Here is a 144,179-nt window from a genome sequence, read left to right on the forward strand (position 1 = left end):
AAAAACAAAAAATTAGCCCTTTATGGTAATAAAAAAAAGCAAATAATCACTACTGTAAGGGGTTCATTTTTTTTACTGTAGAACTGTGAAAGTAATCTTTACAGTAGTGATTATTTGCTCTTTTTGTACTATAAAGGGCAAATTTTTTCACCCCATTATGGTACTATTAAAGGGGTTGTAAAGGAATTATATATATGTTTTTTTTTAAACAACAAACATGTTATACTTACCTTCACTGTGCAGCTCGTTTTGCACAGAGTGGCCCCGAACCTGGTCTTCTGGTCCCTCGGCGGCTGTCTCGGCTCCCTCACGCAAGGACGCCACACGTGAACCCCCTCGGGTGATGTGGAGTGCTTGCGGGCGCGCTCCCGTGATACAGCGAGCGGCTATAGCTGCTCGCTGTGTCACTCTGCCCTGCCCCCCCGGCGTGACGTGTCATTGGATGTGATTGACAGCTTTCAATCCATCCACTGTAACCAATCAGCGGCCAGGCTGATCGGCGAAGAGGATGTTGGGGATGAGCGCAGGATTTTCGAGGGGTCAGATAAGTATAATGGGGGGGAGCTGGGGGGGGGCCAGTATTGTCAGATGTTTTTTCACCTTAATGCATAGAATGCATTAAAGGGGTTGTAAAGGTAAATGTTTTTTCACCTTAATGCATTCTATGCATTAAGGTGAAAAAACATCTCACAGTGCTGGCGCCCCCAGCCCTCCCGTTTTATGTACCTCACCCCTCGAAAGTCCCGCGCTCGCCCCTGCCGTCCTCTTCGCCGCTCAGCCTGGTCGCTGATTGGCTGGAGTGGATGGATTGAAGGCAGTGCAGCCATTGGCTCGCGCTGCTGTCAATCACATCCAATTACGCGGTGCACCGGGGGGCGGGGCCGTGTGATACAGCGAGCAGCTATAGCCGCCGGCTGTATCACGGGAGCGCACCCGCAGGTGCTTCTCACCATCGAGGGAGCTCGCATGAACGTGAGAAGTACCTGCGGGAAGAAGCAGAGACAGCTGCCGAGGGACCCCAGAAGAGCAGGTTCGGGGCCACTCTGTGCAAAACGAGCTGCACAGTGGAGGTAAGTATAACATGTTTGTCCCTTTTAAGGTGAAAAAACTTTTACCTTTACAACCCCTTTAATTGATTATGAAAATAGTGATCGGTTTAATTTCATAATCGATTAGTTGTCAATCGATTCGTTGGCGGTTAATTGATTAGTTGTTTCCGCCCTACTTATTTATGTACTTGATAATGCTTGTTCTCTTCCTGCACTGAGTTTCATTGACTGAAAATTCAAAAAAAAAGTCTGGACGTAATTATTGTACCTATACCATACGACTCACTTTAATGCTTTGACATTTTGTCTGTAATGTTAACCACTTCAGGACCGCCGTATTGCCATTGTACGTCAGCACAATGGCACAGGCAGGCACAATCACGTAGATTTACGTGATTGCCTTCCAGCGGGTGGGGGGTCCGATCGGACCCCCTCCCGCTGTTTACGGCGGTCCGATTCGGTCCAGGAGCGCTCCGTGATGAGGGGATGGCCGTTGGTTTTCGGCCACCCCCTCTGGATCGCTCCTGGCCAATGAGAAGCTTCCTCCCCTGTGTATTGTTTACACAGGAAGGAGGAAGTGATGTCATTCTCCTCGGGGCGGTCTTTTTGACCGGACTACGAGGAGAAGACTAATAGTAAGTGTGCACCAACACTACACTGACATGTAGGTACACACAGGCACACAAACCCCCCCCCGATCGCCCCCCGATCCCGCCCCCCCCTCCCCCCCCAGTCACAGTGTCACTGATTGCATTGATCATTTCTTTACTGATCAATGCATTCAGTGTCAGTTGTGACAGTAAAAACTGTCAGGACAGTTAGTGTTAGGTCCAGGGTAGCCCCCTATCACCCCCCAATAAAGATTTAACCCCCTGATTGCCCCTAGAGTTAACCCTTTCACCCCCTTTTGCCAGTGTCACTAAGCGATCATTTTTCTGATCGCTGCATGTGTCGCTAGGTAGCTAGTTATTTTTTTAGGTTCACCGCCAGGTTTTTATATCGCTAGGTACCCCGATATACTACCCAATAATGGTTTTAACCCCCTGATTGCCGCTAGTTAACCCTTTCACCCCCTTTTGCCAGTGTCACTAAGCGATCGTTTTTCTGATCGCTGCATTAGTGTCGCTACAGTCGCTAGGTAGCTAGTTATTTTTTTAGGTTCACCGCCAGGTTTTTATAGTGCTAGGTACCCCGATATACTACCCAATAATGGTTTTAACCCCCTGATTGCCGCTAGTTAACCCTTTCACCCCCTTTTGCCAGTGTCACTAAGCGATCATTTTTCTGATCGCTGCATGTGTCGCTAGGTAGCTAGTTATTTTTTTAGGTTCACCGCCAGGTTTTTATATCGCTAGGTACCCCGATATACTACCCAATAATGGTTTTAACCCCCTGATTTCCGCTAGTTAACCCTTTCACCCCCTTTTGCCAGTGTCACTAAGCGATCGTTTTTCTGATCGCTGCATTAGTGTCGCTACAGTCGCTAGGTAGCTAGTTATTTTTTTAGGTTCACCGCCAGGTTTTTATAGCGCTAGGTACCCCGATATACTACCCAATAATGGTTTTAACCCCCTGATTTCCGCTAGTTAACCCTTTCACCCCCTTTTGCCAGTGTCACTAAGCGATAATTTTTCTGAACGCTGCATCAGTGTCGCTAGTGTCGCTAGGTAGCTAGTTATTTTTTTAGGTTCACCGCCAGGTTTTTATAGCGCTAGGTACCCCGATATACTACCCAATAATGGTTTTAACCCCCTGATTGCTGCTGGTTAACCCTTTCACCCCCTTTCACCAGCGATCACAGTATAAGTGTCACTGGTGACGCTGGTTAGCCAGTTAGTTATTTAGGTTCCCCGTCAGGTTTTTATATAGCGCCAGGGACCCCCATATACTACCTAATAAAAATTTGAACCCCCTGATTGCCCCTAGTTAACCCTTTCACCACTGATCACCGTATAAGTGTTACGGGTGACTCTGGTTAGTTTGTTTTTTATATATAATCCGGAAGGCAGTGCTTGGTTTTCGGGGTCCCGTACGTGGCTAGGCTCCCAAAAAGTCCCCCACATGTGGTATCCCCGTACTCGGGAGAAGCAGCAGAATTTATTTTGGGGTGTAATTTGACTTCTGCCCATAGCATGTGTGAGCAATATATCATTTAGTGACAACTTTGTGCAAAAAAAAAAAAAAGTTTGTAATATTCCCGCAACTTTTGGCAAAATATAAAATATTCCATGGACTCAACATGCCTCTCAGTAAATAGCTTGGGGTGTCTACTTTCCAAAATGGGGTCATTTGGGGGGGTTTTGTGCTATTTTGGCATTTTATGGCCTTCGAAACTGTGATAGGTAGTGAGGAGTTAAATCAAAAATTTGCACCCTTAGAAATCCTGAAGGTGTTGATTGGTTTTCGGGGTGCCGTGCGCGACTAGACTCCCAAAAAGTCCCACACATGTGGTATCCCCGTACTCAGGAGAAGCAGCAGAATGTATTTTGGGGTGTCATTTCACATATGCCCATAGCATATGTGAGCAATATATCATTTAGTGACAACTTGGTGCAAAAAAAAAAAAGTTTGTAATATTCCCGCAACTTGTGGCAAAATATAAAATATTCCATGGACTCAACATGCCTCTCAGTAAATAGCTTGGGGTGTCTACTTTCCAAAATGGGGTCATTTTGGGGGGTTTTGTGCTATTTTGGCATTTTATGGCCTTCGAAACTGTGATAGGTAGTGAGGAGTTAAATCAAAAATTTGCACCCTTAGAAATCCTGAAGGTGGTGATTGGTTTTCGGGGTGCCGTGCGCGACTAGACTCCCAAAAAGTCCCACACATGTGGTATCCCCATACTCGGGAGAAGTAGCGGAATATATTTTGGGGTGCAATTCCACATATAACCATGGCATGTGTGAGCAATATATCATTTAGTGACAACTTTTTGTAAAAAATTTTTTTTTTTTTTTTTTTGTCATTATTCAATCCCTTAGGACAAAAAAAATAAATATTCAATGGGCTCAACATACCCATCAGCAATTTCCTTGGGGTGTCTACTTTCCAAAATGGGGTCATTTGGGGGGGATTTGTACTGCCCTGCCATTTTAGCACCTCAAGAAATGAGATCGGCAGTCATAAATTAAAAGCTGTGTAAATTCCAGAAAATGTACTCTAGTTTGTAGACGCTATAACTTTTGCGCAAACCAAAAAATATACGCTTATTGACATTTTTTTTACTAAAGACATGTGGCTGAATAAATTTTGCCCTCAATGTATGACTAAAATTTAGTTTATTCGATTTTTCTTATAACAAAAAGAAGAAAATATCTTTTTTTTTTCAAAATTTTCGCTCTTTTTCCATTTATATCGCAAAAAAAAAAAATCGCAGAGGCAATCAAATACCATCAAAAGAAAGCTCTATTTGTGGGAAGAAAAGGACGCAAATTTCGTTTGGGTGCAATATTGCATGACCGCGCAATTACCAGTTAAAACAGCGCAGTGCGAAATTGCAAAAAGACCTCTGGTCCTTAAGGTGTTTATTGGTCCGGAGCTGAAGTGGTTAAAAATGCCTGTAATGAAAGTTTTTTGGAAGAAAAATGCTGGAAATCAATAAATGTGATTTTCATTTCTCGAAGTCCAAGTCTCACAATGTACTGGGTAACAGAGTTACTAATTTGAGGGTAATTACAAACACTGTTGCAACAGCAGGAAAGTAACATAGTTGTATGTGTCCTCATATGAACCTGCTCCAGTTTGATGGGTACAAGGGATTAAAGTTAATCTCCCTGGAATCAAAAATATTAAGATATAGTTTCTTCATTACTTACATAATACAGCACAGGGACACATTTTTAATATGATATAATCGTAAACTGTTGGCCTTTTTTTCTTGATGCCTTTTATTACATATTTGCACAATCATATTTTTCTTTGTAACTAGTCAGTAATGCGGTGACTGGAAAAACTGGAAACAATATTGTGTTGTGAGATCATATTCACTTTAGTGACAAGGAGAAGAAGAATATGTAAATGCATATTGTGACTTTAGAGTGCCACATTAAAAATAAATGTTAGACTGGAAAAATTTATTTTCTTAATCCACACACTTAATACAAAATTTGGCCGAAATTTGACAAGTGACTTTAGCCTACATTTTAAATATGGTAGAACATCAGTGTTATTTCAACTGAACCCTGCCTACATGGACGAGTTTGACAGCATTCATTGAACCTATACAGCTCCAAAACCCATGTTTGAGTCTCTACTTCCCACCTGGCATGCTGGCACAGCTCCCGAGCTCAATTTGGCCATTCTGTCAGCTAATTTGCTGATGTATATGTATGTTATTCACAAAACTGTTCTACCTTTGTCAACCAGTACAATCCACCTAGATAGTCAGACATTTTTTCTTGGGGAGAGAGAAACAACAGGCGCAAGAGCCACCGTAGTGTTGAAAAGAAAACACTTTATTAAAAAATAGTAAGTTGCACTCACAAGAGCAAGTAGGAGACAGGCAGAAGTGAAAAGATTCACAGCACCGGGTTTCTGACCATGAGAGAAGCCAACAGATGACAGCCAAAGAGATGGTGTTGGGTGCCGGGTGACCAAAGTTTAACTGATATAAATGGTGAGAAATATAGGCTCACAGTGTACCTGAGTGCACTGTACACATACAGTCCTAAAAGTGGGTGGGTGTACGCATTCCTGACATATGGGGTAACTCTGGGGGTTTCCAGTACTTGGCGCCTATTTATTATTACTAAGCTGGCTATCAGTGGGACCTGTCTGTTAGGTGGTGCATGTGTAGCTGTCCCATTAAGACAGTCAACGTATGACTGATGGTCTGCTAGGCATAGTGTAGTCTCTATTGGCATTAACTGTGGGCAGTAAGGGATTAAGCTGGGTTGTTCCACTCGCCACTTCTGGTAAACAGGTTTGGTCCTATACGCTTGGCGGTCAGTTGTCCCAGAAGGCTCAATACGACAATCAGGTCCTCACTGAGTTTGCCCTCTCTGATGCAGGCACACATGACAATGGATCTCTGGGTGCTCAGAACACAGGAGCAGGTTTGCACACTTTGGTTCCCATACTGCTCTGTCTCCTCTGTAGCTGTCTTTCTGGTGGGGCACTGGCAGCCCTGAACATCAGGTCTGCACTGCTCTGTTTTCCTTTGGCAAAGACCCGGACCGCTCCAAAATTACCTGGGAAAATCTCTGTCTATCCTCCTCTGGTGTGCAAAGCCTTGTGTGTACTGAAGTCCAAGCCCTTTTATCTGGCTTTGTACAGTTCTCTTAAGGGAACTATATGCCCCGTGATCCTCTTCCTTTATTCCTGATGAGACCGCCTTGCTGCCAGAAGGGGGGGGGGGGCATTTAGATATAATGGATACAAACGAAGATGTGAGCCCGACAGAGATATATATTTATCCTTATGGTGGCACCATCCCACTTGAGTATATATCAAACCACATCATAAACCCAGTGAAAGGGAAGAACGCACGCTCACAAAGAAGGGGAGAGAGCCCTACCGTCCACAGGGGAAGGGGCTTTATTGTGCCAACAATTGAGGAAACAAAATTAAAAAGTTCAAATGTATAAAATCATAATTTTATGTTATCATTAAAAATAAAGTGCCTTCAAGATAAAAACCAAAAGGTATAAAACCAGTGAAGTATTGGACAGTCAACAATGGGTATGATAAGCGTGTGTAATCAATGTGTTTCGCTGTAATAGCTTCTTTAGGATTCAATAATTGATTGCACATGCTTATTAAATACATTCTTGACTGTCCAATATTTTACTGGTTTTATACCTTTTGGTCTTGATGGCACTTTATTTTTAATATGATATAATAAAATGATTTTATACATTTGATCTTTTTCATTTTGTTTCCTCAATTGTTGGCACAATTAAAGTCCCTTTCCCTGTGGACAGTGAGGCTCACTCCTCCTCTTTGTCAGGGTGCAGTCCTCCCCTTTCCAGGGTTTATGGTGTGATCTGGATTTTACATACAACCCACAGCTGCACCTCTCCCTGATCTCACCACAGCCGCTATGCCACTGCCTTGCTGGAGGGGGGTTGAAGGCGGAGAGCTAGCACAGGCATACACAGCCCATTCCACACACACAGCCAGCAGGCACCCGGCTATGCTTATATTCTAGGCCAGCTAATAAAAACTCTCAAGCACCTTTCCTCACCATTTACAGAATATATCTTATAGAGGAAGTAAACTTCCTCTGCTAACATTTACCTATAGGTAAGCCTAAAATAAGGCTTACCTATAGGTAGTGTAAATATCTCCTAAACGTGTACATTACATGCAGCCGATGACGTCACCGATGCATTCGCTCAGAAGAAACGCCCACCAGTGCCAATCCTTTCAAGCCCATGAGTGACGTCATTGTGGCTCCCATCAGTTACAGATCCATAGCCTGTGAACTCGTGAAGCCTGGGAAATGTGGGAGAAAATGAAAGCGGCTTCGGGCCTGACATTGCTTTGTTTCTTAATCGTACATCACGGGACACAGGGCCATAGTAATTGCTATGTGGGTTATAGGCCACCTTCACAAGACACTGGCACAACCTAAAACAGGAAGTCCATTCCCTGTATAATCTCTCCCAATACTGAGAGTACCTCAGTTTTTTTGCCAGTGTCTAAGGTGTTGGTCACGAGTAAAGATGTGCTGTGCTGAGCTCCACTGGAGCAATCCTTGCTGGGGCTAGCTATGCAGCTAGATCCACCCAAAGTGTCTTTTCAGGCCAAATTGAATGGTACCCGGGCCTCGTGCCAGAAGCCCGTAATGCTTCTCTTTCTAGCGAGCTAGACCCCGGGATCCAGTGCTTTTGGTTTTTTCATCCTTAAGTTTTTTCTGGCGGGGTGTTATATGGGTCCAGGAGTATGGATCCCCTGATAAAAAGGGGCCCCAGTTCCTGATGGTTTTTTAAACAGAAGCCACCGTAAGGGGTGAAGATTGAGTCTGTTGGTTTTACCACAGAAATCCCTGCGGCGGGAAAGGTAAGTGAAGATTTCTAAGGAATTTTTAAAGTTTCTTATGAATTGTCTCATTTAAAAAAGTAAATATTGTCATGCCTAAAAGTCACCACTGGGGGCTGAATAGATCACATACCTTGTCATGCTTTCCTACAATGTGTCATGCTGTCTCAGTAGAAGCTGCAGATTCATCTGATGAGCAGCCCCAGAACTCTGGTAAGATTGGGGGGGGGGTTTCCCTACAAAAACACCTCCCACCTGGAAAAAGCTTTCCCCCTCTCCCAGGATAGGGGGAGGCCAGAACGGTTGGCGATGCTGCTCTGTTTTTTACCGCTCCTGCACGGCGGTTGGATTAATGGATCTCCTCACCACCCCCCCCCCCCCCCCCACACACACACATACACACACACACAAGCCGATCCAGTCAGATCGGAAGCCCCGAGGCCATGCGGGAAAATGCTCCTTTTGAAAAGAGAGGGGGCGCGATGTGATGGAGGGGGCAGGGCTTAGCACGGCGTTGGCGCGTGGCAACGCCCAGCGCAGGAGTATGTTTAAAAAGCTCCATTATTTGCTGGCTGCAACTGCAGGAACACAAGAGCAAAGAGGGGCATGTAAGAGGTTGGTGACACAGGCATTCCCTTGGCACATTCACTAAAAGCATCAGGCTGAGCATTAAATAGCAGCGGCAGTTGCTGGACTATTTGCTCAAGCAGTGAATGCGATTTCTTCTGGTAGTACTTCTGTATTTGTGCACCGGGCTATGGTCAGGAGGGGGGTAAAAACCCCCCAAAAAGGGCTCAAGAGAGACTTGAGGGGCTTCAAGCTCAAAAAAGCCTAAAATCATCTCTAAAATGGCATTCTCCCCTGAGAGATCTAAAGTGGCTGGTCAGAGCGAACCATCAGGGACTTCAGGTGGTGCAACTGTTTCCAACACTGCAGACCCTGTCTGTTACTGAAGAAATTTTGTCCTCAACCATATTAGGATTGTAGCAGAGCTTAGCGGCTTTTATTGCATCCCAGAGTGGGGATAGGCCCCCTTCCGTTACCAAGGACCCTCAAACTTAGGAACCAGGGGCGGGAGGTGAGTTTTTCTCAGGGGACCGAGAAGAGGCTGATGACTCCTCTTCTGAGGGGTCAGATGCGGAAGGATCAGGTTCACAATCTGAAAGATTGATGGTACAATCTCTTAAGCCCCATACACACTATCAGTTTTTCTGCTGAGTTTTTCCTTCAGGTTTACCAAAACCATGTAGTAGAAGGGCCTGCCTGATTACATACAAATTGAAACTCCTAAGGTTTGACCTCATATTATATGGTTTTGGTAAGTCTGAAGGAAAAACTCAGCAGAAAAACTGATAGTGTGTATGGGGCTTTACTGAATTGGTCCGCTCCACATTTATGCTACCCTTAACCTCCCTGGCGGTATGATTATGTCTGATTTTAAGTGCTGAAAGTGGTACAATTATTTTGCATGGAAATTTGATGTTTTATATTGTAGGCCTGGCAAAATAATAAGTGTCTCATAAACAACAAAAAGATAATATGTGAAAAAAATCTTTCTGTAAAGTAAAAATGCACCCAAGCATCTATACGAACATTAACATATTATATGAAAAATAGAACATTAAGTGAGTGGATATAGTCCATATCAAAAATACAATGTGTGTAGGGTGAAGTCCCAGAAGAAAACCAAATGAAGGTGATCTGAAGAACATCCAAGAAAGGTATATCTGGGGAATTCACCACTGTGCTGATACCATCACCGTAAGAAATACAGGCTTACCAGATCCTGGTGACCCAATTAAACATATGTTCAGAGGGTCTTAAATCGCTTATTGCTCCAATTCAGGGGCGCTGGCTTTGCAATCACAGATCTTACTGAATCTCACTATGTGAGTAGTCCTTTTTCAATTTCTGGACATATATATTTAGAATATTTACAGAGACATCTCAGACAGCTACCGAGATTTAACATAGAATGGAAGGAAAAAGCCAAAATAGCATAATACCGTTTAAAAATAAAAATTTAACAAAAACAAAATAATGAACTCACATTTAAGTAATCATTCAAATGCATATCAATAAAAAGTAGGCAGTAATGGAGTCTCGCGACGCGTACATCATCTGGGGTGTACCTCCACTGCTGCTATACTGCCTTATATAAGATACATACCATAGAACAATCAAAATCAATCAGAATCCACCCCTCTGTGACACAGGTGCATACTTCCGGTTTCTAAAAGATGGCAGCTTGTCGTGTGCGTTCCACGCCTCTACTCTATACACTACTATTGCGTTCCACCTGTCTTTCATGTCAGATACTGTAATAATACCATGTATGTCTAATTATTAATTTATTATAGGGATATATAATATCAATCCTATATCTGTATGAATAAATGTATTAATAAAGTAAATTTTTTTTACATTTTTGGGCCACGAACGCGATGTTAACTACATTACATTCCATGTGGCACCAGTGTGTGATGATGCTCATGGGGGCGGTGCCGCGATGGTAACGACATGGCAAGTCCACCAGAAGTCACATCCGGGGTTGCGCAGTAGACCGAAATGGAAACTAGGCGTGAACCTCATAACAAGACCAAGCGGAATAGAAGCAGGGCGTGGATTCGTACATTACTTCCAGGGACACTCCCACTGTGCTAGAAAGCGGCTTGAATATCGTAGAGATGGCAACAGCCATAACATCCCCGCAACTTCCAAACCCAACAAAGGGAACAACACCAACAAAAGTATGAATGAAAAATATAAAGAAAAAATTTGAAATAAAATCTGGTTTCAAAATATCCATGTTTTAGTGCGCCAGCTGCTTTTTCTTTTTGAGATATTTGGGATAGCGCAGTGTCACATTTGTTTTATTATATTGTAGGCCTGCAATTCTTAGGAATAACTCTCTTAAATCTGTTCAAACAAGAGTCTAGTAGAAATCCTGGGTATGATAAAGTTTATAATATAATAAATAACTATAAATAATGATAACAAATAATAATAAGAATTATTCAATAATGTAATTAAATCCAAAAACACTGAAATTTGCTCATTTGCAGAATTGTCGCTGTCATTAGATTTAGTGTTTGATGAGGGATCTCCCCACAAATCGATATCGCTAAATTCTGCAAGTGATTCTAATTTATTATCGTTGTTTTCTAGCTGGTCTAAAATCACTTTTGACATAAAGGGACACTTTTTGGTTGCTATGGACAATCTCCAAATTCCAGGCGGAAAAAAACTGTATTTATAATATAAAAGTGCATGCAGGGCACTGGACAGACCACTAGGGACAAGTGGGATGTGTATTTTTTTATACAGTACTATAATCTGTAAGATTACAGTACTGTATGTGTATTTTAACTTTTTTGAATTTGGCACCAATCTCCGCTCCCGTGCGTCGTAAAGTCGCAGGGAACAGAGCTCGCTGGCACTGTGTGAATCGAGCGGGGAGGACATCGCAGGATCCAGGGGACAAGGTAAGTAACTCTCCCTGTATCCAGCGATGCGATCCCGAGTCTGGCTCTGGGTTACCGCTCATGGTACTGAAATTCCAGCCCGAGCCAGACTCGGGATTACCGCCAGGGAGGTTAACTGAGTCGGTTGATAAACCTACTTGTTTTTTGGGTTTGCTAAAGCCTCCCCAAGCTATCCACTCTTTGCTGGAAAAGCTTGTGTATTCTGAGTGGGATACCGTATATACTCGAGTATAAGCTGAGATTTTCAGCCTCTTTTTTGAGGCTGAAAGTGCCCCCCTCGGCTTATACTCGAGTCATCGCTGTCTGCCCGCTCGATCAGCGTGTCGAGCAGACAGACAGCGGCCATTCTATTCAAAAGCCGCGCCTCCGGCTCCGCCTTCGCCTGTGATAGGCGGAACACTGAATTTCCCAGCAGCCTGTGTTCCGCCTATCACGGACATCGTATCATCCTCGTACTACGGACGAGGATGATACGACGTCTGTGATAGGCGGAACACAGGCTGCTGGGAAATTCAGTGTTCCGCCTATCACAGGCGAAGGCGGCGGCGCAGCTTTTGAACTTTACAATGGCCGCCGACGAAGAGGGCACGGGACGGAGGCAAGGGAAGGCACGGCACGGGACGGGACGGGACGGCGGCGGCAAGGCACGGCACGACACGGGACGGATGCAAGGAGGCAAGTCACGGCACGGGACGGAGGCAAGGAGGCAAGGCACGGGACGGAGGCTCGGGACAAAGGTAGGCTGGACACACACACACACACACACACACACACACACACACACACACACACACACGGATGGAGACACACACAGGGATGGATGGATGGATGGATGGAGACACACACACACACAGGGATGGATGGATGGATGGATGGAGACACACACACACAGGGATGGATGGATGGATGGAGACACACACACACACAGGGATGGATGGATGGATGGACACACACACACACAGGGATGGATGGACGGACACACAGGGATGGACGGACACACAGGGATGGACGGACACACAGGGATGGACGGACACACAGGGATGGACGGACACACACACAGGGATGGACAGGCATGTCTCACCCTCAGCTTATACACGAGTCAATAAGTTTGCCAGTTTTTTTGGGGGTAAATTGGGGGCCTCGGCTTATATTCGGGTCGGCCTATACTCGAGTATATACGGTAACCCAGATAAGCATTTTTATCCTCCTAAAAAGTTTTCAACACTTTATCCTATGGAGGAAAAGTTTAATAAAAAATGTGAGATACCAGCATTTGACGCTGCTATATCCTCTGTGCATAAAAGCCTGACTTTTCCGGTAGACAATGCACAAATGCTTAGGGATCCAACAGATAAGAAGTTGGAATTCCTATTAAAAAACACTTTTTCTCTGGCAGGTCCAGTGACTCAGCCTGCACTGGCAGCAATTGGTGTGTGACAATCCTTGAGAGACCAGTTTAAACAGGTGCTCAAGATTATTCCTGATCAGCAGGCCCAAAATTTGTCCGAGCTACCAGGGGCGTTATGTTTTGCAATAGACGCTATGAGAGATTCTATTCTCCAGGCCTCACGCCTTACGCTTTGGCTGGTGCATATGCATAGAATACTATGGTTGAAAAATTGGTCAGCCGAAGCGCCCTGCAAAAAGCTCCTGGCTAGTTTTCCTCCAGGCAGTCTCAACGGCCTCTACTGTCAAATTCAAGAGGTAAACCTCAGGGTCAACCACAGGGACACAAGAAGTCCTGGGGAAGGAAATCTACAAAATAAAATGCTAAAGCCTCCTTATGAGGATGGCTTCCTCAATTACTGTAGGGTACAAACTAGAGTTCTGAGAGTCCCCGTTCCCTAGTTTTCTCAGATCAAACATTCCCAGGGATCCAGAGAAAAAGAAGTCTCTCTTTCAAGCATTGGACCATCTTTTGTCCCAAAAGGTGATATTGGTGGTCCCCATAGAAGAGCAGGGACTGGGGTTTTATTCAAACCCTTTCACGGTACCAAAATCAAATGGAGATGTCAGACCCATTCTAGATCTCAAAAATCAGTTTTTGAATATCCGCTCTCTTCACATGGAGTCAATCCGATCAGTATTCTCCATCCTACAAGGAGGAGAACTTCTGGTGTCAATTGACATCAAGGATGCATCCATGTGGCGGTTTTCCCCGTTCACCAGAAATATCTACATTTCGAGGTAGAAAATCTTCATTTTCAGTTTGTACCTCTGCCTTTCGGCCTAGCTACTGCACCTCGAGTATTTGAAAAGGTCCTGGCCATTCCTCTAGCCAGATTAAGGGATCAGGGTATAACAATTATAGCGTACCTAGACGATCTGCTCTTGATAGACCAGTCGGTAGCCCTCTTAGACCAAAGTATCGTCACCACGGTCAACTACCTGGAATACCTAGGTTGGATTCTCAACCTAGAGAAATATTCCTTAAAACCATCATGGAGATTGGAAAACTTGGGTCTGATCATAGATACAGTCCAGAAGAGGTTATTCTTACCCCAGGGGAAGATCAGTGCCATAAGGGAGCTGATTCAGGTAGCCAAGGCAAAGAAGAATCAATCTATCTGACTTTGCATGAGACTGTTGGGAAAGATGGTGGCTTCATTTGAGGCCATTCCTTATGCTTAGTTTCATTTGAGACTTCTGCAAAACAGTATCCTATCGGCTTCCAAGCTCTAAATTTCCCAATTTGTTTGTCTCCAAAGGTGCGCCAGAGCCTCAGTTGGTAGTTGATAACCAAGAACCTGCAGAAGGGAAATCCTTCCTACCAATTACCTGGAAGGTGGTAACAACAGATGCCAGCCTTTCGGGTTGGGGAGCAGTCCTGGAAGAGACGACTGTCCAAGGGAAATGGTTCAGATCAGAAATTACCTTGCCCATCGATATTCTAGAGATTCGCTTGGCCAGGAGGGCCTGGACATTCAGGTTACAGAATTGTCCTGTCAGGATCCAATCCGACAATGCCACAGCAGTGGCCTATATCAATCACCAAGAGGGCACGAGAAGTCATGCGGCCCAGAGAGAGATGAATCGTATCCTAACTTGGGCAGAAAACAAAGTACCTTGCCTATCGGCAGTCTTCATTCCAGGAATAGAGAATTGTCAGGCAGACTACTTGAGTCGCCAGCAGTTGTTCCCTGGAGAATGGTCTCTTCACCCCGATATCTTTCTGACAGTATGTCAAAGATGGGGGATTTCGGTTGTACATCTGTTTGTATCCAGGTTCAACAGGAAGATCGACAACTTTGTGTCGAGAACAAAAGATCCGTTAACTTGCGGAACATATGCCTTGGTATTCCCGTGGAATCAGTTTTCACTAATTTATGCATTCCCTCCTGTTCTGCTGCTTCCACGACTTCTTCACAGGATCAAGCCGGAAGGGAATTCGGTGATTCTTGTGGCCCCTCCGTGGCCCAGGAGGTCTTGGTTTGCAGAGATCATAAAGATGGCAGTAGGGGACCCTTAGACCCTACCACCACGTCCAGACATTCTCTCGCAAGGTCTGGTATTTCATCCTACCTTACAAACGCTAAATTTAACAGTTTGGCTATTGAGACCCACATTCTGAAGAAGCATGGGCTGTCAGGTTCAGTGGTATCTACCTTGGTTAATGCAAGGAAGCCAGCCTCCAGAATAATATATTATAGGGTCTGGAAGGCATATGTCTCCTGATGGGAATCCAGGGTTTGGCACCCCAGGGAGTATGTCATAGGTAGAATCCTTGACTTTCTGCAAATGGGGTTAGAAATGAAGCTGGCCTTGAGTACTATCAAAGGCTAGGTCTCGGCCTTATCGGTATTATTTGAGCAACCACTTGCTTCTCATTCTTTGGTTAGTAGCTATATTCAGGTGGTAACGCGTCTTAATCCTCCGGTTAGGTCACCCCTGAACCCCTGGGACTTGAATTTATTTCTCTCAGCATTACAGAAACAGCCTTTTGAGCCAATACAACATATTCCCTTGGTCCTTTTGACAAGGAAACTAGTTTTTCTGGTAGCCATATCTTCTGCAAGAAGGGTATCAGAGTTGTCTGCTCTTTCTTGTAAAGAGCCATATTTAATTATTCATAAGGATAAGGTAGTATTTCGTCCTCACCCTAATTTTCTACCGAAGGTAGGGTCCAGTTTCCATTTAAATCAGGATATTGTTCTACCTTCATTTTTTCCAGAACCCGATTCTACGGAAGAAGATTTTCTACATTCTCTTGATGTGGTGAGAGCAGTCAAAGTCTATTTGAAGCTCGGATTTGAAAAACTGATGTTTTGTTTGTATTGCCTGAAGGTCCTAAAAGAGGGCAGCATCGAAATCTATTATTTCTAAATGGATTCAACAAGTAATTGTTAAAGCTTATGGTTTAAAGAGGAAGATTCCATCTTTTCAAATCAAAGCTCACTCCACAAGGGCTGTTAGTGCTTCGTGGACAGTGCATCACCAAGCCTCCATGGCTCAAATGTGCAAGGCCGCAACTTAGTCTTCAGTCCATACATTTACCAGATTCTATCAGGTAGATGTAAAAAGTCATGAGGATATTGCCTTTGGGCACAGTGTGCTGCAAGCTGCAGCATAAATCCTCTAATTCTAATGGTGCCCTAATTTTGTTGTGTCTCCCTCCCTTCAATTGGCATTGCTCTGGGATATCCTATATAGTAATTATAGGCTCTGTGTCCCGTGATGTACAATTAAGAAAATAGGATTTTTATAACAGTTTACCTATAAAATCCTTTTCTTTCAAGTACATCACGGGACACAGAGGTCCCTCCCCTCTTTCTGGTATACACGTGCATTGCTCTGCTACAAAAACTGAGGTATTCCCAGTAGTGGGAGGGGTTATATAGGGAGTGGACTTCCTGTTTAGGGTGTGCCAGTGCCCATCACCTGAAGGTGGCCTATAACCCACATAGTAATTACTATGGCCATGTCCCGTGATGTCCTTCGAAGAAAAGGATTTTACAGGTAAGCTGTTATAAAAATCCTATTTTTAACCACTTGCCGACCGGCTCATGCCTATATACATCAGCAAAATGTTACGGCTGCGCAAATCAACTTATGGGTCGGTTGTTCCCTTTAAGAGCCGCCGGAGGTGCACTCCGGCTGCATGGCGAGGGACCCGATGCACGTGGCCTTGACCGCATCATGGTCACGAGAGCCAGCATGGGGATTTGTGTCTGTAAACACAAATCCCTTTTCAGTCAGGGGAGAGGAGACATATCGTTTGTTTCTATTAATTAAGAACAGCGATATATCTCCTCCCCTAGTCAGTCCTATCCCCAAACAGTTAGAAACACTAACTAGGGAACACATTTAAACCCTTGATCGCCCCTAGTGTTAACTCCTTCTCTACCAGTGACATTTACATATTAACCCGTGCATTTTTATAGCACTGATCACTGTATAAATGTCCCAAAATAGTCCCAAAAATGTGTCAAAAGTGTCCAATCTGTCCACCACAATGTCGCAGTGCCGCTAAAAATATTAAATATTTACAAAAATGTGAGGGGTGTACTGACTTTTGTGAGATACTGTAAATGGCTGCAGCATTGGTCTGAAGCTGCAGCTGTCCCCCGCCAGCTCTAATGCCCCGTGCACAGTAGGGCCGTACACACGATCGGAAATTCGGCCAGAAAAAAAACTATGAGAGCTTTTGGTTGGAAAATGCGACCATGTGTATGCTCCATAGGACTTTTGCTGGCCGAATTACCGCCAGCAAAAGATTGAGAGCAGGTTTTCTATTTTTCGGTTGGAAAAAGTTCCGCTCGGAAATTCCTATCGTCTGTACAAATTCCTACGTGCAAAATTCCTACGCATGCTCGGAAACAATTCAACGCATGCTTGGAAGCATTGAACTTAATTTTCTCGGCTCATGGTGGTCTTGTATGTCACCGTGTTCTTGGAGGTCGAAACCATCCATGTTTTTTCTGACGGAAATTCCACTCATGTGTATGGGGCATAATGCCGGACATTCCTACCATAAAATCCGTCTGATTTTTTCAGACGGATTTTGGCCAAAACTTGTCTTGCATACACACGGTCGCACAAAGTTGTCAGAAAATCCGATCGTTTGGAACAAGGTGACGTACAAAACGTACGTCAGAACTACGTAGAGGGCAGTAGCCAATAGCTTTCGTCTCCAAATTTTTTCTGAGCATGCGTGGCACTTTGTGCGTCGGAATTCTCTACACATGATCGCAAAAAGTCAGATCGGATTTTGTTGTCGGAAAATTTTGGATCCAGCTCTCAAACTTTTTCTGTCGTAAATTCCGACTGAAAAAGTCCGATAGAGCCCACACACGATCGGATTTTCCGACAAGATAATTCGATCAGATTTTTTCCATCTGAATTTCCGACCGTGTGTTCAGGGCATAAGACTAAGAACTGAGCAATTACATGACCACTGATCACTGAGTTTTCAGTCCACTCTGAGCAGGGAATGGTGACTGACAGTCAACAGCTCTTGGCTCTGCCCTTCTAGCGCTTACTGGAGTTCTAGGCTGGAGTGGCTGGTTCAGGCTGTCAGTGGCGTGCTGAAAGGCTGAGTAAGCTCCCAGTCAGACATCTGGGTGGATCCCGCATTAAAGTCAAGACCCCACCAGAGTCTGGACAGGCTCTGTGAAGGCAGCTCTCGGCTGAATCTGGGTCACAGGAGTGCAGGAATAAGTGTACCCCTGTGACCCAGAAGAGATATATGGCCAAAAAAGCTTTGGCCATACTTGTCTTTTAACTGTATCCGAGGACCATAAACTGAAAATGCTATTTAATTCATTTTTAATATTCAAAGCAAACACCCATCTATGCATGTCTCCATGCTTTATTTTGTTGAGAGCTCACTGTGAAAAACACCCCCATAGCATTTCTAGCTGCAGCCATCTTGAGTAAGGGCAGATGATTCATTTAGCATTTACTGCACTTCCTGGAATCCATCTGTCCTTAGCTCAGTCATACAGGCAGGATGGTGTGCTTAGCTGAGAAAATCTCCTCTCCCCTCCTCCTGAAAACAAAACATGCCCATGAAGACTTCTGGAATGTATGACATCATTTTGGCCAAGGCCAGATACCAGGAAGCAACTAAAGAACTGTAGAAAAAAAAAAGTTTAAAACAAGTAAATATAATATATCCTTATTTATGGTCGAAGCCCTATGGCCGATACGGATATGAACAAATAGACTTAGCATAAGACTTACAACATGAAATAGACCTGAAGTGTGCCCTGGTCTTATGGTCGGTATACCAAAATAAGGGGGCATACCCTAGATTAGAAATGAATATTTGTGAAGAGAAATTAATTTGAGAAATGCCCTGAAAAGGGGATGGGAGGGTGGGTACCGCGCACAGGAAACCGACAAAGACCACAGGCGAGCGGGCTGGTTAAATACCCCCCGGGCTCCTCCCATGAATTCAGGCCACCATACTGGCCTTCCTACATATATTTATTAAGGCTGGTAGCATAAGGATTAAAATAGTTCATGATGATTGAGATAGCTTAGTTCTGCTTTAAAGGAGAAGCGTGGGAATACAAAAAAACAACTAAATACATACTCATCTCCCTTCGACAGCATTGGTCTGATGCCGGGCTGTGAAGGGGACAATAGCGACTGGCTCAGGCTCTCAGTGACGCTGAGAGCCTGGGTCAGCTGCCGTTCAGGCATTTAGGTGGATCCTGAACACAAGTAAAGTTGGCTGCACATTATACAATTTTCTGGTACAATTTTCCATTAGATTTACCAAAACCATATAACATGAGGTCAAACCTAAACACTTTCAAATGGTACAATCAGGCAGGCCCTTGGACTAAATAGTTAAATCTAAAGAAAATTGAACAATAAAAATTGTATAATATGTAGCCAGCTTAAGGTCAAACAGTTTATTGGCTTATTTTGCTCTTTTGGTAGATATGGTGGCCAATTTTAGTCAATGTGACTGCTTGTTCACCTGGGGGACGCCCTTGTAAAATGTCATCCTGCAAGTACATTGAGCTGACAATGGGTAGGTGCCTCTTCTGCATCTCTGTGGCCTCACGACCATCCTGGTTATTACCGCAGGATCATTGGCTCCCTTTCAAAAGGGTTACTATATATGGTGGCCAATTCTAGTCAATGTGACTGTTTGTTCACCCAGGGGACGCCCAAGTAAAATGTCATATTGCAAGTGCATTGAGCTGACAATGGGTGGGTGCCTCTTCTGCATCTGTGGCCTCACGGCCAACCTGGGTATTACCTCAGGATCATTGGCTCCCTTTCAAGGTGTTAGTAGATATGGTGGCCATTTCTAGACCTTGTGACTGCTTGTTCACCCAGGGGACACCCAACTAAATAGTCATCTTGTAAATGTATGCTGATAACAATGGGTAGGTGCCTCTTCTGCATTTCTGTGGCCTCATGACCATCCTGGTTATTACCGCAGGATCATTGGCCCCCTTTCAGGGGTTTACTAGACATGGTGGCCAATTCTAATCAATGTGACTGCTTGTCCACCCAGGCAGGGCCGTTTTTAAGGCAGGGCAAAAGGGGCAGCTGCCCTGGGCCCTGTTATTGTTGTGGGGCCCAAAGCAGCTACTTCATACTTGCCAACTATCCTGGTTAAAATTCCCTCGCCCCTTGAGATTTTAGTCCTGTGCTGTGTCCCAATATCTCAGTGTAAAGTGCTGCTACTAATGCTGCCAAGGTCTGCCCTATTTTTGTGTACAGATGACTCACCTGTAGACCCTGTGTTTACATGTAAAAGTGGCGGCATTACTAAAGTAAATAGCTGTGGCTAGCGGCATTGATATGTAAATAAAGGTATCAGTCATATGTATATCATGCTCCCCTGCAGTAAGGAGATAATGTGCTGTAACCTCTAGCAACCATTCAGTGAGCAATATTACTGTACAGTAATCTCTAGCAACCAATTAACAAGCAGAAGTAATTTGCTGTAACCTCTAGCAACTAATCAGTGACCCGTAATGTGTGCTGTAACCTCTAGCAACCAGTCATTAAGCAGTAATGATATGCTGTAACCACTGGCAACCAATCGCAATTGCTGCCTGATCTGATACGGTAAACTGACTTTAAGTCTAGCTGCTATTTATTGTAAATAGTGACAGCATTCATATGTAAATAGCGACTGCATTCATATGTAAATAGCGGCGGCCGGCGGCATTTATATGTATATCATGCCCCCCTGAGGTCATATCCACAGTAATCTCTAGCAACAAGCAGAAATCATGTGCTGTAACCTCTAGCAACTAACCAGTGAGCTGTAACCTCTAGCAACCAGTCAGTGAGCGGTAATAATACACTGTAACATCTGGCAACTAATTGCAATAGCTGCCTGATCTGATTCAGTAAATTGATTTTGAGTCTAGCTGCTATTTATTGTATGTCTCAGAGCAGGTGGAGAGCAAAACTGCATGGGGAGGGTCCCCAAGAAAAGTTTTGCCCAGGGTCCAATCAATATTAAAGACGGCCCTGCACCCAGGGGAAGCCCAAGTAAAATGTAATCTTGCAAGTGCATTGAGCTGACAATGGGTAGGTGCCTCTTCTGCATCTCTGTGGCCTCACGGCCATCCTAGTTATTACTGCAGGATCACTGGCTCCCTTTCAATGAGTTATTGCCTGTATGTTATTTGCATGAGTTCCTAGTCAATGCACACTGCCGGGGGGAACCCACACCCCTATTTGTATAGTTCCAGTTTTACTAAGACGCCATTAAGGGCATCACAATTAACTAGTTTTCTCAGTAAATCTAAAAATATGTAAATTATTAGGAAACATAAGCTTGCTGTAAAAGGAAATGTGAGCTGTGAGCTGTTCATGTGTGGTGAGCATTATGATTGTGGAAATGAGCATAACCTCATACATAACGCTACAATCATTATTACACAAACACATTACAAAGCACCTTTTTTTGCAAAAAGACTTTATTTTAATAAATAGCTCAGATTAATAAATAAAGACCATTGGTTCCCCAGATAAAATTTAGGGAGCAATGAGGAAAACATAGGGATGGAGGGCATTTTGTTGCTACCTCCTCCATCTTTGGAGGATGCCCAGTTTCACAGTGTAATTAGGGGATTTAACGCCCGAGGTAATTCAGTCTCCAGCACGGAAGATTTAAGACACACAAAACATGGAGGTTGGGCAGAAGTTGGCATTGAAAACACCCCTGGTTTTGGACAGGAATGGGCAAAGGTTGCTACGTTTCTGGCAAATACCTAATTTTTCCTATTATGGAATACTAAAAAAACCAACAAAAAAAAACACAAGTCTGTCACATCCTTATTGCACATGATTATTATGTTGCAAAATGTTTTAAAAAAATAATGTTCGATGTTCAATTTTTTTTTCTTTTTTTTACAAGTAAAAAACCCTGGTATACTTTATTGTTCTTTTTTCCATTTATCGTTCCATGCAGCGTGGTTAAAAAAGGGATTACCTCTGTCATCCTGCAGATTAATGTTGTGTAATTGTGTAATCTCTTCTTCCATGTGAACCTCTGTTGTACTTGGTAATGAAGGTTTATATGATGTAACAGCTCAATGTATAAAATGCAAAAGGCATACAAAAATTGTGTTTAGTATACAGCCGCCTATTAATAGCATACATCTATCTCTATCCCTGTCTGTATATATATTACTCAATTGGTATGCAAAGTATCCACCAATCCCATTTAAAGCTGGATGCCAAACAAACTGCTGAATATACAGTTCAAATGCAAATATGTAAACTGAATTTTTTTTGTTTGCTCTAACCATGCTTGTGATTCTTACACTGCTAACAAATAGAAAAGTCGGAGGCTGAAACCAATTTCTCAGTTACCAATAATGCTGCGTACACATACACACAATCGGACTTTCCGAAAGACTTGGTCCGGCGGACCGGAATCCGTCAGACAATTTGATCGTGTGTGGGCTCCAGCTGACTTTTTTTTCACAAAAGTCCAACGGACCTAGAAATAAAACATTTTTCAAATCGATCCGACAGACTCAAGTCCGACGGACTAAAAAATCGGGAAAACCGTTCGTCTGTGTGCTGGTCCAACGGACCAAATACGACGCAAGGGCAGCTATTGGCTACTGGATATTGAACTTCCTTGTTTAGTCCCGTTTACGTCATCACGTTCAAAACAAACTGACTTTCGAACAGACTTAGTCCGGTCGTTTGTGACCAAGTCTGTTTTGTGCAGAAAGTCTGTCGAAAGTCCGTCGGGAAGACCGTCGGACCTAGCCCGTCTAAGCCATTGTACACACGGTTGGAGATTCCGACAACCAAATCCATCGGATTTTGTGCGAAACTGTTGCATACACACGGTCGGACAAAGTTGTCGGAAAATCCAATCTTTCAGAACGTGATGACGTAATTTCGTTATGATGGGACTACGTTCAGGCTAGTAGCCAATAGCTTTGATGTAGGAATTTGATCTGAGCATGCGTGGCACTTGGTCCGATCGGAATTCTCTACACATGATCGGAGTATGTCCGATCGGAGCAGTTTGTCGGAAAATATTTCCAGCAAGTTGGAAAATTTGGTCCGACGGATATTCCGACGGAAACATTCCGATGCATACCGCACAAAGTCGGAATATCCGACAAACCGCTCCGATCGGACACATTCCGACGGAATCTCTGACCGTGTGTACAAGGGCTAAAAGTCCGTTTGTGTGTACGCAGCATAAGGGATAAATTGGTGTCACATCCCTGTCTACAACATACTTACTGGAAAATGAGGATGCATGTAAGTCATCAACTTTGCTCTCTCTTCATTTTCATCATGTTGCCGTTAAGCACATGTGCATGCAGCGGAGCCTGATTGGCTCTAAGTGCTACCTCTCCCTCTCCCAGTCTGCTGTACAGGGGAAGACAGAGGCTGATATCAAGGCAGTTTGGGGTATACTAGTTATATGTATCCATTTAATAACGTACCTTAAATGGTATTAAACCCCAAAAAAACATAATTGTATTGCAGCTTACCAGTTCTCACATGTGATGGCTCCATTAGTTTTCTATTTTGGTCTTTCTTTATTTAATTTTCACCTAGTGATCCAGTTAGTAAACTAGAAAGCCTCTTCTGCAAATGTATCAGTCATCCCTCTATGAGATAACCCATTTAACACTGACAGGGGTGCTTACAATGATCAGCTTTTATAGATTTGTTTAGTGTATCTAAATCTGCTAGCACTCCCCTCCCCCAGATTAACAATGTTGCTGTCCAAAAGGTGTTTTTATTGCTCCTTCGTCCAGAGTGTAAGCATTCAAACTCAGGCAGTGTGTTACTGGCCAGATCACTGGGTGAAAATAGAGGGAAGAAATTCTAAAAAAAAAAAGAAAACGAATGCAGCCACCACATCTAATGATTCCTAAGCTGCAATATATTACATTTTTGGTTTAATACAGCTTCAGCCCCAGCTCACACTATGAATGGCACAGGAATGTGTAGCACATTCCTGTGCAGTTCACATGAGATTCAGTGTGGTGAAATTGGGGCCCATAATGGGCTCCAATTGCAATGCATCACACCAAAAGTAGTACATGCATTACTTTTGAAAACGCACTGCAACCAGCATTTTGCACCATGTGATCTGGTGCAGGCAACTGCACTGCATTTGCGACCTGCAATTGGGATGTCGTTAACATTGCACTGACACCCACTGCACATTACAAGGACAGTGCAATTTGAACACACCACAATCTAGTGTGAATATAGCCTTAGGAATATACAACTACAATGCATGGTGCTTTCCTTCTGCCTGGGATAAACTTTCAGAACAAATCAGCCCTAAAGCACCCCATTAATTATGCAATTTTCTTTCCTTCCACCACAGGTGGATACAAAAAAAAATGCTTGATTTCCCATCAATACAGTTAGTGTTCATGGGGCAATCTCTACTGTAGCACCTGTCGGCAGAACACAATGATCACTGCTGGCAGCTATAGCAGCCAGCAGTGATTTAATGAAAAAAAATCCAACAGGTTGGATGTACTGCAGTCGATTAATGGATCGACTTCAATACAACCAGCCTGTCCATAGATAGATCAAATCCCGGCCAGTCCCAGCTGAACTGCCTGGGATTCATTCCATCTATGGCTGGTCTTAAGTCAGCCCAGTCATCCATCCAGTTGATACTGCCCATGTAGACTGCCATTATAAGCATTTACTGCTCACACGGGGAGTAAGTACATTCTGGAATAATGAGAACTTGCTGGCTGACAAGAGATAAATTCACACGCTGTTTAGGCTGTCATTTATAGACATGTATAAAAATATACATACACTATATTGTAAAAAGTATTGGAACACTTGCCTTTGCATGCAGATTAACTTTAATGCCATCCCAGTCGTAGTCCATAGGGTTCAATATTGAGTTGGCCCACCCTTTGCAGCTATAACAGCTTCGCCTCTTCTGGGCAGCCTATACAAGGTTTAGGAGTGTGTCTACGGGAATGTTTGACCATTCTTCCAGAAGTGCATTTGTGAGGTCAAGCACTGATGTTGGAGGAGAAGGCCTGGCTCGCAGTTTCTTCTCTAATTCATCCCAAATGTATTCTATCGCATTGAGGTCAGGACTCTGTGCAGGCCAGTCAAGTTCCTCCACCCCAAACTCGCTCATCCATGTCTTTATGGACCTTGCTGTGTGCACTGGTGCACAGTCATGTTGGAACAGGAAGGCGCCATCCCCAAACTGTTCCCACAAAGTTGGGAGCATGAAATTGTCCAAATTGTCTTGGTATGCTGACGTCTTAAGATTTCCCTTGACTGGAACCAAAGGGCCAAACCCAACCCCTAAAAAACAACCCCACACCATAATCCTCCCTTCACCAAATAATTTGGACCAGTGCACATAGCAAGGTACATAAAGACATGGATAAGTTTGGGGTGGAGGAACATGACTGGCTGCACAGTCTTGACCTCGACCCGATAGAACACCTTTGGGATAAATTAGAGTGGTGACTGCAAGCCAGGCCTTGTCCACATCAGTGCCTGACCTCACAAATGCACTTCTGGAAGAATGGTCAAATGTTCCCATAGACAACCCTAAACCTTGTGGACAGCCTTCCAAGAAGAGTTGAAGCTGTTATAGCTGTAAATGGTGGGCCAACTCTATATTGAACCCTACGGACTAAGACTGGGATGCTATTAAATTTCATGTGTGTGTAAAGGCTATTTACTAAAGCTAATACTTTTGGTACTATAGTGTGTATGTTCTCAGTGCATCACTTTGGGGGAGATTGACTGAAACCGGTGCACTCAGAATCTGGTGAAGCTGTGCATGATAGCCAATCAGCGTCTAACTTTAGCTTATTCAATTAGGCTTTGACAATAAAACCTGGAAGCTGTTTGGTTTCTATTCAGAGTTGCATCCGATTTTGCACTATCCAACTTTAGTAAATAACCCTCATTGCCTTTGCTGGTCATGAACCTAGTGCAATACTTCCATCCAGCAGTGTGTATACATATCAGCATTTAATTATGATGTTGCACATAGCAAGGCCATGTTACCATAAAAGAGAACAGAAACATTAGCCATTACCTGCTTGCATGGGCAGATGTGGCTTGGCAATGACTTATGCTGGCCATACACTATACGAAAAATCGTCCGGAATTCGGTCATTTAGACAGTTCATTCATTTTTTGGCCAGTTAATGGGCATAAAATCGATAATCATTGGGACGTTTTTTGAGCCGAAAAAACAAAGGACAAGTTTGGAAATTTTCTGCTGAATGAACGATAAATTGAAAGGTTAATGTGTTTCCCGTTGAACTGTCTGCACTAGGTATATGTAAAAAAACATATAATTAATATGTTATATGTGTAATAAAAACACATTAATTTATGTCCACTGAACGATTTATCAGTCATTACATGATGGCACTATCGATTGCACTTGTTTTTCGAAAATGGGTTTGGCCAATTTTTCATATAGTGCATGGCCAGCATAAATGATCTGGCTAGGTTTGGAGTAGGCGGTAGTAATCTGGTGTGGAAATGCAGACATCCAAACTAGGTTAAGCATGGCTATGGTCAGTGAGTAAACAGAGACAAGCCTTAGTTAACCTAAAGTAATCTGAAAGCATCTAAATAATCTCCACGACAGCAAAAGCACAAAATGCCACTCTTGCACGATATGTGTAATATCGCAGTCCTCTGGGGCATTTGTGGCTAACTTGTTGTTGGACAAATGATGTTCAGCTCTTTCCACAGGTCACCTTAGTTCCTTACTGATCAAAAAGAATATAAAAGTATTATAAAGTATTGATATCTCTGGAACCTAAAACTGCAGGATGTGTCTTTTTTTTTTTTTTGCAAAAGCAATTAGAGAACTGTGACTTATAAATTTGCATCCGAATCACATTATGTGATCATGTTGTCGGCGCACATTTTCTTCCGATAGTACAGTGTCTGTGGGAACTGAGATGTGAGATTGTGAGGCTCCTCTGGGATTGAAGATTGCTGCTGTAGTATTTTACTGTGAATGGGCTGATAGACTACTGGGGTGTGAAGTTGGATTTTCTGCAAACGCAGAGGCTGTGCATCCACTGGGATCTGACTCGGCTTTTCTAAGTGGGCTGCAGGCTGTCAATGATATGTTGCTTTTTTTTTGTAGATTTTGCTTCTTGTTTTAATCATGACTCGTTTTTGTTCCTCGCCATTTTTTCCCCCCATTCCACACCACAGTGTCTCCTTTCTTCTTTTCTGTTCTTTTCTGTTCATCACACATCGCTCTCAACACCACGTAGCCTGGGGACCAAAATTCTTGGGGTAATTCCAGCATTCAGATCAGATTCAAACTCCAAAAGCTGCCCCATAAAATTCAGGTTAGGAGATATAATTGGGCGCTTCCCTTTGACAAACTTGTATGCATCTCCCACAGTCATCAGAGTGTGCTTCATTAAGTAGGCGATGACCACGGTCGCAGATCGAGAGACTCCAGCCTGGCAGTGGATCAGCACTCCTTTTCCTTCCTGCTGAGCCTCTTCTACAAGAGATAAGAAGAGATGATTGAGAAACATCTATAGAATGCATTCTTGTGTGCTGAAAATGCTGACAGGAAGAGAGAGCAGAGAGATGACCTCATTAGTCTGTCGCTGCTCCTATACTGTCCAGTAATAGGCTAGCAAAAAGACAGTAACCTAGCTTTGTTCGTTAACCTGCAGTAAAGAAAATTCAGGTCACCAGATTGGCTTGTAATGTGTGCACAGTCATGTAAATCTTAGGACTAGACAGACAGACATAACAGGAAATACAAATTCTATCACAGGTGAAACAGTTTCCATATATTGATATCGATGGTGTATTTAGCTATTTGCCTAGAGGTAAGCTCTAGAAATAAAATAAAAACACAAAAAGCTTTAGTGTAAAGCTAGCCAAAGAGATCAAATTGTGTCTGGTTTAACAGGGACTGTCTGAATCTCGATCGATCTATAGCTGTTCGGCTCAGGAGAAGTCGATCTAACAATCAGCTTGTCTTGACTGGGACTATTGGAACATTTTCACTTGATCAGTGCATGCAGCCAATTGCTGCAGAGATCATAAGCTTCTCTCCAATGGGACTGTTGGAAGATTCTCATTCGATCAGCACATGCAGCCAATGGCTGAAGCGCTGATCAGTGTATTCTGACAGTTCCTGCTGTCAGACTACAGTAGCACAGCAGGGAGGGTTCCTTCGTCCACCTCAAATGTGTGGATGGGGGAATTGGTTGTTTTTTTTTTTTTTTATAATAAAAAAAAGGATCCCTCTATGGCCAGTCTAAAGCCTAGTACACGTGGGCCAAATGTCGGCTGGGTCCAATAGAAACCGGCCGACATTTGGCTTGTGTGTACTTCAGCCATTTGGCCGGCTTCTGTCGATGGGGCATGACCGATGGCCAATGGCTGAGAGTGCTGACCATAGTGTTCTAGCGTGGGGGGTCCCCCTGTCAGAACATAATAGCACAGCAGGGTAGATCGCTGTACTAACACTGAAATGTTAGTACAGCGGCTGTCAAGATTTTTTGTGTTCAGCCCTCCTGGGTTGAACGGAAAAAAAAACGAATAGTGTGTAGTAGGCTTTACCCTGACCCAAAACTGTAGATAATAGTTGAATGCTTGTTCATTTAATATAAAGGCCAGGAGACATTTTCAGCAAGTCAGTGAAGGTGTGACTCCTAAAGTGTATCCAGTCGTCTGAGTATTTCCAAAGCTTATGCTAAGGCAAAATTAAAATAAAAAGACATATTTAGTATTTCTCTGGATGGCATGCACATTTATCTGTTTTTTATCTAAGCATACGGCAAAAACAAAAAAAATAAAAAATTCTGATGTATCATAGTATTATGGTAGTATGCTCCTACCTATAAAAAAAAAAAAAACTCTGCTGAGCATTGTATATACATATAATAGCTAAATAGAATAAATATGTTTAAAACGAAGCGTCTTCTTTCCTGTGATACATATAGTACTTTGTTTCACTAAGTGACGGTTCACACAGGGGCGACTTGTCAAATGACTTAGCCGCCTGACATTCGCGCACCGTTCTGTACTATGGAACCATTCTAATAGCAACGACTAAAGCCGCTCCGGCTTAGAAAAAGGTTCCTGTACTACTTTGGGACGACTTCAGAGCGACTTGCATTGACTTCTATACAGAAATCATTTTTCAAGCAGTCGCTGAAGTCGTGTGCAGATCACCTTGCAAAGTTGCACTACAAGTTGGGCTGCCCCTGTGTGAACCGGCACTTACACATGAAATCGTGGAACAGGAAGCACATGAAGAATGTTTTGTTATTGTCAGATACTTGGATGTCAAATATCTGTTCTCCTATAGCAAAAAAACATATGCTGGGTAAGAAAAATAATGTAGTAGGGTTAATTTAGAAAAAGCAAAGAGGCTCCGTTCACTTTATAGGGGTAGTTGCACTCTGCAAGGGAATTTTTCCCAGAGCTTAGTGAATGTGAAGAAATTTCACTTGGCAAAGAATTCCCAATCATGCAAGGAAAACAGGTACAACTGCATTTTTGCTAGCACATAATTGGATGATGGAAATCAATAGATCTTCACCTTATTCACTAAGCTCTGGGGAAAAGTCCCTTGTAAAGTTAACAGTCTACCAGTAAATCAACCACAGTGCCTTTATTTACATTACAATACTCAACCGTCAAGACTATAAAGAGGCACCTGGTCTATGGATGAGTTGAATGCTTCAGGAAATTATATCGCTAGAGTCTAGACAATAGGAGGGAGCAGTTGGACAAAGCAAAGACGAATGTTCAAAGAGGTGTCTGGGCAAAGGCTGTGTTTTAAAGGAAACCTTTTTCTGATACTTCTTATTCTGGAAATGCTAGTTGCCTTCAATAACATACGCTACTAAGCCAGAACAAGTATGCAATTAAGACTTCTGACTTTTCTAATATGCAAACTTGTTTTAGATAAGTGACTCAGCAAGCATGAAAGCATATCAGCCTGTCAACAAGCATTTTCATAAGGAGGTCAGCTATTGCAGCCCAGATATAGCAGTGGCAGCTAGTGGTATATTTTTTTTGGGGGGGGGGGGGTGGCAAAAAATCCTGCAGCTTCCCCTGCACCTCTTCCTCCTCCTTGCTAGCCAATAGAATCACTTCTCCTCTGAAATCGGGTGTTGGATCTCAGGACGGAGGAGAATCAGGAAGACAATAGCGAATATTCATTTGCTATTGACACACAACAGGGTGGGCTCAGGGTGCAGTGCTCTGTGCCCTGAGCCCACCCTTTTTTTTAAGCCAATTAGAGCCTCAGACTCTAATCACGTGCTTCTAAAAAAAGAAATAAACCCTCATTGGAATCCATGTGTCCGGCTCCCTGCATGTAGATTAGGGGCCGGGCGCATGGATTAGGGGGGCGGCGTATGAACGAGCCGCCACTGATATATAGTATATAAAGAGAAAGAAGACACAGGGGTTGACTTACTAAAATTGTAAAGTGCAAAATATGGTGCAGCTCGGTTTTGTTGTCAAAGCTTATTTGAGTAAGCTGAAGTTATAAGTAAGGATGGGCCAAATGGACCCCTGCATCAGAACTTTCGAACACCGTGAAAATTTGGACCCGAATAACAAACCCCATTAAAGTTAATAGGACTCAAATGTAAAAAATCAAAAGTGCCCATTCTGAAGGCTTATATGCAAGTAATTGGGCATACAATGGTTATAGGGGTCCGGGTCCTGTCCTGGGGGGCATGTATCAATATAAAAAAGTTTGTGAAAAAATAAATTTTTTCCCTGCAAGCTGCCTTTATTTTGCTCAGCAACAGCTGGGGAGTCATTGTGTATAATGAGGCCACAATGTAGTGCACTGAGAACAAGATTAGATATTTTTTGGATACATTCTGGTGTCACTTTGACTTTGGATAGAAGTAACGGGTTTGGAAAAATTGGTCTTTGGTTGTCGGTGCTGCCTTCCCACATAACCCTATAGAGGTACTCTTGATGAAAGCAAGAATTGGCCTTGCTGTAAAAAATTGCAATGATATGCACCTGTCACACAGGTGCTGAAAAATTGGTCTGCATGCTGTGGCTGGATAGCATGGGCAAACTCACTAAACAGAGGAAATGATGCCCTGCCTGAGGACTGACCACCACATCCACTTTTGCCTGCGGACACAATTGTTGCTGGCCTCCTTACAGTGCCAAGGAAACGTATGCCTCTCCTTGTTGTCCTTCCAGGCATTATTGGGAGGGAGGGGGCGGTGCTTATAAGCAAATGTAAATAAGAAGTTGAAATCTGTACATAGATGCACTTTAATTAATGTAAAGAGGTGTTTGGTGCACTTTAATTTGAGTACTCACACTACACAGACACACTCCACGGATACACTATAATATACTGCAATATAATGTGCCAAACGTACAGTGATGCACAGAACTATATGGCGTTAAACTGGCAGTAATGCACGCAAAACGATATGGCGTTAAACAGGCAGTAACGCACAAGGAACTATATGGCATTAAGCTCTCAGTAATACACAAAACTATATGGCGGTAAAATGGCAGTAACGCATACAGAAGTAAATGGCGTTAAACTAGCAGAGACGCAATCAAATAGCCGGTGTTCAAACATCACTACACCGACGCTATCTCAACTGTCCCTACTCTAGCTATACACTAATGTAAAGATTACTGACACGGTCTCACTACACTACACTGAAACTGTATGAGCTGTCCCTGCTCTACACTAATGTGTGTATGAATGACACGGTCTCACTTCACTACAGTGAAACTATCTGAGCTGTCCCTACTCTAGCTGCACACTCTGCAAAACTGAATGATGGTCCTCCTCACTACACTCACACTATCCCTAGACTGACACTAAACTAATATTCTACACTGAAAATTGAAGCAAAATAGCAGAGTATAGCACACTAACTAACTAATAGCCCAGTTCTATCTCTCTCCATGTGTAAATCACACTCAAATGGCTGCTATTGAAAGAATACTTTTATACTGTGGGGCGGGAATGAGCCATGATTGGATAAAGTCATGATGACATGTGCCCTGATTGGCTGAAGCTTTCACTGCTTCAGCCAGTCAGGGCTTGCAATGCATTGTGGTCAGTTCAGGGGGCTGAACAAATGGTCGAACAACCTGTTTGTTTGGCTGTTCGCCAAACGACCGAACCCCGAAAGTTTGGCCTGAACTTATGCTCGGGCTGAACCATTCGCCCATCTCTAGTTAGAAGCTGATTGGCTACCATGCACAGCTGCACCACATTTTGTATAGTTTTAGTAAATCAACCCCACAATGTCAAATTTTCAACCCTCAATGTCAGATAAGGAATTTGCTGACAACTCATTTTTTCTTAGGGCATCTCACTTACCAATAAATTCGAAGGCTTCCTCAAAATATTGACGCAGATCCTGCTTGCTGTTATCAGTGGCTGGTAGTCTCTTGTACCTCAAGGCCCCAGAGTCAGCATGGTACAAAGGCAGATGAGTTGTGATGTTCAACACATGCCCTATATTTAGGGTAATCATGCAGGCTAGGTCTTGGGCATCCTTCTCATTCCCCAGGAACAAAAAAGGCAAGATGAGGCTAAGCTCAGCTTTCTCAAGGTCAGGCGATAGTGGCACAGGAGGAGACACCTCCACTGGCAGAACACAATCATCAGCCGGGGCATCATTCAAAGCTTTAAAAAAAAATATTGTATATTGAGTGCAACAGTCGCAATGCAATTTATTATTTGCATTTAAAGATACTAATTTAATTGAGACAATTATAAAACAATGTGAGGATATAACTGCATCTTATGCATGCTTGGTTTCCTTAGTTTATTTCTAGCAATGTAGATAAACAATTTTCCTTAGCTAGCCTGAAACAGCTAATAGCATAAAAATATTTCTTTCAAGTGACCTTGAAAATCCGTAAAATGCTCAAATAAGTTTCTTAAGCTGTTGAGTTTTTATTACACATATATTTGTGGGTTTCATTTGGTTCTCTTGTATAAAAACAGTTTTTAAATGTAGAGAAATGAGAAATCACAGTGGGAATAATAAATCATAATGGTTGATTTAACTGACTTCATGGCATAACTAGTCTTGTGTTTAGGGAAAACAATTACATCTACATTTAAGGACCATTGCACATTACAAAATTGTTCTTTCTTTTTAGGATGCATGGTACCAACCAGAGCAGGAGTTTCCTGTGCTGTAATTTAGGCAACAAAACGTTTTGGTGTAGAATATGGTTAAAAAAAACAGCACGGGGCAAAGTGAACATTAGGCCAAGTATTCAGGTGATAGTTACTGTAATGCCGCGTACACACGATCAGACTATCCGGCGGACTTAGTCTGGCGGAACAAACCGCCGGACTGTCCGAACGAGCGGACCTGCCCACACACGGGACTTTTTCAGCAGACTAGGTCTGCCGGACTATCCGCTGTACTTTTGAAATGAACGGACTTGCCCACACACACACGGAGAAAAGTCAGTTCATTCTGAGCGTGGCTCCAGGTAGCCACCTGGTATGGAGTTAAAGGGGAAGCCCTACGCCGAAAAAACGGTGTGGGGGTCCTCCCCAGGTCCATATCAGACCCTTATCCGAGCACGCTACCCAGCCGGTCAGGAAAGGGGGTGGGGACGAGCGAGCGCCCCCACTCCAAAGCATCTTGTCCCCATGTTGATGAGGACAAGGGCCTCTTCCCGACAACCCTGGCCGTCCTCTGGGACTGGGACATCATATTGGGCGGGGACATCATCCGGCGATGTCCCTATATAAGTCGCTGCATGCCGCGTGCCTGTCATTGTGACCGGAGACAGCGACGAGGCAACAGCTCAAGAAGAATAGAAGAGAAGAGAAGAACAGAACAGAAGGCAGCGACAGAAGACCGGGCCACCGCTTGTAAAAGAGCTAGAAGAAGGCGCGGTGGCCCGGCAAGAAGAACCGAAGAGGGGGACAAGACCCCCGAAGTCGGAAGAAGAGGGCGGCGAAGAAGAAAGCCGGGCTCCTCCGCTAGTAAAAGAGCTAGCAGAAGATAGCGGAGGAGTCCGGCGAGAAGACCCCCGAAGACGGAAGAAGACCCCCGGAGCTGTGCAATAAACTATTTTAACCCTTATGTGTTGTGTTTTTTTTTACCTTTTTTCACAGGTGAATGGGTAGGGGTACATTGTACCCCATACTCATTCACATAGGGTGAGGGGCCGGTATCCGGGGCCCCCTTATTAAAGGGGGCTCCCGGATTCCGATAAGCCCCCCACCCGCAGACCCCGACAACCAACAGCCAGGGTTGTCGGGAAGAGGCCCTTGTCCTCATCAACATGGGGACAAGGTGCTTTGGGGTAGGGGGCGCGCGCCCCCCTTCCCCAAAGCACCCCCCATGTTGAGGGCACGTGGCCTGGTATGGCTCAGGAGGGAGGCACTCACTCGTTCCCACCCCCTTTCCTGACTGGCTGGGTAGCGTGCTCAGATAAGCGTCTGATATGGACTCAGGGGGGACCCCCACGCCGTTTTTTCGACGTAGGGCTTCCCCTTTAACTCCATACCAGGTGACGGGGCCAGCAGCGCTTCCTTCGCTGGTCCCGGAGCTCAAAATGAGCGGACTTTTCTCCAAGCGGGAAAAGTCCGTTCATTTCAAAAGTACGGCGGACTAGCACACACGGCCGTATTGTCCGCCGCAATGCGAGTCCGGTGGACATATTTGAGTGCAAAACTACTTTCTTAGTCCACCGGACTTTTGGGTAAAAAAAGTCCGCCGGAGCCCACACGCGGGCGGAAAGCCCGCCGGACTTTTCCACCGGATTGTTTGATCGTGTGTACGCGGCTTAAGTATCATTTAATAGTTCCAGTGACAATTACATTTTTGGGAAAAAATAAACCTTTACCGAGAGGAGTATGGAAGCTGCAATTTCTGAAAAGGTAGCTGCCTGTGATGCAAAGATTGTATGGCTACTGTGACTTAAAGGAGAAGTGCGTAAAAACAAAAAAAAATATACACACTCACCTCCCTGCTGCAGCTTCGGTGTGATGCAGCTGTCCCCCAGTGGCTCTAATCCTGAAAACTAAGTGATCACATGGCTGCTGATTGCTCAGTTATCGGTCTGCTCCGAGCAGAGTGGTGACTGTTAGTCACAAATCTCTGTTCTGCCCCTCCAGCAGTCACTGGAGCGCTGTGCTGGGGAGGAGGCAGGTGTGGTGGGCTCGGGGTCTCAGTGGCACATTGTGAAGCTGAGCCAGCTGCTAGGCAGGCTTTTAGGTGGATCCTGACATTATTGTCAGGATCCTTCCAGAGCCTGGAGCGGCGCTGTGACTTCAGCCAACAGCGGGCTTTAGCCTGCTTTGGCCATGCTTCTCTTATAAGTACTTTTTTTAATTACTGACCTGAAACATACATGCATCCAGTGCAGTTAGAGTGTATTCAGAAGCCCTGTTTTGCATACTTTTTGCATACTTTTAGCAGCGGAGAAGATCTCTGTACTAACGTTGTATAGTAGTCCGTTTTTTTTTATTTCAGCCTGCTGGGTTAAACAAGAAAACCAGCAGTGTGTACTAGGCTTTAGGGTAAGAGATTAGGATGTTAAGATTGAGATGGGGGGATTGGGGTTAAGTGTTAAGGAAGCGTTTGTTTATTTTTATATAATAATTTAGAGGATTGTGATAAATTAAGGGCTAAGTTTGTACATTTATTGCTTTGGTTTTATTATTTAGGAGATACATTGTGGTAAGTGTAGGGATAGGGCATGGGTGATTACATTAAAAACTCATGTTTGATCTCTGCACTTAAAAAAAAAATAAAAGATGCATAGTCCCAATTCCAAAGCAATTTAGACTAATGCACAACTTTCAGACTTGTGCTGCATATGCTTTTAGATGCATGATTATGTCTAGCTATAACATCTATAGTCCGTGGACAAGGGTGCTTCTCACGCAGGCACATTTACAACAGGAAAAATGTTATTATAATAGGAATCTGTCTGACCTCACTCCTCAGGGACACATTCATTTTCTCTGCAAGTGCCGTCATACAGACAATTCAGAAATAGCTGCATACTTGAGTCTGTGTGTCACAGAGGAAACATGTTTCTCTAATAAATCACAGTCACGTGCATATCGGCTGCCTTCCTGTTTACATGTTTGTTTTTGATGACCTGTTTTGTTGCGATTAGTACAGTTCATTCCCACTGTATGTTACATCTAGAACAATATAGTCACATTCACTGAGTACATTATGCCATCACTATATCTCAATTATGGCGCCTTTAACGCGTTGCTTTTGTTTTTTTAAGCAAACATGGGCCTTTCACCTGCCCTGTCATAAGCCAAACGTTTCATCATATGAAGGATCTGTTTATATTTCAGTGATTCAATTTTTTTTGTCAGAATCATTTATGCTCCTTCACTCTTGGCTATGAGAACTTTTTGAGAATGTTGAACAAAGCGACACACGTGCATATGTGGTACCTAGAAATTTCACTGATTTATTTTTGTCACTAATTCATGTGTTTTTTTTGTAAAAGTACAACTTTATCAGTAGAGAAAGTCACTATCATTTATAGAACAGCAATTTGTACAAAATTGTATAACCAAATATTTGGCCATTCGTCTGATACATTTTTATTTCAATGGTTGGAAACAGGCTTCTACTTTTTTGCCCCTGAATCTTCACTTGTTTATTTTGTCATCTTCATCTTGTATTAATGCAGTAACTGTAATAACTGCTGGCATGACACAAGCATCTTGATAGGGTATGATACAGTCATGTTTTTTGCAAATGTTGTCCTCAATGTCCACTAGCAGGTCATGTTTTCCATGCTTTTAGGTAAACCTTTTGAAAAACACAAATGGTTAACTTCTTGCTACTTTATCCTACCCACATACACATATCAGGTATAACAAAGCCCTATATTTTCCTACAATTTTGATGGACCATGTCATCCTTTCATTGTGGTCTATTATTAAACTGTTACAGCTTTTGTTATGTGGGACTTTTGAAGGATGGGTAATATTGGTCGGTGAACCATAAATACAAGATAGAAGGAAAAGTTTTATTTTGGGATATATATTATTTGCCACACAGTACACTTTTCTATAAAATAATTTTCTTTCCTTTTTTTTTTTAAAAACATTAGCACATTTTCATTTTAATTCCTGACACTTACCTCTGCCTGTTCCCCCTGAACTCTCTTTGTCCGTTAATGGCTCAAGAAGAAGGTATAGACTCTGAATCCTCTTGTTTGTCCCTTCAATTGGTGACAAAGGTGGTGGTGTTGATGGTGGAGGAGGAGAACGGGGGCGTGCTGGTTCATCTACCTCCAAGCCCTCTAAACCTCTGGGGTCCAGTAGCAGGGGTGACCCCCCAAGCATTCCACCCCTTGTCCGTGACATAATTTTTCGAGCCAACTCATCTGGCCAAATAGCACGTACGCTGTAATCATCATCATCATAGCTCACCCTTGAGCTCCCCATAAATTGTGGATCAAAAGTTACAATAGGGTCACAGCTACAGGATGAACCCACAGATTTTCTTGGAGGACGAAGCAGGCGCCAGCAGCCTTTGCAGCCACATTTTAGAGGGTGAAGTGCCCAACGGAAGCATGAAGGGGAGCGTGTGGATGGTGATGGAGGAGAACCCCTCCGACGAGAACAGGATTCCCGTGGCCAGCGGGGGGGTTGAAGCTGTGGAAGATGTCCAGGTAAAGTGAGGTCAGCATGTGATGGTGCCCGGTGACCAGGCTGCAGGCCTCTGACTTCAGGAGCCATATGTGAATGAGGTGCAACCCGCAAAGGAAGGGAGCGGGGACGAGGCAGGGGAGCAGAACGATCTTCTAGAGGAACAGGGGGCATAATGCTGCAATGAAAAAATATGAATTATCAATTTATACCATGTAATGCAGGAGTCTTAACTACATAATTTTCTTTTAAGAGTAAAATATAATATAGATCATATGCCTAATTTTAACAATGTCTTTTGGGTTACCTAACAAAAACTGAAAAACAATATAGAACATATCTAATGTTCATTTAAAACCTAATTCAAATACTGTAAGTAACAATACCCTGGATCTTTATTACACACATTGCATTACTTCGTGTTTGAGCAAAGAATGTATAGTATCTTAATTTTCTCTGCTGTACATCTGATTTGCTGTGCTGTCTGTTTGCGGTTCTGCAGTGGCTGCCTCTTTCAAACGTGAGCTCCATCGAATACGCAGAGATCACCTTCACATACTGCAGGGATTCTACGACACTGCTGCCTTACAAAACACAATGCACAGGCCATATTCACCAAATACGCCATAGTGCAATAAAAAAAGCCTGATATCCAAAAGTGATGTCACAAACATATTGCATTTAATATTGTAATGACTTGTATAATTTGCATAGGCATGCATATCCCACAAGTATCACAGTATGTAATTGTACCGCTAGGATGCAGTACATCAACTGTAATGTATGATCATGGAACATCAGGATAATAGTGACTACTTAGGATTAGAGAAATTTTAATGCATGCTCAGCAATAATAAATAGTATTAAAAATAGCGCTTGCTTAGAATTAAAAAAACAAGCATGCACAGTAAATGTGTGTATGTATGTATATATATATTTAAAATGATACTTTCTGTATTATTCTTATTTCTTGTAATGTAAAAACATGCAAGAATTGTTAAAATATTATACATTAGTAATTGCATATAATTTCAAACAATTGTACCTTTGTCAGCTGTTCCCCTCCTCAGTTAATACAGATTCCTTAATAGTTGGCCTCATTTGTGCATGACTGACTCCGCAGTGTCAGTGCTTGTGCATGTCCTTTGTGTTTGAGCCTGTTGGCGTGTGTGTATATGTGTGTCTAGTGTGTGCAGAGGGTGACACTGAATGACGACTGCAAGCACCCTCCCTTCCTTACAGGATGACCTCACCATCAGCCAATCAAAATTCGCCCACATTATCCAAACCGACAAACCAGCCCAAGCTAATTACTACCTTACACATTGTGCTGATTACAAGATAATACTATGTCTGACAAAGAGGAGATGAATACTGTTGAGACACAGATTGACAAAAGAAACAGACATTTGTGAAGTTACAAAAGAGATTTTTTCATTGTATATAGAATTATTTTATGCATTCATGCATGATTAACTTACAGAAGAATTAAAATTATTATTCTGATTTATATTACTTTTTTAACTTTATTTTAATAGATTTTTTTTTTTTAATTGTGGATAATGCATTGTACTGGATGTACAAGTGCTCATTCAGATGAATCAAAGCAAATAGAAATTTGCAGAGCGGATAGCACGCCATTTGCTGATTTCAGCAGATTTCCTCTTTCTCAAGGGGATTGTTCTGATAAATGAAGCATCTTCTGCACATGAATGAATCCACACACTGCAATAAAAAACACATATTTGGGATTAAAACACCATCCCCCCATGCAGAGCATAACAAGAATATACCGTTTAAAAAATTTTTTATTTCAATCACGTATGTATGTATACATCTAGATGACAGATATTTTCTTCTTACAAAATAATTTCAATTGTATACATTTAGACATTTTAGAAAACATTTCTACAAATGCACGAAATGTTATTTTTAAAATTTAGAAGTCAGCTATCTTTATATTGACAGTATGTAGTTATATTAATCATATTTTTGCACCCATGAAAACATACAGGATTGTGCACGGGTTATTAGTACTGCTTTTTCTCTATACTTTAAAACACCAGTTTTTTTAAAATGAAGATAGGAAAATCAAAATGCATATTCTTTTAAACACAGCTGTCAATTAAGATATATTAATAATATTTCTGACACACAGCATGGGCATACTAAGATTTACACAGAACAATTGTAGTATTAGCGATCAGCAATTGTAGCGATCCCTAATGCCCCATAATCACGATCTTAAAATCGTACAAAAAATACAGCTTTTTCAAAGCGATCGTGCGTTAATCGGATCATTAAATACACTATTACATCACTTCTGATTTTTTATTCTGGCATACGAGAATTTTCATAACTGTAACCTCTCCATTTTCGATATGGGACTAGCATTGAAAAAAAAAAATGGATGATCTGTCGTTCGATTTTTGGATTGTGTGTACGGCCCATTAGGGTGTGCACTGATATCTAAATAATTATAGGTGCTTGCATACTTAGATTTACACCTTAAACCACAGTCTGTTACTCTTCCCGTGAATGGACATACCACATTTGTGAGACCTTTTGCAGCCTAACCACATAGAGATGCCTAAAATCCAAGGAATGCCTTCAAGCTTTCAAGGGGCATAAATTAGGCATCTAATTTCATGACTACCTATCACATGTTTGAAGGCCCTGGAGTGCCAGGACAGATGAAACATCCACAAAATCATAGTGTTTTAGTAAACAGACACCCCAAGGTATTTTATAAGAGGCATAAAGAATCTTTGGAAGATTTCCTTTTTCTGCCCCAAGTTTTCGGAAAATGCGAAAAAAAAATTAAAGTAGTTGTAAAGCTTTAATTTTTTACCTTAATGCATTCTATGCATTCTTAATGCATTCTAAAAAAAAAAAAACACTGTGAAAACAACAGCAGAAACTATCAGCAATGGAGTTTTACTATTGGGTTCTGATCATTTTTAAATATAAATAATAAATGTAAAGTTTTATAGTCAGAGATCTGGTATGTTAACCAGTGGGAGCCACTGGCTGGTAGGATTGGGGGCAGTATTTGTGTGTCACCAAGGTTTCTTACTTACACATGATTAGGGGAACAAAGGATTGAGTCTGATATGGAAGACTGGCAGCTCTGCTACCAGTCTGGTACTGACCTTGGCCTGGACTTTGATCCTGCTACTGCCAACTGAATCAGTACCTCTGCTGCTTGGCTGTTGCTGACCTCTGCTCGTCCTGAATACAACCTGCATCTGTAGAATTCAGAGCCTTACCTTCTTCAGCTTTTTGCGCTTGATCTGGTCTTAGCATCTTCAGCATTTAGCAGACTCAAGACTGTTTTCTGAACAACCACTGTGTTTGGACCCCATGCAGGTACATATACCACACCTTATCCCGCTATGCTCTGTTACTGCCTCCATAGTGTAAGATTAAGTAAAGTTAATATCTCTCTTCAACTCGACTTCGACCAAAGTATGTGACAATTTTGTTAACAAAGTGCTGGAAGACTGCAGGAGCATTATTAGGTATTCATAGTGACCATCCCTAGTATTCTTCTTTGATGCAAGTTAAATTATAAGCACATCATAGATTAAGTTTAGCCAATACTTGAGTTCCATAGAGGTGATCAACAATGTCCTCAGAAAGGGGCAGCAAGTTGCATTTTTTGAGAGTGATGTCATTAATGCCATTGTAATCAATCCAGAGGCGGAGAGGGCTGTCTTTCTTTTATACAAAGAAGAATCCTTCCTCAGAAGAAGATTTGCTAATAAAGCCCTTTTGTATTGTATGACATGGTCTTGGGAGACAACAAGGTTATACAGTCCATGTCCTCCAAGGGGAGTATAGTTCAGAAATAGGCTGATCGTGCAATCAAAGGGACGATGTGGTGGGAACTGATCTGCATTGCACTTGGAGAAGACATTTTGGTAATCCAGGTAATAAGATAGAAGTAATGAATTTACCTCAAAAATAGCAATTGAAGAGGCTTGGCTAGCAAGTCTTTAGTAAAGCACACTGAATGACAGGAGGACCCTTTAGACCATTAACTTAGAAAAGGACCAATCCAATACTGGGTAGTGTAGTTGGAGCCAGGGAAGGCCTCATTTTCTTAATGAGAAAGAAATGAGAATTGTGGTAAAGCATACCAACGGGCACAGTTTGAGATGAGATGGGCTCACTGGAAAAGATAGTGCCATCTACTGTGGAGTTTCAAAGGGATTGAAGGGAGGCTCGAGAGACCAGGAAAACTTACAGATGAGGTACACAGAAATTGAGTTGCCAGATGCTTCCAAATCTATGAGGGTTTCCAAGGTGACAGTGGACTTGTCAAGGTGCAGCTGCAGTGGAAGTGTTGGCAATTATGAGGAGGGGAGAGAAGAGCAGTCTAGCATTGCTCTGTATAGGCATGCTAGCTGTTGAAATGTTCCCAATGACTGTAGACATTGAGAATAAAGTGTTCTTTTTTGTCCACAGTAAATATCAAGGCCCTTGGGACTGACATTGGAACATTACTTCTTGGGATAGTCGTGAGCAACCAAGTTGCAAAGCCTCCTCTAGGGGAGATGAAATAGGCAAGACCTCTCTTGGGAGCCCTCTTAAAAGTGAATGTCTGTATAACCAGGGTAGCCAGGTCATCAAAAACAGTAGGAATATCACACCTAGTCAGTTCATCTTTAATTCGCTCAGACAAACCCTGCCAAAAGGTGGCTTCATTATTTTAGGCAAGTTAAGCTCTGAGAGTTTGAAACTTCAGTCATTCAGTAATTGATCCTTGGCTGAAGTGTAGAAGGGCACATGCTGCGGTGGAGGCTCGAGAAGGTTCATCAAGCATTGATTGGAAGAGTGACAGAAAAGCAGCAATGTTGTTAGCCACAAGGTTGCCTTTTTTCTCAGAGCAGGGATGCCAAGGTCAAAGCCTTCCCAGAGAGTGGGGAAGTTAAATAGGCCACTTTAGCATGGTGTGTAGGAAACTTCTGTGGCTTCAGCTTAAACACTACACTGATTTCTAAACCTGTAATAACCCTTGGGATCCTTTGAGAAATGTGAAGGAGGAAGTAAGTGAAGTGTGGAGGCCACAAATGTCACAGATGACTGAGCAGGAGGAGGGTATGATTGGCAAGAGGTTTGGTCACTGAGAGCTGATTAAATGTAGAAATGGCATGTCACCTTGACTTGTCTGTTATCCTGAGCATGGAATGTTTGAGACACACGTTAATTCAAATTGGTTGATGACTGAGGTTAATTGGTTCCTGGTCTGAGTGACTGAGGTCTATATCCACTAATAAAAGGACCGTTCAGATGGTGCAGAAGCATATTGGAGGCTGTATGAAGACTAAAGCCGCGTACACACGGGCGGACTGTATGGCCTACTTAGTCAGTCGAAACACATTTCAGCAGACAGTCCGCTCGTGTGTGGGCTTCAGCGGACTTCAGGACGGACTGTCCGTCGGATTGTATGACGGACTAAGTAGGCCATACAGTCCGCCCGTGTGTACGCGGCTTTAGGTAGACTTAGGTGTCATGAGGAGTCACTAGATGGCACAGGATGCACTGGAGTCATTAGATGACACGGTCAAGATGCTCCGGGTTCACTTGGAGTCACATACAGTAGGTGCACAGGGGACCACTGGAGTAAGTTGATGACACAGGATGCCTTTGAGTTGCACTTGGAATCATGGGATCACATAGGAGTCACTAAATGACACAGGGTATGTTGGAGTCACAGGGCTGCACAGAGGTGCGTTGGGAATCACTATAAATCGCAGGGCACCCTGGAGTCACTAAGTGACACCGGGTGCGCTAGAGTTATAGGTTGTATAGGGGTGCAGTGGAGGGGCAGAGATACTGTGGACGCTGATAGCTGATGATGCATGGTGGAAACACACTGGTCTGATGGCAGGCAATGAGGATGCATTGGGAGTCTGAAGAACACTGGGACTCAGGAGGCACAGAGGAGACTGAAGCTGTATCCATGGTATACACTGGGGGCAGGAGGACGAAGGCAAAACTTTAGCAGTGTAGGGTGCTTGGCTTAGGCGTAGCAATGCAGTGCTTGAATTGTAACCCATGTGTCGCTTTGCAATTTAAAGCCGCTGCAATCAAGAGCGCTGTATACTAATTTTCTGCAAAGCACCAGATGAAACCCAGAAGCGCCTGCGGTAATATGCCAAATAGGAGAACCAGCGCTGGATCTCAAAAGAGGTGAGTGCGACAGAACAAGGGTTTGTTTGCTGCATTGCAGAATAAAATTCAGGACAAGTCTGCTCAGTCTCTGCTTTGTGCATGTTTACCATTTCTACTAGCAGCAAATCCTGTCCCCCCCTTACACCACAAACCCACTATCGTAAACCAAATTGGGTAAGCGTCATAAGGACTTTCAAGTCTGTTTTAAGTATATTTCTGTAGCAGTAACAAATAGACATGTGTGATTCGTTTAGTTATGAATCTAAATTCTGACAACATTTCCATTATTTCGGAGATTCGGATGTATCTGAAACAATAGTAACGAATTTCAAATCCCAAAATAAATAACAAAATGAATTATCCGAATTAGGAAAATAATTTAAATTCTAAATGCTTTGAACACATGAGAGCATATACCAGTAATCAATGATTCCAGGTGTGAGCACACCCGGTGGAGGTTTTTGAGCACTACGTGAAGCACTTTGGATAACAGTGGATTGCACTATATAGAGAGTGTTACTGGGGGTGACACTAAAGGACATTGAACTTTCTTGAAATTTTTGTGATTGAGTAGTCTCTTTATTACTATCATGTTTGTATACATTATAATTTTGATATGGACACTAGTGAAGGAATTAATGTACCATCAGAGCACCACATTGTTAAGCCTCGTACATATGATCGGATTTTTTGACGGGAAATGTGTGATGACAGCCTGTTGGCAGAAAATCCAACTGTGTGTATGCTCCATCAGACAATTGTTGGCCAACTTTCCGTGGACAAATGTTGGATGGCAGGTTTATACATTTTGCACAGACAAATGTGTGTTCACAAGTCCGTCGGACAAAAGTCCAAAGTACAAACACGCATGCTCGGAAGCAAGGACGAGCCAGAAGTGGTCGGTCTTGTAAACTAGTGTTCGTAATGGAGAATTAACATTCGTGACGTGGCAAATTATGCAATCTCAAAATGCAGAGCATATTCTCTTCTTCTATAATGGGATAATAATGAAGCCACTTTGCTGGTGATACTGATGGAGTTATTGCAAACGAATTTTAAAAGGCTTTTTTTTTTCTAGTGATATTAAGAATAATATTATTATGCTTTTTTTCTTTTTTTTTTTAATTTGGGCAAGTTAACACAACACCATTATCCCGTAGTTTTTTAAGATCAAAGATACTATGTTGGTTGCCTACTCCCAAACTGTCATTTGAAGTAAAACACATAGCCAAGTATTATTCTACACAATTTTTTTTATTGTGCATTAAAAAAAGAAAACAAAAACTAAAATTAGACATGCTGTCAATAGAATTTAACCAAAAAGTGAATTCTATGTATCCAAAAATATAGAAAATATACGAAATCAAATCATTATTCAACCAAAAAATAATGTCAAAGCAATAACTCCAAGGCCAATAATAAATAACACGCTATCTCCTCCGATTCTGCAACATGTCTGGTTGACGAACAGCCGTTCAGAACCGAACTGAAAAGCACAAAATGAAAAACGCGAACTGAAAAGCGATAAATGAAAATCGCGAAAAGAAAAGCGTGAATCAACACTCACCAAACTTCTACTAACACAAAATTAACAGAAGGAGCCCAAAGGGTGGCGCTAAAGAGCTGAAAAATGAAGTAGTACGTCACTATGTTCGTATTTGTTGGCCAACAATTGTGTGGCCGTGTGTATGCAAGACAACTTTGGGCCAACGCCTTTCGGAAAAAATTCCACGGTTTTGTTGGCCAACAATCCTATCATGTGTACAAGGTTTTTAGGTACAGTGTGGATATTGGAGTCTATATAAGTTTTGTTCACATGATGATAGAGTGTGAAAGGTGTGAGCCATTCACAATTCATTAGCACCTTATAGTAGGTTTTTGCACATTTTTTGCTCATAGAACATAGCAGCGTGCAGTATTTCAATATTTATTTGATCGCATACATGCGGTAGTATGCTGTCCTGGGTTGGCTCCAGGAAAGAAAAACTAAATTTTTTTTTACACATTTCCATTTTACTAGTAGTACTGTATGCTACCATAGACTGATACCAGATATTGAAAATTACAGTAAGTATTTTTATTTTTTTGAGATGAGATCTCATTGAAAGGACTGGGGATGTTGCCTTCCCAGGGAGCATCTTTGAGGCCAGGGGCTATGTCTCATTTAGGGCAGAGAAACAAATTAGCGTTGAGATTGATCATGTAGCTCTTTTACCATGATTGATAATTACATGAGCCTGAGGATGTGTGCAGCTCTGTTACTTTTGTGTGAAGGTGAATGGCTAACAGGAGCCCCTTATGAGCACCGTCTGTCTGCCCATCAAGTCAAGGATACCTGGGTTTGAGCAGCGGAGAGTGTTTCTGCTACATCACCATTGCCTTCAAGTAGAACTAAGCACAAAACTTTTTTTGTTACTTTGGATAGAGTAAGGGAGAGTTATAACCCCTGTCAGATTGTTTTTGCCACCTGTGTCCCATTGGGGAGATTTTCCTTCACTTCCTGTCCCATAGACAAAACAGGAAGTGAGAGGAAATCCCTAGTTGTCACCAGAACTAGTCTTACATAATCAGCCTGAAAAAAAGACACTGGTCCATTTAGCTCTACCAAAAAAAAAAATATAGAAAACCTCCATATACACTATCCTATACCCACAGATTTCCTGATCCCACAGGAGGCAATTGGATATTCCCTGGATCATTTACCCCTGGCCTTATTACTTCTAAATATTAGTATTCAGTTTATTAGTAGTATTCAGAAATAAATGCTTAATCTCCTATATGCATCTCCGTACGGATAGAAGGCATTCTAATTGGTCAGCACCTTCACATGGATAGTCTGAGTCAGAGTCAGACTCTGTCAAGCCCGTCCAATTAGCGCGAGAGGAGAGAAATCCAGGAGGATTTCAAATCACTGGACTAGGGCTGAGCGAACCCAAACTGTAAAGTTTGGGTTTGTACTGGACTTTTGAGTTTTTGGTTCCCGGACCCAAACAATTTACTGTATGTTCGGGTTCGGTAATGTAATGGCGCTTTTTTAACAGCTGCAGGGCAGCCAATTAACATTCATTTAACTCCTGTGCACTTAGAAACCATCACAGCCATGCCTACTAATGGCATGGCTGTGATTGGCCAGTGCAGCATGTGACCCAGCCTCTATATAAGCTAGAGGCACATAGCACAGCACGCCACTCTGCTTTAGATAGTGTAGGCAAAGGTTGCTGCTGCTGCTTTGAGGGAGAGAATTAGATAGGAGTCCTGCTTCAGAAATCGAATTACTCAACGATCTACCTTGATTTATTTGTGTGGGTGCAGTGCACAATCTTTTTACACTGCCCTGAGTCCAGTGCCAGAGAAAATATAACTTTTATCCGTCTGCTAGTTAGGTTGGCGTCGGCAGCATTTTATGCAAGCTCAGTGCACCAGCACTGCATATGTTACTGTGATACACCTTTTAGATACTGTTGCTCTATTCTGCTACCCTAAAAACACCCATTTAGGGCAAAAAATATATTTTACAGTGTTTTCTGCATATCTGCACATGTGAGATACACACTTTAGATACTGTTCTTCTATTGTGCTATTCAAAAAATAAAATAATTTAGGGCAAAAAACATTTTTATTTTTGAATAACATTTTCTGCATATCTGTACATGTGAGATGCACCGTTTAAATACTGTTGCTCTAGTCTGCTATTCAAAAAACACCCATTTAGGGCCAAAATAAATATTTTACAGTGTTTCCTGCATATCTGTATGTGTGAGATACACACTTTAGATACTGTTCTTGTATTGTGCTATTCAAAAAATAAAATAATTTAGGGCAAAAAAATGTTTTTTTGAATAGCATTTTCTGTATATCTGTACGTGTGAGATACACAGTTTATATACTGTTGCTCTATTCTGCTATTCTATAAACACCCCTTTAAGGCAAAAAACATTTTTCCATAATAATAAGAAATTATTACTAAAGTCCAAAAAGAAGGGAAGAGATGATGAGGTGAGCTCCACAAGCAGAGCTGACTCCAGGGGGAACTGAAAACCAAGTTCCAAGATTCTACAACAAAAGCACAAAGAGAGGGACTCCTCTGGGTGTAGACGTATAAAACAGTTTATTTGCACATTACATATACAGGCAACTCACATTTATGAAGTTGACAGTAAGCATATCAAAAGCATCCTCCTGCTCACTTGGCACCTGGCCATGTAGTGTGAACACCGCTGAATAGTAAAGCCGGTGTCTTGTCAATTAGGGTCCTCTATCAGATGCTGTCCTCTGCGTACTGCGCATGCGCAGTACACAGGAGCACAGATTCCGAAAATTGCCGAGGACGAACGGCGCCTGCGCCGTGAGTCCAGGTTCTATCCCCACTATCCAAGTGGACATAGAGTTAGAATAAAAAAGAGCCGAGCGCAGCGAGGCCGAGCCCGAAGCGTGGCGAGCGAAGCTCGCCCGCGAGGGGCCCTCTAAAATTCTAAACCCTATGTCCGCTTGGATAGTGGGGCTACCTCCTCCACTCACGGCGCAGGCGCCGTTCAGCTTCGGAGATTTTCCGAAGCTTCGTCTGCTCCGTACTGCGCATGCGCAGTACGGAACGGACACATATCGATGGCCGGACTCTATTAGGCAGAACACCGGCCGCGGTGGAGAAAAAACTCACTCAAAACGAGGCCTGGAGCGCTGTGGTAGAAAGGCGAGGGGAGATGTCGTCAGTGGCAAGCGACGCGTTTCCTGATCGTACGGGCTGCGATGACGAGGCAGCCGCACTCCTTCACCAAGCTAAGGATGGATGAAAGTGATTTTTTTTCTCCACCGTGGCCGGCTTTGCTATTCAGCGTTGTTCACAATAACACTGGCCTTAACTTCTTGCAGAACTTCCAGCTGCTGTAGATCCCGCTACCAAGAATGAGAGGCCGAGTGCTATTAATATCACTCTACCTGACATTGTAGCCAGAATTATGGACAAGGCATTGGCTCCTGAGGCAGGTTTGATGCCCCCGAGGCTGCCTGCTCCCTCCTGCCCTGCTTTTCTTGTTCTGTGGCCAGCCGCCGCCTTCATCCACAATCAGTGACAAAAGGTCGGCATGCCCAGGACCAATCTACCAGTCACCTTGATGTGATCGACTGGTAGATCGTGGTCCATGGGTTGTGAGCATTTTGTAACAGCCTCCCGGTGTGTAAATATACAGAACATACAGTATATAGGGAATGCTTTCCTCTGTTTCTTTCACTGCCTGCACCAAACCAAGGGGCTGTGACTGTCCAGGCTGCTGCAGAAGATGGTTCTCCCTTCCCTGAAGCAAAGTACAGAAAAAAAAAAAGACTCACGTGGGCACTTGAGAGCTGAGGGGTCATTTCTTGCTCTGGCATTGAAAATCATTTTGGTAGTGTGCAACCAGTATAGGTGTATGGGAAATGCATGGAGTATGCAGCGAGCATATGGGGTGTTTGGGGAATGCATGGAGTGTGCAAAGAGCATAGGGGGTGTGTGGGGAATGCATGGAGTGTGCAGCAAGCATAGGGTGTGTGTGGGGAATGCATGGAGTGTGCTGAGAGTATAGGGGGTGTGTGGGAAAGGCATGGAGTGTGCAGCGAGTATAGGGGGTGTATGGGGTGTACTGTGAGTATAAGGGGTGTATGTGAAATGCATGGAGTGTGCTGCGAGTATAGGGGGTGTATACAGAATGCATGGAGTATGCTGTGAGTATAGGGGGTGTATGGGGAATGCATGGTACACACACAATGCAGGGTTCAGGAGTGTGCTACCCAAACAATGCAAGGTTCAGGAGTGTGCAACGTGCACACATAATACAGGAATTAGGAGAGTGCTACGCGCACACACAATGCGGGGATCAGGAGTACGCTGAACACACAATGCGGGGTTCAGGAGTGCGCTGAACACACAATGTGGGGTTCAGGAGTGCGCTGAACACACAATGCAGGGTTCAGGAGTGCGCTGAACACACAATGCAGGGTTCAGGAGTGCGCTGAACACACAATGTGGGGTTCAGGAGTGCGCTGAACACACAATGCAGGGTTCAGGAGTGCGCTGAACACACAATGCAGGGTTCAGGAGTGCGCTGAACACACAATGCAGGGTTCAGGAGTGCGCTGAACACACAATGCAGGGTTCAGGAGTGCGCTGCTCAAACAATGCAGGGTTCAGGAGTGCGCTGAACACACAATGTGGGGTTCAGGAGTGCGCTGAACACACAATGCAGGGTTCAGGAGTGCGCTGAACACACAATGCAGGGTTCAGGAGTGCGCTGCACACACAATGCAGGGTTCAGGAGTGCGCTGAACACACAATGCAGGGTTCAGGAGTGCGCTGCACACACAATGCAGGGTTCAGGAGTGCGCTGCTCAAACAATGCAGGGTTCAGGAGTGCGCTGCGCACACAATGTGGGGTTCAGGAGTTCGCTATATACAAAAGCTCTGTCTTGTTACTAAAGTGAGGAAAATTTAGGGTTAGTATAATGCCATCAGAATATCCTTTCATTTTTCAATCCATTCTTCTTGTATTGTGACAGCAGCAATGAGGAATAGATGGTCGTATGGATGAATGAATGGATGGCTGGATAGATAGATGGATGGCTGAGTGAAGGAATGGATAGACGAATGAATGGATGGCTGGATAGATGAATGAATGAATGGATAAGTGAATGGATAGATGGATGAGTGAGTGAATGAATGGATAGATGGATGAATCAATGGTTAGAAGGATGGGTAAGTGAATGGATGGATGAGTAAGTGGATGGATGAATGAATGGATAGATGGGTGAGTAGATAGATGAGTGAATGGATGGATAGATGGATGGATGAGTAGATAGATGAGTGAATGGATGGATAGATGGATAATTCAGAAATCCTGCATTTCCTTCATGTCAGAGTCTCTGTAAGAACCATAACTTGCGCTGGCGGAGAGGAATGCAGGTGTCAGAATACAGGATGGATGGATAAATGGTCTTGTTCTCCTCAGCTATACTTCTCACACTGTAGAGACCAGCTTGTACTCTCCATGCTGGCAGCAGTGCAGGCAAACAACTCATTGTTTCTCAGTTCTGGGGCTGAAGAATGTGTCCCCCATAGCAGGCTGTGTTCTCTCCTCTCTCTCTCCTCTCCCTCCAGCTGCTCACATCTCCTCTTCTCAGAAATCAAAGAAGGCGGGCTGGGGAAAGGGGCGGGTACAGTCTTTACCATTGGCTGAGGAGGCAACAGAGGGGTGGATATCCATCCGCCTCTGAAAATAGCCTGCATCTGGTCTAGCTAAAGATCATCAGCTTCTGCAGCTGTAGCTGCTGTATCCTTCCACAAGAAAAAAAAAAAAAAAAAAAAAGAGTCCCCAGCTTCCAGGCAGCATTAGAGAATGTGCAGGCAAGGAAAAAAAACACTAACATCTGCAAATACTACCATGTGGATTTTGGGGGTGCTTAAAGAATTTTTGGGGGGGCTTGAGCCCCCCCAAGCACCCACCTAGTGCTGCCCCAGTTTACAGATTTTTTGTAAAGGTGAATTTACCCTTTAAACAATCTACAGAGTAGACCAGAGCCAGTTCTTGAGGTAGACTATTCAAAATTTTCACAGATGTGAAGAAGCATTTATTTTCCCCAGACGTAAAGGGTGCTCTTTGTCCTCTGTAATTACCTGAAAATGAATAAATCTACACCAAGTTCACTATATAGACCACTTACTGTGTATATTTATATGTTATCATTGCAAGATGCCCCCTATCTTGTTCTGAAGACAGCCCAAAATTTGAGATTTTCTTTTACCATGCTCAATGATAATGGAAAACAGGACAAAAAGAGAGAGTGGATCTCCCTTAGCCCTTATATTAAGAGAACTGGAAAAGGGGGATTTTTATGGTGCCACAGATATAACAACCATTTAATAAAAAATATGAAACATTTTATTAATAGAAAAATGTAAAAAAGGCGTAAACAAATGTTGACTCTCATATGCAAACAAACAAACATATATAAAATTATCACAACATGATAACAAACAATACAGTGCACAAAGAGCTCGATAAAGCTATATAAATGCCTGTTGGCTCAACATGTTTCACCAATTGCTTCTTCAGGAACTGTAAGGCAATATATTGGCCATCATGTATATCAGTGGTCATCAACCCTGTCCTCAGGGTCCACTCACAGGCCAGGTTTGCAAGATAACCTAAATACATCACAGGTGATATCATTTGCTGCTCAGTGATTGCAGTATTCTAGTCTGCATCTCCCCAAGGTAATACATAAAACATGTTAGTGGGCCCCGAGGACAGCGTTGATGACCACTGATGTATATGAGAAACAAATTGATCAGAGTCCTGTTTGTTCATAAAAGGGGAGCATCAAGTCCAACAATGGGGATCGCAGGGTGGGCAACAAAGAAGATGAAATCAATCCTTAAGTCAATATGCAGACAATGCTCCAAAGAGATTGTAGCATCATCTTACAGACATATATGATGAAAAAGATGTTCACAGCACTGGAGTTTCCAAACAGAGAAAGGGCATACAGCTCCAAAAGAATAGCCAGATGTAGATTCAGTCTAACCAATGAATGAAACCCCATCAAAAGGACCAGCCGGGATGTCTCTACAGAGTTCCTTTGCTCCAAACAAGGGCTTCCTTAGCCCTTGTTCACAACTAAGCCTTGGTTCACATTGATGATACTTTGAAATTGCGCTGCTTCACTTGAAGCAGCGCGATTTCAAAGTAGCAAGGTCAGAGCGATTTCAGGTGCTACATGATAGACATCGGTGTGGAGTCATACACAGATGTCTATTGACGTTGCACCTGAAATCGGCAAAAGTAGTGCAGGAACTACTTTTGCAAATCGGCGCGGCACCACAAAATCTGTGTCACACCAATTGGAACAATGCCATTGCCGCCAATAGGCTGCGACTTGTTTTGCGATTTGATCTCTCAAATTGCATGACAAATCGCTCCAATGTGATCCTAGGCTCAGGGCGGGTTTGAAATCATGCACGATTTCAAACCTGCATTTCAGTGCGAGTTTAGAGGCGATTTGAAAGACATCTGTGCGGGGTCATGCACTGATGTCTTTTGAAATCGCCTCCAAAAGTAATGCAGGGACTACTTTTGGGAATCGGATGGTGCCGTTGCCTGCAATAGGCTCCGATTTGGCATGTAAAATCAGCCCCATGTGAACAGGGGGTAACGGGGAGACAGACAGTAATAAAAACTGAAAGGTCCAATGATGAGGAAACACCGCTCAAGGTGTGAGTGCTGCAAGTCTAGTGTTGCTTCCAAAGCGCATGTGCCTGCCCGGCTCACCTCCGAGATGAACAGGTAAAAATGGATGAATGGCTGCATACTCTGTTAGGATGCCAATATCTTTATAGTAGTGATCCACAAATAAAATCATATACAGCACAGCGAGCACCAAGAGATAAAAATGTTAATGCGTTTCATGCAGATAATAGCTTGATCACATGATTAAGCGGTTATCTGCGTGAAATGCATTAACATTTTTTATCTCCTGGTGCTCGCTGTGCAGTATATGCTTTTATGTTTGTGGATCACTACAATAAAGATTTTGGCATCCTTCCAGTGTGTGCATCCACATTTACCTGTTGATCTAAAAAACAGAGTTTTTGTGTTGTTTCGTTTATTTAACCACTTAAGGACCGGGAGGATTTACCCCCTTGATGACCAGGCCATTTTTTGCGATACGGCACTGTGCCACTTTAACTAACAATTGCGCGGTCGTGCGATGATGTACCCAAACAAAAATGTATGTCCTTTTTTTCCCACAAATAGAGCTTTCTTTTGGTAGTATTTGATCACCTCTTTTTTATTCTCCTTTTTTATTTTTTGCACTATAAACAAATAAAGACAAACTTTTTGCTATAATAAATATGCCCCAAAAAAATTATATATATATATATATATATATATGTATAAAACAAATTTCTTTCTCAGTTTAGGCTGATCTATATTCTGCTACATATATCTGGTAAAAAAAAAATGGAATAAGCGTGTAGTGATTGGTTTGCATAAAAGTAATAGCCTCTATAAAATAGGGAATAGATTTATGGCATTTTTTTTTTTTTTTTACTAGTAATGGTGGTGATCTACGATTTTTAGCGGGACTCCGACATTGTGGCGGACAGATCTGACACCTGACACTTTTGTGGGAACCAGTCACATTATTACAGTAATCAGTGCTAAAAATATGCACTGACAGGGATGGGGTTAACATCAGGGTCGATCAAGGGGTTAAATGTGTTCCCTTCAGGTGTTTTCTAACTGTATGAGGGATGGGCTCCCTGGGGAAACACACAGATCTGCCTTCCTGCATAGCAGAAAGACAAGATCTGTGTGATCTTCCCTGTTGGAATGGAGATTTGCCTTGTTTACACAGCCAGATCCCCATTCTTTCACTGCGGGGAACGATTGCAGGTGACCGGCGGACGATTGGCTCCCCCGCTGGCCAACAAAATATAGTTCCCGAGCCTACGTACGATGGTGATTCGTGGAAACGAGCCAAACAATGATGGTGGCAGGTCGGAAAGTAATTTTTGAAATATATGATTGTTGCGAATACCAATATGTACATGGGTTGTATGTGTGTTTTGTATTGTTTGAATATAAAATCAATAACAGTAGACCTGATTTAACCACTTCAGCCCTGGAAGATTTTACCCCCTTCCTGACCAGAGCACTTTTTGTGATTCAGCACTGCGTCACTATAACTGACAATTGTGCGATGTTGTACCCAAACAAAATTGATGTTCTTTTTTTCCACACAAATAGAGCTTTTTTTGGTGGTATTAGATTGCCTCTGCGGTTTTTATTTTTCGCGCTTAACAAAATAAGAGCTACAATTTTGAAATAAATAAATAAATAAATAAATAAAAACACGCAACACAATATTTTGTACTTTTTGCTATAATAAATATCCCTTTTAAAAAAAAAAAAAAACTTTAGGCTGATATGCATGCTTCCACATATTTTTGGTAATAAAAATTACAATAAACGTATATTGATTGGTTTGCGCAAAAGTTATAGCGTCTACAATGCAGGGGATAGATTTATAGCATTTTTTTTTTTTTTACTCGTAATGGCAGCGATCTGCGATTTTTATTGTGACTACGACATCATAGCAAACACATCGGATAATTTTGACACATTTTTGGGTCCATTGGTATTAATACAGCGATCATTGCTATAAAAATGCAGATTACTGTAAAAATGTCACTGGCAGTGAAGGGGTTAACACTAGGGGGCGATCAAGGGGTTAATTGTGTACCCTAGTGGGTGTTCTAACTGAAGGGGGGATGGGACTGACTAGGGGGAGATGACAGATCGCTGCTTATACTTTGTACGAACAGACAATCTGTCACTTCTCCCCTCAGAGAACCAGGATCTGTGTTTACACACAGAGATCCCGGTTCTCGGCATGTCATGAGCGATCGTGGGAGCCCGGCAGACGCCCCTAGTGGCCACCCAAAGAAGCGGTGTACCATAACGTCGGTTCGCCTGCCCGTGCCATTCTGCGGTAGTAAAACTGTGGAAGCTGGTCGGCAAGCGGTTAAAAAAATAAAATAAACAAATCACAACAGTAGTTCTAACCCATCTCCCCTCCAAAACAAATAAAAAGGTTTTGCCTTGCCGACCAGCCGCTGTCATACTTCGGCAGGTCAGCACAATCCCGCAAGCCGTCATATCTATACCTCTGCTCAATTAAAGAGGAAGTAAACCCTGGTGGGTTTTACTTCCTCTCTATTTCCCTGCAGAGGTAAAGCATAATGGACTACTATGCATCGCATAGTAGCCCATTATGTGTCACCTACCTGAAACCGAAGCCTGCAATGTCACCGCTGTCCCCAATAGCAGGGAACGTCCATCTTTGCCCCTCTTCCTTCAGGGGCTGCGAACCTCCGGTTCTATGACTGACTGGAGTCACGGGAGATGCCGGTCACGGCATGACACTTATTAGAAACGGCACGACGTGCCCTTTGTAAAGTGCGCATGCGCTGATGACATTGGTGCTCGGCTTTTTCATAAATATCTCCTAAACCGTGGAGGTTTAGGAGATATTTCCAGCACCTACAGTTAAGCCTTAATATAGGCTTACTTTTAGGTAAAAGTGGTTGTACATTGTGTACAACCACTTTAAGCGGGATAGCAGGCACGCGCATGCTGCACTGAGGGGGGTGCTGATGACTGCCGGACACGAGAGGCAGAACAGGGACATGTGTGTGAATCACGATCTGTCTTTTCTTCTAGGTCAGTCCCCTCCTCTACAGTTAGAAACACACACACACATTGAACAGTTAACCCTTTGATCGCCCCCTAGTGTTAACCCCTTCCCTGCCAGTGACATTTTTACAGTAATCAGTGCATTTTTTTGGCACCGATTGCTATATAAATGACGATGGTCCTGAAAATGTGTCGAAATTGTACGATGCGTTTGCCCATAATGTCGCAGTCCCGATTTTTTTTTTTTATAAATAGAAAAAAATTATGTGTGTGTGTGTGTATATATATATATATATATATATATATATATGCTATAAATATATCCCCTATTTTGTAAACACTATAACTTTTGAGCAAAACTAGGTAGAAGAATACATATAGGCCTAAATTGAGAAAAGAAAATAGCTTTTTTTTTTTTTTAAATGGGGATATTTATTATAGCAAAAAGTACAATATTGTTTTTTGTTTTTTTAATTGTTGCTATTTTTTTGTTGATAGTGCAAAAACAAAAAAACGCAGAGATGATCAAACATCAACAAAAGAAAGCTCTGTGTGTGGGGGGGGGGGAAGGACGTCAATTTTGTTTGGGTGCAACATCGCACGATCGCGGAATTATCAGTTAAAGCGATGCAGTGCTGAATCGCAAAAAATGGCCTGGGCATCGAGCAGCCAAATCTTCCGGCGCTGAATCTGTTAATTGTACCTGCAATCAAAAAAACAAAACGATGTTAGATGATATCAGGACAGCACACAGAGCTTCATGCTGGTGATCATTGTATAGAAAGGAAGGAAGGAGATGTCCGCTGCGATTTGCGCCATTCCCATCCCTCTGACAGTCAGCACACACTCTGTCCTCTTCCATTCCACTGTCAGGAAAATGAAATCACACCGCGATCAGCTGACAGAGCAGACAGCCAACCGCCGCTCTCCATTCCCCACATTACAAAAAAGAGGCGTACCTAAGAGAGAGCTCAGTGGATGCTGATAGGGCAGGTGGGCGGAAACAAGAACGGCATGGAACGATGTGGGCGTGGTTTGTGTGTGGCGGGTGTTTTGGGAGTTGAACAGCATAATCTGGCGGGAAGTTGTTTTCGGACGCGGAGAGGCGGAACTATACGGAGGACATGGAGGGACTGCCGGAATTCTACGTCCTGTGTAATACCTGCGAGCCCCCCGTGAGACTGCACCGGTAATGAGAGGGAGGGGAGGAGCTACGTACTTATAGCACCTGTGTGGGGGGATTATTCGTCCTGTGACGTCAGGCGGGGAGCGGGTCTGGGCTCACAAACATTCATAATGCATTATGGTATATGGCTCAGTGCACCCATGATGGGCACAGGCTGCTTATAGGGGGTTTTGCTGCACTGTGCTACTTTAATTGACAATTGTGCGGTTGTGCAACACTACCCACATAAAATTTGTTATTTTTCTCCACAAATAGAGATTTCTTTTGGTGGTTTCTGATCACCTCTGCGGTTTTTATTTTTTTGCGCTATAAACAAAAAAAAAAGAGCGAAAAAAAAAAAAAAAAAAAATATATATATATATATATATATATATATATATATATATATATATATATATATATATATATATATATATTATCATTTTTTTTTTTTTTTTTTTTTTTTTTTTTTTTTTTTTTACTTTCTGCTATAAAACGTAAAAAAAATTATAAATCTAGGCCAATATGTATTCTGCGTATATTGATTGGCTTATGCAAGCTTTAAAGTGTCTACAGATGAAGGGACGTATTTATGGAATTTTTATTCTTTAGTAACTGTGACGATCGGCGACTTATAGCGGGACTGTGATATTTTGCGGGACAATCGGACACCAAGGCCCCTTTCACGCTATTGCGACTTCAAAGTCCTGCGATTTTTTTTTTTTTTTTTTTTTTTTTTTTTTTTTTTCTTTGGATTTTTTTTTTTCTTCTTGCGATTTCGCGGCTATTTCATACCTCGGGACTGTCCCTGATTTTGAGGGACTGTCCCTGATTTGGAGCAATGTCCCTCATTTTGGTCTGATCTAAATAGCTGTATATAAAATGCACTTTTTATCTTTCAAAAAGTGTTTCCCAGTGCTAAACCTTTCATCCAAAATCTAAATTGCTGCATTTGTAACTTTCAAAAGCCAATATAAAGGAATAGTAGTGGTAAAAAAGAAGCCCTTGTGGGTTTAACAAATTTTTTTTTTTTTTAGGTTAATTCTCCTTTAAGGGGGCATGGTAGGGGGCGTGTCCTATGCCTATATGCTTTTGCTAGTAGGTGTCCCTCATTCCCATCTCAAAAAGTTGAGAGTTATGCTATTTTAGGGAATGCCTGTGTAAACTTGTGGTCTATGGACCTCAATTTGCGTCAAAGTCGGACCAAAGTGGTACAGGGACTACTTTGAAGTCGGAGCGACTTGAAGTTACACAGATATGAATGGTACTCATTGAAAGTCATGGGGTATGACTTGTCATGTGACGTCGCAGGAAAAGTCACACAAGTGTGAAAGGGGCCTAAGGCTGCATTCACACCTGAGGTCGCCAATGTAAAAAGCTGAAAAACACCCGAATTGAGCAAAAAAAAAAGCTCCAGAACTTTGAGTTTCGGGTGACATGGAGTGGAGATGTGGACCGACTCCATAGAGAATTTTTTTTTTTTTTTTCTCTTCAAGCGGTTTGGAGCTTCAAGCTACAAATGCTGAGTTGTGAATGGGGCCTTATACAGTGAGCAGTGCTAAAAATATGCACTGTCACTGTACTAATGACACTGGCTGGGAAGGGGTTAACATAAGGGGCGAGTAAAGGGTTACCTGGGTTTTGGGTACACACTTTGCTGCTTTTACTAAGGGAAGAGTTGGATTCTAATCCCTGCTTTGCAGAGACATAGGATCGCTCCCTTCCCCCCCATCAGAACTGAGATATGCCTTGTTTACATATCTGCATATCTCATTTCTCTGTGTATTGCCGACAATCGGCAGGTGCTGGACAGTGGTGGCTGGTGGGGGTTTTGTTTGGGGGGGGGGGGGCAGAAAACAACCACCAACCCCCCCCCTGGCCAGGGGGACAGGCTGCGGTGGGCATCTGGGAGCATCTTCTTTCCTTCGGCTTATGCCATGCGTCCCCTCCTAGGCGTTCAATAGGATCGCCTGACCTTTCAGCCAATTGGGAATCGGGTAACATACCTGCGCTTCCTGATTGGCGGAGAGGCAATTCAGTGTTAGGAAAGTGACTATTTGTTTTTCTAACACATATGGGTGGGCTCTGAGCGCAATGCCTTGTGCTCCAAATTCACACTATTTTGAAGCCTATTAGAGCCTATGGCTCTAATCAGATGCTTAAAAAAAAAAAAAAAAAAACACCCCCGCCCCTGTAATTCACACTCCCAGAGTCCTGAAAGGGGCCAGATGCATTAATAGGGGTTGGCCACAGCGGCCATGGATATATTCATGTCATGCATGAATCTATCCATTAACCATATGGAGGGGTGGCCTGATAGAGGAGGTTGCACCCATGCGCCCTCAATGGACGGGCCACCGCTGGAGGACATTGAGTGCCTGGCACCTGCAAATCGACTTCTGCTGTGAATATTCATAGTTGATGTGGCCTTCTGGTAGCACGCACCACCTGCAGGTGGAAATGCGGAATCACGTGTGTGTATACATGATTCTGCACAGGAGAGCCGCCTTGTAGCAGTAAAATTGCTATGGGGCAGACGTTAAGTGGTTAATAATAACAGTACAAAAAAAAGGTTCAGGGACTTCTTTCCTCACAGGTATGGCAGCTTATTGAAATGCATGCGCACGTGCATTTTGCCTGTACAAACCCACACACACATACGTGAACACGGAGTAAGCATGTTTCTGCAATAAGTATGGTCAGGTGTTTGTTTAGGCTACATTCGCAAGCCCAGGCGGGTTCAGACACAAGTCCGAACCCGCCTGAGCCAACTCACTAGGAATCTTTCACTGCGGACAGCCAAACATAAGCGCCAGAAGCATTCCCCACCCTGCAGCCACACATCACTTGTATATGGGCATCTGGGAGGGGGGGGGGATTCCTTTGCCAGTTAGAATTGGCTGGCCACTTTGGTGGCTTCTTGCTGTGATGGCTTATACCTGTGAATTCCTACTGTATTGTATGCAAACCGCTTTGATTGTTCAACCTGTACAAAGCAATGACAAGCCGAGAGGAGCCCCAGCTGTCTGAGGTTGTTCACATGTATCCAGACATCCAGCGATTAGTAACAGATAACCTGTCCTGGATGCAATTTGTCATTGTTTTGTACAGGCTGAGGGGCTGCAGCTGTTTGCACACACCTGTGATTGGATGAACAAATGAATGACAGACTGACAGCAGCCGCATGTAATCGCACATAGTGCGATCACATGTAGTTAGATATAGAGGAGTGGCCCTGAATGCAGACATTTGGTGTTCTGGGTCACTCATCTTGTCTCTACCGCCCCATTGCAAGTACATGTGGATAGGTGCAGCTGCTATCAGACTATTGCACATCGTTTGCTCACTCTCTAGAGCACACAGTGTTGGGATCGGTGACCCGCTGTGTCCACAGTATCATGAGGTTGCTGTGACCAATCACAGCGAGCACATGAGCAATAGTATACAATGATGTCATTGTTTACTACTGTGTGAGCTCTGTGATTGGTCACAGCAATCACACAATACCATGGCCAAGTACAACGCCCGGCACCATGTGATAGCTGTGACCAATCACAGTAGTACACAAGGTTTCATGAATGAAACCTTTACCGATTGCTTATTAGACAGGGGAGACAGGTGGTCAGAGGACAGAAGAGCAGATGACGGAAGCACGTAAACTGGGTTCAGGGTTCAGCAGCCATGTTAAGCCATGGTCAGTTTACAGGGGGGAGGAATGTCGGCTAGGTATTTCAGGTGTTACAGGGGGCCAAATTACACAGTACAAGCACTGTGCTGTATAATATGCTTTAAAGTAGGGCTGTCCTGACCGATACTCCTTTTTCAAGTACTCGCCGATACTTTATTTTTTTTAATGTCATGTGACAGTTTTCCAAGTACACATTACATTCACAGTACAGATTAGGTAGCACTAACATGCAGCACTGATAGGATTAGGTGGCACTGATATGCAGCACCGACTGTCTGGCACTGATGGGTGGCACTGACAGGCAGCACTTATGGGCATTGGGCACTGATAGGTGGCATTTATGGACACTGATGGACATGCACTGAAATGCAGCCAACAAAAATTACATGAGAAGAAAGGCTGCCTGCGACATCCATCTTGGTACTTCTTGCACTCGGCCAAATAAAAGCAGCAGCGGACATCTTGTTACAACCAGCCTGAACTATATGAGATGGGTGTAACAAGATGTCCGTTGCTGGCTTACTGCGGCCGAGTGCAGGGTGTACCAAGATGGGTGTCGGGATGGAACGGAGCGTCACTTCTGTTGATCCCCCACTGACTTCCGGTAGCGCCGCCTCTCCCAGATATCGGAATAGGCATCGGGAGCATTTGTGCGAGTACAAGTTCTTGCGTAAATGCTTGGTATAGGTCCCGATACTAGTATTAGGACAACTCTACTTTAAAGGGTAACAAACACTTTGAAGCTGATCTCCATCTTATCATATACTTTTACATAGGTCGTTTAGGCCAACTTGTCCCAAATGAACCATGTCCCTCACTAACGTGTGTGTGTGTTATAAAAACTGTATGTAGCCAAAGTCAGGTTGTGACATCAACCTGTTTCTCTGGCTCAGCCAATCAGAGGAAGCTTTGTGTTTATTGCTCATTGTTTTCTCTGAATGGTTGAGCTTAAAGGGGAGGGCTGGTTTTGGTAAAAAAAATAAAATAAAAGTCAGCAGCTGCAAACACTGTAGCTGCTGACTTTTAATAAGCAGACTTACCTGTCCAGGGCGCCCGTGATGTTGGCCGCCCGAGGCTGACCCGTCCCTCGGTCTCGGGTCCCGGCGCCGCCATTTTGGGTAAGGGAAACAGGCAGTGGAGCCTTGCGGCTTCACTGCCCGTTTCCTACTGCGCATGCGTGAGTCGCGCATCGCTTTGTGAATGGAATGCGCTGTGTTCTGGGACACACAGTTCCCAGAACACGGTGCGACCTATTACCCAGAAGACGCCGCACGGAGAAGAGAAGAAAGAAGATCTTCACGGAGGAGGAAGAGGCAGATTAGGATGATGTGCCTAGCAACAGGCATTTCTGGTAAGTAAAAAAAAATTATTTTTTTTTAATGATTTTTTTTTCAAATTTTTTATGTATTTTTTTTTTTCAGGGTGGCCCTGCACTTTAAACCCTCAAAGGATAACTACCTTTCTGAACATGTTAAATGTTACACCTGTATTTGGGATGTAACATGTTTTTCACCTCTCTCTACCTATGGCAGCAGGCGGGGGATCTCCCTGCATCTATTGTTTTAAAATCAGTGTCACTGTGCGGGGCTCCTCCTGCACAACCACGCTATTCATTCACAGGGTTCTGTGAATGAAGGAACTACAGGTTCTCTCTTCTACCATGGCAGATGGTTTGTAGTTTTCAATGAACTGCAAAGGCACTGGTGAGCACTCTCATAGCTCATTGATTGTTCCTGGACTTCAGTAACTGCTGATCACGAGTGCAATGCTCTATAGGCTCCAAAGAAAAAAAAAAGCAATAAATGCATGATTTTTACCTGAAAACAAATATGCATTTCTCCAGTCGTCAGGAGAACACAGGAGAGAGACAGGCTCCACCCCCAGAGACAGGAAACACAAATCGTTAAGTCTTTTAGGGAGGTCGCCATCCCCCTTCCTCAGTCTTTTGTGTCTCCTCCACCGGAGGAGGAACAGGTTATGGAGTTCTGTCTCTCCTAAGCCTAGGAAGGCTGTCTAGAAGCTACCTGTGTAGGCATGAAGGGCCCCTGGTCAGGCTGCAGTGGAAGCTGGTAACAGCACTTCTTCAGAAAAAGCCCAGGGAGGGCTGGACGTCTGCCGTGCGGAGGGGGTGGGGCTTCACTTCTGGTTCTGGGTCCTGCAGCGAGCGAGGACCCCGAACCCTGGCAGTTGATTTAGATGCCAGCCATGAGCTTCCGGTGGTCCGGAGCCTGGTCACAAGTGTAACGGCATGATGTTGCAGGAGGAGGACACATCCATGGAAGCGGCACAGAGTGACGGGCGGCGGCCTGGGGGTTCCTAGGTATCTCTTGTATTGGATCCGAGCTTAAGGACCTTGAGAATCCAATTATGGCTGCTGGGGTAGCACTGTGGCGTTGGTCTGCAACTAATGATTATTTTAGTAATTGATTAGTTGGGCCGATTGTTTCGATTAATAACCTTAAAAAAATTGTGGTGCATAATTTTTTTTTAATATGTAAAGTTAAAAAAAAAAAGCAATTTGTTTCTTAAATATCTCTGTGCAGATGTGTGTGTGTATATGTGTGTGTGTATATATATATATATATATATATATATATATATATATATATATATATATATATATATATATATATAATCTCTATCCAGCTATATGGCTAGGGAACAAAATAATCCACTCTGAGAATAACAGTATACTGTATATACTATTAGAGGAGAGATATACTATTAGAGGATATATACTATTAGAGGAGTGATATACTATTAGAGGATATATACTGTATATACTATTAGAGGAGAGATATACTATTAAAGGGTGAATCTGGTAAATATTAGACTCGGAGATCACATTTTTTGATTTAAAAAAACAAGCAATGTCTTCCTTCAAAAATGAATGTAATTTTAAGAACGTTTGTTCGATTTTTCTAATCGTTATTGGGGTCAAATCAGCATTCATTTTCAACCACAGTGACGGGAAAATTAGAAAATAGAAAACTTCTTGGTCAAAGGAATTTTCCAACAGTGTTCGTTCAGAAATTACATTGATTTTAAAAACAAGTGAAAATTTCAAACCTTCATTCAGTGAATGTACAAAGATATTTCGTCTGAATATTCTCGTCTGAAAATTGATTCATGTGTGGCCAGCATAAGGCTTGGTACACACCTATGCAGTTTGCTTTTGATCTGTTTCTGCAGTGCTTTTTGCTGTGTGTTTTTTTTGATTTTTTTTTTTTTTTTGCGCACGTGATTTTGCTCCGATTTTTGCTTTTTTAATTTTTTTTTTTTGGGCCAATGTGGTGTTGGGCAAATTAAAAAACACAAATTGCTGCAAAAATGCATTACGTGCTTTTCGGCTGCTTCTCCATTGAAGTATATTGAACCTAAAAAAAAAGCACCGTTTTGCGTTAAAAAAAAAAAGTCCCTGACCCTTTCCAAATATGCAGTGGCTGAAAAAAGCCTTGATGTGAACGTGTCCCGTTGAAAACGTGTAAATGAACTGTAGTGCGTTTCTGCAAAAAACACATAAATGTGAACCAGGTCTAAGACGTTTAGTCACATAATTGGGTTAAAAAAACTAAAATTAGCCTTTTATAGTACAAAAAAAGCAGATAATCACTATTGTAAGGGGTTAATTTTTTTTTTTTTTTTTTTTTCTGTAGAACTGTGAAAGTAATATTTACAGTAGTGATTATCTGCTCTTTTTGTACTATAAAGGGCTTATTTTTCTTTTTAACCCCATTATGTTCCTGGATGATTAATCGAATATGAAAATGGTAATCGATTCATTTAATAATCGATTAGTTGTTTCAGCCCTACTGTGGTGTCAGTATAGAAAACCAGATAAGGTCTGGTGTCACGAGTAACACACCTCCACCCCTGTAATATGCAACAAAAAAAACACTGTGGTGTCAGTGATGGTACACCCAGGAGAAGTCAGGAGGGAAGAAGTGCCTGTCTTGCATGACAAGGTTTAAAGAGGGTTGGAATAAACCACTCTGCAAGCCATGTATAGACAAACTAGTCTACAACGAGGCAACAGGGGATTGTAAAGACTTCATCTCGTGTGTGAATAAGGAAATTAAGGCAATTAATCAATGCTGTTGAGCCTTGAGACCCCAAAACAGCCAGTTTAAGTACCTCTTGTTACAGCCCCAGAGTAGAGTTGTGGAACGGAAGAGGAAGATTCGGAATCTTTGCAGGAGCGAAGGTGAAGCAACCTCATCCAAAAATATACCAGAACAAGGGACAAGGAGGAGGTGGACGCCTTGCTGGGGGTAATCTATGAAACCTGGAGACTAAGGAAAAACATGACCAAATGTACCAGACCCTGAAGGAAGACAAAGGCAGGGTACACAGCGCCTTATCAGAATCCATCAAAAAAGAGTGGGTAGAGCCTGAGAAAGTTGTTTTTTCCCCAAAAGCTTAAAAAGGAGGTTCCCCTTTAACGAGGACCCTGCGTTTGAGGACATGGGGTTCCTTAAGGAACCCATGAACAAAAGGATGGAGGTGTTACTAAAGAGGTAATGGGAAGTAGTCATGGCCAACTTAAAGCCGGCAGTGGCTACAATGGTAGTGGCCCGCAATTTGGAGGACTGGTTAGACCATCTGCAGGCAGACTTGGTAGGAAATCCTGGACTCTGTCTATGTTGCAAAAGGCGGTAGGCTATATGACAGATGCCTCAGCAGAGTCTATCAAGCTTTCGGCTAAAGCCGCAGCCTTGGTTAACTCCTCTCGCGGGCTCTGTGGCTGAAATCTTGGTCTGGGGATCTGGCCTCAAAAATAACTGTGGCATTTCGTTTGAGGGAGATCTTTTATTCGGGAAGGACCTAGATAAGGTCTTTGACCGGACTGCTGATAAGAAGGCTTTTCCGGTTAAAAGCAGAAAGGCCCCGGAAGAGCACCTTGTTCACCCTCAGGCCCCTAAAACAACCACTAAAAAACAGTGGGGGAGGGGGAAAAAAACCCCAATGATATGTAGTTCCTACAGTGGGAAAAAATTACCCCAAATGGATTCATTCAGAGGATAATCAGGGAGGTGTACCAAATTCAGTTCAAGGGTATTCCGCCCACAAAAACGTTCATAACCTCCCCTCCCAGGGATCCTAAAATTGGCGACCTGATGGACCAGTGGGTGCTCATTCCAACACCCACTGGTCTATAACAAATCTGGGTTTCTATTTGCACGTTTTGGTGGTACAGGAACCATCGGCAAATTCCGCCTAATTCTAAATTTTAAGTCTCTAAACAAGAGGGTGGTCTACAAAAAGTTTTGGATAGAGACAATTTTTACAGCAAAGGCAATTCCTCCCCCAAATTGCTTTTTTGCTTCCCTTGAGCTGAGGGACACATATTTACATATCCCAATCCACAAAGACTCGCAGGAGTTTTTGAGGGTGGTGATCAAGTGGGGGCGAGAGCATCTGCCATCTCCGGTTCAGGGCTCTGCAGTTTGGCCTGTCCTCATCCCCCAGGATTTTCACAAAGGTCCTGGCAGAGGCACTAGGCCCCCTGAGACTAAAGGGGATCTCAATCATCCCGTATTTAGACAACCTATTATTTTTTTGCCCCCCACCTTGCTTCAATTACAGAGGGATCTGAGGGTGGCCATTCCTTTTCTGGAAGACATGGGGTGATTGATAAACCAATAAAAATGAAACCTGACCCCCGACACAAGACTTGCGTTACCTAGCCTACAGGGTGAACTTGGTAACACAGAAAGTCTATCTTATGGAGAAGATGGGGGGGAAAAAGTAAAGCTTACAGCAGCCTTTCTTCAAAAGAATCGGGCGGTGTCCATCAGAATAACCATGTCAGGCCTGGGTCTCATGGCTGCAACAATCCCAGCGGTTCTGTGGGCAAGGGCCCATTTCAGGTTTTCCCCAGGCCGATATCCTAATAAACTGGGATGGGTCAACAATCGCTGGACGAGACCTTCCACCTATCTCCAAAGACCAAGAGATCCTTGTGGTGGTGGAGAGAGGAGGAGAACCTCCTGTGGGGTCTCCAGTGGTCCTTTCTGGTGTCTGCTTGTATCACCACGGATGCCAGTGTTTGGGGATGGGGGGCCACTGGGGGGGGCACTGCAGGAAGAAGTTGCAGGCAGTTTGGGAAGTCCTGAGGGCATTCGCCAAGGAATTGAGAGATCACCATGTACAGGTCCTTTTGGACAGCATAGTAGCGGTCTCATATCAACAAGCAGGGAGGAACACGGTGTCCTTCCCTGATCCAGTTGGCAAAGGCCATTTTTGCCTGGGCCAAGATCAACCCAAGTTCAATTTCTGCAGTCCACCTCAAGGGGTAGACAACTGTCTGGCAGACTTTTAAGTCGCCACCAGGTCTCTGGGGATATTTTTTAGCCTATTGCTGGAAAATGGGACCTTCCAGAAGTGGATTTATTTGCCAAAAAGTCGAATGCCAAAGTCCCAATATACTTTTCGTTAGAGAAGGACAAAAGGGCTAAGGGGAGAGATGTCCCTTTCTCGGAAATGGGTGTTTCGACTATGCTATGCTTTTCCCCCATTCAAAACTATTCCCCTGGTACTAAGGAAATTTACTCAAGAACACACAACAATGATTAAAGTGGTTCCATATTGGCCAAAGAGGGCCTGATTTTCCACGCTGCTGTGCCTGGCAGTGGAGCCTCTCCTCATGTTGCCCGAGAGGGAAAATCTGCTGTCGCAGGGGCCGGTCCTTGTGCCAAAGTTACAGAGTCTAAAGCTGTCAGCATGGTGTCTGAAGAAAGCCTCCTGAAGACTAAGGGGCTTTCAGCCAAGGTGGTTAATGCAATCCTTTCCAGTAGAAAAAAGGTGATCCAAGCAATTTATTTTAAATTTTGGAAGGTTTTTCGTTTTATGGTTGGACACCAGGAAGGTGTCAGCAGGTGTTCCGGCCATCTTGGAATTTTTACAAGACAGAGCGGAACAAGGGCTGGCCATCAGTACCTTTTTTTTTTTTTTTTTTTTAAAGGTTTAAGTGGAGGCATTGTCGATATTTTTGGAACAGCCCCTGGCTTTAGACCCGCTAGTTGGCAGGTTCTTCAAGGGGTTAGCCAAGAATTAGGCCAATTCCATTCAGGACCCTGGCGATATGGGATTTGACAATTGTGTTGGAAGGGTGGACAAACCGTCCACCAGAGGAAGATCTGTCCTTAAAGTGGGCTACTCTCCCTTTTCTGGTTGTGATTTTTGACAGCCAGATGCATTAGCAAACTGCAAGCACGTTCTATTAAAGAACCATACAAATCTTTGAAGACAGGCTGGTAATGCGTACAGATCTGGGGTTCTTGCCGAAGGTGACCTCTAAATTCCATAGGGCCCAGGAGATTGTGGTGCTCTCCTTCTGTGCTTCTCCAACTAAACCTAAATAAACAGAATTCCACGAACTGGACGTGAGGGCCTTGGTCTTGCGTTATTTGGAATTATCTGAAGGCATCAGAAAATCGAATTGCCTTTTTATTGTACATTCTTATAAAAATGTGGGGTGTCAAACGTCGAAGAGCACAATCATCCGTTGAATCAACAGGCAATTATGGAAGCTTACAAAACTGAAGAAAGAGTGACCTTTTCCCCAATGGCTCACTTTTACTCTTGGGCGGAGTGAGCTTGGCCACACCGAAAAAAATCTGCTGAGCAGCAACATGGTCAAGTTACTCAACGTTCATTAAACATTATAGGCTGGACCTTCTCTCAGCTCAAGATCAAGCGTTTGGGAGAAAGGTCCGCTCCCCCCCCCCCCCTCCCCAATCTGGTTCTTTTTGATCCTCTCCTGTGCTGTCCTTGACAGACGACTGGAGAAAACCAGAGTTAGACTAATGCTGTGTACACACGACCGGACTTTCCAGCAGAAAAGGTCCGCTGGTCTTCCCGACGGAGTTCCGATCGAACGGACTTGCCCACACATGAACGGACCAAAGTCCGTTCATTTTGACCGTGATGATGTACGACGGGACTAGAAAAGGAAGTTCAATAGCCAGTAGCCAATAGCTGCCCTTGCGTCGTATTTGGACCGTCGGACCAGCATACAGACGAAAGGGTTTTCCAGATAGAAATTGATTCCTTTGAACAGATTTGAAACATGTTCTATTTCTTGGTCCGTCTGTATTTTTGAAGAAAAAAGTCAGATGAAGCCCACACACGATTCCATCGGACCTTTTCTGCCGGAAAGTCCGGTCATGTGCACGCGACATTATCGGTAACTGTTTCTGTTTCTAGGAGTCGTTTAGGACAGCAGGGGTTCTCTCCCTATATGTTATAATGTTGGACGAATGGTTTTTCTGTTTTAGAATCCGTTCCGAGGAAGTTCTCGTTTGAAAGACTGAGGAAGAGGGATGGTTAAAGACTATTTGTGTTTCTTTTTCATGCATCATGGGACACAGAGTTAGGCTAATATTCATTACCTGCTGGGTTATACTACTTATCCAGGTGAATGGACACTGGTAGACCAAATGTCTTTAGACAGCAAGTGATCCCCTATATAACCCCTCCAATACAGGAAGTACGTCCGCTTTTTTTTAATTTATTTTTTTTAACCAGTTTCTGCAAGGTGGATAGCACGCTTGTTTGAGCTCCAGATCTCTAGTCCCACAAACGGTTCTTAAATGAATCAAGTGATTGACTGATTGGATCCATTTGACGCAGACTTTATATGCTTAGATAAATGGTACCCGAGCCTTGCAAAGAAGTTTCAATATCCTGCAAGGTTTTGCCTGTAATGTGGCCTCCGGGCGCTGGACCCTGCAAAGTGGAATCCTGGACTCCACAGCGCTAAGGCATTCCTGCAGGGTGTTGTACAGGTCCAAGGGAGTGGACCCCAAACATGAAAAGGGTACCCAGTCCTTGAAGGTTCTCAAGTGACAGGACCCCGCCATGAAGGGTGAAGATTGGGCTCTTAGTTTCTAAGCTGCCCTGCGCCTGGACATGTAAGTGAAACCCCTTTTATTTAATTTTGTGGGGTGTCCCAATGATTGTAACAATCAGTCAAGCTAGCTAGAGGCTGTACACCTGTGTGCGGTGACCATACGGGGGAGTTTTTGGGCTAGCTGTGGATGTTTGCAGCATGTACTTTTGTTTTTTTGTTTTTGCTTGTCTGGCTGTTTTTTACTTGTACGATGGTGTGCCAGTTCGCCATGGCGCACGTGCGTTTCCAAGAGCACCACTGGGCATAGCAGTTTGTTTGGCAGCCACGGCGCACGCAAGTTCGCTGCACGTGCGCTGTAGCCTTTGTCTGGGAGTACGAAGCCCGTTCGCTGTGAACACACGCACAGAATGCTCCGGCACACAGCCAGCTTATTTAAGCTGTATATGCCAAGCATGCTGGGCTTCCAGAGGGCAGCTGTGGGACACAGCAGGCTCCGAACCAGACATTTGCAGCGGTTCATTTCTCCTTACCTGGGTCATGTGAGTCACCAAGTGTTGCTTGGCAGGCTAAAGGTACTCCCTTCTGAGGCGTGTTAATACTACACCCAAGCAGTAACTGTCTTAAAAAAAAAAGAGGAGCGGGACTAACACTACAAGGAAGAGCACACCTATGTCCTCAATAGTTCCTCATGAACCTAGTTGTATCCCTAGTGTTGTATTCCCCCTGAAGGATCAGCGGCTTTTGGAAACAGTTACTGGTAAGTCTAACTGTTTTTTTTTTTTTTTCCAAGTAAACTTATCCTTTAATAACTTTAACCACTTGCTTACTGGGCACTTAAACCCCCCTCAGTCCCAGACCAATTTTCAGCTTTCAGCGCTGATGCACTTTGAGTGACAATTGCGCGGTCATACAACACTGTACCCAAATGAAATTTTTATCATTTTTTTCCCACAAATAGAGCTTTCTTTTGGTGGTATTTAGTTACAGCTCAGAGTTTTATTTTTTGCTAAACAAACAAAAAAAGATGCAAAAAAAAAAAAAAAAAAAAAATCATGTTTTAATAGTTTGTTATAAAATTTTGCAAACGGGTCATTTTTCTCCTTCATTGAAGTGCGCTGATTAGGCGGCACTGATAGGCTGCATTGGTGGGCACTGATGGGCTGCATTGGTGGGCACTGATGGGCTGCATTGGTGGGCACTGATGGGCTGCATTGGTGGGCACTGATGGGCTGCATTGGTGGGCACTGATGGGCTGCATTGGTGGGCACTGATGGGCTGCATTGGTGGGCACTGATGGGCTGCATTGGTGGGCACTGGTGGGCACTGATGGGCTGCACTGGTGGGCACTGATGGGCTGCACTGGTGGGCACTGATGGGCTGCACTGGTGGGCACTGATGGGCTGCACTGGTGGGCACTGATGGGCTGCACTGGTGGGCACTGATGGGCTGCACTGGTGGGCACTGATAGGCTGCACTGGTGGGCACTGATAGGCATAGTTAAGGCGGCACTAATAGGCACAGATAAGGCGGCACTGATGGGCAAAGATGGGCACAGATAAGATGGCACGGATGGGTGGCACGGATAAGTGGCACGGATGGGTGGCACGGATGGGCACTGATAGGTACCACAGATAGATGGGACTGATGGGCACTGATAGGTGGCACTGCTGGGCACTGATGGGCGGCACTGCTGGGCACTGATGGGCGGCACTGCTGGGCACTGATGGGCGGCACTGGGGTGCAGCACCTTTGAGGCAGATTTTGGGTGGCACTGTGGGTGGCACTGCTGGGTGGCACTGCTGGGTGGCACTGTGGGCACTGCTGGGTGGCACTGTGGGCACTGCTGGGTGGCACTATGGGCACTGCTGGGTGGCACTGACAGGGGGGCACTTACTTTATTTCAGGATGGCACTGCGGGTGGCAGGTGGGCACTGGCAGGGGGCAGGTGTCCGCTTGAATTGTTGGCCGTGATCGGGACTGATGTCCCGAACACGGCCGCCGGCGATCGGCTTTTTTTTTTTCTCCTCGCGCTGTCAGCGCGAGGAGGAATACTAGCCGATTACCGGCTCCGTTTTATCACATGATCAGCTGTCATTGGCTGACAGCTGATCACGTGATAAGGGGTCGGGATCGACCCCTTACACGGATCGGTGATCAGGCGAGTCTCACGGACTCGCCGATCACAGAGCGCGCCGCGCGCGCCCCTCAGGGGGCGCGCAGGCCGCTCGTAACCGGGACGACGTCAATAGACGTAGTCCCGGCAATCTAGGTCCGCGCTAATGCCGTCATTCGGCAATAGCGCGGATCCCAAGTGGTTAAACTTAATAGCCAAGGAAAAGTGTAATTTTTAACTTCAAAAATTCTGCATTATCAGTGTATAGCAAAGCACAAGACTCTACTTATGTTTTAACACTGAATATTTGAATTCATGCATCTGACTAAGGCTTCATTCTCAGGGGTGCTGAAACCCCTCGTTTTGAATGGGCCATGTGCGTATGCAATTTTAGCTGCTAAATGCTGCATGCAGACAACCATTTAGATGTATGGGGACTGCACAGACATAGCCACTCATCCCAATTTCACTGGTATCTGGGTGAGTGGCCCCAAAAGCTCACTGTCTGGGTTTCAGGACCACATCCCTGCAAGCCTATTAAAATTGGATGGGTAACTGTGTCCATGCAGCTGCTGCGTCTCCATAAACTTAAATATTTTCATGACGTAGGGACCTCAGTGCCTGCGTGAACAAGGCTTAATTGTGACTTGTTCTAAATAAAGATGTGCTTTGTTTATAAATGTAATCTAAGGTGTAAAGTTAGCTATGAAAGTAGGATGATAATATTACAAATATGGTTCTAATTCATCCAAGTGAACAAATGCTCATAGTTCAGAGCCTGAATAGGCCTGCAGACCTAAATTAACACAGCCTATGACAGGTCTCTGACAGGAAGCCCCCCTCGGGCTCCCTGACAAGATCCTGTAAGCTTGTGGCTGTCAGTAATTACTGTTGCCTGACTGGGGGGACAAGCCATCAAAGGTTCCTGTTTTAGATTCCTGCCTAGCTGACTGCTCGGCTCCACACTGTCGGCAATCAGAACTAATTTTCTAAACATCAGATGAAATGTTTAATTTCTCATAAGCTCCAAAATAATAATTGTGGGAAGAAGAGTTATTCTTTCTGTATGAGCTAAGAGCTGCATACAGTGCCAAATGGCATTCTCTGGCCTAATAGAACCTAGGAACTGACCAAACAATTTTATGGACCCCTTGGCAGGCAGGACATGTTTGGACCTGCTGCGATTGGGATAATGCACTGGTTTCAGAATATACAGTTGTGATCATAAGTTTACATACCCTGGCAGAATTTATTATTTCTTGGCCATTTTTCAGAGACTATGAATGATAACACAAAAATGTTTCTTTCACTCAGGTTGGTGTTTGGCTGAAGCCATTTATTATCAATCAACTGTGTTTAATCTCTCTAAGGCCACGTACACTGGAGTGAAAGGGGCCGGTTTTTTTCAGGCGCTACACAGGCGCTATTTTTAGCGCTGTAACGCCTGAATACCGCCCCAGTGTAAAAGCAGCCTTATACAAGCTGTACACTCACTGCTTTAGATTGTAGCAAAGTGTCATCACATGAAAAGGTATGGAAAAAAATTATTTACAAAAATGTGAGTGGTATGCTCACTTTTGTCAGATACTGAAAAAAAACAAAAATGTATACACATATAATGTACACACACACACACACACAGTTGTGCTCATAAGTTTACATACCTTGGCAGAATTTATTATTTCTTGGCCATTTTTCAGAGACTATGAATGATAACACAAAAATGTTTCTTTCACTCAGGTTGGTGTTTGGCTGAAGCCATTTATTATCAATCAACTGTGTTTAATCTCTCTAAGGCCACGTACACATGGGTGGACTATCCGTCCAACTAAGTCCGTCAGACAATCCGACAGACAGTCCGTCTTACTTTTGAATGAACGGACTTGACCACACACGATGAACAGACAGTCCGCTGAAAGCTTGCGCGATGACGTGTACAGCACGTACGACGGGACTAGAAATACGACGTCCAATACACTGCAATGCAACCTTCGGCCGTGTAAATCCTTTCTGAGCATGCGCCATACTTAGTCCGTCCAACTAGTTTGGACGGACAATATTACGGAAATTCCGAAAGACTTAGTCCGCCAGACTGTCCGCTGAAAAAGTCAGCTGAAGCCCACACACACGAGCGGATTGTCCGCTGAAACACTTTTCAGCGGACCAAGTCCGTCAGACAGTCCGCCCGTGTGTACGCGGCCTAAATCATAATGGCAACAGAAACTACTCAAATGACCCTGATCAAAAGTTTACATACCCTGGTGATTTTGGCCTTATAATATGCACACAAGTTGACACACAGGGGTTTGAATGGCTATTAGAGGTAACTATCCTCCCCTGTGATCTGTTTCCTTGTAATTTGTGTGTAAAAGGTCAATGAGTTTCTGGACTCCTGGCAGACCCTTGCATCTTTCATGGGGAAAGCAAAAGATTTGTCAAAGGATCTGCGGGAAAAAGTAGCTGAACTGTATAAAACAGGAAAGTGATATAAAAAGGATATCCAAGGAATTGAGAATGCCAATCAGTAGTGTTCAAACTCTAATCAAGAACTGGAAAATGAGGTGTTCTGTTGAAACCAAACTACGGTCAGGTGGACCAACTAAAATTTCAGCCACAACTTCCAGGAAGGTTTGAGATGCAAAGAAAAACCCACAAATAACTTCAGGTGAAATACAGGACTCTGAAAACATGTGGTGTGGCTGTTTCAAGATGCACAATAAGTAGGGACTTGAAGAAAGATGGGCTTCATGGTCGAGTCGCCAGAAGAAAGCCATTGCTACACAAATGCCACAAAGTATCCCACTTACAAACAGCACAGAGACAAGCCTCAAACCTTCTGGCACAAAGTCATTTGGAGGGATTAGACCAAAGTTTAGCTTTTTGGCCACAACAATAAACGCTTCATTTGGAAAGGTACACCATTCCTACTGTGAAACACGGAGGTGGGATCGCTGATGTTTTGGGGATGTGTGAGCTACAAAAGGCACAGGAAATTTGGTCAAAATTGATGGCAAGATGAATGCAGTATGTTATCAAAAAATACAGGAAGAACATTTGCATTCATCAGCCACGAAGCTGCACGTGGGACGTATTTGGACATTCCAACATCACAATGATCCAAAAATACAAGGCTAAGTCGACCTGTCATTGGCTACAGCAGAATAAACTGAAGGTTCTGGAGAGGCCATCTCAGTCTCCTGACCTCAATATCATTGAGCCACTCTGGGAAGATCTCAAACGTGCAGTTCATGCAAGACAGTAGAGGTGCATGATTCTGGCTAAATTGAGAATCACTATTTTTTTTGCTTAGAAGATGGATCACGATTCTTGCGAAGTAAAATCAATAAAACAAAAAAAAATTGGGCTAACTTTACTGTTTCATTGAGGAGGACCCTCCTGTGCCTTTTGTATTGAACTGTACTGTAATTGTGTTATTCCCCATACATTGTAAAGCGAAGCGTAAACTGTTGGCGCTATATAAATCATGTATAATAAGGAAGAGTTAGTTACAATGTTTCATGTTAAAACTTGGCAGACTGCCCGGATGTTTTCTTTTGACAGCTGAGTGAGCAGATACGTCTCTCCACTTGTTATATGAACGAATATGCAAAATCTGCAATAGAGATCATCAGTGGGGTTGAATCGAGATCACAATTTTTTTTACGATTAATTGTGCAGCTCTACAAGACAGCCCAAGAATTTACAGGAACTGGAGGCTCTTTTTGCCAAGAGAAAACACAGCTATACCATCTGAGAAGATAAAGAGCCTCATCCACAAATACCACAAAAGACTTCAAGCTGCCATTGATGTTGAAGGAGGCAATACATGGTATATTAAGAACTGGGGTATGTAAACTTTTGATCAGGGTCATTTGGGTAGTTTCTGTTGTGATTATAATTTAAAAAGGGTAAACACAGTTGATTGATAAATGGCTTCAGCCAAACACTAACCAGGATTGAAGTGAAAGAACACTTTTTGTTATCATTCATATTCTATGAAAAATGGCCAAGAAATCATAAATTCTGCCAAGGTATGTAAACTTATGAGCACAACTGTGTGTGTGTGTGTGTGTGTGTACATTATATGTGTATACATTTTAGTTTTTTTTCAGTATCTGACAAAAGTGAGCATACCACTCACATTTTTGTAAATAATTTTTTTCCATACCTTTTCATGTGATGACACTTTGCTACAATCTAAAGCAGTGAGTGTACAGCTTGTATAAGGCTGCTTTTACACTGGGGCGGTATTCAGGCGTTACAGCGCTAAAAATAGCGCCTGTGTAGCGCCTGAAAAAAACCGGCCCCTTTCACTCCAGTGTGAAAGCCGGAGGGCTTTCACACTGGAGCGGTGCGCTGGCAGGACAGTGAAAAAAGTCCTGCTAGCCGCATCTTTGGAGCGGTGTATTCACCGCTCCTACCCATTGAAATCAATGGGACAGCGCGGCAATACCGCCGGCATAGCGCCACTTTGCGGGCGGTTTTAACCCTTTTTCGGCCGCTAGCGGGGGTTAAAACCACCCCGCTAGCGCCCGCAGACCGCCGCTAAAACGACAGTAAAGCGCCGCTAAAAATAGCGCCGCTTTACCGCCGACGCCCCCACCGCCCCAGTGTGAAAGGGGCCTAACAGTGTAAATTTTCTGTCTCCCTCAAAATAACTCACACAGCTATTAATGTATAAACTGCTGGCAACAAGTGAGTACACCCCTAAGTGAAAATGTCCAAATTGGGCCAAAAGTGTCAATATTTTGTGTGGCCACCATTATTTTCCAGCACTGCCTTAACCCTCATGGGCATAGAGTTCAACAGAGCTTCACAGGTTGCCAATGGAGTCCTCTTCCATTCCTCCATGATGACAACACAGAGCTGGTGGATGTTAGAGACCTTGCGCTCCTCCACCTTCTGTTTTGAGGATGCCCCACAGATGCTCAATAAGGTTTAGGTCTGGAGACATGCTTTGCCAAATCCATCATCTTTACCCTCAGCTTCTTTAGCAAGGCAGTAGTCGTATAGGAGGTGTGTTTGGTGTCGTTATCATGTTGGAATACTGCCCTGCTGCCCAGTCTCCAAAGAGAGGGGATCATTCTCTGCTTCAGCATGTCACCATACATGTTGGTATTCATGTTTCCCTCAATGAACTGTAGCTCCCCAGTGCCGGCAGCACTCATGCAGCCCCAGATCATGACACTCCCACCAACGTGCTTGACTTTAGGCAAGACATACTTGTCTTTGTACTCCTCACCTGGTTGGCGCTACACACGTTTGACCGAACCAAATAAGTTTTATCTTGGTTTCATCAGAACACAGGACATGGTTCCAGTAATCCATGTCCTTGGTCTGCTTGTCTTCAGCAAACTGTTTGGAACCTGTTCTGTTAAACCGCTGTATGGTCTTGGCCACCGTGCTGCAGCTCAGTTTTAGGGTCTTAGGGTGCGTACTCACTTTTGTGAGATTGTGTGTGTGTGTGTGTGTAATATATTAACCTCTTCCCGACCAATTGCCGCAGTTGTACTGTGGCAGGTTGACTCGCCTGCGTAAGTCATTGTAGCTGTATGTCGGCTCGTGGGTTCGAGATAGCAGGCGCACATGCCCGTTGCACAGCGGGGATGCTGATGCTCATGGCCGACGGTATGATGACCGGCCACAAGCGATCGTGTGCAGGAGAAACGGAACAAGGACTAGGTGTAGTGTAAACACACACTTCCCTGTTCTGTTCTGACAGGAGTGACAGATCGTGTGTTCCTATTAGCTGGGAACCAGGATCCTTCACTTCCTGTAGTCAGTCACCTCCTGGGGAACACAGTTAACCCCTCAATCGCCCCCTAGTGTTAACCCCTTCGATGCCAGTGACATTTTTACAGTAATCAATGCAATTTTATAACATTGATCGCTATATTAATGCCAATGGTCCCAAAAATGTGTAAAAATTGTCCGATGTGTCCGCCATAATGTCCCAGTCATGATAAAAATTGCAGATCGCTACCATTACTAGTAAAAAAAAGAATAAAAATGCTCTAAATCTATCCCCTATTTTGTAGACGTGATAACTTTTGCACAAACCAATCAATATACGCTTATTGCAGAAATTGTCACTCTTTTTGTTTTATAGCACAAAACATAAAAACAGCAGAGGCGATCAAATGCCACCAAAAGAAAGCTCTATTTCTTGGGAAAAAAAGACGTCAATTTTATTCGGGTACAAGGTCGTTTCAGTTAAAGCGACGCAGTGCCGAAACACAAAAAGTGCTCTGGTCAGGAAGGGGGTAAATTCTTCTGAGGCTGAAGTGGTTAATAAATATATAATGTGAGACAAGACGTACAACGAGCCGAGAAAAAGGAAGTTCAATGGCCACTGCGGCTCCTTCTGCTTGATTCCGAGCATGCGTGAACTTTTGCCTGGCAGCTTTATGTACACACGATCTTGCTTTCCAACAACAAAGTTTTGTTGGTGGAAAATTTGAGAACCTGCTATCAAATATTCGTTGGCGGAAAGTCCGATAGCAAATGTTCAATGGAGCGTACACACAGTTGGGCTTTCCGACAGCAAGCTCGCATCCAACATTTTACGTCGGAAAATCCAACCATGTGTACGCTCCATAAGTCTTTAAGTGGTTAAACTTCCCTCATTAACAGACCCAAGTTTATTCCTTTGATCTAAAACGGGGGTCTCCAAACTTTCAAAACACAGGGCCAGTTTACTGTCCTTCATACTTTAGGGGGGCCAGAATGTGACCAGGGGGATTTGAAAAATTTTCGGGCATCAGTGGGAGTAAACAATGCCCTATCTTTAGTATTAGGAGGAATAGTGCCCCATTGATGGTGTCAGTGGAAGAAATGGCACCCTATTATTGATGCCATTGGCAAGAATTCTACCCTATTTTTGGTGTCCGGGCAGAATAGTGTCTCGTATCAGCTCGTATCAGGGCCACATGGGCTGCAGTTTTTTAGATCCCTGATCGAAAAGAACGTGTTGAGAATGTGTTTCTCTTTATCTTCGCCTCTGACCCGGGTCACACGGGCGGCTTCAAAGTCACCCGACTCTGAAGCTGCCCCGTTCAGCGTGGCTTACAAAATGACTTCTGTATAGAAGTCAATGCAAGCTGCCCCAAAGTTGTGCAGGAACCTTTTTCTACGTCGCAGCGACTTGAGCCGCTCCTATTAGAATGGTTCCATTGTACAGAAAGGAGTGTGACTTATCAGACAGCTAAGTTGCCTGACAGGTTGCCCCTGTGTGAACCGGGTCTAAGCAATGTTGTGAAAAAGTTGGCAGACTGCCTTTTTTTTTTTTTTTTGGTAGCTGTCAGCAGAGAACACTCTGCACTGAATCGGGAAAATGCTGTTTTAAAGAGCATCTAAACCCTTTTAATGCATTTTACCTTTTATGTGATGCAAATTGAATCCTTGAAACCTGTAAACAACTGTGCATTGAATCTGTCTGTAAAACTATCCTAAACTACGGCACCTTTTTGCAGGTTGATACCCGGTCACATGGTCATCCTTTTTGTTCTTCAATGCGATCTGAAATCAGTGAGTGGAGAATGCAGGCATACTGTGATGCTCTCAGTAGACATTACAGGAGAAAGTTTAGATGCGATCTCTGTGACCGCAAAGCACCAATTTTAGCATTGCAGCAGTCATGTGTCGATATAAAAAAAACAAAAAAAACACAGGTTTTGGTTTTTAAGCAAACTTTGCAAAAAAGAACATGAAATCACTCCATTTAATCTAAAATGAAAAACACTAAGAATATTTAGGTCTTTAGTTTTTTTTTAAAAGCTTGGGCTGATATAGGTGGAGTTTCTGCAGATGGATAGTTGTAGCTGCCCTATAAGATGGAAATAGTCAGATGAGGCGGCATACAGGGAGAACGCAGCTACTTCACAGAGAATAGCTGCAGCATGTGCATTGAGAGTGGCAGAGAAGATTCGCTGTGATATCACTGCCACTCAGAAGAAGGAAGACCAGAAAAATGGCAGGATCAACCAGATATTTACTAGCGGTGTACATCTTCACTGGTCTCACGATTCAATTACAATTATCTGGACAATGATTTGATTTGATTCTGCGATGCATCGCAATTACTGACACACTCCCACTTCTGCTTGGACCCTTCCTCCCTGCAATCTTCTAGGACACATCACAAGTCCCAGAAGATTGCCCGGCTATGCAGGACAGCACAGTGAGACATGCACACCCAGCTGCAAAGCTGCAAGCTGTCACAGCCAGATGCCCACAGTAGTATTGCCAGCACCCTGGACAGGCGGGGGAGAGAATGGAGGGTTCGGGTGGCCCCATCGCTGGATTGTGGGACAGGTGAGTGTCTTTTTATTAAAAGTAAGAAGATACGCTTTTTTGTAGCTGCTGACTTTTAATAAACAAAAAAATTACTGGAATTCTGCTTTGAGCTAAAAATAACCTTACTCCATTAAAGTGGAGTTCCACCCAAAAGTGGAACTTCCGCTTTAAGCACTCAAACCCCCCCCCTCCCTCCAGTCCCAGCCGCCTAGATAACTCCTCCTCTCGCCCTAAAGGGCCCCTCCCTGCCAGCGATCTACTGCGACACAACACAGGTCCCAGAAGATTGGCTGGCCAATGGCAAAGCGCAGTGCCGCAAAGTCATAAGCTGTCACGGCCAGAAGCCACTACCCACAGTAGATATGATGGGGCCGAAGAGAGGAGGGGGAGAGGAGCGTGGCTCCATCGATGAACTGTGGGAGTATCCATCGATGAACTGTGGGAGTGTTGGTTTAATAAAAGTCAACAGCTAAACTTTTTGTAGCTGCTGACTTTTAATAAACGAAAAAATGGGTGGAACTCCGCTTTAGAAAGTGCACTACAGGGTACAGGAATTCACACACACGGCTGCTGGGAGGTCGGGAGGGATTAGAATCCACAACTGACAAAAAGCCCGCTCTGTGAAGTTCCCTGTACTGTCTCTGTGCTGACATTTCTCTGGGCTCCCCTGTTTGCACCTTCCAGCACACCAGGCGTTAACAGAGTGGAAAGGGCAAATGGGGGAGGGGGGCGGGGATATGTCAGCCCAACGCACGTGTAGGAGCCAGTGTAATTAGAGTATAAACACATTTGTACTCTACATACTGCTGTTAAAATACCTGTGTAGTAATAAATGCAGAGTTATATCCATTAAGTGCCAAGCTGTATGTGCTTTTTAAAATATATGCAGCTTCATACCTCATTTCTTAGTGTGTCTGTATAACTGTATATGCCGCTCATGTGACTGCCTGGTCTGGCCCGCCTCTCTCCTCTCACGTCTCTCCTGACATCAGTGAGAGTTCTCAGCCCTGCCCGGCGATTGTAGCTATCAGATCAGAAGAGAGGCGGGCGGGGCTGGCGTCAGGAGAGACACGAGAGGAGAGAGGCAGGTCAGACCGGGCAGTCACATGAGCGGCATATACAGTTATACACAGACTAAGAAATGATGTATGAAGCTGCATATATTTTAAAAAGCACATACAGAGGTGGCCACTTGGTGGATTATAACTGCCTTTATTACAAAACAGTTAATTTGACAGACACGCTCGGATCCCGGGAGGGTCGGGGAAAGTCAGGATGACGTCACTCGACATCGATTTTTCAGGTCGCATGCATCGATGACACCTGAATCGGGATGCAGCGATTAAATTCTGCACCCCTAATATTTACTAGAAGTGCATATATTAATAAAGGACCGGATGGACACACTCTAGGAGTTCAGCTATTTTGTAAAAACTTTAGGCATCCAATGAGGTGCATGTCACCTCCTGAATTTATCACTTAAATTTAGATCTGACAGGTTTATTGTGCTCCAGGAAGATGGCTTCCAGTGCACCGATGCTCTGGTCTCAGCTCCTTCGAGTGCAGAAGCCTTTGTATTACTTGAACCAAGGTGGGTAAAAATCTATGAATTTTTGTTTTTTTGTAAAAAAAAATTATTATTTAAACTGGATTGATTTGATTTTTTTTTTTTAAATCAAATTTAGTAATACTTTTGGAGTATAAAAATATATCCAAAGATAGTTTTCAATTTAAGATACATTAATAATTTAGTTTATTTAGCATGAAATGGAGCTTAGTCATGAAGCATGAGGCTGTATATTATGCAATATTTTACATTATTGGTAAACTCAGTCAATGAGTCTAAGCTCTGTAAGCTGAGATAACATGCACTGCATTTACACAATTTCACAATAACCATGAGATAAACCAAAGTTCAGGAATATTCCTTTATCCCATTGTTTTGCAAATCTATGTACACTACAAACTGTATGATTGTTTGAAGAGAAATTAATCTGTACCAGGCTCTAAGGGTCGGTTCACACTGGGACAACTTCTCAGGAGACTTAGCTGCCTGACAAGTCGCGTCCCGTTCTGTACAAAGGAACTGTTCTAATCGGAGCGACACAAGTCGCTCCGACTTAGAAAAAGGTTCCTGTGCGACTTGAGGCGACTTGCATTGATTTCTATAGAGAAGTCGTTTTGCAAGTCGCCGCAGAGGTTGGATGCAGGTTGCCTGAGGCAGTCGCGCTGCAAGTCGTGCTGCCTCAGTGTGAACTGACACTAAGTGTGAGGAGGAAGGGCAAGCCGTAAAAAAAGTGAAACCTTCTAAGCAGCTTATAAACATTGTGATCATTCTGCACATAACTTGAAGTGCTTTATTTCTCCCTTCATGAGCAAAATGGCAGCAAGCCGTAAGACAGTGGTTCTCAGCCCTGTCATCAAGTACCCCCAACAGGCCATGTTTTGGGAATTTCTCTTGGATAAAATAGCTGTTCAAAATACCAAGCCATTGACTCTGGTTTTGTTATCCTGACCGGGCATCAAATGACGTCCAGCAGGATAACATGCGAGGGTGCGTAGTGCGGCGAGTCGCTGACACACCACATCTCCGATCGTGGTAAGGAGCCTGTGACCAATCACAGCAGATCATCGCATGAACCAAGAAGTGCTGGTGAACGGCATTCCTCGGTTCACGCTGCCAGGGAGAGCTGATCAGCGGCTCTCCCTGGTGGGGGGGGGTCTGTGCTGATCATCAGCACAGCCACCATCAGCTGTGCCCATCAGCTGCCAGTCAATGCCCCCTCAAAATGTCTCAGTGCCCAGCAGTAACACCTGTCAGTACCTCATCATCAGTGCTGCCCATCAGTGCCATCTTTTAGTGTCCATCAGTGCTGCATATCAGTGCCAACTCATCAGTCCTGCCTCATCAGTGCCTGTCAGTGAAGGAGAAAACAACATTTTATGGCAAATGAAAAAACTTTTTATTTATTTTTTTCAAAAATTTCGGTCTTTTGTTTTTCTCAAATTTCGGTCTTTTTTTTAGTTTGTTTACCAAAAAATAAAAACCCAAGAGGTGATCAAATACCACCAAAGGAAAGCAGCTATGTTTGTGGGAAGAAAATGATAAAAATGTAGTTTGGGTACAATGTTGCTTGACCGCGCAATTGTTGTTCAAAGTGCGACAGCGCTGAAAGCTGAAAATTGTCCTGGGCAGGAAGGGACGAAAGTGCCTGGTATTGAAGTGGTTAAAGCACCTCGTGCAAAATAAAGGAAAACCTGTAAACGTGGCCTGTTGGGGGTACTTGAGGACATGGTTGAGAGCCACTGCCGTAAGAGACCCAGTTTGGGAATATTTTTAATGAAGTTCCTCCTCGTAATGGGTAAAGCAGGTATACATGCAAAATGCAAGTAATGCAACAAAGAGATGCAAGGCCTGGTGGCCCGAATGAAACAACATCATGAGAAGATGTGCTGTGATGAAAGGACCATGTTTGACGTGGTTTTTTTTTTTTCAAAGGAAAAAATGCACTTACAAAGTGCAACAGAGTTATACAATATTAGAAGCAAGTTCAAAAGGCATTTCTCTCTGCGAGTATTACACAGCAATCAATGATGTAGAAATAGAAAAAGGAACAACAACCATGCCCAGCAGCAATAAATTAATTGGCAATCAAATAACTAAGCCATGCCTGAAATTGCGATGTGTTTCACATCCAAAAAATGTAAGTTAAATAAAAAATTAAGATTGGGGGCCCTTCAGCCATGGACCATAGGACTTAAAACCCCAATTGGTCTTCTATGGGACCACTCAAGCTTTTGTCAGATGTACATAGAGATAAGTTCAGGAGGGGGAATGAAGCACGTTAGACATAGTGTTTTGTTAAGGAACATTTTTTTTCTACAGTTCCCTCTGATATATAACATTGAAGCTGCACAGTGCATGTCATTTATAAATATATGCGGTATAATAGCTGACTGTCCGCTGGTCTCCTCTCCCAATGCGATAGCTCCTTTTGAGGAGGGGAGGAGACTGGTGGGCAGTCACGTGAGCGCCGAACAGTGTTCTGACATAAGCTGTTATACCGCATATTTTTATAAATGAGATGCACTGCAGCGCTTAATGTTATATATCAGAGGGAACTGTAGAAAAAAATGTTTTTTTTAGAGCAGGATGGGAGGATTGGGGAGCTGACAGGCTGAGAGGGGAGACACAGGAGAGCAGGCTGCAGATGACAGGCACGCACAGATGACTCCGGTGTCAGAGCTCAGCAGCTCTGATAGATCGGAGTCGGGACAGAGAGGAGAGGGTAGAAACTGGCAGGATCAGCCAGGTTTTTCAGGTGTTACAAGGGGCCAAATGACACAGCACAAGCACTGTGCTGTATAACATGCTTTAAACAGGAACAGGATTTATTTTTATTTTTGTTGGGGGTTAACAAACACTTTAACGCATATTATGCTTGAACATATTACAAAACACCTTAATTCCTGGAATTCAGCTTTAATGACACTTTTTTTAAATACAAAATTATTAAGTAGGCCTTCTTTGTACTCAGCAAAAGTCATAAAGAGACTATTGTATTGAATTGCCACATGCCTTTATGTTAAATTATAAATTCGCTAATCTGTGTGATATTGTATTGTGTAGCTGCACCCTTGTGTTTTCTATAAGTAAACAATTGGCTGACAGAGTACTGGATGGCCAATCTGATTGCATGATGATTAGTGTCAGTATGTTGATGTTATTAGATTTGCCAAAGGATGGGATACATGTCATTACCAGCAACAGGCATATGTGTGAATGGCTTTTTAGTAGACCATTCAGCTGACAAACTGCAGGTGATGGCAGTGCTGCTGGGTACACAGGATCCAAATATCAACCAGTTCAGAAAGGGACTGGCTGACATTTGGACAGTGTGTACAGTTGCCAGTCCAACAAAAGATCGCCCCCAAGAGTGGCTTCTGTCGAGCGGGCATGCTGGAAAACCAGTATCCAACTGGTGTGTTTTAATATGGTGGGGGGGGGGGGGGTGTGGGTACCCGGTCGGGGCTGGTTGATTTCCTTTTTTTTTTCCTTTTCATCTTTATTTGGGCCAAAATGGCTGAGAAAGTGATCGGCTACTGGGAGCAAAGCCAATACAAGGTCAGACTTCAGACCAGCGTGGGCCAGATGAAAAAACAGTTGGTCTATGTCCTGGATGAGCATGATTGTGCAGAGCAAGTGCTTGCTTTGGCATCACACATAACCCTGAGGAGGAGCAGTCTTCACCACAGGATGCAGAAAGATATGACATTCAAGGTGGCCAACCTGACCCCTAGATGCCATCCTTGTTGGCCGACCTATAGCTACTGGGCTCCATTGATCCAACCCTCCAGAACCAGCAGCCTTCTACAGCATCAACAAATAGAATACCAACACTAGCTGCTAGCCAAACTACAGCTTAAAAAAATGGGTCTGCTGGTTTCATAGTGTTCAGAGAGTAGAAAATCCCCCTGGACAACTGTACAGAAATGGTGATATGGCCACAATTTTCCAGGGACTTGAAAAAACTTTTTGTCAGCACTGTATGCCCAATGAGCAAAGGCCTTGGTACCTTACACTAGGACTAAGAGGCAAGGCCTTGGAAACAATTCTAAATCTTCCAGAGCACCAAAGAAGAGGACATTAAACGGGCCATAACTCAATGGCACCATCTCCCTCCAAACATGTATAGCACATAGAGATTGTTTACTCTGGTTCCTGCTAAACCACTGTCATACCTACAGAGCAATTGATGCAATTCCTGTGTCCATTTGGCTATAACAAGCATGCCCCATTAGCTAAAAATTAGATAAGAATGCATTTTCATTAATTTCTTGGATTTTTTTTTTCTTTATATCTCTTCAGATTGCCATCTGATTCTCAAGAATCTTTCCAGCTTTCTGCACCAGTGTTGCCATCTCTTTCTTCCCAGCTCTTGCTTTTCAGTGTTGGGGATTGGTCTGGATTATCCCATGATAGTAAATATGAGGTCCAGCTGGAAGCAACTGGAGGTAAAAAAATCACCTTGGGAACACTGTCCCGTGAATCTAGGTAAGGTGTACACAAGTTAAACGTTTCTTTGATTTTCGTAATAACTGACCAGTATACGATTATCATTTATTACAATAATTGTGTGAAAATTCAGTAATGCATGAAAGGAATAACACTGATTTTAGATAGAAAGGCATTGTTTTATTTTAGTAATGGTTTTGTTTTCTATCTCTTCAGACTGTTCTCTGCTTTTATCAGACTTTGAAATAGGCTGTGGTAAACATAAAATGGTGCAGTTGATTGTGGAAAACAACAATTAGCGTTTTTTAATTTTTTTATTTTATACATATGCAGTGAAAATTGCGTACTGCGGTTTTATTTTGTTCTTTTGCTATATTTACTGTTAAAATAAGGCACCAGTATATACACAATTAAACTAAAGCTGTGATAAGTAAGCTGGGATAGTTGTAAAAGCTTTGGCATTTACCATTGTGAAAATTGTAGAAGAGCTGTTTACTAAGTCGTACAATAGCCATTACACAACACAATTATATACCACCATTTTCTTTTCTGAGGTAATGGTATAAGAGCTTACATTTATGAATTGGACTTGCTTCATACTCTTTGTAAAAATGGGCAGCATAGTATCTCAGTGGCTGTCATGCTTTTCTTGCTGGGGCCCTGAATTAGATTATATATATATATATATATATATATATATATATATATATATATATATATATATATATATATATATATATATATATATATATTATCTATATATAGATAGATAGATAGATTATATATATATAGATAGATAGATAGATAGATAGATTATATATAGATAGATAGATAGATAGATAGATAGATAGATAGATAGATAGATAGATTATATATATATATATAGATAGATAGATAGATTATATATATATATATATATATATAGATAGATTATATATATAATAAATATATTGGTTCAGTGGCAGCCCCAATAATTTCTATATAACCCATATGCTGATTGAATGCATTGTAAGCTCTACGGAGGTTTACTGGGATATATTTATAATGTGTCTTGTTATAAATGTACACCAAATGATTGCATTCTTTTTTTTCTACATTGTAGTATTTTTGTTTCTTATATAGCTGTTAGTTTTTAACTTGGATAATAAAGTATAGTGATTTTCTCATCCATTGAGGAACACACTTTAGGCTTTGGGTTAAACTGCCACCTACAGGACTGGACACTGACAAACATTTTTTGTCCAACCCAGATTAACCCTTTCCAATATCAGCATGGCATCAGTAGTTTTCTAGTGTCCTAGAACAATTGATTTCTTGTTTTACAGCTCTGCTGTGTTAAAAAAATAAAAAAATGTTTTTGCTAGCCCCCCCCCCCCCCCCCTTTTTTTTTCTCTCTTAATTTTCAGAGCAGAACACTATCCAAGTCCAAACCCATTGGCATTTCCCTGTCTCTAAAGACTCAGTGACTGGGCTGGTTGGGCCGTGCATTGGGCGTTATCACAATTACTTAGGTTGCTGAGTGTCTTTATTCCCCATTCCCAGTGAATTTGCCGTAGGAGGGGTTAACGCTGTGGGAAGGAGTGCTGATATTATCCTCAGGGTGGATTGGCGTAAACTTGCATTATGTGTCTTCTCTGTCCCACCATACAGCATAAAGGGGGCATCTCACCACTGTTTCTTCTGCGTGAAAAAAAGCCTTGTAGAACTTTAATCTGTTAATCTGTTCTTTCTGCCCATCCAGAAGAAGTGGCTTTGGTCACCTCTAGCCATTAGACCCTTGCGACAGGGTTGCCACATGTCTGTTTCTAGACATGCAGGGGCACATTCTACTAACAGTTCCGGGACTGCTTTCAGCATGCCTTCTGATGATGCCAACATCTGCGGCCCCTGAGGAGTCACAATCTACTGCTAATAATCCCAAATTAAAAGAGAACTGTTTTTGCTCTTATTGATACTGTATGCACCACTCTTAAAATAGAGGATCAGCCTGTTGCTTCTAACAGTGCTGTTTCCAGGCTTTAGTCATTTAAAATGCCTAAGATTGCAAAGAATTTACCATTGTACCTGCTTTTTCCAACTGTTTTGCTATGGAGATTGGAAACATCTTAAGCTGTTGGCTCCCCCTGAATGCTTATTGGCAGAGGAAGCGTGACTGCCAATTGCCCATTTTTGAGATGTACATTGGACACGACTTAAAAGTGAAGTTTTGCCCAAGACAGGCTGAGCTACCTCTCTTGCCAGGGTCAGACGTCTGTCTCCTTGACCCAGAAGAGCTTGCCTGTATGCTGAATGTGTTCCAGGACCTGTTTCCTAGGTAGGGAGTGCTGAGTGTGAATCGCCTGGCTTCCAGGTAAACAACAAACTAAATGGGCTTGTCTCCAGGTTTAGAGATTCTCTAGCAGAAGTGGTGGACGTTGTGGTTCTGTGGTATCAGCACATCATGATTTATTTCCTCCTACTGAAAGTTCTTCCTTGCCTGCTTTTGTGGATAGAAATGGAGGGGAGTTCTTGATAATTTTGCTCTCTGGACTGGCCTATTCAGATGTGGAATGCCAACCTGGTAAGATTCCTGGCAGGTGCTCTGTGGACCGGGCTTCTGTCCCAAGGACCGATTCTTCACCCACTTTACGGTCACTGGCATTGCAGGTATAGTTGTTGAAACCCAGGTTCTGAGAGACGGGGGGCATCCTAAGCCTGATTCATACAATTATAAAAGTTAGAAAATATACTTCTTGCAAGGTCTATCATCAGACATGAAAGATTTGCTTCACTTGGTGTGAATCTCAGGACTTGCACCCCAGGAGTTTCTTAGTGGGACAAATTGTCTTCTGTCTTTGGGTCTGGACCATTGTCTGGCTCTCAGTACTATCTAGGGTCAAGTTTCTGGCTCTTTCTATTTTGTTTCAGAGACTGTTGACCTCTGATTTAAGACTTTTGTACAATGGATCTCCCTCTAATCTTTCTCCTGTGACTTTGTGTGATATAAATTTCTCTGTGCTTCAGAAACTGCCTTTTGAATCCATTAGAAACATCCCTTACCCACAAGGATGTTTTAAGCCATTACCTCTGCAAGGTACACATTAGAACTGCCGTATCTTGAAAGAAACCCTTCATAGTTCTGCATAGGAAGTGGGGTTGAGGTCCTCTTTATGGCTCCAGTCCACCCACAGGAAATTTCCTTCCATTTTCTTGATGTGGTGCAGGCTGTGAGGGTTTCAGCCACTACTTCGTTTAGGAAATCGATTATTTTTTTCCCCATAAGGGTCCACAAGCTTTTTGTTCCACCATCTAGGTGGTTCAGGCAGGGTACAAACCAAGCTCGTGGTTTGGGTTTCAATCTTTCCTGTCAAGGTATACTCTACCAGATCTGTGAGTATTCCTTGGCTTTTGACATCAAGCAACTGTTTGCTAGATTTACAGGGCTGCCACCTGGTCTTCTGCTCACCCATTCTATCAGGAGGCTGTTGTGGCCTCATCTGATGCCAGCTTTGGGAGTAAAGTTCTTTGGATGGATGTTTGAGCTGCAGGCAGTCCCAAGTTTTCTGTTGTCTTGGCTTTTGTTGCCAGACTGCTTTTATAAAGTCCTGAAGGTTAAAGGAGAAGTCCAGCCTGAGCTTTTTAGGCTGGGCTTCGCCTATCAGAAGAATTCGTTCTGCACTCCTCTGACCCATTTTCAGTGGAGAGCAGTCTGAAGTCCCCTCTCCGCTGTTGTCACTGCAATGAGTCGAGGCAGAGCGTCATCCCGACCTCCGAAGTCTGGATCCGCCAGCTGCCTTGACTGATGGTAGTTTCAGCCTCTCAGCGAGCCGCTGAGACGGCCGTTCACTGCCACTCCACAGCTCAGCGCTCCAATGAGTATGGAGGAGCAGAGCAGGAGAGATGCAGACTTACAGGCAGCATCTCTCCACTCAAGGAGATGAGAGAACCGAGTCATCGGCGTTGTTCGGTGGCTCAGCTCTCAGTGCAGAGACACCGGGAGACAGCTGCAGCATTGGTCTGATGGGATATACCTAGGTAGGTGTGACTATAAAAACAAAACTCCTTCTCTTTTAAAGAATTCCTGTGACCTTCAATGAACAAGAAACTAAATAGGAGAATTTTTTTTTTTCTTTACTCACAGTAAAGTCCTTTTCATAGAGTCCACTGAGGGACACAGGTCCCACTACTCTGTGTTTATAATCATGTTGTTGATGCTGCTTTGCTACAAAAGTGAGGTGTGGTGGTCTGCCAGCACTGGAGCAGGGGGAGGTCCTCCCATCCCACCTTCTTGAAGATCCTCTCATCAGAGAATTCTCATCTCTCCATTTACATCCTGGATTCTCAGGCATTGTGTTTCCTTCTGCATTGTATTACCATGGTGGGTTACATGATCGGAATCTCATTGAAGTATGCCATGGTGCTGGCATGCCTCCACCATTGAGGAGTAACAGGAGATCTTGCTGTGACAAACATGTTGGGATTCTGACCTGTCCAGAACGATAATTGCTGTGCTTATGCCTTCAATGTAATAGGGTCTAATTACCCACCCTTGCCTGCTATCCTTTTTTGGATTAGAAGGGTTATTATACCATTATTTCTGAGCTATTCCTTTTTGGATCAGAGGGGTTACCATACCATTATTTTTGAGCAGCGTCAAATCCCCGTTCTGAATACATCACTGGTACATAAGCGACTTTTACTCTTCCAGCATCAAGCATCATTTCTCAATGCAAGGCTGCCACCTGGCCTGCTGTTCTTATTTTTATTTATTACCAGGTGGATGTTTGAGCCTCATCTAATGCTAGCTTTGGGTCTAAGGCTCCGTTCACACGGGGCGACGTGAGGCGACACGACTTGCCGTGCCGCGACCTGACAAGTCGCCCCCGTTCTGTACTACGGAACCGTTCTTAGAGGAGCGACTCGAGTCGCTCCGACTTAGAAAAAAGGTTCCTGTACTACTTTTGGGCGACCTCGGGGCGACTTGCATTGACTTCTATACAGAAGTCATTTGCAAGTCGCTGCTGAGGTCGCGGCAGGTCGCGGCGAGGCAGGTCGTGTCGCCTCGCATCGCCCCCTGTGTGAACCGAGCCTAAGTCATTTAGGCAACTTGAGCAACTGTGAGTCCCCAGTTTATGTTTTTGGGCTTGTTAGCAATTGTTTACTGTGTTGCCAACCCCTCAGCTGGACTGTTTTTGGATGTCTTGAAAGTGATCGACCTGTGGTCCTAAATCATTGATGAAGAAAATAGGATTTCACTGTAAATTATTATTTATTTTTTCGAAGTCTGAGGGACACAAGTACTCTGTGTTTTGATCATACTTTTGGTACTAGTTGGCTTGCTGGTAGTTGAAGGTGGTGGTTGGGGGGGGGGGTTTATTCTGGGCAGTTTTTTTCTTTCTTTAGTTTGCCAGTGTCCAGTTCTTCTGTGGGCAGTAGTATAACCCAATAGTGATTTAATTTATCCCTCAATGGACTACAAGAAGAGGATTTTATGGTTGGTGAGTACAAAAATCCAATATTTTGCCATGATCTTGATAAATGTATCTTGTACTGCAGGTGTTTCATCTGGGACTGTGATTCATGTAAAGATCTAACCTGTATGTTGAAGGACTCCAAGGTGCATGTCGCCATCCTTATACAAGGACAGGTAAAAATATGATATTGGTACATTGCAGTCAAAGTGAGGCCGTCGGATTTTAAAATATGTTGTTCTGGTACCTCAAGATGGCAAACCACACTCAAATTCTTGAACAAAGGGAACAAATAGGCTCCTTAAGCGACATAAGATAAGCTAAATTAGCAGTATATAATTCTTCCAATAGGTTATTTTAATGAATCCATTTGGTCTTTTGGTCAAAGTTCTAGGAGCCCTTTTAACAAGATGCATACAGGAGGCAAAGACGGCCTGCTTAGTTTCTCTGTTTTTGTGCAGTCATTTCTGTACTGCACTAGTCCCGACTATTTCCTTTTGTTGGTAGTTTTGAGTTTGGAATGTGCTTTCTTTTTTTTCTGCAGTATACAGTTCAAGCTCCTTACTGTCTAACATACACTGCAAGCCTACAGAAGATGCTAGTATTAAAAAAAAAAAAAATCAAACATTAATTTTGGAAGCTTGAACCTAATTGGTGATAAAGGAAAAATAGAGGGAGGAGCAGCATAGGTTCCAGGAATGTCTGCCTAAGGACCCTGTTCTGTGAAATATAACTACAGTGGATTTGTCAAAACTCAATAAAGACTTATTGGAATGTGAGAAACAAAAAATGTTTTTTTTTTGTTTGTTTTTTTGTTTTGTTTTTTAGCAACTTTTTTCCCAGACAATTTCCTGCGCAGTGCAGTGTGTACTCCCTGCAATCTATCAGCTGCCGAAGAGTAGAGCCTAGAAAGAACTGGCTGCTGTGGATTTGTGAGAGAAAACGCTCCAAACAGCTCCCCACTTTAATTCCTCCCAGGTGTTTTCTATCGGGTTGAGGTCAGGACTCTGTGCAGGCTAGTCAATTTATTCCACCCCAAACTCGCTCATCCATGTCTTTACAGACCATGTTTGTGCACTGGTGGTCATGTTGGAACAGGAAGGGGCCATCCCCCAAACTGTTCCCATAAAGTTGAAAATGTCTTGGTATGCTGACGCCTTAAGAGTTCCCTTCACTGCAATGAAGGGGCCAAGCCCAAACCCTGAAAAACAACCCCACACCATAATCCCCCTCCACCAAATGATTTGGACCAGTGCACAAAGCAAGGTCCTGGATGAGTGAGATTGGTGTGGAGGAGATTGACTGGGCTGCACAGAGTCCTGACCTCAACCCTCAACCTTTGGGATGAATTAGAGCAGAGAATGCGAGCCAGGCCTTCTTGTCCACATCAGTGCCTGACCTCACAAATGCGCTTCTGGAAGAATGGTCAAACATTCCCATAGACACACTCCTAAACCTTGTGGACAGCCTTCCCACAAGAGTAGAAGCTGTTATAGGGTGATATTGATATCAATATTGAACCCTACTGAGTAAGACTGGGATGCTAAAAAAAAAATGCATCCACCACATTTAATGACTGGTAAGCTGTAGTATAATAAATGTTTGTTCTTGGGTTAAGCTACATCATAAGAAGAATGAACCAAAACAAGAGAGCAGAAAGAGAAAACGATTGAAGGGTGAAGAAGAGAACATTTGTCCTAACAAGGGGCTTGTTAAAGGTGATACAGCAAAATCGAAGAATAAGAACAGCAAAAGTGCTCCATTGCCCAAGCCAGTAGCTGTTGCAAAAACAACCAATGGCATTTCAGGTATGTAAGGGATTTTTTAAAGATGGCATTTTATTTTAAAATGTAAGAAATATAACAGAGTTCCCCATTTTGCGTTTTAGCCTTCTAGAATATGAAATAATATAGTTATTAAGCTGTGGTCTGGCACAACAGAATTCACTCAGCTAAACTGTGTTTTTATTTTTTATATTTAGGTGTCCCATCAGGACGTTGGGGTCATACTTTATGCCCTGCTGATTCTGAAACCGTGATACTGATAGGGGGGCAAGGCACGCGCATGCAGTTCTGTAAGGATTCCATGTGGAAGCTTAAAACAGGTAAACATAATTTGGAATTCATTTTTTGCTCTAGAAGTGAGTGGTTTACTATTCAGTGGGGGAAGGTTTACTAAAATTGGTGCACTCGGCTTCTAACTTCAGCTTGCTCAGTTAAACCTTGAAAATAAAACCTGGAAGCTGATTGGTTTCTATGCAGAGTTGCACCAGATTTTGCATGTTGTAGCTTTGCTCCTTCTCACCTGAACTTCAAACATTTTTCATCAGTAGTTTTTCTATTTTTTAAATTTTCTTAGAGTGACATTAAACGTTTAAGATGTTTTTTTTGTTTTAGGCAGGTGGTTAGATTATTGATCTGGCTAATACATTATTCTTATGAATTTAGAGAAAAACACATGGTTTCCTTTGGAGACAGTAGCTGATGGTTCTACTCCAGAAGCGCGCACAGGTCACACTGCAGTCTTTGATCCAGAGAGCTGCCGGATTTATGTATTCGGAGGTTCCAAAAACAAGAAGTGGTTTAATGATGTTCATATCTTGGATACAGAGGCTTGGAGATGGAGAAGTGTTGAGGTTAGTGAGTACATGTGCTTCTTGCTTGTAGTATTTTTCTCTCATTTACCTGTTTTTTGGCTTTTTTAAACTGAAATTAACATTGCACTTTTATTCTCTCCTCTAGGCCCAGGGAAAAGTTCCTCCTCTCTCCTATCATTCTTGTTCCCTATTTCAGGGAGAATTATTTGTATATGGTGGGGTATTCCCTCGTCCAAACCCACAACCAGACGGTTGCAGTGACTCCGTATACATCTTTGATCCTCAGCATGAAATTTGGTACCAGCCCATTGTTTTAGGAAAAAAGCCTTCGGCTCGTTCAGGGTAAGAATTTTTTGCAGCACATTGAGCATGTGTGTCCAGACATAAAATGTAGCAAGGGGGCTTCTATGTGGCTTCCCTGGTCAAATATCTTCCATCTCTGTGGGATTTGATTTTTTTTGTACTTTTGTTCCTTCAGACACCCCTGTAGGTTTTAAACTTCCTCTGTCCATTAATTTACTCCTTTACTCATCCAATGAGGGGCACAGAAATTCCTGAGTCCTAGGAGGTAGGATGTCTTTTCCTCAGGTCTGCTAATTTTTCGATGGCTTTCCTTACTTTGTGGAATTTTTTCCTTTAATGACTTAATTCACTTTGCAGACACCATTGTTTGTTTGAGCTGGTGTCTGTATAGTAGCTATCTGGGTCTGCATTTCCACAGCCTAGCTTTAGAGGCTGTACTCCGACTTTGCTTGACTGGCCATGCGGGGCTACCCTAGTAATGTGAGTTTTGTGCATAGGGCTCTTCATTGGGCACTTTCCAGACCAGAACATTCTACATTAACCGCAGAATACTTTCCAGGTCCAGAGCTGTGGCACAGCCTCATGCAACTGTAAAATCTTTTTTTTTGGAGTCCCATTGAGGGACCCAAGTACAACGCCTCTGCTTTTTTTTGCTTTACCCTGGTGCCGTGTTTTCACAAAACTGAGGCATGCTGGCTAGAGTAGGAGTTATACAAGGTGGCCTTGCCAGTATCCTAAACCACATGTAGGCATCAGTATAATCTGAATTCCTGTGTCCCTCAATGGACTCCAAGAAAATGTTTTCACGGTAAGTTTAGAAATCTTATTTTACGGTGAGTACAAAAAAACATTTTTTTTCCATAAAGTGATACTAAAATCTTGTTTTTTATAAATAAAAATAACAAACATGTTATACTTACCTGTTTTGTGCAGTGGTTTTGCACAGTGCAGCCCAGATCCTCCTCTTCCCGGGTCCCTCTTTGGTGCTCCTGGCCCCTCCTTCCTGCTGAGTGCCCCCACAGCAAGCAGCTTGCTATGGGGGCACCCAAGCCGAGCCACAGCTCCCTGTGTCCATTCAGACACAAAGCGGTCTGGCCCCATCCCCTTTCTCTTCTCATTGGCTGACTGTCTTTAATTCACAGCAGTGGGAGCCAATGGCGCCATGCTGCTGTCTCAGCCAATGAGGAGGGGAGTTCCGGCAGCCGAGAAACTCCTACAAATTCGCTGGATCTAGATGGAGCTCAGGTAAGTGCTAAGGGGGGCTGCTGCACACAGAAGGCTTTTTATCTTAAAGGGGTTGTAAAGTCAGAAGGTTTTTTTATCTTTATACATTCTATGCATTAAGATAAAAAAAACCTGCAGCAGCCCCCTTAATGCTTACCTGAGCCCCATCTCCCTCCAGTGATGTCCACGACTGTCTTTGCTGTCCGGGACCCCCCCCCCCCCCCCCCAAATTGGCTGAGACATTGCTGCTGCGCCATTGGCTCTTGCTGCCGTCAAAGTCAGTTAGCCAATGAGGGTAGGGAGGGGGTGGGGCTGAACCGAAGCTCCGTGTCTGAATGAATACGCAAAGCTGTGCATTGGCTCGGGTGCCCCCATAGATAGCTGTTTGCTGCGGGGACACTCAAAGGGAGGAAGGGGCCATGAGAGCCGACGAGGGACTCGAGGAGAATCCAGGCTGCTCTGTGCAAAACCACTACACAGAGGAGGCAAGTATAACATGTTTGTTATTTTTACTGAAAAAAAAAAGACTTTACAATCGCCTAATGCATAGAATGAATTAAGATTAAAAGAAAAAAAAAAACCTTCTGCCTTTACAATCACTTTAAGTAATTAAAGACAAAGCAGTGTATGATATATATTTTGCCATCTGTAATTGTATATTCAGATGGGAGGCCTGTATAACGACTTGTTTCCTTCTGTTCAGGCACACTGCCAGCTTATTAAACAGGGAGCTTTACATATTTGGAGGTTGGGACACACCGCTGTGTTATAATGATCTCTTTCTGCTCGATCTGGGTAAGTGAGGTTTGTAAATATTGCAGAATAGTTTAAAGATACCTAAACGTATAGGAATCTATTTATAAAACATTTGTTAAAGCAGAACTCTGGGAAAAACCTTTTTTCCATGTCCTTGTTGCTGATCTCACACCTTCACTGACTATGCCATCCATGTTCTTCTGATCTCTGTAGTTCCTCTGCAATAGCCTGCTGATTTTGAAGAAAAACGTTACTGCCCTGTGTTATTCTGTTTGTAAAACCGCTGGCTGCTATTCCTCCTGTACTCCCAGCCAGCGGGCTTGTCACTTCCCACTTCTAGTTCTCCACAGCGAGCAGGGACTTGTAAATTCGACTCCCCATGCTCTCACAACCCCCGGTCTGTACGTCCATGGAGGTGGTTTCCTCTCCTCCTCCTCCGCTCCCTGCCAGCACCTCCCCCAATCAGCCCCAGACCCCGCCGCCAGGTGACAGAGCAGAGATCTTGGGCTGTGACAGATCTTGTATTTGAAACACTGATTTCCATACAGCCCCGCCTACTGGGCTGGCATCGGAGCAGGCCAGTGTGCTGTTAATCACAACGGCAGCCCAGGAGGCGGGACGTTACGGTGATTGGTGTTTGATATACATAATTTGTCACAGTGCAAGATCTCCACTCTGTGACCTGGCTGGTGTCTCATAATGATCACTGCTCTGCACCTAATGGGCTCTATGAGACTGTACCTATGGGCTCTGTTGAGAGAGCCTATACAAGCACTGATTGCTGTTAGAAACATCTCAAAGCTGCAGCAGGAGGAGGAATATCTCTAATACTGAATATCAGCAGAGTACAGTGTGTAGAATATATAATTATGGGCATGTGTCTCTACAGTTCGGTAATGATTACATAAAGCAAGTAAGGGGAATATGTTTATCTCCTGCTGCGTCTGGAGGGGGAGAGCAAAGACATGCTTTGCATTTATAAGGCTGTAACCTATCCTGCTGTGTTACTGAGCAGTGGGGCTGGCTGCAAAATGAGGGGCGTCAATTATGTGGAAGTGGGCTTGTTTACATGTACAGGCCTAGAGTACCCTCCCACATTCAGTGCAATTCTAGAAGCATGATGGGAAGTGTAGTTGGCTAGAGAGAAGAGGATATGAGGTAATCGCTGTTCTAACAGCTCCTCCTTGGCAAAATACATGATGCATTTTTTGAACTACAGAGAGCACTTCCTGAAAATTCAATTAGACTTTTCCCTTCAATGGTAAGGAATTTCACAAATGTAATAATTTAGTGTTTTGTGTAGGGGGGTGTACTAATAGGGGATTTTTTGCTGATCCCAGAGATCTGATTTAAATGAACGTCACAACATTTGTGTAGGTTGCACAAATTTCCCTGTATTTCCTGTAATGATCTATCACCGCCATCTAGTGACCAAAATGCAATGAAATAACAATGCTGTAATAAATGGAAATAAAGGGAAATGTTGGGCACCCTACAAGAATGCTTGTAACATTTGTTCAACAATTTTTTTTTCAGATAGACTTTTTAATGAAATGTGTGTTTAATAAACTATTAAAATCGTTTTTATTGGTAAACTGCTTTCGTTTTCTTCCCTTTTTTTTTTTCATTTACAGTTAAAAATTGTTTTAAAGCAGGGGTCTCCAAACTTTTCAAGCAAAGGGACAATTTACTGTCCTTCAGACTTTAAGGGGGGCAGATTGTGGCCAGTGGGGGTAGAAAATATACCAGGCTAAGCCAGCATCAGAGAGAATAAACATATTTTTCAGGGTTGGTGGTTAGTAGGTGGAGGAATAGTACCCCATCATTGGTATTAGTGGGAGGAATAGCACCCTATCATTGGTGTCAGTGCAAGAGTAATGCCCCACTGTTTGGTGACAGTTGGAGGAGTAGTGCCCCACCAATGGTGTCAGTGGATGGAATAGTACTCAATCATTTATATTAGTGGGAGGAATAGTGCTCTATCATTGGTGTCCGTTCAAGAATAATGCCCCACTGTTTGGTGTCAGTTGGAGGAATAATGCCTCATATCATTGGGGAAGTATAGTGCCCCAAGGGCTGGATAAAGACTAGCAAAGGGCTGCACTGAAGGCGTTTTTTAGGCACTTTAGCGCTAAAAATGGTGCCTATAAAGCACCTGAAAAGTGTCTCATTTGCAGTCCCATTGTGAAAGCCCGAGTGCTTTCACACTGGGACACTGCACTGGCAGGACGTTAAAAAAAAGTCCTGCAAGCAGCATCTTTGGGGCGCTTTATATATACACAGCTCCTAAAGCATCCCCCGCCCATTGAAATCAATGGGCAACGCCTGCAATGGCGCTTTGCGTGCGATTAACCCTTTATTTGGCCGTTAGCGGGTGTTAAAAGTGCTCCGCTAGCAGCCGAAAAGCGGCTCTAAAACGACGGCAAAGCACCGCTAAAACTAGCGGTGCTTTACCGCTAACACGGCCACGCTGCCAATGTGAAAGGGAGGATGCATGAAATCTGAGGCATTATTGGGATTTGTTTTGTTTTTTTTGTGCAAATTGCCTCCACAGTGTTTTTTTTGTTTTTTTGTTTTTTTGTTTTTTTTACAGTCACTTTAAAATTCCAAATTGGCAGTACACCAATTAGTAAACCATTTGCAAGGAAAATTAAAAAAAAATAAAAAATCCTGTTTGCTTCTGACTGGACGATTGTATTTAGTACAACTTCAACTCATTCACAAAGCTAAATTAATTTTCTCTTTGCAAGGATAATTTTTACTTGGCTTAGTAGTTGAAGTAAACTTATGCTAAGATGTCCAATTATCATATTCATTCATTGATCACTGCCTTGTAATAATTAGAAATACCTTTTTTTAAATCCATTCTAGCCAGATAATTTTTCTTTCCTCAGCATTGCACAGTATGATCTGTGGGAGGAACTCAGCCACAGCATGTCGTGTATTGCTCATGTCACTGCTGTTGATTCTTCATGCGATCACGTGACTGCTATATATATATATATATATATATATATATATATATATATATAATATATTGGACACCATCATGTGATCAGGAGGGCCAATCACAGAGCCCTCCTGGCATTCTGAGATGCGCTGTGTCTGGATGACACTCTTCTTCTGAACTACGTTCCTGAAATCCACTCAGGAGGAAGCGCCTACTAGGCCGTATATGTACAGTGGGAGATGGTTAAAGAGTCAAATTGCTGGAAGATTGAAGAACTACCCTTCCAGACTAAACCGTCATCGATGATAACGGATCCGCCCAGCAATGGGACAGAAAGGTATCATAGGTTGTTGCCTTGCAGATGATCTTTGGCAAGACCCCTTCACATGACGAAGATACTGCCCTGACCGAAAGTGCCTTTGTTCCCACTGGATTCTTGACTCCTTTGGCGATTTGCAGGTCTAAACTAAATTCTGGACTATTCTGATGTGCTTTCTTGTGAAAGCAAGGTGCTGTTTCCCATTGCTGAATGGAATGATAAACAGGTTGTCTGCCTGTCTCCAGGATGTTGCTTTGTCCATGTACCCAATGTGAAACGTTGCCTACATGCAGCTCATGCATAATCTTAAGTCAAGCTCTTGGAACAGTGGTAACATGATGTTTCAAGGTAAATGAAAGAACACAAGGTCTGAAAAGGGGAAGAGTTTGATAATCGAGTCCATTTGGAAACCACACATGTGCAGTTTCTTTCATCCTAGTTCTTGTAGCTGGAGATTATAGCTGTCTGGAAGGCTGACATTAGAGTGAGATTCCATGGAGAGCAAGGGTCAATAGAATAGAAAGGAGGTCCTGCAACCACATCAAGGACAGATTCTATGAGAGAAAAGGTACTCTTCATGGAGGTCTGATCTTTATGCTTTTCTCATATACTGCCTGACCATATGGTGAGATGCCCAATGCATACCCAGCAGATAGGACAGGGCATACTTGTGCACCCTTAACCGCTTAATCCCTAGACCATTTTGCAGCTAAAGGACCAGGCCCCTTTTTGCGATTCGGCACTGCGTCGCTTTAACTGAAAATTGCGCGGTCGTGCGACGTGGCTCCCAAACAAAATTGGCGTCCTTTTTTTCCTGCAAATAGAGATTTCTTTTGGTGGTATTTGATCACCTCTGTGGTTTTTATTTTTTGCGCTATAAACAAAAATAGAGCGACAATTTTGAAAAAAATGCAATATTTTTTACTTTTTGCTATAATAAATATCCCTATAAAATATATATATATATATATATATATATATATAAAAAAAACTTTTTTTTCCTCAGTTTCAGCTGATACGTATTCTTCTACGTGTTTTTGGTAAAAAAAATCGCAATAAACGTTTGATTGATTTGTGCAAAAGTTATAGCATCTACAAAATAGGGGATAGTTTTATGGTATTTTTATTAATAATTTTTTTTTTTTACTAGTAATGGCAGTGATTTTTATTGTGACTGCGACTTAATGGCGGACACGTCGGACAATTTTGACACATTTGTGGGACCATTGGCATTAATACAGCGATCCATGCGATTAAAAATGCATTGATGTAAAAATGTCACTGGTAGTGAAGGGGTTAACACTAGGGGGCAGTGAAGGGATTAAGTGTGACCTAATGTGTGTTTCTTACTGGGGTGGGGGTGGCTTGGCGTGTGACATCACTGATCGTCCTTCCTTATGACAGGGAACAGACGATCAGTGACAGGCAACTAGGAAGCACAGGGAGAGGTTTATTTACACTTACCTCTCCCCGTTCTTCAGCTCTGTGAACCGATCGCGGGACACCGGCGGCTATCGGGTCCGCAGGTCCTGCGGTCGCGGAGTTCAAGACCGGGGTCGCGAGCGCGGCGGCGCGCACGTGACCCACGGCTGGGCTCTTAAAGGGCAACGTACCTGTACGTGCTTGTGCCCAGCCATGCCATTCTGCCGACGTATATCGGCGTGAGGTGGTCCTTAAGTGGTTAAAGTGTAATTACCCTCAAACCCATATTCAGGGCTAGCTGTAAGAACTCAAGAACGTGTGAAACTTCTGGCTTTTAGGGATTAAAGGTGACTGCACTGGCAAAACTTACAAACTTATCCCACATTCTGGCATTGAACCAGGAATTCGCATGATGTGGGCAGCATGACTGGAGGTTCCAATGCCAGTGACTGAAGAAGTGGGGGTCGCCCTATGGGTCAGAACTGAATCATCGCTATCACTTATGTCGCAAATGACCCATTTCTTCACAGCAATCTGAAAATCATGAGAATTGGAGGAAACGCATATCCCAGTTTAAAATTCCAGGGACATGAGACCAGCCATTCCCTCTGCTACAGAGATTCTCCTCCTGGCCAGAAAGTGCGTGCACTTGGCCTTGGTTGGCAGTGCCATTGTATCTAGTCCTGGATGCTCCCTACATTCATTGGAAAGTTTATTGATTCAGAGACCACTTGTGGTTCAATTTCTCTTGACTCCAGGTGTCTACTAGAACATTCTGAAAGCATAGGGGTTGTAAGTACTCATTAAAGTCACCAAGTTCTACTGTACCCACAGCGTTATAGACACTACTACCACCTTCGGATGTTGCCCTGGTGACGATTGTATGAGATGACCATCTTGTTGTCTCACTAAAGGCTTATAGCTATTCCTTTTGATTTGTGGGTTGAAGGCTTTCAGAGCTCAAAACACTGATCGGTTAACCATTGACCTTGAACAAGCTGATCGTGCAGATGTCCTCCCCATCCTGACTCGCTGGTGTCTGATGTAGCAGTAGTGCAGTCAGGGGCTAGCTTGTGGCAATTCTCATGTTGGTAACCCTCAGCCCCATAATATATGTGGGGTATTGCTAGGAACCATCAAGGTTAAGTGAATGGGCACTAAATACCACTGAAGGAGAACTTTATAGTTTCCACATGCATATGTATTGTGGGAACAGGATTTGGCTGTATTCCAGATTTATATCTGTTTAGCTTGTCCTAATTTAGCGGTTGTGTTTCATATAGAGAAGGGAAAACAAGCCTGGGGAATATGAGTGGTTTTTACACTCCACATTTCAAGTATTTTACCAAACTTTGTTGCTATTCTGAAGAAATAGCTGTTTATTTGCCAGAGTCCATGTGATCATGTAGACATTTGATAATTTGTGCCCAGTATGTTTGGATCACTGGGCAGGACCACATTAGGTGATAGAATGTACATGGCTGACCAGCACACCTGGGACATAATGAATAATTGGTTCGGATAGCCTGGGAGAGGCCCTCTTATTGTTTTCCAATATCTCGTCCCAGTCTGACTCTTCTATGGGGCCTATGTCTCCCTCCCATCTGGTTCTAGCAGTATCAGTGATCCGTGACACATAAAGTTTGTGGGTTTGGAAAGCCGTCTGCAAATTGGATTTGGATAGGGCATGTCTTATCTGTAGATATCAGAATAGCATATAGGAGGGCAGCTCGAACTCGTCTTTCAGTGATTGGAAATCTCGTACTCCGAGCAGGGCGATTACTTGATATAGGTATCCCCTTAGAGGCCCAGATGTCAACGTCCAGGATTAAAGTCAATTCCTTTATTTGGGGATTGTGCCACAAGGGTGTGTGTGAGTGGTAAAAGTCAGCGTCGGTTATTTTGAGCGCAATCTCCCAGACACGTCTGTGGTGTGATAGCAGGAAGCTCTGACTGTCGGCACCCCCCCACCCCCACACCTCTAAATATTACCTGCATCAGGGAGTGTGTGCTACGGCCTGGCTTCTTGCAAGTTAGGGTTTGGTATCTAGGTCCGTCAGATCTATGAAGGTGGTAAAAATGGGAGAGTTGGGCCGCTATGTAATATGAGTGGAAGTCTGGGAGGGCCACTCCTCCCGAGGAGGTTGGATTTTTTTAAGAGTATTCAACACTAATTTAGGTCTACTGGGTCCCCAAATGAAAGTGTTAATAATACTGTTTAGCGTTTTGAAGATTTTTAGAGGGATTAGAACGGGAGAATGCCAAAACATGTAAAAAATATTTGGAAGCAGGATCATTTTGTTAAGATTGATCCTCCCTGTCACTCCCAATGGGAGTTGTGACCAAGATTGCATGCAAGATTTCAGGAATGTGAATAGAGGTTCTGTATTATTTTTAAGATATTCTTGCGGCTCTTTAGTAATCCTTACCCCTAAGTATTGGATATGGGACACCCTGCTCAATGGGAGGGAAGCAGAGCAGCTAGACGGTGGGAATGAGTCTAAGGGTAAAATTTGGGACTTAGACCAATTTATACGCAGGCCCGAATGTTTACCGAATTCCTCTATGATCTGGAGGGCGAATAGCAAACCTTTAGTGAAACAAAGAACACATTAATCATGCCGTAACGGAAAAACAATATGGATAACAGGAAATGGAATCTCTGCCTTTATCAGAAAACTAGGCGCTGGCGATTGAGAAACTTATGTCTTAGGTTCACTATACACGTGAGGTATTGTCACGTGCGTTAGAGCAACAGTTCTAGCACTAGACCTCTGTAACTCTAAACTGGTAACCTGTAAACAATTTTAAAGTCTCACCTATGGAGATTTGAAGTATCAAAGTTTGGTGCCATTCCACAATGTGTGCGCAATTTTAAAGCGTGACATGTTGGGTATCTATTTACTCAGCGTAACATCATCTTTCACATTATACAAAAACATTGGGCTAACTTTACTGTTTTTATTTTGTTTTTTAATTCATTAAACTTTTTTTTTCCCAAAAGAAACGCGTTTGAAAAAGTTTTTTCCGCAAAAACCGTGTGACAAAAAAAGTTGCAATGACCGCCATTTTATTCCCTAGAGTGTCTGTTAAAGAAAAAACATATAATGTGAAAGAAGTGCCAGAATAGGCCTGGTATGGAAGTAGTTAAAAGACTATATAGCTCCTATTTAATGATTTCCCTTTTTTCTCCAAGTCCATTTCAATGTGCCATCCTCTGCATCATTTTTAACACAAATTTCTAGATAAAGCACATGACAATGAATGTGTTTAAAAACACAAAAGTGTGAATAGATCAATAGAGAGGTATTATGTACAAAAATAATGATGATTAACGTTTCTGTTGAGCCAGGAATGTTTTCATATATTTGCTATCTGTGTTTTTCTTTTGCTCAAGCTCCTAATGTTTTTACTTTGCTATAGGACTTATGGAATTCTCTCCAGTTGAGGTGAATGGTATCTCCCCCAGTCCTCGAAGGTAAGGAAAACTTGGTAATGCTGCCTGGCCTTATCTGTCAGCGTTAACCCCCCCATATGAAAATATCTCAACAAGCTAACTGCCTTTCCTATTGCAATCACATTTCCATTTTTGGGTTACATGCAATGAAGGAACTAATTGTTATGGGCAACATGTGGAAATGTATGTACAAAAACTGAGCAAAAAATGTATCTCCTAGAACCAAAGATGTTACAACTGCTAGATTCAGCAAGGAATCTTTAACGTTTCTGTGAATCTGCCCAATGGAGGTTTTTGTGCAGATTTCTGTATACTTAAGTTTTTATGTATCACATAACAAACAACAATTTTGATGTATAATAGTTACTTCATGGTTGTAGCTGTCTGATAAGAAAGGGACAAACGAAAAACACACTGCTATTCACAAATGGATTGTGAGCTAAATCCAAACAAAATGTATGTACCTGAATAGGTTTCTAGTTTATTTGGATCCTTTACCAGTTCATGTTTGTTCTTCATATTGTTAATATGATGTCAATATTTATACCACATTTTAAATGCACATTTAAAGTAGTATTGTCCCTATCCTTAACCAGGTTCCGACCAACGCACACCGATGTACGTCGGCAGAATGGCATGGACAGGCATATTGGCGTACAGGTACGTCCAATCTTTAATGCCGCCCTGCCATTGGGAGCGCGCCGGCGCACTTGCATGCCGGTCGGGCCCCGGGGGGTCCGGTCGCCGCGGTTCCCGTGGCCTCGATCGCCCACGATCGTCTCACGGGGCGGCTGAACGAGGAAATGCTGTTGTAAACAGCATTCCCCGTTCTGCCTAGCAACTAGTGACGCTGATCTCTGCTCCATGTGATTGGAGCAGAGATCAGTGTTCACTAAATTAAAGCCCAGCCCCCTACAGTTAGTAACACACCCCTAGGAACACTTAACCCCTACACTGCCACCCACTGGTTAACCCCTTCACTGCCAGTGTCATTTACATAGGAATCACTGCATTTATATAGCAGTGATTGCTGTATAAATGACAATGGTCCCAAAAATTTGTCAAAAATGTCCGATGTGTCCGCCATAATGTAGCAGTCACAATAAAAATCGCTGATCGCCGCCATTACTAGTAAAAAAAAAAAAAATATTAATAAAAATGCCATAAAACGATCCCCTATTTTGTAAACTATAACTTTGGCGCAAACCAATCAATCGCTTATTGTGATTTATTTTTATTTATTTTTTTACCAAAAATATGTAGAATACATATCGGCCTAAACTGAGGGAAAAAAATGTTTTTTTTTTATATGATATTTATTATAACAAAAAGTAAAAAATAATGCATTTTTTTTCAAAATTGTCGCTCTATTTTTGTTTATAGCGCAAAAAATAAAAACCGCAGGGGTGATCACATACCACCAAAAGAAATCTCTATTTGTGGGGAAAAAAAGGACATCAATTTTGTTTGGGAGCCACGTCGCATGACTGCGCAATTGTCAGTTAAAGCGACACAGTGCCGTATCGCAAAAAGTGGTCTGGTCTTTGACCAGCAAAATGGTCCGGGCTGAAGTCGTCAAAGTGGATGTAAACCCACCGCTCACCCAGTATAAACGAATGGCACAATATTAATCTGTGCATAGATGCAAAACTCCTGCATGTACCCTTGCCTTTTCCTCTGTAAACTCCTTCAGCTGTAGAAGTCCCTCAAAGCTCCTGAATCGGTGGACGGGTCTCCCTGCTGGCATTTGAGGGGCGGGGTCGTGACATCACGCGACTCCCTGCTCACTTCTACACTCTCCTACTCTTTCTGCTACTGTTTTGGGAGCTGACTGCACCATGTAAATCCTCCTTAGTCCCGCTGATCTTCTGCTGATCTCGTGGATTATGTCCCATGATGAGTACCATCCAGTCAAAACTCAGGAAAGGTATCACATGATTTCAGCATGCCCACTCATGCTGAGGTGGGGTGCAGCCAATCCTTGGAGAGCTTGAGAAGAAAGGAGGAGGGATGTGAAGCTGGAATTGTAAACTCGCTCTCTGCTCTCATGCTATGCATGAGATAAAGAAATTAGATGTCAGTCACAGCAGTGAGGGATGTGTTGACACACATTTATCTGTGTGTCGTTTTTTTATCTTAGTAAAAAAAGAGAATTGCTCAGAGCAGGATTAACTCTTTGTGGTAAGACTGGGCACAGATGACTTGACATCCTCTACTGTACCAGGTAGATGTCTTCATTAAAAAATATTTTTTTCAGGTTTACATCCACTTTAAGATGGGATCATCTAAATGTTATATTTTGAAATCATAGTTGAAAGAATTCTAATGTATCTGTCAGTGTTCCTGTTCTTAATGCATCGTACAGAAAGGGGTAGACACAATGCATAAATGGGTTTGTGCAGTTACCTGCTTTAGTTTTGATATTTCCTTTTGTATAAAGACCTTAAAGTAGTTGAAAAAGGCAGAATTTTTTTATGTTAATGCATTGTATGCATTAAGATAAAAAGCCTTCTGTGTGCAGCAGCCCTTCTAAAACTTACTTGAGCCCCATCTCGTTCCAGCGATGTTGTATGAGAGACACTGCTGCCTGGGAGAGGGGACGGGGCCGGGCTGCGGCTTGGTATCTGACTGGACACAGGGAGCTGCGACTCGGCTGCCCCTATAGCAAGCTGCTTGCTATGGGGGCACTCAACAGGAGACTTTAGTATGTCTTTAAAGCAGAATTCAGGCCTAACTCTAACTGAGCTTAAAACTGCTCCCATCCACCTTCTAACTTATATTCTAACTGACCTGTAGAAGGAAGATACTTATACTTGCCTATTCTCAAAACACTCTGGTCTGGTCACATGATCTTCTCAGTGGGTGGCTTTAATGGATGGAATGCCTGGGCTGTGACATCACTCATAGGCTTACTTTGGCTGCTGGAGCCGATCACATGACTGGAGCATCCTGAGAAAAGGTAATTGGAAGCATCTAAAATTTAAATAAGCACATCACCAAAATGAATAGAATGAATGAATAATTGTCCAAAGTGAAAAAACAACATGAAAAAAACTTAAATTCATGATTAGACATAAAGTGCAAAGGTGCATGAAAAAAACAAAATATAAAAGTGTCTTAAAACATCCCATTTCAAGGGAACTGTGCAGTGTCAAAACCTGTTCAACATCAGCTGGGAACTAGCATCTTATGTAAAAGGTGTTGGACTCGCAGTGTAGTTTGTAGAAAAAACTGTTTAAAAGAAAAAAAAAAGCTCAGCGAAGAATGTAGCTAATATGTTGTAGTATTTATTTGGTAAATGTAGAAGTACATGTACAAAAAGGCCACAATGTTTTGTGCTCAAACACATTGTCTAAGGGATCTGCCTATGTGTTTGACCACGAAATGCGTCGGGAAGGGTCCTATACACTGATATTATTGCTGCCGCGACCTTGTGGCAGGAGAATTGTGTTTTTTTTTTTTTTCCTTGCATTAAATACAATTTTTTTTTATACCCTTTTTGTACATGTACTTGTCACGTACCTAATGGTTTTGAGCCCGAATTGCAGAGGAGAGCCTCCCTTACGGCTCCCACTACCGGTTCCCTGGTAAGGTAACAGGAGACACAGGAGTAAGGAGGGGCACAGGTGCCTGGCAGGATCAATAGACCGGAAGGGATGAACAGATTGGGTCAGCTTGGCCGACCGGAACAGCTCAGCAGATTGGATCAGCTTGGCCGACCGGGTCAGCTCAGCAAACTGGATCAGCTTGGCCGACCGGGTCGGGTATCAGGCTGGAAGCGAGGTACAAGGGAGCAGGCAGAAGAGTAGTCACAGACAGGCCAAGGTCAGGTATCGGGCTGGCAGCAATGTACAAGGGAGCTGGCAGGAGAGTAGTCAGACAGGCCGGGGTCGGGTGCAGGCAGATAACAGGTAGGTAGATAACAGACAAGCCGGGTCTAAATCACAGGTAAGTACTTCAGATCAGGTTCTCGGGCACACAACGCTGTAGAGCAGACAGCGGGGACCGTCTGTGACAGAGGCTTAAATAGCCTGTCTGGCGCCAACAGGGGTGCGTGTCCGCGGGCGTGAGCCAGAGGGCCTGGGGTGCAGATTTCTGGCAGGATCTCCATGACAGTACTCCTGCATTTACCCAATAAATACACTTATTTGATTTTATATTGTTTGAGGATTGTATAGTCACCTTTTTATGTACTAAGGAAAGTGTTTTTATTTTTTTATTTTTTTAAACAAGTTACCAAGTTACTTTATTTACTTTAATTTTGTAAATGATTTATATATCTGTATAAACTGATCACACATTTTTTTTTTTTTTTTTTTCAGTTGGCATTCAGCTGCGTCTGTGTCTGATATTTCTTTCCTAATCTATGGAGGCTATGATGGGAATCAGGCTTTAACTGACACCCATATGTTTAATACAGGTACAAATGTGACTTGTTTTTACTTTGACCTAATTTACAGTTTTTGGCTGTTGCTACTGAAGGGCTTAGAATGAGCCTGTTGGCCATTTTAAACGTTTGCCTACCAGCACATACTGGTATTGTAAGCTGGACAAATCTCTTCTGTGTGCCTACACTTTGCTGGGGCCTGGCTTCAGGCATACAGATCATCAACTGCTTGTTTCCCAGTATGATGAGAGTGTGCTTTTGAGCAACTGAGGTATTGAATTGGGCATGGGAATTGAAAGGTAAAATAAGAATTGTTTCCCATCTAACCACGCTAACAGGCATCATGGGGGGCATCCTGTAGGACAGGACTTTTGCAAGTCAAAAATGGCTGATAGTCACTTCCACGTTGGGGGGGGGGGGGGGGGGATGGAGAGATTTTTATTGAGCTCAATACTAACACAGCATAATATAACCTAACAGAACAAGTCAATTGTTCATGACCCATTATCAAGAACAAGGGGAAGAAAAATTTAAGAACGTACACTGCCTTGAGGAGGAGCAAAACGCAATGGACATACCTAGCCTTTTGGAAACCATATGGAGGCATATAGGTCAAAGTTATATACAATTTTTCAGCCGCGGGCAGGTGTTTTGCACAGAGCAGCCTGGATCCTCCTCTTCTCGGGTCCCTCTTATCCTGGCCCCTCCCTCCTGATGAGTGCCCCTACAGCAAGCAGCTTGCTATGGGGGCACCCGAGCCGAGTCACAGCTCCGTGTGTCCATTTAGACATGGACCTGCGGCCTGCCCCCTTTCTTTCCTCATTGGTTGACTGACTTTGACAGCAGCTGGAGCCAATGGCGCTGTGCTGCTGTCTCAGCCAGTAAGGAGGGGAGTCCCGGGCAGCCTAGACACTCCTACAACATTGCTGGAACTAGATGGGGCTCAGGTAAGTATATTTGCGGAGGGGCTGATGGACACAGAAGGCTTTTTATCTTAATGCATAGAATGCATTAAGATAACAAAAAAAACGTATGCCTTTACAATCGCTTGAAACACACATTTAGCTGTTTCGGCTATTGGTCCTATATTTTGTTTTATTTGTAGGATCATCCTCTATGTAAATGTAATTACTTTTTTATGTGTCAGGGTGGAGTTCACCTCCACCAACCATAGTTCAAATGATGGAGTAGTTGCCTACATCCAGGTCTGCTGATAGGGTCACTTCAAATACTTATTTGCTTTTAGTTCATTTGCAGCACATTGGAAAAAAATGTGCTACAAATTAGATGATTAAAAATTATGTTAGAGACCTAGTCATTGGAAAAAAAAACAACTGCTGCGGGTTTAAAGTGCACCTTATCTGCAGTAACCACCCACACCCTCAAATGAAATTTTGGGCCTCTTTGACCAGCAAAGCTCCAAAATGTCCAAATAGAACCTGAGTTTGCCTTTTCCTTCTGCCCCCACAGATTTTTTATTTTTTTTGCCCATTAGGCAAAAGAACTGTACAGAAGGCAGGCAGAGGCTTGCAAGCTCTGATGCTATCAAGAAGTATGAGAGCTTTGCCCTTTCAGCTGTAGGAACAAAATTATATGGGACTGCTTGCATGTTATACTTATAGTAGTTTTTTTGTAGATTTTCCATGTTCTGTCCTTTGTGAAAAGTACACATTCAATTTGGTGGGAGAACCTTTGATAAAAGCTGAACAATAATCTGCATAAAACTACTGCATCACATTTCTAAAGTACATATGCAACATAAAAATAGTTTAACTGTTGCAACCCATCAAATAAAATTTGATTTGTAGCTAGTTATTGCATGACATTTTGTCTTGCTGCCAGTTGACTGAAAATGAACAAAGTTTGGGTTACATCTCACAACTCTTTGAGCTTATGCATGAAACCTTAGGTTCAGTAACAGAATCGCCAAAATGTGTTTGCCGCCATTGACCGAACCCTTCGTGTGTCTATTCTGTTGTGGGCTGTGAATGCATATCTTAATCTTATTTCCAAATTGGCTATTGTACAGTGAAATAGTACATTGTATCGAATTGGGAAATATTACATAATTAACCACTTCAGATCCGCGCTATTGCCAAATGACGGCATTAGCGCGGACCTACATTTCCAGGACTACGTCTATTGACGTCGTCCTGGTTACGAGCGGCCTGCGCGCCCCCTGAGGGGCGCGCGCGGCGCGCTCTGTGATCGGCGAGTCCGTGAGACTCGCCTGATCACCGATCCGTGTAAGGGGTCGATCCCGACCCCTTATCACGTGATCAGCTGTCAGCCAATGACAGCTGATCATGTGATAGAACGGAGCCGGTAATCGGCTATTATTCCTCCTCGCGCTGACAGCGCGAGGAGAGAAAAAAAAAGCCGATCACCGGCGGCCATGATCGGGACATCAGTCCCGATCACGGCCATCAATACAAGGGACCACCTGCCTGTGCCCACCTGCCTCCCGCAGTGCCATCCTGAAGTAAAATAAAAGAAAAAGTAAGTGCCCCCCGTCAGTGCCCCCTGTCAGTGCCCACAGTGCCACCCACAGTGCCACCCACAGTGCCACCCCACAGTGCCACCCAATCTGCCTCAAAGGTGCTGCACCCCAGTGCCGCCCATCAGTGCCCAGCAGTGCCGCCCATCAGTGCCCAGCAGTGCCGCCCATCAGTGCCCAGCAGTGCCACCTATCAGAGCCACCTATCAGTGCCACCTATCAGTGCCCATCAGTCCCATCTATCTGTGGTACCTATCAGTGCCCATCCGTGCCACCCATCCGTGCCACTTATCCGTGCCACCCATCCGTGCCATCTTATCTGTGCCCATCTTTGCCCATCAGTGCCGCCTTATCTGTGCCCATCGGTGCCGCCTTATCTGTGCCTATTAGTGCCGCCTTAACTATGCCTATCAGTGCCCACCAGTGCAGCCCATCAGTGCCCACCAATGCAGCCCATCAGTGCCCACCAATGCAGCCCATCAGTGCCCACCAATGCAGCCTATCAGTGCCGCCTAATCAGCGCACTTCAATGAAGGAGAAAAATGACCCGTTTGCAAAATTTTATAACAAACTATTAAAACATGATTTATTTTTATTTTTTTTTTGCATCTTTTTTTGTTTGTTTAGCAAAAAATAAAACTCCGAGCTGTAACTAAATACCACCAAAAGAAAGCTCTATTTGTGGGAAAAAAATGATAAAAATTTCATTTGGGTACAGTGTTGTATGCCCGCGCAATTGTCACTCAAAGTGCATCAGCGCTGAAAGCTGAAAATTGGTCTGGGACTGAGGGGGGTTTAAGTGCCCAGTAAGCAAGTGGTTAAAATGTTTTTAAGGTTTCTTTTTCTCTTACAGTAACAAAGACTTGGACTGCTTTAGTTCACAAATCATTGCCTCGTTCACCCCGTGCAGGGTACGCTATGCTCACCCTCCCTGCTGTGCAAGAGGAAAGTAAGGATTGCAGTCCTCAGGAATTGCTGATCTTTGGTGGAGGAGACAACGAGGGGCAGTTCTACTCTGATACTGTCAGACTGCAGATAACCGATATTGTGAATTTGTAGAGTTCTGACTTCTCTTCTGTTTATAAATCTTTTGACTTTTTATTTTGTATATAAATGTGAATTGTGATTTGTATAGAATTTTAATAAAATCTGACTTGCTTAAAGTGGTAGTAAAATCGCTACTGAAATAAAAATTCAGTGGGCCCTCTGCAGGCTAGGGTCAAGTCATAATGTACTCGTATGCACTGCATACTAGCACATTTTGATACTTGCCTGTAAAGTGGATCCCTCCGATGCAGCGTTGTCATGGATTCCCGGTGCCGTCATCTTCACTTGCTCTTCCTTCCGGGTTTGCGGGCTTCGGCTGTGTGAGTGGCCAGAGCCACGGTAGATCGGGTGCCCTTGGCTTCAGCACGAAGCTCTTGAAATACGACACAAATATGCCATCCCTTCAGAGCTCATGCGATGGTGACATCACTGGCAGCATCGCTTGTGAATATCTCCTATACAGTGTAAGTTTAGGAGATATGTACTGTACATATAAGTAAGCTTTATTATCTGTAGCTACAAGTTCAAAAGTTTCGTTTTCTTCCACATTAAAAATAATATACTGTAGGTAGTCCTATTTAACAGAAAAACTTATGTATACAGTAAAACGTTCAAATGGGGGATAAAAAGCATCTTTTAAGTGTGTTAGCAGAGCTTGTTTCATTTGGTTGTACATTTTGAATTCTACATGCTTGTTTCACTGTAAAGAGAGTTTTATACAATTATGAGTAGTTAGAAATCAGTTTTACATATTCTTTAAATTTGTTCTTTGTGTCTTAAGACTGCCTAGTTGTTATTTCTGTCATACGAATGCTATCAAATACAAGTATTTGTTAATAGCACTGCTTTTTTTCTTTGTCTCTTTTACTGGATCATGTTATTTTGGTGCAGGTTTGTCTATAGTACTAACACCAAATTTAACACACCTGCTCCCCATTCACACATGAGACCTTCTAACACTGACAGATGATACCGGGGTGGGAAAATGGCTAATTGAGCCCAATTTGGAAATTTTAACTTAGGGGTGTACTCACTTTTATTGCCAACGGTTTAGACATTAACCACTTGCCGACCAGGCCATGGCCGAAAGACGGCTACAGAGCGGTCGGCTTATTCTGGGAGGGCGTCCATGGATGTCCTCCCGGAATGTTGAACTTGCGCGCCCACTGGGGAGCGCTCTCGGAGATATCCATGACCGCCGGGTCTGGAAAACCCAGCACATCACGTTAAATGGCCGCTGGTAGCGGCTGCTTACCACTTGATCGCTTTGTCAAATGACGGAGCGATCACTTGTCATCTCATGACGCCGGTTCCTCTCCCCCCCCCCCCCCCCCCGTACCGATCTGTACAGTACCAGGGGAGTGGGGGAGAGATTGCTTGCTGTGGGCTGGATCTGTAGTGCCCACAGCACTGCTCAGTGCCAATACTCTGCAATAAATTTTAACAGAAACAAATAATTTTATTTTTTACCCGAATTTTGTCTTTTTTGATTTATAGCGCAAAAAAATAAAAAACGCATCAATGATTAAATAGCACCAAAAGAATGCTCTATTTGTGTGGAAAATGTGTTGTGCGGTAATTTGACTGTAGCTACGATCTTACAGTAGATTTTTCTCATAACATGCATCATTATTTTTCCATCTATGATTTCCATGACTGGAGCCTGTAGGAACACAGTCTGCACAGTCTGCAGCGCTGAGAGCAACATTCCTATAGATGGCTTATTTCTATGATATAAAACACTTTCCCATTTTACTGGTCCTGACCTGGTTTTGAAAGTGCAAAAAAGCTTACAGTATATAAGATGTTTATCTCTAATATTGAGAAACAATTGGTGACTTGGTTTACACTGTTGCAATCTGATTTTGTTCCAACTTTCAGTGATTTTATGCAGTGCTACTTGGATGTGGTTTGCATATTCTATGGGGACAAAACTGCATCGGAATCGCACCAAAGTAGTGCAGGAGCCTTTTACAAAACCACTATGTGCTGAGTTGCATTGATTTCTACGGACAGCAATGTGATATCATGCAATTCTGTGCAACTCAAGTAGCGTCTGAAATGCCACCAGGCCTCAATCTGGTTTTTCTTTGTTTGTGTTCATTAGATGTGCAACAAAGTTGATAATTCTCTCCCAAAGTTTTTAAAGGAGAAGTACACCCAAAGCTCACTTGTGCTGTACTTCTTCAGTGGGTCACAGGAGTGCAATTAATTTTGCACTCCTGTAATCCAGTTTTAGCAGATAGTGGGCTGAATCCCCTGTCTGGTGACGTCACCGAATGGGTCCAGGCTCGAGCATCATCACGATCATAGCGTCAGGATCCGCCTGGATTCCTGGACCAGCACTTGGCTCAGGCTCTCAGCGACCCGCTGAGAAACCTGAGCTGGCTGCTCCCACCCCTTCCACAGCCCAGCGCTCCAGTGAGCGAGGGGGGATAGAGCAGAAAGCCGCTGACTGATAGCTTGGTTCTCACAGCTCCATATGCAGAGAGCTGCTATCAGTGGTATTTGATCGCTCTGTTCTGAGTGTTAGAGGCGATGGGGGGACCGATGATACATCCACCTAGGTAAGTATGATACAAAAAAAAATAAAAAATACTCTTTTAATGGACTGGTATAATCTTTGTAAGAAACCACAATGACTTAAAGCCAACAAACTGAAAGTTATAGATGTAAAGATATGCATTTGGCTCTGAATCCATCTCAGTTGAGGGTTCAAACTATATAAATGGCAGATTTTGTTTTATATTAAAACAGTAAAATTGGTAGAAAATTGAATTGGGAAGATACATTGATAAGCCATAAGTTTATGTTGACCCACTTAATATTGAGAAGGTCCCTTTTTGCTGCCAAAACAGCACTGACGCATCAAGGCATGGATGAAATTAGAGCTTTAAAGGTATGCTTTGGTATTTGGCACCAAACTGTCAGTAGCAGATCCTTTAACCACTTCCGGACCGCGCACCACACATATACTGTGGCGGGGCGGCCTGGCTGCGTGAACCGACGTACCTGTACAGTGGATGCACGCAATGTGAATCTACTTTTTTCTATTGAAAAGCCTGTGGAGTGCAAAACACCCAAAAACTTCCACCCGGTGCCAAAAAAAGTGCACACACATAAAGAGTGTACCACTGTCCTCCATGAGGAAGGACCTTACCCTGATCCCCCGGGGTGTTAGGCTCCAGACGGGGACTGAGGTACCATACTAGGTCCATCTGGCCGAAACCAGATGACCACCTTTCTCTGGAAGGTCTGCCGAAACAGACCCACCCAAGTACTCGGTTGGGGAGACCCCCAGAGAGAGAGAGGGCGAACCAAGCCAGAATGCTTATGTCCACCCCCTCCCAAGACTTTCAGGGTTGGCCCGAGGGCCGACACCCTACTCATCACACAGTGACAAAACGTGACACACCAAAAAAAAAAGTGACAAAGGGATACATAAAAAGAAAGTGGGGAGAAGGAAGTGGGAGAGTGAGTGAAAGTGACCATTGTGAGATACAATGGCTGGCCCTCCGGCCAGGAATAAAAATTTCCCCTGGTCCTAGCCAAAAGGCTGGGCCCAAGAGGCAGGTGTGAAAAACGTGTGTTGTGGTGAAGTGACCTTGGTGCCAAACATCAAAGTGATTTCTCACAGTGAAAGCAAGGCACCCCTGAACTGCCACTTCAGGGGCACATCACCACAGGCTTTTCAAAAGCATCCCTGACACACAGCAGCCCCCTCCCCAGGCAGAAAGACATGGAGATCTAGGAGCTTAGTGAGAGCCCTTTGCCATCAGGCCTCACCCTGACTCCCATCACTCCTACCTAATTACATTCAGGAAGTACTGGCCGTTCCCCCCGGTGGGAGAAAGGGGAACCAGCGTTCCCTCCCGAAAAACTGACCAGAGCTAGAAGGCCAGGGTCCCCTCCCTTCGGCGATGACCAGTGGTTCTCCATCCCCATCATAAGGCTTCCCTTTCGGCTACGAACCACTCCAGTTTACCTTCACGCCAGCAGGTTGTGCATAGCAACCGCCACCCCTGCTCCACCTCGCTGCAGAGCAGGGACAGGAGCAAGCGCCACCTCCTGGCAACTGATAAGAACAGATACTACACTTGATCTTAGCCAAAAGGCCGAGATGCGATGTGGATCTAGACTGCATCTGAGCACCACAAACCAAGAACACTATTTAATTAATTTTTAATATTCAAAGCAAACTACCCTATCCATGTTGCAATGTTTTATTATGTTGAGAAATCACCTTGAAAAACACTCCCTTAACATTTCTAGCTGTTGCGATCTTGAGTAAAGGCAAATGATTCATGTAACATTTACTTCCTAGAATCCATCTGCCCTTAGCCAAGCATGCATGCAGGAGAGTAGGCTTAGCTGAGAAAACCCTTCCTCCTGTCCTCCTGAAGACTCCTGATATGTACAGTTAGACAGCATTTTCCTAGGCCAGCCTTTTTTAACCAGGGTGCCTTGAGGTTTCTTCAGGGGGTGCCTACAGTCTGAAGTCGCCAAGCAGACATCTTTTTTTACACCCACTAAGTCTTACATTTCACACTTACTGTTAGCACTTACCTGAGCTGATATCATTAAACATAGTATTTAAAAGTCTGTACCACTGTGTTGATGTTGAATTTTAACCACTTGACAACTGGGCACTTAAACCCCCCTTGTGACCAGACCAATTTTCAGCTTTCAGTACTCTCACACTTTGAATGACAATTACTCAGTCATGTAACACTGTACCCAAATTAATTTTTTGTCCTTTTTTTCCCCACAAAGAGTTTTCTTTTGGTGGTATTTGATCACCTCTGGGGGTTTTTTTTTTTTGCGCTATAAATGAAGAAAGACCAAAAATTTGGGAAAAAAAATTAATTTTTCTTTGTTTCTGTGATAAAATTTTGCAAATTATTAATTTTTCTTCATAAATTTTGGCCACAATTTATACTGCTACATGTCTTTGTGAAAGTTAGTCTACAAGCTGTGGTGCAAATCATACAAAATTGATCACATCTGATGTACTGGTGGCCTATCTCATCAGTTCTTGAGACCAGAACAAGCCAGCAAAGTACAAATACCCCCAAATTACCCCTTTTTTTTCAAAGTAGACATTCCAAGGTATTTAGTAAGAGGCATGGTGAGCTTTTTGATGTTGTCATTTTTTCCCACAATTCTTTGCAAAATGAAGATTTTTTATTATTTGTTATTTCTCTCACATGGCATGTGTATACCACAAATGACACCCCAAAATAAATTCTGCTACTCCTCCTGAGTATTGCGATACCACATGTATGGGACTTTTCCACAGCCTAAGCGACTCAGAGGCCCAACATGCAGGGAGCACCATCAGGTGTTCTAGGAGCATAAATTACACATCTAACTTGTTGACTATCTATTACACTTTTGAAGGCCCTGGAGCACCAGGACAATGACACGTGGCACTGATGACAGATGCCACTAATATGTGGCAGATTACATGTGGCACTGATGACAAATGGCACTGACAGGTGGTACTAATATGTGACACTAATATGGTACTGATGACAGATGGCACTATGTGGCACTGATGACAGATGGCACTTATACGTGGCACTGGGGACAGATGGCACTGACAGGTAGAAGTGGGGACAGATGGCACTTTATTTTCAGGTTTTTAACGGCCACTGCAGCCGTTCATCTCTCCCTCCTCACACGCTGTCTCTGTGTGAAGAGGGAGAGCCAGCGATGAGAGATGATCTCATATGTTTACATATGAGATCATCTCTCATTGGACATGCCGATCGCGCTATAAACGGCCGCTGTGATTGTCAATTTACAGCGATCTGTGACTGGCTGTGTCCAAGGGACATAGCCAGCACAGAACTTCCCTGATACGCGGGAGCATGCAACGCGGAACTAAACGGGAGGACCGCCTCCCGGCAATTGGCGTCCGCGCTGCAGCCGTCTTTCGGCTATAGCACGGACGCCTAGTGGTTAAAAGCAGTGGTGTTCTGTCACATTAGCAAACATGTGAGATCAGCAGGCTTTCCACTGCTTGGTGGTAAAAATAAGTGTGAAATGCAAGATTTTGGTGGGTGTAAAAAGATGTCCGCTTGGTGACTTCAGACTGGGCGAGTGGGGGGTGTACCAAGATGGCCGTGACGGAACGTCACTTCCGATACGCCTAATCGGACATAACACAACAATGTTGCAGGGTGTCTTATGATACTGCAGGTAAGATAGCCAGCTCCCTGCTACTTACTGTATATTTTTAAAAGTTAAAATTGAACTAGAAATTTTTTATTTTAACACAATAATGATCTGAAGCACACTAGCAAATCTACCAAGGATTTAGAAACGCAAACAAATTGAGGCCGAACTCCAGCTAATTACATTTACAGCAACAGTTTTGGGGGGGGGGGGGGGATAGAGGTTTTACATGAATAACAAAAGCTGATCATTGTGGGCACTTGTCAGTGGTAAATGGTTTGTCTCATCCTTGTAAATTGATACATCTGGAAGACAGCTTGTTCTCTCGAAAAACAACAGACTTATTGACTGGATCACCAGATGAAAATAGAAGAAATAAAGCCTAAAAAAGAAAACGATGGCAGAATTGGTAAACTGCAATGTAATAAATGCTTGCTTTTGGTTTTAAAAAAGGTTTAAATAACCAAAGGCTAATACTGTAAAAATACAGGCCAGATAGGGAATAAATTAACTACGTACATCTCTTAAGATTGTAAGAGAAGAAATACTTGTATTTGGACAAAATCAACAACAATATGTAAACAGAACCATGATAGTCATTTGACCCGTCTACACTACACGCACATATTCACTCAATATGTGAATCATGGTGACATCTAGTGACCAAGTTCAGTAATGCAGAACAATGTCACTACATACTTTAGTGTACACAAAATATTTTAAAAAAAAATATGAAAAAGTACAGAAAACTTGTAATGCAACAAATCGAAGGTAAAAATGAAAACAAGGTGGCAATTAGGAAAGGAAAGTACTGGAACACACAGTATTTTGCATGTATGCACTTAAAGATGAGCTCCAGGCTCCTGCAGATATTTTTTAAGTCAGAGGCTACAAATATTCTAGCTGCTGACTTTTAATATTAGGACACTTACCTGTCCAGGAATCCAGCAGTGTCCTCACCCGAGACGATTTTTCAATCAGCTATAGGATGCTCCCACTGCCATCTTCACTAAAGGAAACCAGCAGTGAAGCTGTGCTGTTTCACAGCTGGCTCCCTACTGTGCATGCACGAAGCATGCTACACTCTCCGATTGGGCTGGCTGCGAGGGAAGGAGGATGGGGTCAAACTTCCGGCTGAGTTCACTGTGGTACCTAGGTACACCAGATGGTGGAACTTCCCATTTTTGGCAGAGCTCCGCTTTAAGTCTTTCCATATTTGTAGTGTCTTGGCCTAAAATTAAAATGGATTTGATTGAGTTTGTTACAGTTTGATTTACACAACTTAAATCTAATATATAATATATCTTATATCTTAACATATAAAGTTGAACTCGCTGTAAAATGTGTTGGAATACTATGTGTTAAAGCAAAACTATAGGCAAAACTTTTTTATTTCATTTTGGATAGAGTAATGAAGGGTTATAACCCATGTCAGATTTTATTTTGCCATCTTTGTCCCATTACGGAGATTTCTCTTCACTTAGTTTTCTGTAGCCAAACAGTAAGTGAAAGGAAATCCCTGCAAATGAAGGGAATTCCTTGGGGACCCCCGGGTCACCAGAATTAATGTCCCCATTGGAGGATTTTTCCTCTATTACTTTTCTGAGGACAACCCAAAATGTGGGATTTTCTTTTACTTTCTCTTTAAATGATAATGGTAAACAAGATGAATAGAAAGGGTGAACCTCCTTAATGGGAGCACAGATAGCATTAAAAACTGATATGTATTCTAATCCCTCTCCACACTATACAAAACTAAAAAAAGGTTTTGTCTTTAGTTTTACTTTAAGTCCAACGAGGTGCATGCCACCTCCTGGACTTATTTCTTTCATTTACATCTAACAGTTTTTCGCAGTTCTGGGCGTAAAGGAAAGACAATGTCTTCTCACACAGCATCTCTACCCACCCCTCCCCTCTGCTGTTCATTCACAGAAGCCTTTGTATTTTTTGAATGAGTACACATAATACAGTGCTTTGTAATTAGGAAACAGGAGGGGAGGAGTGAGCATAGCGGCTGCATGGAGCTGAGATCAGAAGGTCCAGCATCAGAGTAATGGAAGTATAGAAATAGCTAAAAACATCAATTTTGAATTAAAGACCAAGTTCGCCTTCTAAAAAAAAAATGCACATATTTTTGCAGGAAATAAATTTGAATTTATTTTTTCCTGACAGACTCCATGGCAGCCAACTTGTGGGTTTAGTCACGCCTCTACTACCCTATAGGACACTACTCCCATAAATCTTTGCTCCCTGCCAGCAGCCATGTTCTTTTCTTGTCCTCCTCCGAAGGACCTAGTTGATGGTCTTCCTGCCCGAAGATTTTTTCTCCTACGATCAGAAACAACTGAATGACTCTGGTGATGAGGAGTCGCATTATTCCAATAAGCCCTAGCTACCAGCAGGGTATGCAGGAGGCATTTGGAAGAGGTGCTGAAGATGCTATAGTCCTAGTCACTAACAGGAAAAGCAGCGCATTGGCCATTCAGCCTAGCAACTTGTGGGTGGCCCTATTGCCTTACTAAGTCCGGCTTATTTACCTTAACTTGGTCCAGTGATGATCATGACAGGAGCGGTGAGTTTGTTCCAGTTTCTCTATATGGCAGCAGTTTTTGTGTCATCCTTTTCCCTTTTGTATGTTTTTTTGGATTTCCTGTGCCCCTCTCATGCTTGCCGGGTGCAGTGTGACTGGCAGGCATGGCGGTTGGTTTCCTCTGCATTTCAGCTGCCATTCACTTCCTGGTTCGTTTTGTGGCCGTTCTGCGCATGCACGAGTTCGGCTTGAAAACAAGGCTTGGTTCGCACATGCGCATTGCCGGCAAGATGGCAGCAATCATGCATGTGCACTAGCGCCGTGTCTGGCGCAGCGGTGACGTCACGGGAACACCCTTTTATAAACAGAAATTGGCCTGCAAGCTTGGGAATTCTTGCAAGCTTATGGTACTGACTTCCCCTGGCTCCTTATTGTTTGAAAAAGGTAAGGGGCTTCAAGGGGACAGGTGGTATTCATGCAGGTTTGCATTTTCTCTTGCTGAACCTGATCGCTCTCTTTCTAGTCCTGATGGAACCCTCCAGGACTATGGATACGTCACTGCCTGCCCGTGGCCAGCCCTCTAGCAGCAGGTACATGGTAGGGGGTCTCACTGGGTGTTACCTGTCAGGGGGTAGGTGGAGCATCATTTACTGTTGTCTCCCTTAACAGGGATGTGCTTTGTTTTTTCTTTTTTATGTCAGCCCTTCTAGATTTAACCAGCAGCGCAGTTCGCACAAAGGAAGTGACTCATCGAAATGAGGAAGAGGAAATCTCATCGCCGGCATTCCTCTTCCAGATCTAGACACCACAGTTCTCCCTCAAGATCGAGACACCGCAGCCTGGAACCATCTCAACACTCCCACGGCTCACTCCAGTTGTACAGCCGAAGGAGTCTGTTGGGGGTGTAGGGCACATGTTCCTGTGGGCAAATCCTTCTGTGATCTCTGCTGCACAAAAGCAACAGGCGAAAGAGGTGGTACGGACCAACAACTAAAGTCTCTGGTCGAAAGGGTCGTTAAGAAAAGTCTGAGCGAGATGGAGGCCAGCCAGCCCCATGTATCTCCTACAGAGCCTCCACGCTCACCAGGGAGGGATACTCAAGCTCAGGACACTTGGGAGTCCTCTTTGCCAAGTCACCCATCTGCTGTCCCCTCGGATAGTGACTGAGGAAGAAGACCCCTGCACCGGATTTGACTTCGCCCTGCTTCCTCCTTTGGTTAAAGCCATAAAGGAGAAGAGACAGTAGTGGCCCCTGCAAAGCAGAGAAAATACTTCAAGCAATTGAAGAAGGAACGGGTCAGCTTCCCGTTTATTTCCGAACTGGGTAAAGTCATCACGGATGAGTGGGGAAAAGTGGAGAAAAACGCTCTTCTCTAAAATACTGAGGCTTTATCCCTTCAAAGAGGAAGAAGTTAAGCATTTAGAATCAGCTCCTTTGGTGGATGCAGCTGTGATGAGGTTGGTCAGACACGTGACCCTTCCTCTGGAGGATACGGTCTCTTTCAGGGACGCCTTGGATAGGCGGATAGACTCTGACCTAAAACTGGTCTATCTTAAAGCAGGCATGGCCTGCAAGCCAGCCTTGGCTCTGGCTGCCATGTCAAGAGCCATGGAGATTTGGATGGACAATGTGGATGAGACACTCAGAAATGTCTTGGAGGATCTGGCCAAGAGTTCACCCATCCAGGAGTTGAGGTTGGCATCGGCCTTCTTGGGGGAATCCTCTAATGATATTATCCACCTGGTGGCTCGGGTTATGCTGTCTGCAGTCATCGCCAAGCGGGCTCTGTGGCTTCGTCCTTAGCTGACCGACCCAGCATCTAAACAGGTGTGGGGCCGTATTCCTTTTTATGGATCCTCCCTTTTTGGCAACAAATTGGATAATGCCATAACTCATGCCACCGAAGGTAAGTCAGGGTTCCTCTCTCAGAACAGGCGTCTGGAAGGCCAGAGAAGATAGTTTCCAAGGAAACAGAACCCGGATCGTGCCAGGGAAGCATTTAGTTACAGGCCAGGCCATGAGTTCTTCAGATCTTGTAAGGCTAGACAGTCCTCTTTCAAGAAAACCTCTAAGAGCGGTTTGATGGGAGAGAAGGAACCAAATCTTTTAGAGATTGGGCCCGCCCAGGCAGGCCAGGTGGGGGCTCATCTTCTCTGCTTTCGGCATGTTTGGGCGGCCTCGATCCAGGACTTCTGGACTGTCAGAATGGTCTATTCAGGTCACGCCTGGACTTTCAGCAGCACTCCCAGATTTAGGTGTGTTCCCATGTCTCTTCCAGCCCCAGAAGAAAAAAGACAAATTCTATCAGCCTACGTAAAATCTTTATTGGAACAAGAAGCTGTCATTCCTGTCCCAGACGACCAGCGTGGCATGGGGATTTATTCTCCTCTCTTTATGGTCCAGAAGAAGAATGGTACATGGAGACCCGCCATAGATCTGACGCATCTGAACCGTTTCATCAAAAAAAGGTTAAAAATGGAGACTCTGTCCACAATCCAGCAATTGGTCCAACCAAGAGACTGGCTTGTCTCTATAGACCTCAGGGAACGCTTACTTCCACGTTCCAGTGGCAGTAGATTTCCAACGGTTTCACCGGTTTTCCATAGGCCAACTTTAGTTTCAATTCACCTGCCTTCCCTTCAGACTGTCGACTTCTCCACATGTCTTTTCAAAGGTCTTGTTGGCTGTTGTGGCTCTATTAAGAACCAGAGGGATCTGTCTCCATCATTACCTAGACGATATAGTAAGTTAGAGTATCCCCGCGCTGTCACCAAGGGCCTAAGCTATTTGTAAGGGTAGGTTGCAGCAAACCACCGGCAGAGGTATAAACCATAACCCCCAGATAGTATATTTAAAAATCAAACAAATGGTGTTGCGCTACCTGAACTAAATAAAATTAAAGTGCCTTATGCTTATGTAAATAGTGACAGTGTTATTAAGTGATAATAGATAATGGTAGATAATATTGCACTACCTGAAAACGTTAGACTAAACTACGCTAAATTAGAATTAAAGTGCCTTGTGCTTATATAAAAAATAATAATGTTAAATGAGTGACCCACTCCCGGGAGCAGTGTCTCCTTCTTATTGGGTGATAATTATTCCTTTGGATAAATATGTGATAGTAAAAAATTTAAAAATTATGCACAATTACAATATGAAAAAAATCCAAAGTTGTGAAGTTTCTCCAACAAATTAATCCTTAAATAATCAATGAAAAGGGATATCCAGTCTGTTACAAATCATAAGCCAAAAGTGTCATGTGCTTTAAATAAAATTGAATATCTCCAACAGAAAAACTCATAAAATATTTTTCCTTATATTAAAACGTGCAACACACAATGCATGCTTGAACAAGAAAGCTATGTAATAAAGTCTTTGGTGAAATAAAATAAAATACGGTGACCAGTGGTTATTTGTTCAGTGATCTTCTTAATAAGAAAGATACAATAATAGAGTCTATATGTGAGCTGAAATGAATAAAGTGACCAGTGGCTTATTCAGTGCTTCTCAAAGACAGGTGCCAGCAACCGTGTTTTGTGATTCCTGTATCTCCAGTGTACACGGCACACCAGGTAGAGTGGCCCCTTACCTTACTGCTGTAAGGTAAACAGCAAACCAAACAAACAACAGGGTCCAGGGATTGTGCCCTAATTCCTGGTAGATGGGTACTGGCCCCCTCGGCTGGGTTTTTTTCTTTCAGATAATTTCCATATGGATCTTAAGCTTCAATACCATCCACAGAGGTCTTGAACCGTGGCAGGATTTGTCCGATTCAAACATAGGATGAGCTGCCCCATATGGGGTAAATCACACCATTGGCTCATTGGTAACTTTTGTTCACTTGAGCTATTGAGCTCTATAACACTGAATCCGAAGCAGTACAACCAACAAAATCATCCAGAAACAAAGCTAGTCAGGTCAGATAGGAGACACCAGAGGAGAAATCAAAGGCCAAGCTGGGTGAGCAGGTCACGTCAGGTGGAGCTATTCCCGGGACCAGCTGAACAATCACTAATTTTAGCTCCCATGGCTTTTTTACAGGGCACTACCAGGGGTCGTTTACTATAGCGCCATGGTGCCAATTAGCGATAATCGCGGTAATTATCGCTAAAACGGTATTCCCAAAATTGAATTTACTATAGTTCCCTGAAATCAAATAGCGCCCAAACCCTTATTCTGCTAAAACCTACAGAATTGCACATGGAAATAATGTTTAGAGCATGATATAATTGCCTAAATGGTAATGAAATATGTGGTATATTATTTATAGATAATCTACTTTTAAACTGTGTGAAAAAGTGTTTTCTACACTGAAATATCTTTAAAAGGCTGAGAAGAGATAAATTCCATGTTTTTGTACAACTAGGTGCTAACACAACTGAGCATGTTCAGACCTGCAAATAGCTCTCATTTTAGCTTCAATGTCTTTTTTGTTCTGAATTCTGTGTTCTGAATTTCAAATTCCATGTTCCATATTCTGTGTTCCTTATTTCAAATTTCATGTTCCAAATTCTGTGTTCCGTGTTCCAAATTCCATGTTCTGAATTCCAAATTCCGGTTTCTAAATTCCATATTCCAAATTCCATGTTCCAAATTCCAAATTCTGTGTTCCGAATTGCAAAGTCCATGTTCCAATTTCCATGTTCCGTCTTCCAAATTTCGTGTTTCATGTTCCAAATTTTGTTTTCCGAATTCCAAATTCCGCGTTCTGAATTAAAAATTCTGTGTTCCATGCTCCATATTCCGTGTTCCAAATTCCATGTTCTACATTCCAAATTCTGTTGTCCGTGTTCCAAATTCTGCGTTCCGTGTTCCAAATTCCGTGTTCTAAATTCTATGTTCCAAATTCCATGTTCCATATTCCAAATTCTAAATTTTAGAGGTGCACTGTGTACAGAGTTCCAAATTCCTTGTTCCCTTTTCCAAATTCCGTGTTTCAAATTCTGTGTTCTGAATTTCAAATTCTGTGTTCTGAATTTCAAATTCTGTGTTCTGAATTTCAAATTCCGTGTTCCATATTCCATGTTCCGAATTTCAAATTCCGTGTTCCATATTCCGAATTCTAAATTTTAGAGGTGCACTGCATACAGAGTTCCAAATTCCGTGTTCGGAATTTCAAATTCCATGTTCGGAATTTCAAATTCCATGTTCCATATTCTGTGTTCCTTATTCCAAATTTCATGTTCCAAATTCTGTGTTCTGTGTTCCAAATTCTATGTTCTGAATTCCAAATTCCGTGTTCTGAATTCCAAATTCCGGTTTCCAAATTCCATGTTCCAAATTCCGTGTTTCATGTTCCAAATTTCGTTTTCTGAATTCCAAATTCCATGTTCCGAATTCCATATTCCGACATATTCTGTGTTCCAAATTCAAAATTCTGTGTTCCAATTTCCATGTTCCGTCTTCTACATTCCGTGTTCCATGTTCCAAATGCCGTGTTCCGAATTCCATATTCCGTATTCCAAATTCCGTGTTTCAAATTCCAAATTCCGTGTTCCAATTTCCATGTTCTGTCTTCCAAATTCTGTGTGCCTATAAATTCTCTTACTCTTAAATTATAAACTGTGAAACAAAACTTTGAGTAAAAGAAGATAAATCGCATATATGCATTGCTGGCCAATATACATTATGATGAACTGTGATCTGTGATGACTACTACATATACCACTGGACTGTAATAGTTGACTCATGTATCATTTAACAGAGATTGCTGGGTTATACACAACTGAACAATTAAGCAATTGAACAGGGAGTGCTAAAACTTATATATCACTGAATTGTGAATACCAGCTTAAATCCCATTGGACTGAGAATACTAGCTTAGGTACCATTGAATGGAGTTTTCTATATTACTCTCCTGGGTATTATTAAACTGGAATAATTAGTGTAAGCACCATTGAACAAGGATGGCCGCCTAGTGCACTGCTTGAGTTGTGATCAATAGCAAAAAATAAAACTATATTATTGAGTTGAGATCACTAGCAAATGTACCATTGAAGTGGGAATTCAAGCCTATGTAATATTGAACTGCACTCGCTGGCATACAAACCATGGAAGTGTGATAATGTATTACTGAGCAAGGATCACTATTCAATATACCACTGAGAGCTGTTGGCCTATATAGCATTGTACCCCTGAGTTGAGATTACTGGCTGTTATATTTCTGTTATATTGCTGGCTGTTACACTATTGAAATGAAAATTGCTGGGATATACATCACTGAACAGCGATCATTGGCTTATGTACCACATATGCATCACTGAACTGTGACCATTGGTCCATATATCATGGAACTGTGATGGCGGGTGTAAGCACTACTGAATTAGGATTGTTCGTCCATGTTTTGCTACACTGGGACTGTTACATATCAATGAATTGTAATTACTGGCCTAAATATCATTAGTAGGTCACTGTTGGACCACATATTACAGAGTAGTGGTTAAAGGCCTATGTATTATCAAACAGAGAGCCCCAGTGTAGGCATTTGAAGGTTCAATGCCGATATATGCATCATCAAACTGGGACTGTTAGTTTGGGGCACTGCTGAATGGTGACCACCAATCTATATAGTTTTGAACTGGGCCTACATCCTTAGGCATTACAGAGCAGTGAGGTACCAAAATATATATGCCTTAACTCTTGGGGGATGGTAGGCTGGGGACCGGGAACACCCAAGTGAAAACATTTGTGACAAAGCCTTAAATATACAGTGAAAGAGGTCTGAGAAGATCATGAGGGGAAAATCCCCCTAAAATAAGTTCTAGCCCTGGCATAATAAAAAAATATATGACACAAGATGGAAATCAAAATACCACGGCTTCAGAATTCAGGAACACGGAAAATATTGAACACGGATTTTGGAACACGGAATTTGTGAACACGGAATATGGAACACAGAATATGGAATACGGTATTTGGAACTCTGAAAGCGGAATTTGGAAACTGAAACACGGAATTTGGAAAATAAAACACGGAATTCTGAAAACGGAATTTGGAAAACGAAACACGGAATTTGGAACATGGAAAATTGAATTTGGAACACAGAATTTGGAATATGGAACACGGAATTTGGGAACACAGAATATGGAACATGGAATTTAAAAATCAGAGAACGGAATTTGGAAAATTTAATTTGAAACACGGAATTAGAAACACGGAATTTGAAACAGAATTTGAAACACAGAATTAGAAACACGGAACTTGGAACACGGAATTTTGAATTTGGAACGCGGAATTTGGAACATGGAGTTTGTAACACAGAATTTGCAATATAGAACACAGAATTCAGGAACGTGGAATTCGGAACGTGGAATTTGGAATTCGGTATACGGAATTTAGAACACAGAATTTGGAATTCGGAACACAGAATTTAGAATTCAGAACACAGAATATGGAAAGCGGAATTTGGAACATGGAATTGGAATTCGTAAAAAAGAATTCAGAACAAAGAATTTGGAACATGGAATTTGGAATTCGGAATACGGAATATGGAACACAGAATTTGCAACGCGGACCACAGAATTTGGAATATGGAACACAGAATTCGGGAACACAGAATATGGAAAACAGAATTCAGGAACACAGAATATGGAAAACGGAATTTGGAGTTCGGAATACGGAACCCGCAGTTTGGAACACTGAATCTGGAACACAGAATTTGGAATTTAGAACACGGAATTTGGAATTCGGAACACAGAATTTGGGAACATGGAATATGGAACACGGAATTTGGAATTCAGAACATGGAATTTGGAATTCAGAACATGGACTTTGGTATTCGGAAAACAGAATTTGTAAACACAGAATTTGGAACGCGGAATTCGGAACATGGAACACAGAATTTGAAATTCAGTATATGCAATTTGGAACATGGAATACGCAATTTGGAACACGGAATTCAAAACACAGAATTTGGAATTCAGAACACAGAAGATGGAAAGCGGAATTTGGAACATGGAATTGGAATTCGTAAAAAATAATTTGGAACACAGAATTCAGAACAAAGAATTTGGAACACGGAATTTGGAATTCGGAATACGGAATATGGAACACAGAATTTGCAACGCGGAACACAGAATTTGGAATATGGAACACAGAATTCGGGAACACGGAATATGGAAAACGGAATTTGGAGTTCGGAATACGGAACCCGCAATTTGGAACACTGAATCTGGAACACAGAATTTGGAATTTGGAACACGGAATTTGGAATTCGGAACACAGAATTTGGGAACATGGAATATGGAACATGGAATTTGGAATTCAGAACATGGAATTTGGAATTCAGAACATGGACTTTGGTATTTGGAAAATAGAATTCGTAAACACGGAATTTGGAACGCAGAATTCGGAACATGGAACACACAATTTGAAATTCAGTATAGGCAATTTGGAACATGGAATACGCAATTTGGAATACGGAATTCAAAACACAGAATTTGGAATTCAGAACACGAAATTCAGAACATTTAGGAATATGGAAAACGGAACATGGAATTGGTATTTGGAATTTGGAATTTTGAATTCGGAATTTGGAACAAGGAATTTGGAACACAGAATTCAGGAACGCAGAATATGGAACACAGTATTTGGAACACTGAATTTGGAATTTGGGATATGTAATGATTTATTTTTTTCCGGGATGTGGCTCCTTGCTGTCATTACCAGCTTGACATTAGCACCTTTTTGTAGGTTGGGGGGTAATGTCCACTTTGGGACCTCAGGTTCCATGAGGTGGCCCCTCCCCCCTTTTGCACAAATATAGCAGTGTGTGATTTGCCGACCACGCAGCCATTGCTTGACTGGTGGTCCTTGTGGTTGTCACGGTGACCCTGTGTGAGCGGCGGCGTCCCTCTGTGGCTATGCCGCTCTTCCCATCTATGGCGGACAGGCCCCATTGGTTAAGGGGTCTTGCCCAGCATCAGCATTGGTTATACCATCACCATGGTCACAGTGGCAGAATGGTGGCGTCGTTCCATAGGGATGGCGCCGCTGTCTCTCTCTCCTGGCGGTATGGCCTCACTGTTGTGAGGTCATTTCCAGTTCCGGATGGCAGCGTCACTGCCACGACCACGTGGGGTGGGCGGCGGTGGTGTCGCCTTGGCGACGATGCTGCGGCCTTGTCCTTTGTTTGACGGCGGTGGCGCCGTCGTCGTTCCGGGTGATGGCGTTGCCGAGTCCGTTATGGGGGGTGCAGCAACATGTGTGGACCCTCCGGCATTCATCGGACAGATCGAATCACCCTGGTCCTTCCACATTGGTCCCGCCCACTGCCGGTTGAATGACGCAGTGGCAGTGTTCCGCATTGCATCACGTTTTGGCGCCTTTTTGCCAATTATGGGGATTGGATCCATTCACACCGTTTGGGTTAATGGGAACAGTGTTTTTCACTGGAAGATGGACCTTTTTTGTGCTGGACCAGGACCGGTGGTGGTGTGGAGAATCCAGCCTATAATATTTTCTTGAAGTCTCTTGTAAGTTTTTTTATTTTATTTTATTATTTTTTTTTTTTGTTTTTTTTGTTCCCTCATACCCTTTTCTCTGCCCAGATTTTTCTGGGGGTTTAAGATATGTTTGGTGGAGCGTTTTCTTAATGAATGTCCTCGTAGAGTTCTTTACTCTTGGGCCCTTTTTGCGGTGAAAGATTATGACCGTACTGGTTTTTACCTAAGGTGGGGGAGCGTCTCTATCCTGGATCAATAGGTTGATATGTGAGTAGATTTTCAGGGGCATTATGTATACGTCTATTGATATATACAAATGTATAAACAAAAAATTTTTGTGTCGTCTCTTTTTTTGTATTGATTTCATATTTTGTGTTTTCAGAGAGTGTTTGTATTCTTCGTACAACCATAATTCTTATATTTTTTGTAATAATAAATAATGTTTGTATATATATATATATATATATATATATATATATATATATATATATATATATATATATATATATATATGATTTTGTTTTTTGGTTACACATTGCCTTTAAAATCCCAATGTTTGAGGTATTCAAATAATACACAGAATCAGAATACGGAACAAGGAATTTTGAATTTGGAACACAGAATTCAGGAACGCAAAATATGGAACACGGAGTTTAGAACACGGAATTCGAAACACATAATTTGTAATTCAGAACACTAAATATGGAAAATGGAATTTGGAACATGAAATTGGAATTTGGAAAAAAGAATTTGGAATACGGAATTTAAAAAACAGAATTTGGCACACGGAATTTGGAATGCGGGATATGGAATACGGAATTTGGAACGCGGAATTTTAAACGCAGAATTTGGAACACTGAATTTGGAACACAGAATTTGGAACATGGAATTCGGGAACATGGAATTTGGAACACGGAATTCGGGAACACGGAATACTGAACACGTAATTTGTGAACATGGAATACAGAACACGGAATATGGAATAAGGTATTTGGAATTTGGAACGCGGAATTTGGAAAATGAAATACAGAATTCTGAAAACGGAATTTGGAAAACGAAACACGGAATTTGGAACATTGGAACACAGAATTTGGAATATGGAACACAGAATTTGAGAACACAGAATATAGAACACGGAATTTGAAAATCAGAGAACGGAATTTGGAAAACTGAATTAGAAACACGGAATTAGAAACACGGAATTTGAAAAACGGAATTTGAAACACGGAATTTGAAACACGGAATTTGAAACACGGAATTTTGAATTCGGAAATGGAATTTGGAATTTGGAACATGGAACATAGAATTTGGAATATAGAACACAGAATTTGGGAACACGGAATTTAGAATTCGGTATACTGAATTTGGAACACAGAATTTGGAATTCGGAACACAGAATTTGGAATTCAGAACATGGAATTCAGAACACAGAATATGGAAAATGGAATTTGGAACAAGAAATTGGAATTCGTAAAAAATCATTTGGAACACAGAATTCAGAACACAGAATTTGGAATACGGAATATGGAACACTGAATTTGCAATGCGGAACACAGAATTTGGAATATGGAACACAGAATTCGGGAACACGGGATATAGAAAGCGGAATTTTGAGTTCGGAATACGGAACACGAAATTTGGAACGCTGAATTTTGGAATTCAGAACATGGAATTTGGAAAACAGAACATGGAATGTGCAATTCGGAACACAGAAAGTGAAACACGGAATTTGGAACACAGAATTTGGAATTCAGAGCATGGAATTTGGAAAACGGAACACGTGAATATGTAAAACAGAACACAGAATTTGGAATTCGGAACACAGAATTTGGAATTCGGGAAACAGAATTTGGAACACGGAATTTGTAACGCTGAATTCGGAAGATGGAATTCTGGACACGGAATTAATAACACGGAAGTTGAAACATGGAATTTGGAACATGCCATTTGGAATTCGGGAACACAGAACACAGAATTTGGAATACAGAATTCGGCAACGCAGAATATGGAACATGGAATTTGGAATACGGAACACGGAATTTGGAACACAGAATTTGGAATTTGGGAAACAGAATTTGGAATTAGGAACACAGCATTTGGAATACAGAATTTGTAATGCTGAATTCGGAAGATGGAATTCTGGACACGGAATTAAAAACACGGAAGTTGAAACACGGAATTTGGAACATGCCATTTGGAATTCGGGAACACAGAACACAGAATTTGGAATACAGAATTCGGGAACACAGAATATGGAACATGGAATTTGGAATACGGAACACGGAATTTGGAACACTGAATTTGTAAAATGGAATTTGGAATTCAGAAAACGGAATTTGTAAAATGGAATTTGAAACACGGAATTTGAAACACGGAATTAGAAACACGGAATTTGGAGCACAGAATTTGAAACATGGAATTTGGAACACAGAAATTTGGAACACGGAATTTGGAAGTCGGAACACGGAATTTGGAACGTGAAATTTGAAAGATGGAATTCTGAACACGGAATTAAAAACACGGAAGTTGAAAATTTGGAATTCGGAACATGGAATTTTGAATTTGGAACACAGAATTTGGAACATGGAATACAGAATTCGGGAACACAGAATATGGAACATGGAATTTGGAATACGGAATCTGGAACACTGAATTTGGAAAACGGAATTTGGAATTCAGAAAATGGAATTTGGAAAATGGAATTTGAAACACGTAATTAGAAACACGGAATCTGGAACACAGAATTTGAAACACAGAATTTGAAACACAGAATTTGAAACACAGAATTTGAAACACGGAATCTGGAACATGGAAAATTGGAACATGGAACACGGAATTTGAAACACGGAATTTAGAACACAGAATTCGGAGCATGGAATTTGGAATTTGGAACACGTAATTCTGAAAACAGAACATGGAATTTATCCAATCTAAGCTTTTCTGCCATATGAGATATATGTTAGTTATAAGTTGTGATAAGTATTACCGATGGCCGCCACATGATGGCGACATTTGTGAATCAATACCCTATTTGGGTTTGACCACCAAGTTGTCGCATGTGAGGCCAAACTATTAAATTTTCCAATTTTCTGTAGTCATTTTTATCTATTATATTTTAGCCAATATAATTCTTTATCCACTATTGAACAAGTACATTTATTAGTACAAAGTTTATTTTTATTCAATTCAATGGCATTTGGAAGGATTGGATTGGATATCCTTGAGTGGGCAACAGTATAAATAATGGAGGTGAATGTATCTGGTCATGTGATAACGTCATACATGCTGACGAAACGCATTGTGTATGGTCATGTGTGATACGTCACTTCCGCCCACAGTGGAATGCAGGTGTCCGCGCATACATTTGTATAGTTTTTACTTTTGTTCTTTGTTGGATGGTCTTAAGAGCTATTTTTATTGGATAAACCTTTTTATGATATATTTCACCATGGGAGATTGTTCCTTGTTTCATGTCTGACCCGGATATGTGTGGCCATTCCTCTTAAATGATCAATTGGCGGTACCACCGGGCTTGTTGAGACGGATCCTCAGAAATATCTAATTTCTCAATGCTGTTATGATCTCTGTAATAGAGATCATCTCCATCTGGTGAGTAGGCTGAGTGCTTGGTGTTGGTGGAGGAGTCCTACAGAAACCCATTCATTGGATTAATTAAATCACTGGTTCACTGGAGAATGTTTGATGAGATTCTTTGGACTTAAATTATTTTCTTATCCTTGGTTATTTGGACACTATCAATTTGTGATTCTTATTGAGTTGATGGAATTTATATGTTTGATCACAGTTTATTTACATTTGTGGTTATCATTTAGGCCCCCGTTCACACCTATGCGAATTAGATGCGGCATACACCGCATCCAATTTGCAGGACATTTCAAAATACATTCATTTTAATGAGGCTGGTTCACATATCTGCAGTGCATTTGCACTCCGCATTGCACAAAAAACATGCATGTTTTCTAGGCAGTGCGGTCCGACTCAGATGCAAATTCAGGGCCCATTATCTTCTACATTATCTTCTATGGGCACGCATCTAATTCGCAGATGTGTTCCGTTGTGAACAGGATAAAATACTGATGCAATCCTGAGCTGATACTGAAGCAATCCTGAGCTAATATGACCAAAAACTGACATGAAACGCTGAACAACTGAGTTTTCTCTTCGCAGGGAAACCTGAGCTTCAATTCGCACCGCACATGTGTGAACGCAGCCTAATGCCCCATACGCGCGGTTGGAAATTCCGACGGAAAAAGTCCAATCGGATTATGTTGTCGGAAAATCCGATCGTGTGTGGGCTCTATTGGAATTTTTCCGTCGGATTTTCTGATGCACAAAGTTTGAGAGCAGGATCTAAAATTTTCGGACCGCAAAATCCGATCATTTAAATTCCGATTGTGTGTAGACAATTCCGGACGGACAAAGTGCCGCGCATGCTCAAAATAAACTAAAAGACAAAAGCTATTGGCTACTGGCCCGTTTATACTCCCGACGTACGTGTTTGACGCCACCTTGTTCCGAACGATCGGATTTTCGACAACTTTGTGTGACCGTGAGCAAGACAAGTTTGGCCAAAACCAGACGGATTTTGTGATCGGAATGTCCGACCGTGTGTATGGGGCATTAGTGTTTGATTAATTCTCCTATTGGAGTGAATCCGGTGGTTGTATACTTTATTTTGCACTGTATGCACTTTAAATTAAGGTATTAACCCACAGGGAGTGCAGTTCCTCACACACATATCTTCACTACACTGACCACCACATTGACCTCAAATTACGTCTACACTGACCTACCTGATTACTGACACGAACACTGACCTTCCTGATTCCTACACTGACCTACCACTCCACTACGCTATCTGACCACTACACTGACCTACTTGATCACTATACTGACACCTACACTGAGCTACCTGGTTCCTACACTGACCTACCTGACCACTACATTGACACCTACATTTACCTATCTGACCACTACACTGACCTACCTGATTCCTACGCTGACCTACTTGACCCACCTGGTTCCTACACTGACCTACCTGACCACTACACTGAACTACCCGATTCCTACACTGACCTACCTGACCACTACACTGACTTTCCTGATTCCTACAATGACCTACCTGACACATACACTGAGCTACCTGACCACTACACTGACCTACCTGACCACTAAATTGACCTACACGATTCCTACACTGACCTACCTGACCATTACACTGACACCTACACTTGCCTACGTGACCACTACACTGACCTACTTGACCCCCCTGGTTCCTAAACTGACCTACCTGACAGCTACACTGACCTACCTGACCACTACACTGACCTACTCGATTCCTACACTGACCTACCTGATTTGTACACTGACATACCTGACCACTACACTGACCTTCCTGATACCTACACTGATGTATACACTGAGCTAGCTGACCAGTACACTGACCTACCTGACCACTACACTGACCTACCTGATTCCTACACTGATCTACTTGACCCACCTGGTTCCTACACTGACCTACCTGGTTCTTACACTGACCTACCTGACAGCTACACTGACCTACCTGACTGCTACACTGACCTACCTGACCACTACAGTGACCTACCTGACCACTACACTGACCTACCCGACACCTACACTGACCAACTGATCACTACACTGACCTACCTGACTACTACACTGACGTACCCCGACACCTACACTGACCACCACACTGAGCTACCTGACCACTATACTGACCTACCTGACCACTACATTGACACCTACACTGACCTACCTGACACCTACACTGACTTATACACTGAGCTAACTGACCAATACACAGACCTACCTGGTTCCTACACTGACCCACCAGACCGCTACACTGACCTACCTGACCACTACACTGATCTTCCTGATTACTACATGGACCTAACTTACCACTACACTGACCTACCTGGTTCCTACACTGACCTAGCTGATTCCCACACGGACCTACCTGACCACTACACTGACCTTACTGATTCCTACACTTACCTACCTGATTCCTACACTGAGCTACCTGACCACTACACTGACACCTACACTGGCCTACCTGACCACTACACTAATCTTCCAGATTCCTACATGGACCTAACTGACCACTACACTGACCTACCTGGTTCCTATACTGACCTTTCCGGATTCCTACACTGACCTACCTGATTCCCACACTGACCTGACACCTACACTGACCTACCTGACCACTACACTGACCTACCCGATTCGTACACTGACACCTACACTGACCTACCTGGTTCCTATACTGACCTTTCCGGATTCCTACACTGACCTACCTGATTCCCACACTGACCTGACACCTACACTGACCTACCTGACCACTACACTGACCTACCCGATTCGTACACTGACACCTACACTGACCTACCTGACACCTACACTGACCATACTGATTCCTACACTGACCTACCTGATACCTACACTGACATAGCCGACCACTACACAGACCTACCTGGTTCATATACTGAGCCCCCTGATTCCTACACTGACCTACCTGACCACTATACTGATCTTCCTGATTCCTACATGGACCTAACTGACCACTACACTGACCTACCTGGTTCCTACACTGACCTACCTGATTCCTACACTGACCTTACTGATTTCTACACTGATCTACCTGATTCCTACACTTACCTACCTGACACCTACACTGACCTACCTGATTCCTACACTGACCACTGCACTGAGCTAACTGACCACTACACAAACTTACCTGGCTCCTACATTGACCTACCTGATTTCTACACTGACCTACCTGACCACTACACCAATTTTCATGATTCCTACACTGACCGCTACACAGACCTACCTGATCACTACACTGACACATACACTGACCTACCTGACTATTACACTGACCTACCCCGACACCTACACTGACCACTACACTGAGCTACCTGACCACTATGCTGACCTACCTGACCACTACATTGACACTTACACTGACCTACCTGATTCCTACACTGACTTACCTCTCCCCTCTCCCCTGACCATGTCCACTTTCCTGGGTCCGGTGGGCTGACAACACATCAATCACGGACTCAATCACCTCTGTCTGCGGAGTCCCATCGGCTATTATGTGGCCTCTGCCAGACACTGCCACAATAAGAACTCGAGTGGGAACTCCGGAGCAGAGGAGAGAAACAGCGTGCCAGTGTAGAGGTGGCCGCAAGGTGAGGCGGGACTCTGGAAACAAGCGGCGCTGCACATGCACCGACTGCAATCTTCACCCACAGGCCAGCCCTGTCCCGTGGCTGCATGTGAGAATTTCAGTCACTCACAGGGCACGCATGTCCGCCTTTTGTCCATCACAGAGCAGCGGTCACAGATCGCAGTCGAAGTGGGGGAAAGCGGATAGGACAGTGTATAGGTAAAGAAGGGAGGACACAGTGACTTTGTGGATGGCGGGTGCGCAATGCGTTCCGGGCCAACGTCCCCTCTGCACCCCCCAAGCTACGCCACTGCAGAAGGAATGTCAGCCAAGCAAGTCTTTAACAGGAACACAGGAGAGCGTCTCTATAGCTGTGACCAAGGTGAAGGCAGAGATCATCAACAGGTAAGTCACTGTGGAGAGAAAAGAGCTGGCAATTAGCAGACAGCTGAGTGGCCAGATTTGAGAAGGAAGGGCTGAGCCCAGCCCTGACAGTACCCCCCCCCCTCAAGCCCCACCAGGCTTGAGGGGAAAACGTCAATAGAAATCACGGAGGAGGACAGGGGCATGTACGTCCGAGGATGAGATCCAACTTTCCAATCCACCACTGTATGCGCCCACGGAACCTACAGGAGTCAACAATGGACTGTACTTCATACTCCTCATGGTTCTCAACCTGTACAGGGTGAGGACAAAGCACTGAGGTGGTAAAACGGTTGCAGACCAAAGGTTTTAATAAGGAAACATGAATAGATTTGAGATACACATATTAGAAGGAAGGTCTAATGCATAAGCCACTGGGTTAATCCTGCGAAGAATACGGAAAGGCCCAATAAACAAACTTCAGAGAGGAAACACGAAGTCACTGGTTGCGAGATAACAGCCAGACCCAGTCTCCAACCTGGTAGGAAGGTGCAGGTATGCATCTGGGGTCAGCATGGAGTCTGTACCTATCATTAGCATGTCGCAAAGCCTCCTGGACTTGTGCCCAAGTGGAACGAAGACCACGGAGATGCTCCTCTAATGCAGGAATACTCTGTGGAACAAACGAGTCAGGCAACATGGAAGTTTGGGAACCTGTCAGAAACCATGAACCAGACCGAGACAGAAGTACAATTAAATCACACTTGTTTATTAATAAAAAATAATAAGGTAAATAGAGTAAGCGTAGTCAAAGCATAGCCAGAGTCCAGTAATCGGATCGAGTAGTCATCCAGGCCAGAGTTCAATAACCAAATCGGGTAATCAGCCAGGCCAGAAGTCAGGGATCCAAGTGGAGGAACAGCAAGCAAGATAAAGAGCCAGAAGGGATGTCAGCAAGCCAGTCTTTAAACAGGAACACAGGAGATGGTTTCTTGTAATGTGACCAAGGCGAAGGCAGAGATGAAGTGAGCTGGACAGCCTTTAGTAGGCAGGTCAGACAAGCAGGATCAGGAACAGCTGGGTAACTGTGGAGAGAGATAAGAGCTGGCAATTAGCCGACAGCTGAGCAGCCAGCCCAGAAAAGGAAGGGCTAAGCCAGCCCTGACAAAACCATAGTTCGCCATAAACGGGGACCATCGGGAAGCAGAATTCAAGGCATGAAAAGAGAGTTTTCCCTAGCTAACTGACTGAGCTATTTGTGGACCACATTCCAGATACATGTAGTAAAGAATGGGTTTCCTCAAATTGGGATTTTAGACGGACCACAAACAGTAATCATAAAAAATTACAAATTTATTAGTATATAATAAACAAGACATAAATAACAAAATTTCAAGGCAATAAAAGCAAACACATAAATACAGAAATACTCTGCGGAACAAACAAGTCAGACAACGTGGAAGGTTGGAAACCATAGTTCGCCAAAACGGGGCCAATCTAGAAGCAGAATTCAAGGCACTATTGTGAGCAAACTCCACCCATGGTAAGAGGTCTGACCAGTTGTTATGATGGTCAGAAATATAGCAACGTAGGAATTGCTCCAAGGACTGATTGGCTCATTCTGCAGCCCCATTAGACTGCGGGTAATACACAGAGGAGAAAGCAAGCTAAATTGCCAACTGTGCACAAAAGGTTCACCAGAACCGGGACACAAACTGACTACCCCTGTCCGAGACAATCACCTTGGGTAGCCCATGTAAGCGAAAGATCTCCTGAGCAGAAATGGAAGCCAGTTCCTTAGAAGTGGGCAACTTCTTAAGTGGAATACAATGGGACGTTTTTGAGAACCGGTCAACCACCATAAGGATAACTGTGTTGCCCTGGGTGTTGGGTAACTCCACAATTAAATCCACAGACAGGTGGGTCCAGGGCCTCTCTCCATTGGGTAGGGTTGTAGGAGGCCCACTGGAAGGTGTCGTGAGAGTCTTACTCTGAGCACACATGGAACAGGCAGTTACAAAGGTGGTTACATCAGCACATAGACTAGGCCACCAGAATTGTTGGGAAATGGCCCAAATGAGTTGATGCTTCCCAGGGTGGCCAGCAGCCTTGGGAGAATGATAAGGCTGGAGCACAGCAGTACAGAGACTCTCTGGGACAAAGGTCACAAGGTTTCTCAGGAGGAGCATGGACCTGAGCAGCAAGCATTTTGTCACCCAAAGGAGAAGTGACAAAGTGCTAACCGTAGCCAGAATACGGTCAGGAGGAATTACCGGAACGGACTCCATCTTGGAAGTGGAGGAAAATTGTTGTGACAAAGAGTCAGTCCTTATATTCTTAGTACCGGGTAAGAATGAGACAATGTAATTGAAACTAGACAAGAAAAGAGCCCATCGTGCCCTTCTGAGAGAGAGACATTTAGCCTCAGACAAGAATATGAGATTCTTATGGTCAGTAAGAATGAGAACCGGCACAGTAGTACCTTCAAGAAGATGTCTCCATTCTTTCAGGGCTAACACCTCTCTGTCACCGTTCTCGTAATTGCACTCCGCAGGTGACAATTTCTTGGAAAAGTAGCCACAAGGATGCATAGCGCTCTCAGAGGTAGGACATTCAGACAGAAGGGCGCCAACTCCAGTCTCAGAAGCATCAACCTCAAGGATAAAAATTTTGGATAAGGATGTGCCAACACAGGAGCAGAAACAAAGGCAGTCTTGATGGACTCCGGAGATGGACTCAAAGGCCTTAATGGACTCCGGAAACCAACTGTGTGGGTTACCATCCTTTCTGGTAATATCAATTAGGGGCTTGACCAGAGACGAGAAGTTACAAATAAACTTCCGATAATAGTTGGCAAAGCCAAGAAAATGTTGCAGAGGATTTAACCCTCGGGTCGGGGCCACTGTAGGACTGCTGAAAGTTTCTATGGGTCCATCAAAAAACCAGCAGTGGAAATGACATAACCCAGGAATTTAACCTGTTCACAATGGAATTCGCACTTCTCCAATTTACAATAGAGATTGTTCTCTCTTCGTTTCTGAAGCACACATCAGACATCTGTGTGGTGGCTCTCCAAGGACTTGGAAAATATGAGGATATCATGGAGATAAACCACCACACATAACTGCAACAAATCTCGGAAGGACATAGATAATAAATTCCTGAAAAACTGTCGGGGTGTTACAAAGGCCAAAAGGCATTACAAGGTACTTATAATGGCCTATTCCGATATTAAACACAGTTTTCCTCTTAAACCTCATGAGATTGTATGCCCCTCTCAAATCAAGCTTTGTGAAAACCGTTGCTCCCTTGAGGCGGTCAAATAACTCCATAATCAATGGAATCAGATAGGCATTCTTAATCATGAAATGATTGAGACCCCTATAATCAATGCAAGTTCTCAGTTCACCACTCTTCTTCACAAAGAAGAAATCAGCAACAGCAGGAGTCAAGGATTTGCGGATGAAACCTTGAGAAAGTGCTTCTGCAATATACTCCTCCATGGCCCTATCCTCCAAGACAAACAAAGGGTAAACAGGGCCACGAGGGGGTATGGCACCAGGTTGAAGGTCAATTGTGCAATCATATGACCGTTGTGGAGGCAAACTACCGGCTTGACCTTTGTCAAAGACATTGCTAAAATCGTGGTAATCCTCCGTCAGGGAGGAGAGTGAAGAGGTGCACAGGACCTTGGCTACCTTTTGGAAGCATGTCTTACTGCATTGTGGTGAACAGGAGAGAACATCAGCATTGAGCCAATCAAAAGAGGGGTTGTGCCTCTGTAACCAAAGATAACCAATAACCAGCGGAAACTTAGGTGAGGAAATAAATTGGAATTCGATTATCTCATGGTGAAGAGCCCCTACGGCCATGGACAATGGAACACTCTAATGAGTCACATTGGCAGGCTGTAGAGATCTCCCATCAAGAGCCTCAATGGCAAGTGGAGTGTCACGATGCTTCAATACAAAGGTAGCATCAATGAACAGGCCTGCAGCCCCAGAGTCGATTAGAGCCTGTATCTCGACGGATGACTCAGCTTAAGAAAGGGTAACAGAAACCAGGGGCTTATCCTTCTGGATAACTGGGGAAGAAACAACGCCACCTAAGGTCTGTCTGTGACCGGACCTCAAGGTTGGGGCGTTTCCTGTACGGGTAGGACAAGACTTCAAAAAGTGACCTGCCTGGCCACAATAAAGGCACAATCTCTCCCTCCTCCTAAGGGTTCTCTCATCCGCAGAGAGACACGTGAAGAGACAGAATAGTAGTCCATTATGCTTTACCTTTGCAGGAAATCAAAGAGGAAGTAAACTCATCAGGGTTTACTTCCTCTTTAACAGCAACACAGGAGAATGTCTCCTTAGATGTGGCCAAGGTGAAGGCAGAGATCATCTGGGCTGGACGGCTTAAGTAGGCAGGACTGAGGAGCAGTATATCATCAACAGGTAAGTCGCCATGGAGAGAAAAGAGCTGGCAATTAGCCAACAGATGAGCGGCCAGCTTTGAGAAAGAAGGGCTGAGCCCAGTCCTGACACGGGGTTCATTTAGAGGTGCAGTGAATATAAAAAGTCTACACACCCCTGTTAAAATGTCAGGCTTCTGTGATGTAAAAAGTTGAGACAAAGATAAATCATTTCAGAACCTTTTCCACCTTTAATGTGACCTATAAACTGTACAAAGTGGAGAGAAGTAAAAATATAAAAATATAATAATATGGTTGCATAAGTGTGCACATCCTTAAACCAAAACTTTGTAGAAGCACCTTATTGAGTTTATTACAGCACTCAGAGGTTGATTTACTAAAGGCAAATCCGCTCTGAACTACAAGTGCCCTGCAAGGGCACTTGAAAGTACAGTTGCTGTAAATCCGAGGGGGAAGAGCTAAAATCAGGGGAAGCGCTGCTGATTTTATCATCCAATCATGTACAAGCAAAAATGCTGTTTTTTATTCTCCTTGCATGTTCCCCGCGGATCTACAGCGACTGCACTTCCAAGTGTAGTGCAAAGTGCATTTGCCTTTATTAAATAAACCCCCCAGTCTTTTTGGGTATGAATCTATCAGCATGGCACATCTTGACTTGGCAATACTTGCCTGCTGTTCTTTGCAAAAACACTCCAATGCCGCGTGCACAGGGTCGGAATTTCCAAAAACAAATGTTCGATGTGAGCTTGTTGTCGGAAATTTCGACTGTGTGTAGGCTCCATCCGACATTTGCTGTCAGAATTTCCGACAACAAAAATTTGAGAGCTGGATCTCAAATTTTCCAACAAAATCCGTTCTTGGAATTTCCAATCATGTGTACACAATTTCAACGCACAAAATTCCACACATGCTCAGAATCAAGCAGAAGAGCTGCAGTGGCTATGGAACTTAATTCTTTTCGGCTCGTCGTACGTGTTGTACGTCACCGCATTCTTGATGTTCAGAATTTCTGACAACATTTGTGTGACCGTGTGTATGCAAGACAAGTTTGAGCCAACATCCGTCGGGAATAAATCCATGATTTTGTTGTCGGAACGTCCGATCGTGTGTGTACGCAGCATAGGTTTGTCAGATTGTGAGAGCCTCTCCTATGCACAGCCCTCTTCAGATCAACTCACAGATTTTCAATCGGATTTAGGTCTGAGCTCTGGCTGGGCCATTCCAAAACTGTAATCTTCTTCTGGGGAAGCCATTCCTTTGTTGATTTGGATGTATGCTTTGGGTCGTTGTCATGCTGAAAGATGAAGTTCCTCTTCATGTTCAGCTTTCTAGCAGAAGCCTGAAGGTTTTGTGCCAATATTGGCTGGTATTTGGAACTGTTCATAATTTCTTCTACGTTGACTAAGGCCCCTGTTCCAGCTGAAGAAAAACAGCCCCAAAGCATGATGCTGCCACCACCATACTTCACGGTGGATA

General features: G+C 43.2%; 2 protein-coding genes and 1 pseudogene across 2 annotated transcripts; 1 reads left to right on the plus strand and 2 right to left on the minus strand.

Annotated features, from left to right (window-relative positions):
* Positions 1–21,402: 21,402 nt before the first annotated feature.
* Positions 21,403–38,795, minus strand: LOC143959437 (uncharacterized). Its single transcript, XM_077468084.1, has 4 exons — positions 38,647–38,795; positions 37,091–37,779; positions 32,316–32,624; positions 21,403–27,467 (listed from the first exon to the last, which is right to left on the minus strand). Exons 2-4 carry the CDS (start codon positions 37,773–37,775, stop codon positions 27,202–27,204), a joined length of 1,260 nt encoding a protein of 419 aa, XP_077324210.1. The 5' UTR covers positions 37,776–37,779; positions 38,647–38,795; the 3' UTR covers positions 21,403–27,201.
* Positions 38,796–57,040: 18,245 nt separating this feature from the next.
* On the plus strand, positions 57,041–113,386 carry LOC143959438 (kelch domain-containing protein 2-like). Its single transcript, XM_077468085.1, has 11 exons — positions 57,041–57,197; positions 85,993–86,178; positions 91,675–91,765; positions 93,208–93,397; positions 93,571–93,693; positions 94,037–94,224; positions 94,331–94,527; positions 96,416–96,507; positions 104,583–104,637; positions 108,939–109,036; positions 112,354–113,386. Exons 1-11 carry the CDS (start codon positions 57,133–57,135, stop codon positions 112,557–112,559), a joined length of 1,491 nt encoding a protein of 496 aa, XP_077324211.1. The 5' UTR covers positions 57,041–57,132; the 3' UTR covers positions 112,560–113,386.
* Positions 113,387–116,541: 3,155 nt separating this feature from the next.
* LOC143959453 (U2 spliceosomal RNA) lies at positions 116,542–116,674 on the minus strand (annotated as a pseudogene).
* Between the last annotated feature and the right edge of the window lie 27,505 nt (positions 116,675–144,179).

This window comes from Lithobates pipiens, unplaced genomic scaffold, assembly GCF_037356315.1.
Source record: "Lithobates pipiens isolate NorthernLeopardFrog02 unplaced genomic scaffold, aLitPip1_a1.2 Scaffold_75, whole genome shotgun sequence".
NCBI classification, from domain to species: Eukaryota; Metazoa; Chordata; class Amphibia; order Anura; family Ranidae; genus Lithobates; species Lithobates pipiens.

Excerpts from the sequence above, each read along its gene's own strand:
- LOC143959437 (XM_077468084.1), bottom strand. The coding sequence starts at position 37,775 with ATGCCCCCTGTTCCTCTAGAAGATCGTTCTGCTCCCCTGCCTCGTCCC. Across the intron at positions 32,625-37,090 it reads TTCAGGGGGAACAGGCAGAG|CTTTGAATGATGCCCCGGCT; the intron begins GTAAGTGTCAGG and ends TTTTTTTTAAAG. Across the intron at positions 27,468-32,315 it reads GGAAGCCTTCGAATTTATTG|AAGAGGCTCAGCAGGAAGGA; the intron begins GTAAGTGAGATG and ends TATCTCTTGTAG.
- LOC143959438 (XM_077468085.1), top strand. The coding sequence starts at position 57,133 with ATGGAGGGACTGCCGGAATTCTACGTCCTGTGTAATACCTGCGAGCCC. Across the intron at positions 91,766-93,207 it reads CCATCCTTATACAAGGACAG|CTACATCATAAGAAGAATGA; the intron begins GTAAAAATATGA and ends TCTTGGGTTAAG. Across the intron at positions 94,528-96,415 it reads AAGCCTTCGGCTCGTTCAGG|GCACACTGCCAGCTTATTAA; the intron begins GTAAGAATTTTT and ends CCTTCTGTTCAG.